Source organism: Dipteris shenzhenensis, chromosome 19, assembly GCF_047967505.1.
Source record: "Dipteris shenzhenensis isolate YYH24624 ecotype China chromosome 19, Dip_SZ_1.0, whole genome shotgun sequence".
Lineage (NCBI taxonomy): Eukaryota > Viridiplantae > Streptophyta > Polypodiopsida > Gleicheniales > Dipteridaceae > Dipteris > Dipteris shenzhenensis.
In genome coordinates, this window is record NC_141614.1 from 43,755,869 (window position 1) to 43,895,484 (window position 139,616).

At 42.8% G+C, this 139,616-nt stretch overlaps 1 protein-coding gene across 1 annotated transcript; it reads right to left on the reverse strand.

Moving 5' to 3' along the window:
- Window positions 1–43,580: 43,580 nt before the first annotated feature.
- Window positions 43,581–99,704, reverse strand: LOC147890509 (E3 ubiquitin-protein ligase UPL5-like). The gene is made up of 3 exons (XM_087390452.1): window positions 96,595–99,704; window positions 57,074–57,660; window positions 43,581–44,597 (listed from the first exon to the last, which is right to left on the reverse strand). The coding sequence occupies exons 1-3, from the start codon at window positions 99,389–99,391 to the stop codon at window positions 44,334–44,336; spliced, it is 3,648 nt and encodes a 1,215-aa protein (XP_087246578.1). The 5' UTR covers window positions 99,392–99,704; the 3' UTR covers window positions 43,581–44,333.
- Between the last annotated feature and the right edge of the window lie 39,912 nt (window positions 99,705–139,616).

Consider the following 139,616-nt stretch of genomic DNA (forward strand, 5'->3'; position numbering starts at 1 on the left):
GAATGTACATGGGTGGCATATGTGTGTGCAAGAAGAATGAAACAACCTTGAATTCGAGGAAGATAACTCCCAAGTGTCACTGATGTATGAAATTGCTTAAATGCCAAGAGACTTAGCTGATGGTATCAGATGTTTTAATGTGTATACCAATGATAGAACAAATCGACTCATGCCGAGATGGGAACTAATTGAGTGATATGGAAATGGCTTACTTGGCTTGGTGGAGTTGAATTTCCTCTATGCTATGCTATTCTATATCTAGACTACACGTTGAAGTGCAAAATGCAGCAAATGAATTTTATCTGGATTCATTTTAGGTGCTGGAGTACGTTGCATTGGATCGGCGGGAGGTGGTTCTGCTAATGAGGATTTAATGTTTTTAACCTATGGAAAAGTCAAACTGCAAATCTAAGGTGCTCATCACATAGAGCACAATCTGGTTATCATTTTTTCTTTTTTTATCATCTCCAAATTGAATTTACACCTAGATCAAAAGTATGGCTCCCAGCAGGATGGCCAAACTTTGATCCCAAGAGGGTGATCAAAATGATGAACTGGATAAAGGGTGATGTGGCAAACTGAGGTTATATGCCGATTACAAATTATGCCTATGTGACATTGTGTGCTTAGAAGGCACTGATGATGTGGCATTACCATGCAGCATGTTGACTGGGCATGCTGAGGTGGCCTGGCCACATGTATTGTTAATATGGCAAGGTGCCAAGTGGCAAATAAGGTGCCTCAGTAGATGATGTGGCAAATAGGTAGCACTGCTACTAATGTAGCACCATGATGACATGGTAGGGGGTGCTCTTGCTGATGTGGTAGATATCGATAGGGTGCCATGTGGCCCTTTAGATAAGGCTACCATGTGCTAGCATGGAGACCAAGTCACTGAGTTAACCTTATCCCTTAGGGTTGGTTCCAAGAGCACCACATGTCAGTTTGAGATAAGATAAGGAAGCAAAATCTTTAAGATTTGGAAAAAATATATTAAGAATCCCTTTTAGACAAGGATTTCCATTGGGTTGGTCGCTATTGATGGGTGTTTGGCATCGGTGGTCATTGATGCTTCATGTAAGCATTTTAGAGCTGGAGGACATGCTGCACGTGTGCTTGGAGTCGATCTCACTGTTGAGATATCAAGCTCTACCCCCGATACATCTCCTGGATGACTATCATTTATGTCACCGCCTATGTTAGTTGTACTCGTGGTGTAGTTAGACTACCACGTATGTTTTTGGTTTGGGTTCACATATGAACCACGTTTTCTAGGGTTTGACATATAGGGTATTTCCCTCTTCTATTGTATTGTTGTTGTGTGCAAAAGTGAAGAAAGGCTTCACCCTCCAACCTTGTGTCCTCTCTCTTTTGTGTGTTGTGAAGAAAGCTGAACTTGAGTCTCCTATCTCTCTCCCTTATTCTTTACATGGTATCAGAGCCTTGTTCGTGGTAAGGAGCTCAAGAAAGCAAGCCAAGTTTGTGGTGTCCTGGTAAGAGGACCAGCGTTGCTTTCCTATTTTGAGCTTGGGAGCAAATCTCTGCAGGTAGCACAGCCAGAAGTGCAGGAGTGCACTGTTACAGATTGAGAGGCCCTTCGCGGTGTGGCGAGAGTGCAGTATATGCTGCGAGTAAGGGCAAAGCCCTTGGTGACTTTATTTTTTTGATTTGAGGCCGTTTCGGGGCCCATTTTGAAGGCGGAAGTTCTTCGCAGGCACTCAGAAAAAGGCCCTGTTTTTCCACTGCGCGCGGCTAGTCGGTGGAAAGGTGCCACAGAAATTGCATCGTATGCCTGTGTGCAGAGATATTGGGAGTTGCAGATTCATGCCTATTGCTTGTTGATGCAAAATCGTCACTAGGAAGTGACTATGTGGTGAAATACCACTTTCGTCAGTGTTGCAGATCTGTCCCTGTGAGGCTTTTTGCAGAAGTTTTGCTATTTGCCCTTGTGAGGCATTTGCTGTGTTTACAAGTTGCTGTTGCAATTCGTGATTTGTAAAATGTCTGAGAATCTGTCTACCATTGTCAGTGAGAAGCTTGACAAGAACAACTTCCAAGCATGGAAGTTCAGGATGACAAACTTCCTTATGGGAAAGGGAGTTTGGGAGTACATCAGTGGTGAAACTGCAGAACCAGTTTTGGGTGCTGCTCCCACTCCTGCTGAATTGAAGGCCTTTAAAGAATGGCATGAAAAAGCCAGAAAATGCCTGTATTGGCTGTCTGTTAGCATTTCAGATTCTATGATTGTGCATATACAGGATGTAGAGACGCCTAAGGAGGCATGGGATACATTGGTGAAGCTGTATAGCACAAATACCAAAGCACGAAAGATGCAGCTAAAGCAGGAGTTGCACAATGTGCAAAGGAAAAATCTGAATATAAATGAATATTCCTTGAAGGTGAAAGGCCTTGCAGATTCTCTTGCCTCCATTGGAGCACCTGTTGATGATGAGGACTTAGTGTCTGTGACCTTGAATGGTCTTGGGAAAGATTATGCACAGTTTCGGACATCCATTGGAGTCCGTGAAACATTTCCTGATTTTCAGGAACTTATTGCTCTCTTGCTGAGTGAAGAGCAAAGGAATGGTGGTTCAGCCACCTCAACTTCTCAAGAGACTGCTTTCTACTCGAATACAGGTAGAGGCAGGGGTAGAGGAAGAGGCCGTTTTGGTGGCCGTGTAGGAAATCAGAACCAACAGCAACAACAGGAAAACCAGTCCTATGGAGGAGGACGTGGTAGTTCTAGAGGCAGGGGGAGCCAAAGAGGCCGTGGTTCATGGCAAAGGAACCAGCAAATAAACAGCAGCACAGAATGCTATTATTGTGGAAAGCCTGGACACAAGGAGAATACATGCTATAAAAAGCAGAATGACATCAAAAGTGGGAAGTTGCAGCAAAGCAACTATGCATCATCAAGTGGGCATGGTGATGACAGAAATGAGCACCTTTTTGTGATGCAGCATATGGTTAACTCCATGTCAGGAGATGCTGCAGCTTGCAATGATGTTTGGTATGTTGATTCAGGTGCCTCTAACCACATGACCAGTCATGGTGAGTGGTTTCATGATGTTAGAAATTTGGATAAGCCAGGTTATGTTGAAACAGGTGATGATACTGCGCACCCAATTACGCAGGTTGGTAAAGTGCCATTGGCTATGCAGGATGGCAAAACGAAGTACTTGGCAGATGTACTTCATGTTCCAAAAATCACTAAGAACCTGGTTTCAGTTGGCCAGATGGTTGAGCAAGGTCTGCAGGTTAGATTTAATCCTGATGGATGCTTTGTTGAGGACTTGAAAAATAAATGCCGCTTGGTTGCGAAAGGCAACAAAAATGGCAGAATGTTCACCTTGGATGTTGATATGCCTGAGGTGAAAGCTGCTATGTTTGCGCATGGGAGAGGTGTCATAGCAGATATTGAGATATGGCACAAGCGCATTGGGAATGTGAATATACAAAGGCTGAAATCTATGCAAACGAAAAACATTGTTGCAGGTTTGCCTAAATTCAGAGTTGAGGGAATGCAAAAGGTATGTGAAGCATGCCAAATGGGTAAGCAGGCCAGACATGCATTTCCCAAAAATGCTAAGGTGAGCAGAAGACCTTTGGAAGTGATCCATTCATATGTTTGGACAACCAAAGCTGCTTCTATTGGTGGATGCCATTATTATGTGACGTTTATTGATGACTACACTAGGAAGGTGTGGATTTATTTTATGAAGCACAAAAGTGAAGTGTTCAGCCATTTCAAGGCTTTTAAGGCCATGGTTGAAAAAGAGAAAGGTGTGCATATTAAAGAGCTAAGATCTAATGGAGGGGGAGAGTACTTTTCAGAAGAATTTTGTGAATATCTAAAAGAACAGGGAATTCAAAGGAAGTACTCATGCAGGTCTACCCCTCAGCAGAATGGGGTTGCAGAAAGGAAGAACAGGCATATTGCAGAAGTAGGACGGGCGATCCTAAATGAGAAAAACATGCCTGATTATTTTTGGGCTGAAGCAGTAGCAACTGCTGTTTATATTATGAACAGAACCCCCACTGCAGCTGTCCATGGCATGACGCCTGAAGAAATGTATACAGGCCAAAAACCAGATATTTCTCACTTGAAGGTATTTGGTTGCATAGCTTATGTTCATGTTCCTGATGAGAAGAGAACAAAGCTGGATCCAAAGGCAGAAAAATGCATCTTTATTGGATATGCTCTGCACCAGAAAGGGTATCGCTGTTATAACCCTTCCACCCGCAAAATGCAAGTGAGCAGAGATGTTGTTTTTGATGAAATGAGCAGCTGGTATGCACCAACTATTATGGTAGGAGATGCAGATGCAGGAAATGGGAATGCTGCAATAAATGCAGAGCAGCAATCTCAAGCCTTGAGTGGACCCAGAGAGTCCTCTACTAGTGGATCTAATGCATGGACAGGGAGATTGAGATCTAGTGAATCGTCACATGGCAGCCCTGATAGTGTTGTGCAGGTATCACATAAGGGAAAAGAAAAAGTAGACCATGCTCCAGTGTTTGATGTGTCTGCTGGTAGCTCTCATGTTGATGGAGAGTCAAGCGGCTCTGAAATGAGCCTTGATGAGGAACTTGGGATTCCTTCTGTTGTTACACCTGGTGCAAGGAAAAGCAGGCATGATTTAAAGACTCCTGCAACTGATCCAGTTGTACGGAGGTCCACTCGTATTAAGTATCCAGTTGACAGGCTGAGATATGATGGGTATACAGCACATCACTATGCTTATATGGTCAAGGTTCTAGAGGAGCCAGAGCCCACATGTTTTGAGGATGCAGCAGGGCATAAAAACTGGGAAGCAGCTATGGATGAAGAGATGGCTGCCTTGGATGCAAACCACACTTGGGATTTGATGCCTTTGCCTCATGATAAGAAGGCTATTGGCTGCAAGTGGGTTTACAAAGTAAAGCACAATGCTGATGGGTCTGTTAGCAGGTACAAGGCAAGATTGGTTGCCAAAGGTTTTGCACAGACATATGGAATTGACTATGAGGAAACTTTCAGCCCAGTTGCAAGGATGGCAACCGTGAGAGCAGTAATTGCTATGGCTGCTGCAAAGGGATGGTCTTTGCATCAGATGGATGTGAAAAATGCCTTCTTGCATGGTGATTTGCAGGAAGAGGTTTATATGATGCAGCCAGAAGGTTATGAGGATAATTCACACCCCGATTTTGTATGCAGGTTGCGCAAAGCCTTGTATGGCTTAAAACAGGCGCCGAGGGCATGGTCAGACAAGATAGGGCAATATCTTGTCACTATTGGATTTCAGATTTCCAATTCAGATTTTTCACTTTATGTGAAAAGGACAAACAGAGGGATTGTGCTTGTAGTCATCTATGTTGATGACTTGATTATTACAGGTGATAGTGATGCAGACATTAATGAAGTGAAGCTGCTGTTGAAGCAGAAATTTGAGATGAAGGATTTGGGAGAGCTGCGTTACTTCTTGGGCATTGAGGTTATTAGATCCCCGAGTGGGATATGGCTGTTGCAAAGGCAATACGGTTTGGACATGCTGTCCAAATATGGGATGACAGGCTGTAAGCCTATCTCTGTTCCATTGGAGCAGAATGTGAAGCTCAATGCAGAGATAGGTGAGCTTCTTGAAGATATTACTATGTACAGGCGCATAGTAGGTAGCTTGATTTACATGACTATAACCAGACCAGATTTGAGCTATGCTGTGGGGCTGGTGAGTCAGTTTATGCAGGCACCGAGGAAGCCACATTTGGATGCGGCTAGGCGCATACTGCGGTATGTGAAGTCCAAACAGATGCTGACTGGGCTGGTAGTGTCTCAGACAGGAGATCTACTAGTGGTTTTATGTTTTCTCTTGGGAGTGGTGCCATCAGTTGGAGCAGCAAGAAGCAGCCAACAGTTGCCTTGTCGAGCACAGAGGCTGAGTACAGGGGTGCAGCAATGGCTGCATGTGAGGTAGCTTGGTTACGGAAGCTACTTGCAGATATGGGACAGTCAATTCATGCAGCAGTTGTCATTCATTGTGACAACATTAGCAGCATCATGCTTGCTAATAACCCAGTTTATCATGCTAGAACAAAGCACATTGAGGTGCATTATCACTTTGTGAGAGAGAAGGTTCTAGCTGGTGAGATTGATCTTGTCTATGTCAGCACTGAGGAGCAGGTGGCTGATATTTTTACGAAGGCATTGGGTACCGAGAAGCTTCGCAGATTTAGGAGCTTGCTTGGTGTACGTGAGATGGATTTGAGCTTGAGGGGGAGTGTTGAGATATCAAGCTCTACCCCCGATACATCTCCTGGATGACTATCATTTATGTCACCGCCTATGTTAGTTGTACTCGTGGTGTAGTTAGACTACCACGTATGTTTTTGGTTTGGGTTCACATATGAACCACGTATCCTAGGGTTTGACATATAGGGTATTTCCCTCTTCTATTGTATTGTTGTTGTGTGCAAAAGTGAAGAAAGGCTTCACCCTCCAACCTTGTGTCCTCTCTCTTTTGTGTGTTGTGAAGAAAGCTGAACTTGAGTCTCCTATCTCTCTCCCTTATTCTTTACACTCACCCAATGTAGTTGATGGCACTGATCTCAAAGGTGCACTACTAAGAAATGCTCTGTATTGCATGCATTCAAGGGGTAAACAAAGAGACGCTAGCCGGTAAGGCAAGCAAAGAATAGAAGAAAACTTACCCAAAAGAAGACAAAGGCAAACCAAAGTCTGTGCAAGGTCACGTCAAGATGCGTGTGGGTTGTAGGTACTTAATCTTCCAAGATTTGATGGGCGAGAGGTGTGAATTTGAAATTTGCGGGAGTAGCAAAATTTTAGCTGATGGTTTTTCCCCCTCCGGTGATACACGTCAGCAGAATTGGATATCCCAAACAAGTGCAATGTGGCCTAAAATGCTTAAAAACACAAATAGGCCAAAGGACATGCTATCAGGTTTGGTGCTGTGTATTATTAAATGCAATGACCTTTGGCATGCTGATGAGCCATATAGAAAGCAAGTGCATGGAAAAAGAAAAAATTCAAAATTGTAAATAGTGTTGGATTTATTAAAATATATTTTCACATGCACAAATTACACTTTTCCAACTCCTTCCATTTTAGGGTGAATCTAGATACCAATACCAACAACTATCAATGTTTTAAGACTACCATGCACTAGTCCCAATAGTTTGGATTCCAAATTTTCAATCCATTTTGGTTTTCAACAAATCAAAAAAAAGTTATAGAGCGTGCCCTCAAATGGGTATGCATCACTTTAGCACAATAGCTTCTCGGTACGAAGAAACCTTGTAATTTTATGGACATGATGAGAGTGTTTTGATATTTGTAACAATCCCACGTTGTCGCCTAAAATTAGTTGTCTTTAAGATTGAAAATTTTCCGTTTAGAACAGCACACCTCAGTCATGTGTTTTGTCACATATATCTTGCTTCAAAAAAAAGTCTTCAAGGGTTTAGGATAGATTAGGTGTTATAGAGCCCTCCAATGGATATAGAGGGTTGGCAACAACAAATAAGATGAAGATTTTGTGGGCATATTTGAGCATTGAACAAGGTCATGATTTTGTATTTAGTACCAATCACATCTGGACTCCAACACAACTAATGGAAATATGGCCCTTGAGGGGTCCCCTTTAGGGGCAAGCGCTGTGTTGGAATATGTCCCTTGCCCCTAAAGGGGACCCCTCAAGGGCCATATTTTCTTCAAGTTTAAATACTACTATTTTTTTCATTATTGTCTATCTTTAAATAATCTATTTGCCTTTTGAAATCAGTTTCAAATAATGTGTTTGAGTATTGTACATAACTGGGGTAAAGGCACAGTGACCTTTAACCCCCACAACCTGCCCCCACCCTGCAACCTGCTTCTTTTTGTTATCTCCTGAAGAAGAGGCACCATGTGAATGATCATCATGGGAATGAGAGGACTTTTTAATATCCCAAACAAGATTCCACGGAGCCTTAGTATACCAAGACCATTTGAAGGAGTCGCCTGGGAAGCTATGTCTCAACTTGTTGGGAAGGAACCTAACCATCAGTTGCTTGTTTCAAGATAAGGAAACTAACCAGAAGAGAGCATCTCGAGAATAAAAATATGTGACAAAAACCTTTGAGACCATCTCTCAATCCTCCTTACAAGGAACATAATCACTTAGTAACCTGTATCTCAAGCTCCATAGCTTGGAATGAGGAGCTTTTTGAATTGAATCAAAGATGAGAAGTGGCTCTACAAGAAGAGCTCAAGATGCCTCATGAAGATGGGAATATCAACAAGGTCTTTGGCTCTCTCTCACGAAGAACTCTCTCGAAGAATGAACCTCATGAATCTCGCTCTCAGAGAAGGTGGATGCCTCACATAAGGAGGGCTTAGTGCCTTGACAAGATGCAAGGGCTTGTGAGCACCAGGTGCTCTGATACCATGATAAAGTGGGGAGAGAGAGAGAGAGATAGACAGACAAACAAACAGGCAGATGGACAGATAGACAGACAGACAAACAGACAGAGAGAGACAGAGACAGAGAGAGAGGAGTGCACATGATATAGCTACGTGTACACTATGTTGTATTAAGCATAAACATTAATATACATGAGAACCCCTTAGGGTTAGGTTTTGACCCAATGCCCTATCTAGATGGTGCAATTCACACTATCCTTAACAATCAGACCCTTACAAAAGGTTTTTTGGTAGGGAGGGAGGGAGGGAGGGAGGGAGGGAGGGAGGGAGAGAGAGAGAGAGAGAGAGAGAGAGAGAGAGAGAGAGAGAGAGAGGGGGGGGGGGAGAGAGAGAGAGAGAGAGAGAGAGAGAGAGAGAGAGAGAGAGGAAAATGGAAAGGACGAATGGTAGAAGGGGAAATATATGATGCATTTGTAAAGCATGGTGCATAGTTACTAAACTGGAAGGAAAGGGAGAGCAAGATAGCGAGAGGGAAAGGGAATAAAGAGTGGCATTCCCTCTTCCTTGTTCTTTTAAGAGTGAATGAAAGAGGGAGAAAGAGAGGGAGAGGCAGAAGGAGAGAAAAAGGAAGAGGGAGAAAAGAAAAGGGACATAGCTTGTTCCTTGATAGCCCTTACAAAGTGAGATTTTCTCTTCATGGAGCTTACAAGTTGAAGATGATACATGGGAGGCAAAAGAAGGCTATGGGAGAGGGATAGAGATATTTGGGGTGCTCAGAGAGCTCTCAGAGAGGAATACCAAGAGTGGACATTAGGAAAGTTGGAAGATGGAGAAAAAATGAGCAAGGAAAGAAATTTAGAATTCAAAATAAGTCCCTGAGAATCAAAATAACTATGAAAAGAATAGTTGGTTTAAACGTCAATACCTCAATACTTTATACTTATAGTGAAGCATATATTGGCATAATCATATAGTTTTTGTATTTATAATGAAGCTTATACTTTTGTATTTATAATGAAGCTTATATTGGCATAATTATCTATATTTCATAATGGGATATGCATTGATAAATTATTTCCTTTGTTTAGAGGGGCATGGAGAAACCAATGCTCATGTGACCTCACAACAACCTCAATCCAATAAATTTTAGGTATTTGTTGGCCCCTAAGTTAAGGCCAACAAGGGAAAAGTAACTTACTAATACAAGAGCTAGCATGGTTCCTGTAGGTGGTGTTGGGAGCATCTCATTGGCTAACGCTTGTAGCAAGTAGTGGCAGGCGGTGCAAGCTTTGTTAACTTCTGAATGGAAAATATCAGGAGCAAAAGGTAGTGATGCAAAAGACTAAGGGAAATCGATGGATGGCAAGAAATGGTGTAGCAAGCCAAGCATGCTACCATTAGATAACGATTTTGCAATAGTATAGAAAAGTGTTGTAACAAGGAGAAGGGAAAGGAAAGAGACATTATGAGTTCACACTTTCCCTCTCACCTAGGCTTGCTAGGTTAGGAAGCTTGACACTGAGTGTGCATTGTAAGTTGAGGCATTTGTATCCATTTCTGTCAATATATACAAGTGTAACTTGTCTATGGTGTGTTGTATACTTGGTGTGATGTTAAGTTCCTAACTATTAGTAACTTGGTTATCCCAAAAAACCATACGATTTCCCTTCAATAGAAAACCCCGACCTCCATGTTTTATTGTTGACCACGGTTTCATCACCCCATGCATGTATGTACTACATTTAACAGATTGCAAGAGGGATCATCTCCACCTAAGCACTACACAAGGTTGGGTTGCTTATGAGAACTAAGTTTCTTAAAGTTAACCTATCAAGATTGAGAAAACTAGAGCATCAACATTTGGAGATCTTGTTGGGGAAGGGTCAAGAGTTGACATGATGTTAGTAGGAGAATTAAGAGGAACTATTTAACAAGCCTAGAATTGAGTGGTATTAGCCGGAAAAGAAATTAGGACCAGAGGCTAGAGGCTAAGCATGGCGACGCTCGAGGGCCATAGAGGAAAGGAGAACGTGAGGGCAAAACATTATCATGGGAGGGGAAAAGGAATTAGAAGGGGAGGGAATGAAGAGGGAGACTATGACACAAGGGGAAAGGGAGAGGGGGAAGAGAAGCCTATACATGATGGAAGGAGGAATGTAAAGATGGACACGTCAAGGGAAGAGGACCATGCTTTATTTTGAAAGGAAGGGAAGGGAGAAATCAAAGTACTAGCTAGGTGGCTTTACAAGAATGAGCGTGTCTCATCAAGGAATAGCCCTCTCCTTTTATAGCCAAGAGAGGGGGTCTCTCTCAATAAATGCATCCTCCCACATGCATGGTGTGTGTGGAAAATCTCCCATGTGGGCTAGGCAATTACGCACTTGCAATTGTGTGCAACAACCCTTTGCCTCATTTTTCCACATAAATCAAGCCCCATATCTCAAGTCTATGATACTCCCTTGGTCTATTCCAATTTTATAATATGTTCAAACCTTTAGGAGGACAAGTGGGGGTTGGCACAAGGAATATTGCCACCTCATCCTACTTTCCCCATTATTTAACTTGCTCTCTTGGACCTTCTATACCTCCCCCACATGGGCCTAACCTATATGGAGGGAATAACCCAATATAATATCCATCTCCACCTATTTTATATTACTTCTCCCATAGACTTTGGGCCATATCTCACTAAATGCAGCCTAGGTGGAGGGGTGGCACATGGAGGAGCCATGCCACCTTACATTTTATAATATTACTACCATGGATTATGTACAACACACCTTATGGATCCTCTTACATGGAAGGGTGGCACATGGTCATGCCCTGCCACCTCAACCCTGGGCCCTATGCACACCATATTTTATTATACTATTGCCACACTTACAAACACACACACATATTAATGCCTTTTTCCTTAGACAAATTTATCCATAACAGTCCCCCCCCCTAGGCAGGGAATGCACAGCATTTCCATGCCTGGGTCCATCATGCACAAAGAAGGGCTTGAGGTAACGCTTGTTGATCACCTTCTTGCCATATGGTTCATGCAGCTCCTGGACTTGTACAGACCCATTGCTACGTTCCTTGATGACTTTGTATGGACTGATCCACAGTGGCAGAAACTTCTTATCCATTTGGTGGTCCAATCTGTTATCAAAGCATAGCACATCCCCCTCAGCAAAATGTCTTTCCCATCTTTTGCAAATCTTAGCATCCAAGCGGGCCTTTTGTCAATTCTTTTGGATCTCTGTTTGGTGTAGTGCAAGGCGTCGGGTTTCATCTAACTTCTCAACTTTTACCAATCTGGCCTTTACATGTTCATCTTCTGTCATCCTCTGTTCTTGTGCCAATCTCAAGGCCGGAATCTCTATCTCTAGTGGTAAAACTGCCTCAGTACCATACACCAACTCAAAAGGAGTGTGACCTATAGACGTTTTATGAGTGATGTTGTAAGCCCATATGGCTTCTGTGACCTTCTGATCCCATTGGGTCCTGTTCCCTGTGGCCATTTTTCCCATGGTTTTACAAAGGAGGCCATTGGTCTGCTCCATTTGACCAATGGATGCTGGATAATAGATGCTAGAAGTGCGATGATCAATACCCATGCGATCCATGAGTAACTCCACTGCTTCATTTAAGAATGGACTCCCATGGTCAGAGACTATTTCCATGGGTGTCCCAAACCTTGTGCAGATACGTTCAAATATGAAATTTGAAACTGCCTTACCATTTTCAGTGGGGAGGGTGATAGCTTCAGCCCACTTAGTGACATACTGAGCGGCTACCAAAAGATACTTCTTTTTGCGGGTAGTCATGGGCAAGGGCCTGACAAAATCTATTCCCCACTTCTGAAATGGATGGATGGACATCACTGGGTGATGTTGCCCAGGATGCAAATCCTTCCTACCAAAGAATTAGCATGGTTCACAGGTTTTGCAATACAAAGTGACATCCTTGAACAAGGTCGGCCAATAGTATCCAGCATGTAAAATCTTCTTAGCTGTATAGTCACTGGCATAGTGGCCTCCACAAAATCCATCATGATAATGCTTCAATACCTTAGGTACTTTATCTGTATCAATGGCGCGTCTTAGTATCCCATCCATGCCTTGATGGTACAACACCCCATCAAAGAGGGTGTAGCGCCTACTATCTCTGCGGATCTTCTTTCTCTCATAGCTAGTACTTTCTGGAGGAAAGGAGAAAGCAGTCAGAAACCTGTAGATACTACCATACCATGGATTCCCCACTTCTATGGCTGCTACAAGGGTTACATTGAGGCCCTCCTCTAAATCAATCAAAGCATTCTTCAAGTTGGAACAACCCCCTTTTACAACTTTGAAAGAAAAATCATATTCTTGTAGAACTCCCAACCATTTGGCCAACCGGCCCATGGGATTTGGTGATTGAAGAACCTACTTTTCAAGACCATTGCTAGAGATTATAATGAAGGACTTCCCAGCCACATAATGCTTAAATTTCTCAATGCAGAAAACCAAAGACAAGGCATGCTTCTCAGCATCTAAGTAGCATCATTTGGTGTCGAGCAATTGTCGAGAAGCAAATCGAACGGGATACATGAACCGATCCTCCTCTTGCTGGAGAAGAATACCTGCCAGAGTGTGCTCACCAAACCCAAGATTTATATAGAAAGTCTTTGACCAATCTGGATTGCGTAGAATGGGTTCTGAAGCCAGAGCATTCTTGATTTGTGCAAACCCATGATCACAATCCTCATCCCAAGAGAAATCAACCCCATCTTTTAATAGCATAGTCATGGGTCATGTCAAAGCAGCATATTGATCAATGAAGCGGCGATGGTATCCTGTTAGATTAACAAATGAGTATACCTGACGTTTGGTTGTTGGCGGGGAGAGCTTGAGGATGGCTTCTACCTTCTCGGGCTTGACACCCTCGGATGAGACAATATGTCCCAGTAACCTCCCTTGAGTGGCTCCAATGGTGCATATCTCTGGGTTGAGACTGCCATTCGCATCATTGACCCTTTGGAAGGCCAACCTAACCTTCATGACGTGCTCCTTACATGACGAGAATATACAAAAATCATCTAAAAACACCTCCAAGAAATTCCCCAAATAAGGAGCAAACACCATCTGCATAAATCTTTGAAAGGTAGCAGGAGCATTGGTGAGGCCAAATGGCATTACTTTGAATGCAAATGTCCCCCAGGGTGTGGCAAAAATGTGGTTTTAAGCACATCTTCTTCAGCAATTCTGATTTGATAAAACCCAGAGTAACCATCACAGAAAGTATGCATCTCATGACCACTTACCTTCTCAAGAATGAGGTCTTGAAAGGGAAGAGGATGATGGTCCCTCTTGGTGGCTGCATTGAGTTTCTTATAGTCGATGCAGACCCGCCACTTGTTGTTTTTCTTTGGGGTGACTACCACTGGTGAAACCCATTCAGTATTGTGAACCGGAACAATAAACCAGCTTCTACAAGCTTCTGCAACTCTGAGGCAAAGCATCGGTCTGTAGGGGCCCTAATCTCTTATACTTCTGAGCCATAGGCTTCGCATCAAGCTTCAGCTCTATCTTGTGCTCTATGGCAGTCACATGGCGAAGGTGGTGGTAGCTAGTTACAAAGAGGTCAGGGAAATCTTTGAACATTTCTAGGAACTCATCTTTCTCTCTTGGAGTGAGGTCTGGGGAAAGCATAGATTCAAGCTGTTGAGGACTATTTGTTACCTTTTCTACAGGTGGCGGGGTCGGAGACACCCCCATCATGTAAACTTCCTCTCTCCCCCCCGTCTGATTCTTCCATTGATTCAGACACTGAGGATGATAGAGTATCACTGTCTTGCTCCTCTTCTTCTTCTGGTTCCATGGCACCTGGTTGCACCGGGATCTTCTCCTTAGAAGCACCAAAAGACATGTGTCCTGCCTTCCAATAGCTGACTGCATCACTCTTTCTCAACCATGGTCTCACGAGTATGGCTGGGTAACTCCTACCTGTATCTTCAATGTCCACTACAAAAAAAAAAAACACTCAAAACGAGCTAACAAAAATCCAAGGTGGAGGTTGAAAGTGCCACCTCAACCATGAAGGAGACTCAAAGAAGAAAGGATATCCTCTCCAAACTCTGAAAAAAGTACCTCTCCTGGCTATAGTTGCTCTGGAGGATCCCTGCATGCTCGCACAAATGGCCACGAATGTGTGTATAGTACCAGTCCATATACTAGCCATCAACTAGGAAGGGTGAACCTAGGAACCCTCCATCACCTCCGTACATCTAGCCCTCCAAATATGCCAAGCTACAATGCTAGGCAAAATCTCCCATGATGTGTCCACCAAGGCATCAGTAGCTCTGAAAGGAGTGAAGGGAACATCCTAGAGAGAACAAGCCTCCACAGAGTGTCATTGTATAATGAAGGCTGAGTCTGAGTCATGTCCCTCTAAAAACACCTGAGGGCCAGTAAGAGCTAACCATTCCACTGATGCCCAAGTCATGAAGAATGGTGCTCTATGAAATATGCCAAAAATCCTAGCAGCACCATTCCAAATCATCCTCGCATGTCTGCACTCCTAGAGGCAATGCTAAACTGACTCAATGCTAAACTGACTTAGCCAATGGAAGATATGCACTCTCAAAAAGAAGATGAAGATACAGAGCTAGGTGCATAGAGTTTTTGAGCGAAAGGAATTGGCTACATCCTACCATGAGAACTAGTGTAGTCTTAGAACCAGAGTTTAAATGCCCCCAAAGGAGACTAACATAAGCATCAATTGTCCAACAAGAGCATCGAGCATGAGGAGAGCATCTGTGCGGAGAGCAACTCAGCCACACTACTCTAGGGCTAGAAGTTGATTTACTATGCAGAGTCTAAAGGATGAAACAATGGTATTGGACTGAGGCATCCCAGAAGACGAGCAGGTGAACGGCCATCATGGCAATTGGAATCCGAACATTCTTCTAAAGAAAGTCTAGATTTTGAATGGTGGGCAATTTCCTATCTAGATGATCCAAATGAGCAATGCCTAACAACAAAGAGAAAGCTTTATTCTATACTTGATTGGTATTCCAAAAGAATGTCATCAAGAAAGGTATGAATGAAGAAGACCATCCACTGTAGATGGCCAAAGAATCAACAAACAAGAAGAATGGCATGCTTTTTATGGAGAAAGAGGCCCCCAACCTATGTGAAATAGCTAAGGCAATTTTCCCTTGCTATCGCCATGGATAGAAGTCCTACTCAGCCTACTGACCTACAACAAATTTGATTGGTATGCTATGTCTAAAGCATTCCTGCTGAGATTCAGACACAAAATCAATGAAGAAGATGTTCGCACAAAGTTAAGCAAGATGAAATAGAACAAAGGAAAATTTGTTCAAGACTTTGTACTTAGGATGCGATCTCTCATCAAGAGTTGACTACTGTGCTAGATGACAAGTCTATGCAAGCCTAGTTAACTTTGGGATGAACTTTGGTTGACTTGCATAAGTCAAAAATAGTCAATCCAATTAAGACCTATGAAGAGTTGCTAGACCAAGCGGTCACTCTTGAGAAGAGTAAAGGCTTGAAAGGAAAGACAATGAAGAAAGATGCCAACAATGACACTAAAGAAGAACTGGAAAAGAAAGATTCACTCAAGACCCAACTAAAGAAGGCGTTGAAGGAATTAGGCATTCAATGAAAACCAGGCAGTAATGAGAATTGGTGTTTAAATGTTCTAGCAATGGATACTTGGAGAAAGAATGTAAAACAAAGCACTGCAATACTTGCACCAACTTTGGGCATGATGAGTCGAACTACTAGTTCAATGGCAAAATTTGCCAAGTATCGGCAAACCAAGTGACCACTAATACCGGCCTCCAAGTGGCAAACGACAATGCCTCAAGCAAAAAGATAAGAGTAAGAATGGTAAGGAGAAGACAAATCCATCCATTCAAACTTGATTTCCAATACATTGGTAGAAAAATGTTAAAGCAACTGGATCCAGAATGTAGAGCAATTGTAGCCAAGCTACCAGATATGGGTGATGCCCAAGTGGTTACTAGGACAAAAGGTTTAGTTGTGCAACTTCAATAAATACAAGTTCCTAAGGCAAAAATATCAATTGGAAGGCACAAAAGGCTTTTTTTGCTAAACTTGCTAAGGATTTGAAGGGCAAGACACTAGCAGTGGAGATGCCAATCAAGCAGTCTCAACTACCTATTATAGAGCAAGGCAAATCTTCAAAGTTTAAGAAAAGTGCACAAGAATGGAGCACTTCATCAGATTCCAACGTACATCTAGCCTGAGTATTGGAAATATTCAAGAATATGAAAATCAATTTGACATTTGCTGAATTCATGTGGATAGCTCTGTATTGCCATGATTTCTTTGCTCAGTAGATTAAGGAATCATCCTAGCAATTAGAAAAGATCCTTAGTTACTATACATGTCATTGACACCCCAGTGGTCAATGAAGAAGTCCTAGTGATCACCATTATAGTCAAAAAGCAAACCATACCAGGTGTGATAGAAGGTGGTGGTTCAGGAATAAAGATTATTATTGAAGAAACTGCTAATAGGCTGAGGTTCAAGACTACAAGCCATCTCCTTTTTGAGTGCAGATGGCAGGTCAACGAGCAGTTGACCCAAAAGGTATCCTATAGAATGTTGCCATTCCTATAGGTCGTATTCATTATACAATTAGTTTTATTGTAATTGTGCTATGGAGCAACATGTCTGATGGAGAGGAGGGCTTATCAGAGAGCAACAAAGAAAAGGAGAACACTAAAAATTATGGGTGCTAACTCACCCAGATCAAGGTAAGCTCTTATTATGTATGTATGGTACAAAGGGGTATAGACTGGGCCGTTGGCCTTTACCCCAACAACCTCCCACTTAAAGGCCAATGTGCCTTTAAGGGAGAAGATGGGCATCCTAATGTCATCCGACACCCATCAATACTCTGCAATGTGCAAACTGCTCTAAGGAGAGACTCTTTGTAAGAAGATCTACAAGGTTCTCATCTGTGTGAACCTTGACAAGCTGGATGCGCTTGTCCTCAATCACCTCTCTAATGAAGTGATACTTCACATCAATATGCTTTGTCTTCGCATGGAAGATAGGATTCTGTGCCAACTGGATGGCACTCTAACTATCACAGTGCAAAACTGGAACCTCTCCTGCAATGCTCAAGTCTCTCACTAGACAAGTAAGCCATATAGCTTCCTTGCATGCCTTAGTGGCTGCAACATACTCTACCGTAGTGGTAGACAAAGCCATACATGGCTACAAATGAGAGACCCATGAAACTGCACCTCCAGTGAATGAGAAAACATATCCTGGTGTCTACATTCCCTGCAAAATTAGCATCTGCATATCCAACAATAGATGGGTCCTTCCTCCCAAAGAAAATGCACATGTTCTTTGTACCATTCAAGTATCTCATGATACCTTTCACTGCCTCCCAATGCTTCTTGCCAAGATTTGCCATATACCTGCTAACAGCTCCCACTACAAAAGTAATATCTGGATGTGTAGCAACCATGGCATACATCAAGCTTCCTACTGTGGATGCATAAGGTATCTTTGCCATTTCAACCTGCTCCTCATCTGACTTAGGGCTATCCGCTTGGTTGAGTTTCACATATGGAGGCAACGCAGTACTTATGGACTTTCCCCTCTCCATATTGAAACGCTCAAGTACCTTGCTAATGTACTCTTTCTGTGACAAATGAAGGAGTTTGTTGTTCTTATCCTGAATAATCCTCATGCCAAGTATGTGACTAGCATCACCCAAATCCTTCATGTCAAAGGTCTCATGTAACCTTTTCTTCAAGGCATCCACATCCAAAGTAGATTTCCTAGCAATAAGCATGTCATCAACATATAAAATCAAAATAAGAAGGCTGTCATCTTATGCCTTCTTTGTGTAGAGGCAATGATTTGTCTCACTCCATGTGTACCCTTGGGATCGCATAAATGCATCAAACTTATGGTACCACTCCCTAGGAGCCTGCTTTAGCCCATAAAGACTTTTCTGAAGCTTGCATACCATCCATTCTTTGCCCTGCACAACAAACCCCTCTGGCTGCTACATATAGATGTTCTCATGAAGATCTCCATGTAGAAAAGTTGTTTTTACATCCATTTGGACAAGCTCCATGTCCTCTCTGGCAACCAATGCAAGCACTGTATGAAGGGTAGTCATCTTCACCACTGGGGAAAAGATCTCAGCAAAGTCAATACCCTTCTCCTACTTAAAACCCTTGGCTACCAACCTTGCCTTATACTTAGGCAATGCATCTGCTAGAGACATCTTCAGCTTGTAAACCCATTTGCATGGCAATGCATGCTTTCCTTTGGGCAAATAAACCAAATCCCAAGTAGCATTCTTCATCAAAGAATCCATCTCTGACTGCATAGCCTTCTCCCACTTATGCTTGTCATTCCTAGACATAGCATCCTCAAAGCATGAAGGCTCACCACAATCTGTCAACATGACATAATCTAGAGATGGATCATATCTCTATGGAGGTCGTGAGACTCTAGTGGAACGTCTCAACACTTGCTCACCATGAGCATCTTGCTGTCCCAACTGATTTTCATGCATAACCTGAGGTTATCCACCTAGATTTAGCTCTCCCACCTCACGATCTATGGGCTATCCATGCCCTACATCATGTGGAACAGGTTGTGCATGCCTCTTATATGGTGGTTGTCCATCCTCTTGAAACACCACTCTGCGTATCTCAACAATCTTTTCTGGCTTCTTGTGCATCTTATCCTCATTAAAGATAATATCATGGCTGCGTGCTATCTTCCTGGCCTCTGGATCCCACAATCGGTATCCCATCTCGCCTGAATCACCATATCCAAGAAAAATGCACTTCCTTGACTTTGAATCAAGCTTGCTACGTTTTTCCTTAGGGATATGAACATAAGCTTCACAACCAAATACACGAAGATGCCCATAAGATGGTGGCTTGCTTGACAAAACCTCTTCTGGCACTTTCCCATCTAGTGCCTTGTTAGGTGATCTATTGATAAGATGTACTGCTGTCTTGATAGACTCAACCCAAAATCCATGAGGTAGACCGGCATTAGAAAGCATGCTTATATTCCTTTCTTGAATAGTTCTATTCATCTTCTCAGCAACCCCATTCTGAGAAGGATTCTTACGAGTAGTCAACTCTCGCTTAATGCCACGTAGCTCATAAAAATTCTTAAATGCATGAGAGGTATACTTTCCTCCATTATCAGTGCGCAAGCATTTGAGCTTCTTGCCCGACTGATTTTCAGCAAATGCTAAGAACTTTTGAAATGCATCAAAGACATCACTCTTCTTCCGGAGAGGATAGACCCACACTTTCCATGTAGCATCATCAATGAAAGTAGCAAAGTAAGAAGCACCACCCAATGAGACAGTAGGCATAGGTCCACACACATCACTGTGAACCAACTCCAATGGTTCAAGCCTCTTCTTTCCCAAAGATTTTTTATGTGAGGACCGTGTTCACTTCCCATACATGCAATGCTCACACATGCTAAAATCTGAAAAGTTAAACACGGGAACATATTGCAAACCAGAAAGTATCTTCATTCCTATCATGCTCATGTGTCCCAACCGACGATGCCACAAAGGGACGAATGGCTGCTCGGTCACATTGATTACATTATCTCTTATGCCTTACACATGCATTGAGTACAACATTCCATGCTTGGAACCTCTAGCAATCACAAGTGACCCTTTGCTAATTTTCTATGTATTGTTGCCAAAAAACACATGATAGCCATCATCATCAAGCTGTCCCGTACTTATCAAGCTCTTTTTCAAATTTGGAACATGCCTAACATTCTTGAGTACAAATGTAGAACCATTAGGAAGAGACAAGTGGATATCTCCCACTCCAATAATGTCTGTGACAATGCTCAAACATAGAGGCATAAAGAATGTCACCCTCATCACTATTGTTACTCATGGCATTCACTTCCTCTATATTGACCGTGGATTTCTCTTCCTTCTTGGGCTACACATTAGCTTTGCCTTTGCCTTTATCATTCTTCCATTTGTAGCAATCCTTTTTGAAATGGCCTTTCTTCCCAAAATAGAAGCATTCCAAATCCTTTTTGGCATGGGATTTTCCTCTAGATTTGTTTCTAGACTTGCCTGTATTTCTGTCGTGGTATTTCCCCCTAGAATATGTCCTCCCTCTCACATTGAGAGCACTTGAACTTTTAGTTCCAGCATTGTTCTTTCTATTTACCTCCTCAGTGAGAAGGCTACTCTCAACATCACTACTTGTCAGGCCTCCTGCATGGGCTGAATTGCTTATAGCAATCCTGAAAGTGTCCCAACTTTCAGGAAGGGTGACCAATAAGAACATTGCCTTAACTGAGTCATCAAAGGCAATTTTTTGAGCTAAAAGTTGACTGAAAATTGTGTTAAACTCATTTAAATGGCTAGACATTGAAGTCCCTTCTTCCATGCAAAGATCTATGAGTTTTTTCAGCTAATACACTTGACAAGCGGCACTCTGCTTCTCATAAAGATCTTGCAACTTTGTCCACACACCATAGGCACCACCTGTAGTATCTTTCACATTGAAATACACCGATTTTGAAAGTGTGAGCATGATCTTGGAGCATGCAAGCTCATCTAATTCCTTCCACTCTTCATTATCTTTCCAATCCTCTAGCTTTATGCCTTTTTATTTTACAGGCTTTACTTGCTTCTTCTACACCAGAACATTATAGATTTGCTCCTTCCAATAGGAGAAAACCACCAGGATACACTGCACCAATGTACCAAACTCAAGCCCAAAAAATATCAACTGCAATGACAACAGCCACACTGCCACTGTCACAAATACATGTTCTGCTGTAAGTGACCTCAAGGCATCCCAAAACCAGCCAATAGCTTTTGCACAGTAGCTTCGATGCAAAAAGTATAAACATAAGAAATGTAGCTTGTAGAAAACTTTACAACTTCTTAGTTTATAGCAAGTCCAAGATCCTTACATATTTCCTTATATCTACTATTGGAAACCACCACCTGCAAACTTTTACTGCTGTAATAAGAGTCTGCAACAGTTTTGGCCTGTTTTGAACTATCAATATCTTCCCAGTCGTAACTCAGTTGTCTTTGCTGTAAACACCAAAGTTGTAGACAACTAAGAGATCTACAAACTTCTAGTTTACTGTAAGTCCAAATTCATTATGGATTTTTAGATATTCACTGTTGAAAGCAGGCCTCTGCTCACTTTTTCTAGCTGCTGTCATAAACTGTCAAAACTGTAAATCATGGGCATACCGGGCATCATAACTTTTTCTCTAAATCTCAAATTGAAATGCTTTTGAAAATAATATTGTAGATTGTCCAAAAAACTAAATTTTCTTAGTTCAACTCATAAGACAATTCCTCATGGATTCTCTGATATTCACTTTTGAAAATAGCCACCTGCACACTTTTTACTGCTGTCACAAGACTGCAAACTGCCAATCACCAACTTTTCCTGAAGCATTTTAGGCATAAACTCCAATGAAATAACCCAACAATGCTGAAAATTGTTGTCCAAAAAATTCCCTTAGTGGGAAGAGTATTGCACTCACAAAAAATAATCCCTTCCTGGGATACAAGACAGCTTCAGAAAAACACTGCTCACTTATGCTCACTTTCTCAGCTAAATAAAGACTCAAAATGCATCAATTGTAAGCAATCACTTTCAGCCAACCTTTGGCTTGATATGCATCAATTTGAAGGCATAAACCCAATTGAAATCTGAATGTACCAGCCACCTTTGATCAACTGGAGTCTGCCACAGGCAAAAGACGTTTTTGCTTTTGGGCCCTAAAAAAAGCAACTTCCAGTGGCTGGAATTGCAGAGCAGCAGGTCGTTTTTTACCATAGATGGATAATAATCCTTCTCCCCCGCTCAAACAAGGCAATAGATTGCTAGAACAGTCGAGGCAACCTGATATATAATGCTGAAACAGTAAAAACGAGTTAGTATATGTCAAAATACAACTCCCAGGGACAGCCCACGGGCAGTAGGAGGCTCCACGCAACAAGTTCGGGCTCTTGGCATAGCAACACTGCAATGCTACAGTCTCTTTGTTGGCTTCGCTCAACCAAGCTCTGATACCAGTTGATGGAGAGGAGGTCTTATTGGAGAGCAACAAAGAAAAGGAGAACACCGAAAATTGTGGGTGCTAACTCACCCAGATCAAGGTAAGCTCTTATTATGTATGTATGTTACAAAGGGGTATAGACTGGGCCATTGGCCTTTACCCCAACAATGTCTACCCTATTTTGTTGGGATGACCTTGGCTTAAAGGTGCAAACGTACTACATCATTGGGGTTTAGAAGAAATGATCATCAAAACTGACAAGCAAGATGTTTGCATTCCATCAAATCCACAGACGATTCCGAGCAATTGTTGGCCTAGAGATTTGGAAGTTATAGACCCATTTCCTCAAGATGTAGGGTCACAATTCATAGAACTACAAATACTTCCTATTGGTGAGATTGATTTTATCCAAGTGGTTGCTGATATCGAATAAAAATTGAAGGCCGAGCAAATTGCTAAACAAAAAGATTTATTCCCAAGTAACTTCACTGAAGGCATTGAAGGAGAAAGGGAGCTCATTGAGATACTAGTAGCTATTACAAGACTCAGAATTAGAGCAGCTAGTGGCAAAACCAACCCAAGAACTCAATCTTGGAGCTGATGACAACCCTACGACAGTGGTGGTAAGTGCAACTCTCTTCTCTGAGCAAATTAAGATTTTCAACAAATTGTTAACCAAATATAAAAATGTTTTAGCCTAGATCTATACTGACCTTTGAGGAGTTCCTCTCAAGTTGTGTCACCATAGAATACATCTAGTGCTAGATGCTAAACCAATTCGGCAACAAAGGTATAGGATGAATCCAAATTATGCTGAATGAGTAAAAGCCGAGTTAGATCAGCTTCTTTGTGCTGGATTCATTTATGCTATTGACCGCAGTGATTGGTTATTTCCCATTGTGGTGGTAATAAAGAAAATTTATAAATGCCAAGTATGCATGCATTATCAGAAGTTGAAGGAACAAACTGCTCCTAATCCATTTCCAATACATTTTACTGATGGGATTTTGGATCAAGTTGTAGGCCATGAGATGTACTCATTTATGGATGGTAATAGTGGGGCTACAACCGAATTATTGTAGCTCTAGAAGATCAATCTAAAACTACCTTTATTATAAAATGTCGAGGATGCTTATGTAACCTAAGTGCTGCCTTTTAGTTTGAGAAATGCTCCATCAACTTTTTAGAAGTTTATGGTAGAAACTTTTTGGGACTACCTAATTGAACTCATTGTCATTTATTTGGATGATTTACTAGAATTGGTTGCTTGTCTCCAAGATGAACATCTGGAGCTCCCTTCAGTGGGGCCTTCTCCCCAATCTGGATCACAAAACTCCTCAAGTTATGGTTCTACTTATGGACTCACTTTCAAACATGATAGCATATGATTGGTTATCACACTAAGGTATCTAAAAATTCAATTAACTCCATTCCAATGGTGGACACACATATTTTCCCATATAAACTGGATCAATAGCCCTACGACACAGTAAATATTGGGCCATATTGATGTCATCAAGTAGATGAGCTTACCAATAGCTTGTAGGTATAGTGTAGGATCTAAAATTTCTACATGTTGTGCTCAGTCTCAATAGGTGTACTCAAAAGTGAGGCATCCAACATCCCAAACTACTCTAGCATAGATTGTTTAGCTAAAAAATATTCCTTTCACTATTCATTCTATCTCAACACCTAAAATATAATGCAAGAAACCAAAATTGCACATTTCAATCTATTTGTGAGGATTGGCCTTGACCTCCTTGATTAGCTTATTATTGCTACTACCTGCTATGATGAGGTCATCCACATAGAGTACAATGATTGTAAGAGCATCTGCATCTCTTTTCACATACACCTAATGATCAAGCTCAATTCTTCTGAACCCTTGTATAAATTAAGTGTCAATCTTATTGTACCAAGCCCTTGGGTCTTGCTTGAGACCATAGAGTGCCTTCTTGATCTTGCACACTAAGTGCTTAGATCCTTCTCTACAAATCCTTCTGGTTGCTTCATATAACCTCTTCTTGTAGCCCTCCATTAAGGAATGCAAACTTAACATCCATGTGATGCAAGTTTTAACCCCATACCACAAGCAAGAGAAAGAATAAGGAAGATTGTTTTTGTCATTATGAGATTGAAGCAACGAATGTCTCCTCATAGTCAATGCCATTCTGCTGATCATAACCTTTTGCCCCCAATCTTGCCTTATACTTGTCTACATTCTTATCAACCTTTTCCTTGACCTTGTAGACCCATTTGTAACCAATGACATCCTTTCCTTTGGGTGGTTCTGCCAACTCCCAAATTTCATTTTTCAGAATGCCATTATAGTCTTCTTCCATGGCATTAACCTAGTCCTTGGATTTTACTATCTTTCAGACATTGATAGGTTCTTTGACATGAGACGCACAACAAGCTCTTTGAACTCTTCTAGGCTTCATGTCCTTAACATTGTCTTCTACTTCATCCACTAGCCTCTTGGACCACCTTGGCATCTGCTTGGATGATGTTGCTTCTTGGTCATGCTGACCATGAGATGCATTATTTTAATGAGAATTTGCAAAAAGTCTAGGAGAAATCCCCCATTCTGTTGATTGCTCCTACTTAGGCAAGGTATCATGTCATCAAATATTTACATAGATGTTTACAAATTGCATCTCTAGCATTTTCAACCACTTGTTTGTCTACCCTTCCATCTGATTCTACATAACCATGATGGTAAGTAGTTTAATTTACCTTCTCATCAAACACCACATCACGGAAAGTAAATATTTTATGAGTTTTATATTCCCTTGCATACCTCACCAAAATGCATTTCTTGTTCTTGGAATCAAACTTACCCCTCTTGTCCTTTGACACATGAGCATAGGCGATTGATCCAAATAGCCTAAGATGTTGGACATTTGTCTTATGCCCACCCCATGCTTCCTTTGGTATAAAACTTGTCAGGCAAGCCCTTTGTTTGCATCACACTCCTTGTATGCTCAAGAATGGTGCAGTTCTTCCTTTTTGCTATCCATTTTTATTATGTTTTAGGCAAGGAAACTCTCTACGTATTCTCCATTTGCTTACAAAATCCATTAAAGTCTTTGGACACATTGTTTCCCATTGTTGGATCTGAGGCATTTGATTCAACAACTATATTGGGTTTCTGCCATGGTCTTGATCTCTTTAAACTTTGCAAGTATTTTAGACCTCTGCTTCATAGTGTCGATTAATATCTTCTTGGTATAGTTATCACTACTATGCCTTCACCCTTTTTCAACATTTTTCTATCGATCTTTAGTGCGCAGGATGCAAGAACCATTGGTACGGCATGTGGGTGGGTTTAATGTTGATGCTAGTGTCAGTATATGCCGACACTAAAGAATCTTGATGTATATCGACATTAAGATAGTGTCAGTATATACCAACACTAACAGAAGTGTCATTTTAGCAGTGTTATCATATACCGATACCAGTAAAAATTTTCCATACTGAAGAAATACATAACGCCGTTTGCAATAAGACCCAAAATAATTTCTTGCTACAAGTTTATCATTTGAAAGATAAAAAATATAAGAATATGTACAGCAAGTTTGAGATCAAAATACTCATGTATTCATGGTGAATTCAATATACAGATGTACTTAATTCCATTATAAAAGTGAAAGGGAAAAAGATAAAAAGCCTTGTTTATGGTAAAAGAATCAATCAGTAGGATTTACATCAATGGGTTCGGTCATCTTGAGCCAAGTTCAGCGTGCCAAATAACTCTATCTTTAATTGTATAGGCAATTTATTGCATGTGCCTTTGTCAAATGGGTACGATACTTTGCACATTATTTAATATTATTCAGTTCAAGGCACTTGCAAAGTTTCATGTCCATCCGATATCATTCGGATGGCTGGACATGCATATTTTCTTGCTTTTCACCACGTCTCATACATTAGTATCAAAAAAATATGCATCGGTGTGCTCCTATTGTATGTTCCTTTATCGGATGGGTGAGATATTTTGCACATGCTTTAATATTATTCACTTAAAGACCCATGCAAAGTATCATTCCCATCAAACACCATTTGCATCGTTGGGCATGCTTATTTTCTAGTTTTCCACCGCGTCTCATACCCAAGAATAAAAATATATACATTTACTTGTTCCCATCATATGTGCCTTTGTCTGATCGGTACGATACTTTGCACACACCTTAATCTTGTTTGCTTTAATGCCCATGCAAATTTTATTTCCCATATGATATCATTCGCATGGTTGGACATGCATATTTTCTTATTTTCCACCATTGTGCCTCATACCTGAGTATCAAAAAATACGCATTTGCTTGCTCCCATCGCATGTGCATTTGTCCGATGGGTATGATAATTTGCACATGCCTTAATATTATTCACTTTAAGGCCTGTGCAAAGTATCATACCCATCGGATACCATTTGCATTGTTGGGCATTTATATGTTCTTATTTTTATAACGTGAGTATAAAAAAATATGCATCGGCGTAGTCCTATCACATGTGCATTTGTATGATGGGTATAATACCTTGCACATGCCTTAATATTATTTAATTCAAGGCTTATTCAAAGTATCATACCCATTGGATACCATTTGCATCGTTGGGCATGCATATTTTCTTATTTTTCATCACATCTTATAGGTGAGTATCAAAAACTATGCATCAGCATGGTCCTATTGCATGTGCCTTTGTCCGATGGGTGCGATAATTTCCATAAGCCTTAATAGTATTCACTTTAAGACTCATGAAAATAATCATTCCCATCAGACACCGTTTGCATCGTTCGGCATGCTTATTTTCGTAATTTCCACCGCGTCTCATACCTGAGTATCAAAAAATATGCAATTGCTTGCTCCCATCGCATGTGCCTTTGTCTAATGGGTATGATAATTTGCACACACCTTAATATTATTTACAGTAAGGCCTGTGAAAAGTATCATGCCCATAATATATTATTTACATGGTTGAACATGCATATTTTCTTGGTTTTCATCACATCTTGTATGCGAGTATCAAAAAATTCGAATCGGCATACCTATCGCATGTGCCATTGTCGGATAGGTATGATACTTTGTACATGCCTTAAAATTATTGAATTTTTTGGCCTGTGCAAAGTATCATGCCCATCTGATATCATTCGCATGATGATATGCATATTTTCTTATTTTTCACCGCATCTCATATTTGAGTATTAAAAAATATGCATTGGCATGATCCTATTGCATGTGCCTTTGTAGAATGGGTAAGATATTTGCACACACCTTAATATTATTCATTTTAAGGCCTGTGAAAAGTATCATGACCAACTGATATCATTCGCATGGTTGGACATACATATTTTCTTGTTTTCCACCATGTCTCATCCATGAATATCAAAAAATATGCATTGGCGTGGTCCTATCATGTGCCTTTGTCATATGGTACGATACTTTTCGTACACCTTAACACTATTTACTTCAACTCCTATGCAAAGTATCATGCCCATTCAATATCATTCGCACGATTGGAATGCATACTTTTTTGTTTTCAACCACATCTTATGCGTGAGTATAAAAAAATATGCATCTACTTGCTCCCATTGTATGTGCCTTTGTTTGATCTGATATAATACTTTGCACATGCCTTAATCTTATTCACTTTAAGGCCCGTGTAAAGTATCATACCCATCGGATACCGTTTTAATAATGGGGCATGCATATTTTTTAATTTTTCATCGAACTTCTCGCTTGCAATATGTGCAAAGACAAGGCAACTTCTCCTTAAGCCACTCCGTCTCCCCGGCCTTGGCCCCTCATCCAAAGAGCTTCCACTCACCCTCACTATGTGCAAACCTCCAAAACTACAACACACAAAACTAAATCAAGACCCAAATTTTTCAAAAATCACCCATCTATTTTAGGAGAGTGCCCTGTGTGTACTGACTTCAAATCCTATTTCCGTCAGAATGTTGCCAAACTCCATATCCATTGGTATATACCGATGATAAACCCTATTTATGTCAGTATATATTGATGGATAAGTGTCAGTATATACCAAACTTATCAATATATACTGACAATATCAGTATACCGACGGTTGCCTAGCAAAAATAGCCAAAACCAACCATGCATTTCTTTCCGGCGATGCCTCACTTTCAATTTTGCTTGTTTTGCCCATTTCACCCTCCATTCAGCTTTATTTTGCATCCCTGAAAATAAATCTCCCTCCCCACCTCCCATTTCTCCATCCTCCACAAATCTACCTCCACGTCTTGCAACAAACCTTTCAAGGTAGGTGTTTCTCTTTAGACGTTCCTCTTCTCTTTCTTTCTTTTCAAAGTTCATACTTTCTTAGTTATTCTTTTACTATGTTTTCCTCTACTTTCCCTCAAGTTATTCTCCAGTTTCCCTTTCTTTTTCCTCTAAGAAGGACCATAAGGAATAGCAAGATGTAGTAAAGAACCATACCTCTTGTTTTGGTTGTTTGCTTTCTTGTTTGCTCTAGTTGCTTGCATGTAGTAGGGATTTCCCTTCCATTCCCTCTTTTTTTTGCTCCCACTAGTTTTCGCTTCACCAATCGGTTTTTTTTTTTAAATGAGGTGTTTGCTTTGTTTTATAGGGGAGCCAGTCAAAACCTTTCTCTTTCGCTTCAAGGTCGTCTCCTATTCTTCAGCTCTAGGTACATAACTTCTTTTCTATCTTTTTATTTTATTTTTATGTTGCAATGGCCATTTAATAGTGCCCTAAGTGCTAGCAAATGTGATGGGCATAGGACCCTTATCTCCCTTCACTCTCGCTTCCTCTCTTTCTCTCGCTCTTCCTCTCTTTCTCTCTCATTCTTCCTCTCTTCCTCTCTTTTCCTCTCTATCCTCTTCCTCTCTCTCTCTCTCTCTCTCTCTCTCTCTCTCTCTCTCTCTCTCTCTCTCTCTCTCTCTCTTTTCCTCTCTTTCTCTCTTCATCTCTTGCTCTCTTCCTCTCTCTCTCTCTCATTTCCTCTCTTTCTTCTCTTCCGCTTTCTCTCTTTTCCTCTCTTTCCTCTCTTTCTCTCTTTTCCTCTTCCTCTCTTCCATTCTCACTCTTCTTCTCTTTCTCTCGCTCTTTCTCTCTTTTCTCTCTTCCTCTTTCTCTCTTTCTCTTTTGCTCTCTTTGTCTCTTTCTCCTCCTCTCTTACTCTCTTTTCTCTCTTTCCTCTCTTCTTCTTTCTTCTATTTTTCTTCTTTCTGTCGCTTTATCTCTCCCTCTTTCTCTCTTTCCTCTTTCTCTCTTTTCTCTCTTTCTCTTTCTCTCTTTTCCTCTTCTCTCTTTTCTCTCTTCTTCTCTTTCTCTTTCTCTCTTTCTCTCTCTCTCTTCCTCTGTCTTCCTATCTTTTCCTCTCTATTTCCCTCTCATTTGCTCTCTTTTCCCTTCTCTTTTACTCTCTTTTCCCTTCATCCCCTCTCTCTACCCCTCTCTTTTTCCATCTCTTTTTTGCCTCTCGATAATCTCTATATTTGCAAATGCAAGTATGATTATATGTGATGAGTGATCCATTTTGTGCATTCTTGGTTTGTAATGTGTCTTCTACGCCCCCTACTTGCTTGTTGTTTTCCACTAGATTGCCTAAATCCTCAATAGTCTTTAATGAGACTGAACCCTCTCCCTCATGTTGTCACCATACGGCATGTGGAAGCCCTGCTATCCCACATCGCAACTAAAATTAAACACAATGAACAATAAATTAAGTTTATGTGAAAGTGTGTGTGCACGGTTGGGATAGAGAGAAAAAGTTCATTGGAGGAGCGTATATTGCAAGTGGCAAGAACCAACTTGAGGAACCTCAGGAAGCTTTGGACAAACTAGTTCATTCCTGATATCAATAAAGAGATTCACGTGAAGGATATAATGAATTGTGTTTAAATCTTTGTGGACTGTGATTACATCATCCAAGAAGAGTACCAATACATAGAACAAGATGTGCAAGATGAGGTCGTGAGTGACCCTTCTAGCCATGATGAAAAGAGTGATAATACAAGTGACAGTAATGCAAAGCAATAATCATTTTTCTTCAATAGATACATGACAATATCTTTTTTAGAGACCAATTTTGTTTACAGATACATGATAATGTTTTTATTGGAGACCAAATTTGTTTAACACAAATAATTTCTACTTTTATCTTTATTTTCTATTATTGAGCTTCATGTCATGTATAATATGAGAGAGTTGTAGGCAATTTTGTAATACATAATGAGAGAGTTGTAGGAAATTTTATAGCTCAGATGGAATATATTTATTTATGTACTACCTTGTAATAAAATATATATGGTGGGTAGAATGGGGCTGTAACAAGCCCCATCTGTCCCACTATTTTTTTCACAATTCCATAACGTCGGTATTTCCATCGGTGCCAACAGAAATACCAACGCTAATATTGCTACTTCTCAATGAAAATTTTGATAGAAATACAAATGAATTTTTTTTGGCAAAAATTATGATAGAAATTCTGATGAGGCGACACTTCTTGCCGCTGTTCCCTCTCCACCCCCCCCTCCACCACCCCTCGCTCCTCCACCCTCTTTGAAAGGGAAATTTTGTATCTCATCTTCAAATTTTGTACTACCCTCTTTGAAAGGTAAATTTTGTAATAAGACATGATGATTGAAGAGTTTTAGGCAATTTTGCATGTTCCTAACTTGGATGGCATGTTGTAGCTCTTACCTTCTAATAAAATAAATACAATAGTGGGACTGAATGGGACTGAAACAAGCCCTATTCTGCCCCACAAATTTTTGTAAAAGATTCTATATTGTATTAGTATATACCGATGCTTGAACAGTGTCATTATATACCGATGCTTCTTAGTGTTGGTATATATCAACACACATTTATTGACACTTACACCAACAATTAATTGATGCTTTTTGCCAGCAAAAAATAAACAAATTAGTGTAATTTCCATTGGTATTAGTGTCAAAAATCAACCAATACCTTTATTGACTGTGTACCCTGCAATGTCATTGCGCACCAACTCTAAACGTCTCTTGGCTTGTGAGGCTTGACCCTTGGGAAAAGATTCCTTGTGCTACTTACATAAAGGAATCTTTCACACAAATCTCCCTCTTTGATTAATGGGATTCCTTTCACCATGTTCTTGTGTTTGGGCAACTACATGGATCTGAAATTTAAGATGCCCATACCTTTGGTGCCATAACTAAGTGTCTATATGACAATCATGCATACTCTCTAATTGAGTATTGTGACTTCCAAATTGTAAAAAATGCCATCTCTCAACCCATGTCCAATGGTCTCTTTCCAAGTGAGCAAGAGCAACTTATTTCATCAAACAGAGTACTAACCTCTAATAAACACATTGTATGACTAGCAATAGATTCGTGGCAATTCCTGGCACATAAAGAATATCACAAATGAGTTCCACCTCCCCATTTGGAAGCTGAATTGGTATGTCAAAGAGATTCGTTTGGCTAGAAGTCAATGATTGTATCCTAGATGAACATATGGAGCTCCCTTGATTGGATCAAGAATCTTGAACCAATCACATCTATAATGCATGTGTTGGGATGCCCCTGACTCCACTATCCACACCTCTTGATTAGTTTGTTTTGATGCACTCAATGCTTTGCATAATTTCATGTCCTTGATGAATACATTTCTGCATAACTTGTCTGTGACAGTCAACATTCTTATCATTGCACAACACATCTTTCTTGAGGCATATCCCCTCTCTAAGCCATCAGAAGCATACTCAACTTCTACTACTGTGCTCCCCATTGTTTTCTACCATTCTTTCTAGGTCTACTGTCTTGCTATGACATTTTGTAGTAATGTGAACCATCTGGTTGCAGTCATAGCTTTTGATTTCACTCTTTGCAAATGGCTTCTAGTTAACAAAAAGATTGTTTTCTCTATTGGATTTGATTATTCTTATTCCAACATGGTCATCCCTCAATCCTTTTTGTAGATCATTTTCTTAGATCAATAGGCTTATCAATTCATCATACTTGAAAGCCATACCTTTGGCAATCACTGCCACCCTCTTGAGGCCCTCATAGGATGGGGATAGATTGTAGAGTATCCGTTCAACAAACTCTTGATCGTCCATTTCAAAGACATTCTTAGTCAGTTGATCCTTGAGTATCGTCATCTGGTTCAAATGATCCAACAATGCATCACCTTCTTCCATATGAAGAGTTGCCAACTCTGTCTTCAAGTGACCAACATTGTATTCCTTAGGAATATTATGAAAGCATCCATTGCTTTGGTATTCATCTCATTGAAGGCATCCTTTTATGCTTGTAGGGCATTTTTTGCTAGAGCCAACAATTTTCCATCAACAAGGCACCCATAACTTCTGACTCGCAAAGAGATTCTTTATTTGGCATTTCCAGATATGGAGATTATTGCCATCGAACACCAAGAGTGTTTGGTACATGAAACTCTCCAACTGATGTCATCATTGTGATGACCAAGCACTTATTTCTTGAGGAGCATGAAGAACCTTGGAAAATCTTTGGGAGAGAAGAATTGGAGATTGGGTGCAATAGAAAGCGATACGGGGTGTTCGAGCACTCCCAACGGGCAAGATTACTTTCTAGTGAAGAATGTGCAAAAGAATGCAATATGGGGCATTACAGCTCACCCAAAAGTACAAAATCGTGTTTTAATGCACTATTGAGTGTGGAAAAGGCACTTGGAAAAAGGAAGACCTTGGAAAATTTCTTGGAGAGGGACTTGAAAGTGCACAATAGAAAGTAATATGGAGGTTTGAAGCTTTCCAAATGCAAAATTGTATTTTAATGCACAAATTTTAAATGGAACATGGAAGAGAGAGGGGCACCTTAGGAAGAGCGACCTTAGGTACCCTAAATTTTAGGAATCAAATATGTCTATTACACGATCGCACTACCATGCCTCTTTCCATTTTCTCTCTTCGTTGACCGTGAGACTTCTCATAGGGGTCACACTAGGGCTATCCCCTCTCGCCAACACTTTTTTGTCTTTTTATCGATGATCTAGAATATTGCATGAGAATACATAGCAAAGAAGGTGTCTAAATTGTAGGATATACTCTACTATTGCTTGTTTATGCAAAGGATGTAGTCTTCCTTGAAAGAAGCAAGCAGAAAATGTAAGCACATTTAGATGCACTACACACACTCAGGAGTTGCAAGTCAACATAGCCAAGACAAAAGTCATGACTTGCAATAAACAAATTGAGGTCAATTTTACAGGAGAGCCTTTGAAGGCAGTCAACTCCTATAGATATCTAGGGTTGAAATTTCCGACACTACCAAGTGGAATACATCTGTAGAAACAAGACTCCTAGGGGTTTGAAAGCTTTGTACGGCCTCCACAATAATTCCAAGAAGGCACATCTGTGGCACTAGATATTATACACAATAATTCCAAGAAGGCACATCTGTGGCACATCTCTCAAAGGGGAGGCATTATGCCATTTGAGGATGAATTATGGGGTATATCAGCTTCTAAAATGCCAAAGGTTGCATGTGAGATTAGGGATTTAGTGACACAAAAGATGGTACAAGATTATGGCAAGACCCAACTTGGGCTAAACTGCAGATCTACAAATAAGAAATAAATCCAATGGACAGCTATGGGATGAAAAAATACCTTGGGGACATATCAATGTCTAAGAGGAAACTAATGTGCAAAATGAGAACCAGGTCACCTAGAGTCCCAAGAGAAGAATGTGCAAAATCTACCCCAAATGGGAGGTGGAAAATGAGCAACATGTACCCCTATGCACACATCAGAGAAAGATATGATGACAATAGAGACAACATGAAAAATCTATTAGAGCAGCGAACTACAAATCTAGGAAGTTATGTAAACGAAGTTCTAGAACATTGCAACAAAACACTTGGATTAGTTACTTTCACCGGATGTAAAAGATCATGATTTGTTGATGGTGATCACCAGTTCCACAGATCCTAAAGGGTCTCAGGAGGAATTTAATACAACCACATCATCTCATATCATCTCTCTCTCTCTCTCTCTCTCTCTCTCTCTCTCTCTCTCTCTCTCTCTCTCTCTCTTTCTCTCTCTCTCTCTCTCTCTCTAACTAACAAGCCAAAGGCACCAGGACATGGATCTCAGAGGAGCTCACCCCAACACAACTCAAAGCCAGAGCTGCAAAATTGGCTAAAGTGAAGGAGGAGACACTAGGACATGGATCTCAAAGGAGGTCACCCCAACTCAACTCAAAACCAAAGTCTACCTTCTTCTCAGAGTCTACTACAGGGTTGAGATGGCATTTTCAATCTCAGCCTTGGTTGTTTTCCACCTCTTTCTGAGGAGTAATTTTCGCATGCATTGCATGATGTATTCCCACTTAGAGCTTGCTCTCGTGGGATTCGCTCATACTTAATAGAAGTCTCTTTTTTGGAAAAAAAAAACTCAACTCAAAGCCAAAGCTGTAAAATTGGCTAAAGTGAAGGAGACTCTAAAGGAAGGAAAGTGGCCTATTTATAGAGACAGGAAGCGCTAATCGAGACCCAAAGACTCTCAATCTTAAACTAATGTAAATACAAGTCGATGATCTTTACAATAGATCATAGCTAGCAGAGAAGCCATATGCATTCCAAGGAGTTGCCTGATGCACTCCCTCAACCTCTAATTATTCAAATGCGGTGGCTACCCTTCTCGGATTGTATTTTGTCTTATAGGCCCATGAGTCTTGAAGGCATTAATATTTCTTTCTAAGTTGCAACACCTTACATTACCAACCTCAAATTTTATTTCAAAATTTTCCAAGATTAAGCTAGATGCATTGTGTAACTAATGCGTGTGAATGTTGCATTCGTCATTTGTCTACCAACCTCACTGAGAAGCTTTGTTTGAGTGCCCTCAACCATCTTTCACAACCCCCTGCCAATGAAAGTATTTCCATGCAGTGCTTTCTACCTTGTACCGCATACAAACTTATACAAAACAAGTACAATGTAACACACCTTGAATGCATGCCAAAATTTTCAGAATCCCATAGCATGTGCAAGCTATTGTACATCACCATGTTCTCAATGTACAACAATTCTATTGCAAGAAATACCTTATTAAAGTTCCACATACCATAAGGACCAGTTCCAAGTATGTCCATGCAACTTTACATTAAAATGCATAAAATCAAGATTCACAAAGCAACTTGAGACTAACAAGGAGATGTTTAGAGCTTGCTAGAACTATAGGAAAGCCTTGGATTGTAATTCCTCAATTGTGCTTGCATTTCCCATGCTCAAGATGCCTCCAAAGGTTCACAAGAGCACAAATTGTGCATTAGGCTAATTTGAGAAGGTGGCTCTAGTACCACTTCAAGAGAAGGAGAGGAGCAGACCTCAAATAAATTGCAATCTTGAAAATACAAAGAAAGTGAGGATAGACCTACTCCCTCCTCTCCCAAAAATAATTAAATGGAGTTATCTCCGGCAACCAACATAGGCATAAAAAAAGTAGGAATGGATAAATAACACACAAATCGAGGGCTATGCAGATCCTCAGACATATATGAAATGGGATAGAGATGAACCAAGCTACTGACAAATGTCAGCACAATTGACATAACTACAGTCGGACTATCGAACACCGGGTCAAAAGTTACTTCACCAGGCCTTTCCCTCTGCGAGCTTTTCTTTATCGGTATCACAATGTGGCCATTCACCCAAGTGGCATAATCAAGTGCTCTCCGAACTGTCAAATGATTGATCAAGATACAGCTCAAATGATTAGGGTTAGTAAAGGGGTAACTTCCGTATGTCTAAGCAAGGGGATCCGTTGTCTCATTCGAGGGTACGATGTATTTATAAAACTTCCTAAAGCCCAATAAGATTAACCCAAGAAATAAGGCATGCCACGTAGTACAATCGTAAAAATTTTACTCACTTGTAAGGTAGAGGATCTAGATGCCTCAGGTTGGTTATGTCAAATTCATAAAGCTAGAGACTCAAACACTAGGTGAACAAGTCTCGATCATGGTTAGCAAAATACTCTTGGTATGACAAAAAAAAAGTATATTGAAATGATAATAATCAACAAGTGCATATACTAACAGTGGTCAAACGTTGCATATTGTAAGATGTGTGCACATGTTAGATATCAATGCTCCACTCTCGTGTAACTACGCGGGAATCAGCTAACTCTACTTGTAATCCCCCCATATGAGGAGAAGGCATTTGAGTAGCTCGATTATCCAGTAGGTCCTGGTTTGGATACCAGATGGGGGCCATGTGTGGCCAGATGGCTGGACAGCTTCAGATAAAGTTCGTACACCGCCAACTAGGCTACATGCAAGTGCGGAAGGCATCCCTTGACTGACTGCACTGAGGGTAGACGGAGCATTTCCCGGGACAGCCCACTCTCGGGTTGCGGGGCCCGTTTGGAGCCTCAGATGATCCCGGATGGCTCTGGGCCGAACGGAGATCGAAGGTTAGTTGCTCTGTTTTGCGCACCGGTTCTATCGTATGGTCGGTGGCCTATTTCGAGACCGGCCCCCAGTCGACCATTTTAGGCAGACTGGGTCGGTCACCCAATTGAGCCTAACTGACTATGACTGGTGGCTATATAAGAGCAAGCCCGTGAAGCCCATCTCATCACTGGCTACAGCAACCCTGATTCCTTAGCATCTAGCCTCCATCTTCTACTGTTTCCAGCACGTCATCGAAGCTTCTTTCACAGGAGCGCACAGTTGGGAGGCAGCACCATCTATTATATCAGTTCTACAGTAATCAAATTTTTGATTCTCCATACTATCTTGTTTTCTCTCTTGCGTACGAGATCCTGTTATCTATTGAGCACAGACGTTGTATTATTTTCTTACATGGTATCAGAGCCTGGACTCTAGCAAGAAGATTTGGTAGTGTGTTTTCTGTTTGCGAGCAGATTGTGAGAGATGGCCCAGCCCGCAAGACTACGAATCCCACCATTCGACGAAGCGGAAAGTTGGACGGCTCTAACTATCCTCAAGATGAAGACCATCCTAAGCGCATACAAGCTTTGGGACACTGCTACTGGGGTGGACGTGAGGCCGGTTGCGAGACCGAATCCAGCCAATGCAGGACAACAGATAGTACCAACTGCGGATGAGATTCTCGTGTGGACAAGAAGAAATGCAGATGCGCTGTGTTCTATTATCTGCAGTGTTAGTGATTCCATCATGGCGTTAATTCAACATGTCACCACAGCGGAGGAGGCATGGACGATCTTGAAAAATCAATACGAGACCACGAATCAGACGCGGATTCAGAATCTGGAGACTTAACTCGCGAACGAGAAGTTATCTAAGTCTAAAACGGCAGAGAAGTTCATCACCAGGGTGAAGAATATGCGCGATCAGATGACTGTGATTGACATCACCATCACCAGCGAGAATCTAGCACGAAGGTGCATACGGATTCTCCCACAAAGTACGACGGTCTTGTTACGGCGCTCAATACGCAGAATAAAAATCCGCCCCTCAACTTTGAGCATTTAAACGCGATGCTTCTGGAGGAGGAGATGTGTCAAAAGACGAGGACTAGAGAAGATTCGGCTTTCTGGACCGGATCAAAGAAAGGTAAGGGTAAGGACTCTGGTAACCCATCTTCTTCTGATGATAAAAAGAGAAAGAAGAAGATCAAGTGCTTCTATTGCAACAAGGCAGGGCACAAGCAGAATGAGTGCCGAAAGAAGATTGCAGATGAGAAGAACGGAGTAAAGAAAGAGTCCAACAACAGCGCGTAGGAAGTACCAGTAGAGTTGTTCATCGCAATTGAGGAGATTTGCACGGAGGCAGTTCATGTACCTACGGATGAACCATGGATCATTGACAGTGGTGCATCGCGCCACATGACCAGTCGGAAGGATTGGTATACCTTTCTACAGCCGGTAGGGAATAACATCCTGGTAGCAGTCGGCAATGATGCAAAATGTCCAGCAAAAGAAAAAGGTACGATTGCTCTCAAGTCAGATGGAGTTGTAAAACAGTTGTCCGATGTTCTTTATGTGCCAGATATCAAGAGGAACTTGTTGTCCGTTTCCGCGATCACGGATCGGGACCTCAAAGTTCAATTTGATAAGAATGGTGCACAGATTCTAGATCTTCAAGGGAAGGTCGTTGGTAAAGGTACACGGCGCAACAACATTTACGAACTCTCAGCTTTCAGTGCTCGAGCGGATGTGAAGAACACTAAGCTGTGGCATGAGAGGTTTGGTCATCTAAACCTTAGTTCTTTGAAGGAGATGCATAAAAGTGGAATGATTGCAGTGCAGACCTACCAGAAATTTCAGATTTGCCCGATGTATGTGAAGCTTGCATGATGGGCAAGCAGCATCAGCAGCCCTTTCCTAAAGAGGCTAGCAGGGCAAAGGCTCCTCTAGAGCTCGTTCACACGGACCTCTGCGGAAAGATGGAGACGGAAGCTTTGGGTGGTTCCTACTACTTCATGACGCTGATCGACGACTACAGTAGAAGGATATGGATATACTTCCTGAAGACTAAAGACGAGGCTTTTAGTAGGTTCAAGGAATGGCATGTAATGGTCGAGAAAGAAATGGGGAGGAAGGTGAAGAAGTTCAGATCAGACAGAGGTGGAGAGTTCACATCAATTGAATTTGAAAGTTACTGCAAAAGTCACGGAATCAAGAGGCAGAAACCCCCGCCACATACATCACAGCAAAATGGAGTAGCAGAACGCAAGATGCGCGTCATCTGCGAAATGGGCTGGAGTATAATGAAAGGGAAAGATTTGCCAAAGACTTTCTGGGCTGAAGCATGTAACACTGCAGTTTACATCCTGAATCGTAGCTACACGAAGGCTGTGAACGGGATGACTCCACTGCAAGCCTTTTCTGGTAAGAAACCTTCAGCTGCACATTTCAGAGTTTTTGGATGTGATTGTTTTGTGCATGTCCCTGATGCTACCAAGACCAAATGGAAACCGAAGCCATAAGTGTATTTTCTTGGGCTACAGTGAAGAGGCAAAGGGTTACCGTCTCTATAACCCTATTACCAAGAAGGTAATTGTCAGTCACGATGTGGTCTTCTCAGAACAGCCGGATCAATTGGAGGAGGATGCTTCCTTCCCAAACAACCAGGACCAGGATATCCATCCAGTACTGCCACCAGTAGCAAACCGAACTCCCCCAACGGTGCTTGGGAGGATTCAAGACAAAGAAGATGAAGAAGAGCCTGTAGAACCACAACGGCAACGGCCATTCCCGAAGTGGGTAAAGCAGCTTTTGGACGGCAGAGAACCTCCAGCCATTGAGGAGGAACCATCCGAACACCGCCGGTGAAAGAGGTTAGAGGAGCAAAGAAGGGCGTAGGAACACTTGGTCAACTATGCTGTGATGACAGAAGTGATCCGTGCTGATGAACCCAAGTGTCTTGAAGAGGCATAGGGCGATGATAGGTGGATGGAGGCTATGCAATCGGAGTATGGCTACATAATGAAGAACAACACTTGGGACCTTGTGGATCGACCACCAAAACGCAAGGTAATCGGAACCAAGTGGGTGTACGAGACCAAGTACAAGTCCGACGACACGTTGGATAAGTACAAGGCTCGGCTCGTGGCTAAAGGATTTGCACAGGTACATGGTTTTGATTATCAAGATACTTTTGCTCCCACAACTCGACTAACCACAATTCGCAGTGTTTTGGCTTTAGCTGCCCAGGGAAGTTGGCCCGTGTTTCAAATGGATGTGAAATCCGCCTTTCTGAATGGAGATCTCAAGGAGGAGGTATACGTGGAACAACCACCAGGTTTTGAGATCCCCGGTTCAGAAGGTAAAGTCTGCAAACTGAAGAAGGCACCTTACAGGCTGAAACAGGCCCCACGAGCGTGGTACCATCAAATTGATGCCTACTTTCTGCAAAACGGGTTCAGGAGGAGCCCATCTGATGCAAATTTGTATATCTTCAGAGAAGGAGGTAGGTGTATGATCGTGGCCCTTTATGTGGACGACCTTATCATAACAGGGAACCATGAAGAGAAGATCTCGCAGACGAAGCATTTGCTAGGAAGAGAGTTTGAAATGACAGACCTCGCGGACTGATGCATTTCTGTTTGGGGATTGAAGTTTGGCAGGAGCCGAAACAAATCTTCATTTCACAGCTGAAGTATGCTAGAGAGATACTGAAGGCATTTGGCATGACTGAGTGCAAGACAATTGGTACCCCTATGGAGGTTGACGCGAAGCTCTCAAACGAGGATTCATCACCACTGGTGGACGAAGCAAAGTACACAAGGCTTGTGGGCAGCTTAATTTACCTGTGCAACACACGGCCGGACATCAATTTTGCGACTGGTGTACTAAGCAGGTTTTTCAATAAGCCCCAGGAGAACCATTGGAGGACAAGGATGCGAGTGCTGAAATACATCAAAGGCACACTTGATTATGGCATCACCTATACCAAGGGCAACATCTTGACCGAATTCTGTGACTCGGATTGGACAGGAGACGTGGACAGCAGGAGATCAGTGACAGGGTACTGTTTCACTTGGATCTGGAGTTGTGTCATGGGTCAGCAAGAAGCAACCCACAGTTGCTCTTTCTTCTACCGAGGCCAAGTACAAATCTGCATGCTTTGCTTCTTGCGAGACAGTGTGGTTGAGGATGATTTTAGGGAACATGGGTGTAGTGCAGAGAACAAGCCTACGCAGTTATCATGTGACAATCAGAGTTGCATGGCGATTGCAAAGAACCCGGTGTTCCACGATCGCACAAAACACATTGAGATTCAATATCACTTTGTACGCGAGCTCATCATGGATGGAGAGATCGACTTGGTGTACTGTCCGACTACAGAGAATGCTGCAGACATCTTCACGAAGGCTCTTGGAAGAGACTTGTTGGAGAGGCATCTTCATCGACTTGGCATTGGGCCGAAAAAGTAAGTTCACTTGCGGGTGGACATTGAGGGGGGGTGTTAGATATCAATGCTCCACTCTCGTGTAACTACGCGGGAACCAGCTAACTCTACTTGTAAGCCCCCCATATGAGAAGGCATTTGAGTAGCTCGGTTATCCGATAGGTCCTGGTTTGGACACCAAATGGGGACCATGTGTGGCCTGATGATTAGACGACGTCAGATAGAGTTGGCACACCGCCAACTAGGCCACATGCAAGTGCGGGAAGGCATCCCTTGACTGACCGCACTGAGGGTAGACGGAGCATTTTTCGAGGCAGTCCACTCTCGGGTTGCGAGGCCCGTTTGGAGCCTCAGATGATCCCGGATGGCTCTAGGCCGAACGGATACCGTAGGTTAGTTGCTCTGTTTTGCGCACCGATTCTATCGTATGATCGGTGGCCTATTTCGAGACCGACCCCCAGTCGACCATTTTGGGCGAATTGAGTCGGTCACCCAATTGAGCCTAACCGACTGCGACTGGTGGCTATATAAGAGCAAGCCCGTAAAGCCCATTTCATCACTGGCTACAACCACCCTGATTCCTTAGCATCCAACCTCCGTCTTCTACTTTTTCCAGCACGCCATCGAAGCTTCTTTCACAGGAGTGCACGGTTGAAAGGCAACGCCATCTATTGTATCAGTTCTACAGTAATCAAATTTTTTTTTCTCCATACTATCTTGTTTTCTCTTGCGTACGAGATCCTGTTATCTGTTGAGCACAGACGTATTATTTTCTTACAACACAATCATAGGTGTGCTCCCATGCAAAAGCCTCATTGCTCATCTTCTTTTACACACTATAATGATCTCAAGTATCTACATCCTACACGTCAGAGCCAAGTTGCAAAATGGCTTCTATATGTGTAGTAGGTCTTACAAGGTTCCTAAAGCCATCTGGCATACAGCAACATCTACCTGTTGAAGAGTCCATCCAACAAACCATGAGAAGAATATGTTTCTAAAAAATAAAACGCTAAAGGTTGATATGTGTCCGATTGATAAATCATCCATATTGCTCTCTATCATGTTCCAACCATGGGATAGCCAATTAATTATATATATGGATTGGTAACTAGGTCCATGTTTCTAAAGAGAAGTCTTCTAAATCCTCTATTCCTTGTGCTTTTCTATTCCTTTCCTTTCTCTCTGCTCTTTCCTTTTGATTATAAATAACCTAATAAGAAAAATCATTTTCATACAATTTATAAATAAGCTTCACAAATAGCCTACTAAGCTTGTTTCTCACAATCGCCTATCCATCGAATCATGCCTTCTTTGAAGGTGTTGCAAATGGCGCCTATTTTCCTAACAATTAGATGAAGGGTTGCTATAAAACCGCCACGAGCATGTAAAAAAGTAAATCACTTACACCCTTAGATCCATTTTCAAATTCTACGAAGCTTTCAATTGGTGACAAGTGTCCTCCCATCCCTTGACTTTTTTTGTGTGTCAAAATAAACACATTATTACATGTATCTCCATTGTCCTTTAGCCATCCCAGATGGCATAGATATGGTGTGGTACTCTTCTCTTTTGTGTTGCTCCAAAAGAGAAACAGAGAAGTTTATTAAAGTTTGCAAAAGGCCAAAAAAGCCTATGACACCAAGGACACACAATCAACTCTGCCTCGAATTTGCAATTACATTATATTTTGCTTATGGCGATCCATGATTCTGAAAATCTGTTTTCTGCCAATTTAACATTAGCCAGCAGGTTTCTCCGCCCTAAAAGTTAGGTTTGTAGTTGTTGACTGTTGGCAATTTGTCCTTGAAAAACAGAAAGCAGCAAGTGTTTTCCAAACGTTTTAGCCTCTCACAGTCTATATGGAAAACACCATCCACCCACCTCAGATCAGCCTAAAACAGCTATGATTTGTTGCAGCAATTTGTTCCTCTTTCACCAACCACCACCTCTGTGTGCATCTACCCACACGAGAGAGAGAGAGAGAGAGAGAGAGGACAGGAGAGGGGACCACCCACAAGGTTACAAAACCATCAAATCAATAGAGCAGCACAAGGAGTTCCATAGTACCAATAGCAGGATGTAGATCACAATGGAAATGATTGCTGTTACATGTACACATACATTTTTGGGGTTTGGAGAGGCAAATTCACCAGCATATGCACACACATGCCCAAGCACAAGGCTCCCAAAGAAAAACAAACCGATCCCAAACTATATATATATATAATCAATGCTGCTATCATTAGTTCCCTTTTGGGAAATCCAAACTTGAGTAATGGATAAGCCCCACAATTTTAAAAGCCAGAATCGTGCAGGTCACCTGAATAAATGCTTATCCGTATAAAGTTTATTGTTAGAGCAGACTAACAAACAGTGGCATCCATCCTGGATATGCATCTCAGAGCAAAGGGTTCGTCTCTATTGACCTGCATAGGAGAAATTTGTATGTTGCCCGCATTTCTATTAAATGCAAACTAGCATGTATGGACAGTAGCCTCAATCTATTCAGGATTATCATTGCATGAATACAAATATTTCCAAAGAGAGGTCCTTAGGTTTTCAATGAGACATTCCCTGGCTAGTATGTTCCTGTACCTTTACACTCATGCAACAAGCTTGTGATTCAACCGATTCACTGTGGGTCAATGTCAAAGACGAAGTCCTTCCCTTGTGAAAGATATCAGCTTAGTTTAGTATTCCTCTGCCAAAAATTTTAAAAACCCAAAATCTTCTTGGATTTTTATTTTATGTGAGTCTTTCTCAGTGTCCCATCTTCAGTGCCGTCTTCCCAAGTAATTTACAGCGTTAACTGCAACATAAAAACTATACAAGTACCCTTTTATGCAGGTTACCCAATACGTCTGACACAGGACTCAGTAGCACTCTCCGTATCCAATCTTAGGCAATTTCATTGATCAATCAAAACAAGAGAATCCCCTTATTCATACTACTTTGCATATTGTATCTGGTATATGACTGCAGACCCTTGCCTCAGACTAGGCAAATCCAAAGCCTTCAGCTACATGTCCCTCTGTTACAGCAAGCAACCTTGCTTGCATTACTTCAAAGGAAGGATAGGGGGGTAAAACCAACTGATAAAAGCAAGTATGAGCAGTTGGCAACCAGGTGACATCAGTATGCGCTTTATGGATGTGAAATTTGGAGGACAACCCCGCAAAACCTTCAGCAGGAAGATATGCAACCGATGTTGCAAAGAAAAGAAGCTTTCTACGTTGCTCCATTGTCATAGCCTCCACTACCTGTGACCAGTTCGCAGAAGGATAAGAAAACGACTTGACAGCACTAAATACTTCATAGCTTCCTATAGCCTCCAAATCACTGACTCAACTTACAAAAATAGGCAGTCCATTTCCCCACAAATAAGTCAGTCCAATAAAATAGAGCTCGGCATCAGAATCTCAGATTCTGTGTTTCAATAAATGTACCCAAATTTCTGAGCTGTGGATATCCCCAGAACCACAGCTGAAACCAACGTGGACTGAGATATTCCCTTACTATAAAATAATCCCAAGAAAAAATACGTCCTGTGGAACTGCTTTAATCAGAAGCACGTTTCATAACAGCAACCATTGAATATTTAACTTCTGAACCCACCGAAAGCTGATATTAGTCAGCCACATACTCCAAAAGCCTTACAACGATAACTACAAAGTCTTACCATAGCAGCATCTCAGGCAGCTTTTCCTATAGGTGGCATCACAAACTATAAAAATACATGCATTTAAACTCAAATAATTTCCCTCCCAAAGCTTCGAGCTAACATCTTCACTCACACCTTTGGTGCCCATGATTACATGCAAGCCATATAATTCAAAGTTTCTTATGTTTTCTGTGAGCACATTTTTATTTAACTACATTCTTTTAGTTACTATAAAAAAAATGTGACACAAATCAAATAAAGTTCTTCCTCGCCCCAACCATGCCTGCCAAAACGGGACACATTTTCATCTCAAAGAGTTCACTATGAATTTTGATATCTATCTATCTATTTAATGAGCTGCTGGTCCACAGAAGAGCTGCTTTCGGAGCTTCCACCAGAATTCCCCACATCACTGCCGCATTGTCATAGCTAATCAACTACAGTTGTCCACAGCTTGCATTTGAGTGCACAGTCAGAAAACGCTGTTCAATGCTACACTGAAAGAAGTCACAATGTTAGGAGCTGCCGCCAGAGCCCACGCTGCTGTTTTTTTGTAGCTGCTCAATTAAAGCGATCCACTGCCAATCACAAGAGCTGCTCGAGTGCTGGTCAATTCATCCCCACAGCTCAACAGACTAAACCAGGAAATAGAATGGAGCCATCTGCACATGCTTTGGCCCACAGCTGGTTCCAAGGATGAGGCAGAAAGAAGTAATTCTGCTTGTCAGTGCAAATAGTTCAGCTTCAGAGGGGAGTATGGAGCTCAAAAGTAAGCTTCAAAAGCTTAAGAGGTGGAAGTCAAAACCAGTAATGATGATAGTCTTAGAAACTTTGAAGAAATGTGTAAAGGATCCATTGGAGGATCTTGTGACCTCCAAACCAGAATTTTTATCGCAGCAGGAGTCAACATTGGTCTAAATAAAGAGAAGGAAGCAAGTGCCAAGTTGATCATGAGCTCAAGAAACAAAGGCTGAGGAAAGACCTGGCTAGGCTAGTATAAACAAAATTTTGAATGCTTTTGACTAGCTAGCAAGTATGGAAACAGCCACCCCTAACCAAATGGGGCGTGAAAGGCAGAGGTGAGACAGGAGGGGTTGGGAGGATGAGAAATCAAGCATAAGTAAGGATGGAATAACACCCTCCAATATCAAGCATTAACTTTGGGGCTGCAACACGCTCGAGCTCTAAACGTACAAAACCACGAAGTATGCGGGGGTTCCCAATTGGTGTGCAAACAAGTAAGCCGTAATTGGAGAATAAAGCTGTGCAACGACTTCATTAGCAAGCCACGCAACTCAAAGAAGGATTTAAATCCTTTGGCATTCAATGCATGCCCGATGGCCCTTGAGGAGATTGCTTGGCATCTGTAAGAAATCGAAGAAGCTGAAGAGGAGACCCAAGTCTTACATTTAGTGGTGTTGATATGGCCCTCATTTTTGCTCCTCTCAACACGTCCATTCGAAATATTGCAACATTTAAGGCAGTGGCCAATGTAATAATTAGTAAGAAAGGTTAGGGATACCTTTTCCTTATTTAAGGCTTCTCACCCTAACCACACTTAGTGGTTGAGTTTAGGTGTGTCCTAGTTCTAACCCTAGTTTGGAGTGCAGGATTTTGTCATGTTGACAACCCTTGTACTCTTCCACTTTCCACTCTTTTCATTCTTGCAACTTCAATTCGTGGATTCTCACGTTTTGCTATTGCCACATGTAGTTCTCGGGCCCCACTCCATCGTTTGGTATCAGAGCAAGTTTCTCTAGCCTTCCCAGCATCTGTTCGCTGTTTTCAGCGAGCCGTCACCACTGTTGAACTGGTCACCACATTCTACATGGTCCCTGAATTGTTTTGAACCTGGGTGCTGCCTTTCTAGACTTGTAAGTTGTGAGAGTGATTTTCAGAGGCTTTTGTAGTATTTCTACCTGTTTTTGGGGTTTTGCCAATTACTACAAGGTTTACAGACACCTTTTTAGGGTTTTGCCAATTGCTACAAGGTTTTCAAAGCCATTCTTAGGGAATCTGTCACAGGGACGTGTATTTCTAAGCTTTAGGAATTTCCAGTGACTACCCTAGGCTCCCAAGCTCCAGCTCGACAGCGTGCCCTAAATGTGGGCATACGACTCTGTCCATGCTGACTAGGGTGGTCCATTGTGCTTCCTCAAAATAACATAAGGAGTGTGCGGCCCATGTAGTAGCCATCTTGCTGCCCACATGGCTTCCTCCTACTGATCCATTTACGTACAATCTTGTGGAGGTGTTAGGCCCGCGAGCTCTCCTCATTTGGGGGCTGGCCCTATACTTCCAACACCTCCTCTCAATGACACTGTGGTTTGACATCAACTCTATCAAAGAATTGCTCCATTAGCTTCTTTGCAGAAGCTCTCATAAGGATGTCTTCTTCATCTAGTCCTATATTTCTGCAGCTGTATTACATCGAGGGACTTCTAGTCTAGTGGGTCTACTCTGGAACACTGGTACAATTTTGGTCCAAGTGGCAAACATTGTGGAGACTTTAGACTCCCAAGGCACCAACAGAACCATCGAGTCGTCCCCCTCAGGAAGATAGGAATTGACCAAACCTTGTAAGGTACCAAAGATCTTGGGTTTGTTTCAATCCAACGTACCACTGGCACCCTCTGCATGTTTGTCCTTGATTCCACGCACTGTGAGACTCTTGTGGCTGGTCCACGTCGATCCCCACTAGCAAGAATCCCTCCAGCCAACTCTGGAGTAAGTCAGCTGATAGAAAAGATCTCGAAACTTTGGATAAAAAGCCAGTAGGGAAAAACAAAATTCCTTGGCAAGATCTCTGGCACCCTGGCATATGAAAATCAGCAAAAGCAACCTTGGAAGACATGCTGGAAGAGAATCGTCAAGTCTAGAAGAAAAATCGACTTGCCTGGAAGCTCCAAACTGCTTGGAAAAGCGCGATTTTGATAGGCACCTGGCCTGGAAAGCTCCTAGGAGTGCGAATCAGACTGGGAAGGCATGAACAATAGACATGCAGCAAAAATGAACTGATATGGAGGCTCCTGACACAAAAACGAATTTCGTTTTTGGGCTTCTAGCAGCCCACCAACAGCCCACAGACTGCCTTGGTAGTCAAAAATCAGCAAGGTGATGTGATAGAATAGCCGTGGATCACTTTCCCAGCTTGTGACTTGCCTCTCCCTGTTCTACTATGGTCTAGAAAATAGCCTTGAAAGCAAATTTCGACTTTTCTGCTTGCTTTCCAAGACAGCTAGCCAAACATGGCTCTTGGAGCTATTTTTAGCGGAAGAGATTTTTACCCCTCTCTAACCTTCAGTCCGTTGCCTTGGCCCATGGAATCAATTGCACTGAAGTGTCCTTTGAACTGTTTTAATCAGTTGGTAATGAAGGGCCAACAAAGCGACAGTAGATAATAAGGGGCTGGGCCTATTTATAGGCCTTACCAACACAACGGCTCAGGTCGTCCAGGAGAGGCTGCATACAGTCTGCAACTGGCGACAAACAGCAGCAACAGGTCAGGGCAGCAGAGCAAGCTTGTTGTCCTGCCATGCGTCAAGTCGGCAGACCTAGTTGAGGAGCAGACAAGTCAAATGACGCACTAGGACCAGGCTGTCATAGGGTCGGCCAGTTTCAGCTCAATACCCTTGTAGGCATCCCATTCATTTCAAAAGGTTGAGAGCTGAGCACCCACGCCACTCCAACCTGTAGACCAGGAACCAGTTGGAGAACATCGGACACGACAAGAGAAATGATTATTTGATGGTGCAATTATATGTTTATAATTATGATCGATCAAGCCGTGTAAATAGTACCGCTAAACTATGTAACATTGGCTAATTATTAGTGATAAATATGTGCACACACATGTCTAGGTCCTAGGGGCAATAGGAAAGGGAAGGGCATTAGAGTGCATTAAATGGTAGAAGCAAGGAGCATAGGCCAAGGGTAGGTCTAAATGGGAAGGGTGCATTAGAGTGCATTAAATGGTAGAAGCAAGGAGCATAGGCCAAGGGTAGGTCTAAATAGGAAGATGGAACTTGAGTAACTCAAGGGACATTCATTGTGATCATTCGTAGCATTCTCTCTACCACATTGCATTTCATCCGCCCTCTCTCTCCCACCTTGCATGTAGGTCGAAAGAGAAACAAGTACTCTCACGAGGGCGCTCTTTCCCATTGGAGGGCCAATTGGCATTCAAATTTTGCATGCATTGCACACATTTGCATTCTTGAAAGGCTTGGAACTTCACATTTGGTATCAAAGCGACGACAATCAACGACCAGGGTGGGAAGTGAAAAGAGAAGAAGCGGGCAGGAAAGGACAAAGGCAACGTGTGGGACAGGAAGAGACCGACGCGGGCAGGCAGAGCGGAGGAAGAGTGCGGTATAGGCAAGCCTATGAGATGCGAGGACGAGGAAGGGCACGTAGAGGGGAGACCTGCACGGGGAGCACGTGTCAACGCAATCTTTTGGAGGGATCCGCTGTTGGTAAACTGAAAAGAAAGAGTAGAGTGGACACAAACTCAGAATACTTGCATTATGGAATGAAGAAGAGTGAGGTCCTTATGTAGGCACCTCATACATGCTCACTGACATCACTGATGACTTCAGAGCTCCACAATCATCTCCTCAATCTGCTCCTAGATTCTCTCAATCATCCTATGTGGCTTTCCACCACCTAACTGTGCTTATGGGCACCTAACTGTGCCTCTAGCACTCACACATAGAAACCAAGGTGTGCCTGAGGCATACACCTTGAGATATCCCATCAAACCCCCCCTCAAGGGAATGCCTCAGGCTATGTCAAGGATACAGCTAGCACAAGGTGTCTCATGCCATCTCATGGTGGTCATGGATCTATCAATGGCTAGGATCTCAAGCTAGCAAGGGTTCCCATGGGTGTAAGGTAAACAAAAAGGGATACAAAAAGACCTTCCAATGGTTATCTCCTATGCATGTACATGCACACAATGTCTACAGGAGGTACCATGGAGCAAAACATACACATGGCCTACATCATAAGGTGACCAGAGGTGTTTACAAAACACACAAAACACAATAGTTTATTTCATTCATTTTGGAGGACTATCCAGGCTGAGTACCTTGACATAAAAAGAGAGATCTGGAGCATATATAGAGATGATTTAAAATGCATAATCTTCAAAGGATGCCTCATCTTGTGGAGGCTCATCAACTGAAAGTAGATTTGCATTTTCTGTCTTTGCTTTGGCTCTACAAAACTTCTCATGATGGTTGTTTTTGCCACAGTGTTTGCATGGATTGATTTTGAAGCAGTTCTTTGAAAGGTGATTTGTCTTTCCACAGTGATTGCAAGGTGTAAACTTGCCCTTCTAGATTTTTACAGCATAAACAGTGTCATTGCCTTTCCTGAGCTCCATATGCCTTTCTTCTTCTTGGAGAGTAGAGATAATACCTTCAAGATTAGGATTAGGAAGATTTTTCAAAGTGGTAACTATATGATCATAATCTTCAGGCATACTCTTAAGTAACACTGCCATAGCATCATCTGTAGTAATAGGAGAGTTGATAGAAGCTAGTTGAGTCATAAGACTCCGCATGTAATTGACATGAGCTGCCAAAGCAGTGCCACTAACCATCTTCAATTCAAAGAAAGAGATTTTAAGTGATAATTTAGAGATGTGAGAGCTAGCACCAAAAATCATGTCAAGCTTCTGCCAAGCTTCTGAAGGAGACTGTAAGTCAGAGATGTAATGAATATAATCATCTCCTAAAGCAAGAGCAATGATACCATATGCTTTCTCCTCTCTAGCGGGATCCCTTGCCGGGCGTGTCGGAGTTGAGGATTCTCCAACATTGGAGGTTGTAGAAGAAGCGGTTGAAGCCGGTTTGACAAGTCCCCAGAGGTTTTCCCTCATCAATGCAAATTTCACCTTCATCTGCCATGTGTGGAAGCCCTTTCCATTGAACTTATCTAAACTCAATATGGTAGCCATGAGAGGGTCTAACCCAGATATTGGGCAGTGTCTTTCTCTCTTACAAGGCAAAAAACAACTGAAAGGCTTCCAAATATAAGCACTTGATGTAGCAAAGACTAGTGACCAATATTCAATCAATGATGCTTTTTCTTACATGCTTCATAGAGGTGGCTAAAATGAATACTTTCCAATCAAAACCAGGTATAGCAATTCAAAGCAAAACTGAAGCCACACTTGTACTGATGTTATTGAAAGTTTCAAAAAACCAGAAATGCTAGAATAGCATCTTATGTAGCATCAGCTTCAAAAAACTTGTCAAAACTGTCAAAACCAAAAGACTGAACTTGGAGGGCTTGTGGCTTACTCTTCAGAGCAAAGGAAAAGGGGCTTTCTAAAGCAAAAGAAAGCTCACATAAAGATGAACTTCTGGTGCAGAGGTCTGAGGAGATTTCGCGCGCCTTTGCTGGCTGGAGCGTCTTCAAAAACGACTGGTTTTTCTCTGTTTTTACCTTGAATATGCAGCCATTACTGCTCAGATTTCAGCACAGGATAGCTCTAGGTATGGACTACCTCCCCCTGAAAGGAATTAGAGAAGTATGGAGTATGCTGAGAGAAAACGCAGGAGCAAAGGTCGACGAACTGCATGTAATGGCGACGAAACGAGCGCGAGTTCTGTCAATTCCTTTCAGCCAGGGGTTCGCCCCTTCGAGGTGGATCTCCAGCAGGAAGGGCGTGGAAAATGGTTGAGAACCGGAGGAGAACAAGCTTAAGCAAACTTTGGGAAGAAGAGGAAGAGATGGTGAAGTTCTTAAGAAGATGGAGAAGAAGATGATGATGTGGCAGAAATGGATCAAGGGGGATCAAATGGCTCTGATACCATGTTGGTAAACTGAAAAGAAAGAGTAGAGTGGACACAAACTCAGAATACTTGCATTATGGAATGAAGAAGAGTGAGGTCCTTATGTAGGCACCTCATACATGCTCACTGACATCACTGATGACTTCAGAGCTCCACAATCATCTCCTCAATCTGCTCCTAGATTCTCTCAATCATCCTATGTGGCTTATGGGCACCTAACTGTGCCTCTAGCACTCACACATAGAAACCAAGGTGTGCCTGAGGCATACACCTTGAGATATCCCATCATCCGCACGTCGGCGCATGCGAATGGCAAGCCCGAAACGAGTGACAGGGACAAAACAGGAAAATAAGTATGTCTGAGTTTCTTTTGCTACAAACCCGAAATTTTGAAGGGTCTGAGGTAAGGGGATTTCTTGAAATTTCTGCTCTTGGACGAGGAACGGGGTGATTCCACCCTGTGTGAATGTGCCCTTAAAACCCTTAGACCGTGAAGAAAAATAATCCCCCATTCTCTGTAACAGGAAGTCGGATTGGGACAAGGTTTTAAGGGGGTGATCCACCTACCAAGTTACCCCTTTAACAGTGTCTAAGCTCCGATCCACTCAAAAGAAGCAAGCCAAACAGAGTGTACCAGTTTACAGCATAAAAGCAAGGAAGAAAGCCCAAAAGAGAAGGAAGAAGAGGTCATTTCAAGTGGTTTTTCAACACAAGTAAAGCGGGAGTCGGATAAGTACCACCAACTCTATAACACTTGACTTTTGTTGTTAAATAAACCCCTATTTTGAAAATTACAGCAGTCATTTCTTCTCTTAGTAAAAGGAAAGAATGGAAGGGGAGGGAAGATATAACAATGAACTTATCCCTTTTACTCCATTACCCAAAGGAGAGAGAGAAAGAACGCCTTCACCCCCTCCTGAAGAGGATGGATTAGGTGATTGTTACACACATCTTGAGTATGATAACCCACAAATAGATTTACCTCCGTCTCTCCTTCAAGAACCACTTGATAGGGAGTTCTCCTTTCGTGATGAAAATGAAATGAGACCATCCAAGAACAATGTGATTAGTTACGTCTTCAACTCGAAATCCCCCACACATGGATTATAATCCAAGTGCAAGAAGAAGAGAGGAGACTCCTCTTGATAAGCTGATTTTTCAGCTTAGCAATATGATTGAACAGTCCATTATGACAAGATTAGGGACTAAGAGGGTTCTAAACTTTGGGAATGAAACTTGAGAACCCCTTCGAAGCCATGCTTAAGGACCTCACTAAGCTAGCCGAAATAGCTGAGAGGAAGTTGAATCCTCGTAAACCCTTCAATAAGGATGGTGGGTCAACATCTAAGACAAACAACATACCCACATTTACGAAACCAAACAGGTTTAAGAATAATAAAGGGAAGGGTAAAGCTCTTGTAAAGAATGTGAACAGCCAATCACATCATAGATGGGCGCCATTTCCTTCTATGATGGATAGAAGTTAATTAAGGAGGAAAAATGTTTCAGGTGTAAGAAACATAAGCCAGGGCACATATGGCATAAGTGTCTTGTTCTCTTGGCTAAAATTGCCAAGACAATTTCAATAAAAGCGAATGCCAAGGCGTCCAAGCAAGAGGGCGCGGCTTCTAGCTCGACGTCCTCGAGCTCTATCGTGACTATTGAGCCAATAGTGAATGTTGTCCATTCAGCCAATACCTTTGGGCCTCATGACCTTTTAAGGTGTATGGGTTCGTAAACGGTTTAAGAATAATAAAGGGAAGGGTAAAGCTCTTGTAAGGAATGTCAACAGCCAATGACGTCCTAGATGGGTGCCATTTCCTTCTATGATGGATAGAAGTTTATTAAGGAGGGAAAATGTTTCGGGTGTAAGAAACATAAGCCAGGGCACGTATGGCATAAACGTCTTGTTCTCTTGGCTAAAATTGCCAAGACAAATTCAGTAAAAGCGAATGCCAAGGTGTCCAAGCAGGAGGGTGAGGCTTCTAGCTCGTCGTCCTCGAGCTCTACCGTGACTATTGAGCCAATAGTGAATGCTATCCATTCAGCCAATACCTTTGGGCCTCATGACCTTTTAAGGTGTATGGGTTCGTAAAGTGGTTCTCCTAGATGATGGATGTAATTATGACTTAGAGAGTGATAGATTGGTAAAATTACTCAATCTTAAACCAGGACCTATCAAAAACATGTCACTCTTAGGAGCTTTTAGGAGACATAATAAAGAAGACACATCCATAGTACCGAATATCCCTTTTCGTATACAAAAATATAGAGATCAAAGGGAGTTTCTAGTAGCTCCTTTATAGGACGTTGACATGATTCTAGGTAAACCATGGCAGTATGATTTCAGCCCTACTAGTCATCATTGATGCTTTGTACATAAGGATGAAAACATAAGGATCATAGGGGATCGAGACGTGTATACGATTCCATTGATTACTCCTACCCAAGCAAAAAGATTAGTAAAAAGAGGGGTAGATTGTAATCTTGTGTATATACGGGATTCACGAGATCTTCATATCTCAAAAGAAGATTAGGAGAGAAACGAGTTCCTTAGAGCTCATGAGGATCGATTTTCAAGAGATGACTCGTTCAAATTGCCTATGGAGAGAGAATGATCATGCGATAGATTTAGAGCCAGGAGCTTCTCCTCCATGTAGAGCACCATATAGGATAAACAAGATAGAAATAGAGGAGGTAGAAATAGAGAAATTGGATATGCTTAAAGGTGCTAAAGTTTTAAGCAAATTGGATTTGAAATCTGGTTATCATCAACTTCGAATGAAAGCTGAAGATGAACATAAGACTACTCTTAGCACTCTCACTGGACATTATGAGTCTTGGTCATGCCTTTTGGCCTAACTAATGCTCCAGCCACTTTTAGTAGGCTGATGAGAAAGGTTTTGCGACCCTACTTGGAAATTTGTCATAGTCTTCTTTGACGACATTTTAGTTTTCAGCCAGACTGAGGAGGATCACCTTGCTAAGGTGATGGAGCTCCTATGGAAGGATCGATTGTTCCTAAATACCAAGAAGAGTGAGTTGTTCAAGACAGAAATAGAGTATGTGGGACACACTGTGTCTACTAAGGGAATTCGGGTTGACCCTAAAAAGATCAAGGCCATAATTGAATGGCCAGTACCCAAAATTGTACATGAGTTGAGATCCTTACTAGGGATGTGTAGTCAAGCGGTGTAAATAGAGTATGTGGGACACACTGTGTCTGCTGAGGGAATTCGGGTTGACCCTAAAAAGATTAAGGCCATTAATTGAATGGTCAGTACCCAAAACTATACATGAGTTGAGATCCTTACTAGGGATAGTCAAGCGGTGTAAATAGTGCCACTAAACTATGTAACATTGACCAATGATTAGTAATAAAGATGTGCACACACGTGTCGAGGAAGGGTGCATACGAGTGAGGTGCACGGGTCATAGGCCAAGGGTAGGTCTAAATGGGAAGATGGAAATTGAGTGATCTCAAGGGACATTTATGAAGGGATACTCCCCTTCATTGTGATCATTCTTAGCATTCTCTCTACCACGTTGTATTCATCCGCCCTCTCTCTCCCACCGTGCATGTAGGTCGAAAGAGAACTCTCACAAGGGCGCTCTTTTCCCATTGAAGCATTCAAATTCTGCAAGCATTGCACACATTTGCATTCTTGAAAAGCTTGAAACTTCACATGCAGGACTGCAGCAGTGTACCTAGGGATCTGCATCAGCAGTACCTTGCAGGAGCTAAGTCCCTAACACTTGCAGCAGACAAGGGTGCAGACCTACACTGTCGGAGAGCAAAAGGACTGCATGAAACGGAGCTTTGTCTGAAGTACACATCACAGCATTGCTCAACCTAGAGCAGCTACTGAAGTCCGTTAGGGATACACGGTGATCTAGGAGACCTCTACAACAGAAGGATCAGCCAACAAAGCCAGTTCTTGCTGGCTTACGTCGGCGTATGGTTGCTGATGGTGTTGTCCTAACTTGGATATTACCTTTATTTAAGGGATTTGTTTGGCTGAATATGTGTGTGTATTCTCTCCATATCTGAAGTGCGCTCTCTATAGCACACAGAATGAGTTGGCATTAAAGTTTTGTTAAAAGATCTCAAGACTTTTCTTTATTCCACTGCATTTGGGTTGGCTGTAGCAAACAATCCTTTTCTCTAACAGACCTTCCTATGGCAACTTTTTTCCAGTTTTCACATTGGTAGTGGAAGATATCTGGAATTGTGAAAGCCTACTCTGCGCGCATTTCACTTTCTGGAAAAGAAAAGTGTGACCGCAGTCAGGTAACTTTAGAGCAAATGTGTTGTGCAATCACACCTTGACTGATCTCAAAGTACTGAGAAGGAGGGCCGTCCATCCCTTGACCCAAAAAATAGGCCAGGTTGAGAACTACAAAATACTCTACTATCGGTGTGCTTCGTCGGACAAAAAAATCTAGCTTGTAGGGACGAGTGACACCCTAGAGATCAAGTGTTGGCCAGACAATCTAGAAGGACAACCAAAAGACCCCTAGGGATGGCCAACTTCTGAGTGTTAACAGGACAAGATAAGCGAGACCCCAACGAACTATACCAGGGATTCAAGAGATATTGCATGGCACAAGGGGATCGCACAGAACAAAGTTCGTTTGAAATGCTACCCTTATAACTTGAAGGGCGTGTACTGAGATTTACCCATTGCTCAGAGCTGATTAGGTGGCCCTGACTAGAGCCATGTGCACCAAAGAGTTAGACATGAAATAGACTCAGCTCAACAGAGTTTTAGAGCTTGAATATGTAGCTTTGTAAAATAATGTGCAATCTAGCATCAATTGTCTAAGAGCCACCCTTTTCATGCATGCTGAATTAATGATAACTAAGGGGAGTGATAGTCCAATCATTGATTGTGCATCTGTGGAATCCAAAAAGAGGATACGAGCACAATGTGGTGGACTTTGGAGCGAACTTTCTTCTACGATTTCATGCACCACCACTGAACTTAACAGCCACTGCCACATTTATACAGGAAGCTCTTTTGTGGCACCTATTCGCTCCTTCAAGATCCAACCTAGGTCAAGCTTTCTCTCTTGTTTGGCATGTGCAAGATACACCATCCAAAAAAATTGTCCTCCTTTCAGCAGTAGATACTCATTGACTACATATATGATGGTGTGCACTCTCTTGCATTCATCTTGAGACAATAGCAAGTACTAATTACACTTTATACAGTACTGAGTATTAATAACATTTTATGAATTCAAGTAAATTTGTGTCCAGCATACATACCTGCCAAAACCAAATGATTTGGTCATCTGAGCTGCTGTACTCGTGATATTCTGTGTGTACTTTCCAATCTTCAAGGCAAATGATCCGACCATTCCCATGTAGCATCAAATTGAAGTCCTCAACCTCCAGTGCCCGGAGGAATTGTTCTAAATTGGCATTAACAAGCAAATCTGAAAACCCCTGGGACAACGATTTGACTTGCTCTGCCACAGATGTAACAAAGCGCCGTCGCACCAAACTCTCTACATAAGTCAGCCTATTCTTGCTATTCACTGACATCTCTTTTCCCCCTGGGCAGAGCTCCACCATTTTAAAGGAACCCAGCTCTTCCTCATCACACACAAATGTGAGACCAAGCACATCCGAATCCACAAATTCAGCATCCATTTGCAGAAGTTTTCTGCAGCTCTCATAAAGAATAGGATCTGCATCCCTTGCATCCTCCCACGAAATAGGGAGGCCAGCAAGCTGCTTAAAAAAGACCAAAGAAAAAACCACATCCATTTGAACTCTGTGCATCAAGGCCAATGCGATAACTCGTCCACAGAATCGAAAGTAGGTGAGATGCCCAGGATTCACGCCTGAGGCTGCAAAACAATCAATATAAGCATTAGATAAGAGCCGTGCCAATGCTACCTTTTTAAAAACCAATGCACTTGGGCACATTGTTCTGCAAAACTTTGTGCCCTTGTGCACTTTTTCTGTTGTGCATTATCCTCTCATCTTTTGGGTAATTTCAGGGTTGTATGCACGCTTACCAGTTTTGTACAACATTGCACAATTGCTTAGTCCAGATTCATCCAAACCTGGCAGCATCATTTCGACTTTTGTGCTATGCATTATCCTTTCAGCTTTTGGGTGACTTCAGGGTTGTATGAACAATTACAGTTTTTTACAACTTCGCACACTTGCTTACTCCATATTGTTCCAAAGGCTTGGCATCATACACTGAAAACAGAATGTAGACTTGACAAATTCTACTCACAAACCTCTGACCCAAAAACTTCAAGCATGCATCCCTCTACAATAGTTCCAATGCAAAGGCGTAGATTACATGACAAAGATGAGCACGTTGAATTATTAATATGCTTATTCAAACAAGCACAGTAGAAACACTCCAGAAGTAAATGAAAGACTTGATGAAGACAAAGGACACATACCTTTATAAGACTAGAATATAGCGTGCCTTACAGATTCAGACTTTTTTTGGAAACAAAAGTAAGAACAAAGGAGAGAGAGTCCAAAACTACAAGCCACACCATCATAAAATGCATGACATTAAAACTCTTATCACCATACTACAAACAAACAATCTATAACATTGCAACTGCTAAAAAGAGAGCTAGAAATCATTTCTATATTACAGACTAGAGCTTCCAATTTTGCAGGCACTTGAGACATCATTTTGTTGAATTTAGTATAGGTATGTTTCTATGTTTAAGTTCACATGCGTTTTATTGCTGTTTTGTGGGTTTCAAGCAAGAAAAGACGATGACATAGTAACCTGCAAAATTTTATAATACAAATATCCCAAAACTGAGAGAATCCAGGTTCAGACTATATGGAAAGGTACTAGCTGAACTAGCAAAACCACTAGTAAATGGATCAAACTCCAAGGAGAAATTAATTATACACAGTGACATAGGGGTCAAACAAGGATGCCCCCTCTCACCAACCCTCTTCGGTGTATTCGTTGATGAATTAGAACAATGGATGATAACACATAGTGGACAGGAAGTAAAAATTGTCAATATGCCTGAGTGCCACTCATCTATGCGGTGACGTAGTTCTCTTTGCAAGACCTACAAAAACACTCATTAAGTAAATTCTGCACACTCGAGAATGCAAGTCAACATTGCAAAGATGGTCATACTAATCGGTACACAAAACATAAGTATCCTTTACTTTTAAAGGAGAGATTCTAGAAGCAGACACATCATACAAGGATCAGGGGCACTACAAGTGGAACACAAGCATGGGAAAAAAGGTAATGGGAGGTCTGAAAGCCTTATATATTCCAAAATGGATGGTGACGGTAGGAGATGGAGGAGCTGCTCGGTGAGCTCCCCCCCTCTGCCCGTGGTGGCCTATTTGCTCCGCCCTGCCTCCTTGCCTCGCCCTCGCCCTCGCTCCGCCTCCCCCCTCTCCGCTCCGTCTTGCCTTCCCCGCTCCACCTTGCCTTCTCCCCCACCTCCCCTTGCTGCCTTCTTCCCCCGCTCCACCTCCTCCCCCCGCCCTGCCTTCTCCCCCGCTTCACCTCCACCCCCCGCCCGCTACCTTCCCCGCTCCCGCCTCCCCTTGCTGCTCCCCCGCCCCCGCTCCCCCCTCCTTCCGCCTCCTTGCCTCCCTCCTCGGCGCCTCCCACCTCCTCCCACCCTTCTACCCTCCCACCAACGCGCCCCCCTCATTCCGCCTCCCCCCACCGTCTTCTTCTCCTCTTCTCCCGCCTCTCCCGCCTCCTTCCTTTTCTTCATTCCTTTCTCATTTGCCTCCCTGCAACGGGAGCATTCGTGTTTGTTACGGTGAAAGAAAATCTTGGTGGTGACCTTTGGTCTGGCCAGAGGGGCTCTATGGCAACACCCTCGACTCCCACAGCCGTTAAGGTTCTTCTTTCCCCAACTCACAAGCAACAGGTACAGATAACAATTCAGTCCCTCCAGGACAAGGCGCTTGTGGGTAGAATTGTGGGCCTCACGCCTACACGGAGACAGGTGCGAGAGTGGATCCAGGCGAGCTTGACATTAGAGGGCGACCACATCCAAGAGGTCACCATCTATGGACGAGGCGTTTTCCTCATCCAACTGAGCTCCCCTGACACCGCCTCGACACTTGTGGAGCAGAGCCCCATACTCCTTGGCCCGCACCTTGTCTACCTCTTTCCTTGGTATCATGGGTTCACAGTGGAGGACATGGATACGACACACCATGTTCCACGGTTTTTGGTTACACTCCGCTTCCCAGGGCTCCCCAAGGAGTATCGAGCCATCCTCCCTTCCATTGGTCGGACATTTGACACAGTGCTCGAGTCCCCGCCAGAGGCAGCCGCCTCCGTTCTAGCAGATGATGGAGTCCCAGGGATCAGACTGGTGGTGGAGAGCCCGGAGTCCCTTCCAGAGCTGATCCTTCTCGAGACCCTGGAAGAAGGCACACTTCGCCAGAGGGTGGAGATCTCCGGGTTACCAAGCTAGTGTCTTCGATGCAAACAGATGGGTCACCTCGCCAAAGATTGCCCCCGTGGCCTCCCTCGTGCGCCTCCCCCCCCTCCTCCACAAAGTAGGCAGAGTTAGCAAGCCCGAGTTCAACGCCCTCAAGTAGGAGCAGCAGGAGTCTCAAACCCCATGGGTTATCCCCTCAGAAGGGTACTGGACACAAGTTAAAAAGAAAAAGAAATCAAGCAAGCAGGCCCGCAAAAATGCCGCAGACAGAGGGCCAACCGCAGGGAGACGGACAGGGTTGACCGAGAGGCCTCGAAAGAGAAATAGCAGGAACTCCCCCAGCAGCAAAGGCCACTGTCCATCCAGCCGATCCTCCAGCTTCAGAAGTTCAGCCTCCGCACCCACCCTTGCAGCAACAGACAGCCCCAAGAGCTCCAGATGCGACGATGGCGGAAGCCGCAGACGCTAGCCCGACGAGGACCGTGGAGGAGCCGATCCAGATCCCCGACGAGCCTGATCAGCAGGGGGCCTGTTGTCGCCCCTTTCCCTCTCCCTCCTCCTCCCCCTCCCCCTCCTCCTCTTCACTTTCCCCTCCCCCCCCAGGGTTCCCCTTGCCCCCTCTCCCACCCCCATTCCCCCCTTCTATGGTCACTCTCACCACCCGCCCCCCGCCCTCCGTCCTCGCGTCCCTACCTCACTCTCCCGCCGCCCCCCTCTCCGCTTCAATAGCAGCTTCTTCCGCTTCGACACCCCTGCCATCAGGCAAGGGAACGACGGCGCCCCCTTCTACTTCCTCATCGCAACAGCAAGTCCACTCAGAGAGGGATCCTAAGGGATGAGGCTCGTCTTCCCGGCCAACAACTCCCAACTTCCAACCTGGGCATCCCTTACCGCGAGACTTTTGGAGGTTAGGACCCTAGAACTATTTGGAGATCCCAAACTCATACCCTCTACCATTGGAGGTCACGCTCATGGTCCTTCAACCCCGAGGTTTGATCAGTGCAGTGGGATCTCAGACACACCCCGTTTGAAGATTTCCGTTTGCCTCCACAAGGTTGGAGAAGTGGTTCCCGGAGGTGTTTGATGCTATTTTGGGTAATCAGATTATGCTCATGATGGACGAGTGGATGGGAGCACAGGGACTAAATCTTTGGTACGCCCATGGCACGGAGGTGAACTTTCAGCTGAGCTTCTATGTTGGGGACTGGGCATTACATAGAGGCGGTTCTACCGAGATTCTGGCATGTATCACGATGTCTGACCACTCTCTAGTGGTACTTCACTTGGATCGGCGCCGCCGAGGTCTCCCCCAGAAGGGAGTCCGCATTCCAGAGGACCTCTTGCAAGACGAGAAGATTCAGCAGGTTATGGCAGAGATCTGGGAGCACTCAGAGATGGCACCGAGTGAGGGCTACGCTGCGTGGGTGGCAGATGCGATTCAGAGGAGCAATGTGGAGCTGCAAGCTCACGCCCTTAGGCGGAGGAGAACCCTTCAGGAGCGAGAGCGGGCTTTGAGGAGAGACCTCGCCTCCATCGAGAGGCTCAGGGAGCAGGACCCAATTTCTCAGTGGCTTAGTGACAGATTGGAGAGCACTCGTCTCGAGCTTCTAGACACGAAGCTGCGGCGGGCTGAGTTCTCCTACCATTCCTCCCGAGCCCGATGGGTACAACAAGGGGACAGGATGACGAAGCAATTCTTTCAAACCTCTGGGCCCCGATCGACCGGCACACAGCTACAGCATCTTCGAGACTCGCAGGGCATCATGCACACTGACCCGCAGGAGATTCTTGACATGACCGGATTTTATAGACAGCTCTTTCAAATAGAGAGAATGACCCCAGCTGGTCTTGTGGCCCGAGAGCTAGTTTGGGATCATGTTCCGACAGTAGTCTCGCGGGACTTATGCAATAGACTTGAGGAGCCTTTCACAGATGAGGAGCTCTAGGAAGCCCTCAAGGCTCTCCCGCCCCAGAAGTGCCCGGGGGAGGATGGCTTGACTCCGACCTTCTTTCCAAACTTCTGGGAGATTATCTCCACCCCTTTTCGTTTAGCTTGCCAAGAGATTTTCAACACAGGCCTTCTCCCTCAGTCCTTGAGCAGGGGGTGGATCTATTTGATCCCAAAAGGGGGAGATAGGTCAGATATCCGACAGTGGAGGCCAATCACTCTGCTTGATACTGCATACAAGATCCTCGCCAAGGTTTTGAGTTTGCGGTTACGGCCTCATCTTACCGACATCATTCATGACACACAGACTGGGTTTGTCTAGGAGCGCAGTATCTTGAACAACATCTTCACGTTCTGGGAGGCAGTGGATTGGTCCAGGGAGGAGTCACAACCACAGGCCATCCTTCTCTTGGACTTTGAGAAGGCCTACGACAGGGTGGAGTGGTCTTTTCTGGAGGGCACTATGAGGAGATTGGGCTTCTCAAACAGATGGGTCAAAGGAGTTTCAGCGCTATACGCAGGGAGCTCTAGTCAGATGATTATCAATAGAACACACAGGCGAGGCCTTTCCTCTCTCTCACTCGGTTCGCCAGGGCTGCCCACTAGCTCCCTTCCTCTTCTTATTTGTAGCGGAGACTCTGGGCTACTATTTGAGATCACAAGTGGCAGGTCTCACAGAGTTGAGGCTCCCAATCAAGCAGGAGGAGGAGCTCCTTGACTCGGATTTTGCAAATGACACGGCCTTGTATGTTGAGGGCACCACGGCGAGTCTAGAGAGAGCCAGAGGCGCCTTGGCTATCTATTGTGAGGCCTCGAGGGCACAGATCAACTGGACGAAATCCATAGGCTTCTTCACGGGCTTTGAGGAGACACAGTAGATCTGTGAGTGGGGGAGTGACTTTGGTTTCAGATGGATACCGCGGGGCCAGACAGCGAGATACCTCGGATGCCAAGTGGGTATTCACATTACAACAGAGCAGCAGATTGCCCGGTCCTTGAGAGTGTTTGGTGCAAGCTTCTCTATTGGAGCTCGGCCAAACTCTCCCTCGCAGGTCACGCCTTAGTGGGAAACCAGGTCCTTGCCACTACTTGGTATATTGCCTCCAGTTGGTGCTTTCACAGAGGATGCATTGGCATCTCCGACGGTTGGTACGGAACTTCCTCTAGGCAGGTTCAAACGGCACGAGGAACACTAGGACCCAAGTAGCTTGGCAGACGGTGATCATGCCGCAGGCACTGGGAGGCTTGGGTATCATTGATCCGGAGATGCAGAGCAGGGCCCTTCTGGGCAAGTTGGTGGTTCGCGGCCTCACCCCAGGTGCCGAGCCTTGGAAGCTCCTCTTACAAAGAGGGCTTCTGAGGAACACCCCTCGCACTAGGGGACAGTGGCAGCCTTCACATAGATGGATCTTCTCAGAGGCCCTCCTTACGAGGAAGGGCTCCCCCCTGATGAGGAGTCTTCACAGGGACTCGCAGGGGGTCTCATCCGTGCTCCGCCCAGATGCAGGGAGGAGTTCGAGCGTCAGCCCCTTATGTGGCACCCAGAGGTCAAAGATCAGAAGGGACGTATGCTTGGGCAACGAACTCTCATTGGTTGGGCACAGTGGGACAGTGGTCCACCAAGGTCCTTTGGTTACTGGAGCAGAGTACCTATGGAGGCAGAGGCGAGGCTTGACGTCCTAGCACATCTGAGAGGGACAGGGCAGCGGATGGGTGAGATCGACTTAGCCATTCCCGAGTCCTGGTGGAAAGTACTTCACATTTGGAGAGACAGCAGATGGTTGGGGCAGTTTTCCCGTACTGGTGTTTCCTTGAGGATTTTGATGCAGCGCGGCAGCACACACCCTGGCTTCTTCCGTGTAGGACCTCGAGGCCTACTTCAACCCCTCACTGGGAGTGAGCCTGAGATGGATGGGAGTCTTGATGGGATACACTAGCAGATGATCAGAGTAGTGGGACACTTGGGGAAGGAGTGGCACATTTATCCTCCCAATATCTCAGAGCAGGACGCCTCTAGATGGCGCCTCTGGCTATGGGAGGGTCGACCCCTGAGGGAGGTCCAGTGGGACCTGGGGGAGTGGTTCTGGCCCTCCAGGGGCGGCCTAGCTGAGACAATAGATGAGGTGCCTTTCTTTTTCTATACCACACGGATTGGCAAGAGACTTCAGATGGACTCGTCGAGATGGACTCCCTCGAGGGAGAGACACTGGGTGACCCAAAGAGTGCCCCGAGATGTTCGCTCCAGGTTTTGGACGCGGTTGTGATCCAGCTTGCAGCCGAGGAAGATTTCATACTTCTTCTGGCTGGCAGTCCACTGAGGCTTGCCCATCGGCCCGTGGTTGGAGCAGATGCGAGTGGAGGGGTAGTGCCATTGCTACTCAGATGGTGTCCTGGAGACTATCCCACACTACCTATGGAGCTGTCGTCGCACAGCGAAGATCTGGATGAGAGCCCCAGGATCATGACACGTATGCAAAGTCTTCACAGAGACCACACCTGAGGGATGGTGGCTTGGTTGACAATGGGAGGACACGCGTTTCAAATTGATGAGATCTCCCCAACCTATGGGATACAGGGTCAGAGCATTCAAAGGATTGCCCTCCATGAGGCAGCCCCCCCTGATGCCCTAGCTCCTCCTCCTCCTCCTAAGGAAGACAATGTTTGGGAGGTGGTAGACAGCATCATGGCTTGGAACATTTGGGTGGCTCGCTGTAGTCTTGTGATGGGAGAGCACCCGGTTCCACCCTCGGCTACCTTGGTTGCTATCTGGCAAGATATCATTTACACTCTACGGTCCACCTGGGAGCGTGGGACTCCAGGCTCCAAGGCGACTATTGAGAGACGTGCTCATTTCTGCAAGGCTTGGCCTGCAGGTGTTTTCTACATCTTCACTCCGCGAGGGATTCGCTGGCTGTATAGCCCCCCCACTTGGCTGTTAGCCCCAATTCTAGAGATCCCCTAGGCAGTGAGCTTGGCTTCTTTGAAATAGGCCGGTTTTTCTTTCAGCCTTTTCTGATTTTTTCATACTCAGCACCTTCGGGGCTGTTGTCTTGTATGAAAACTTTCAAGCATTAATAGAAGGTTCCTTTCTTTGAAATATATATATATATCCGGCCTAGCATTAATAGAAGGTTCCTTTCTTTGAAATATATATATACAGGAGTCTAGAGATAGCCGGCAGATAGGATAAGTACCTTCTGGTAAGATCAGAGGACCACACCATTGGTGGGACTCTGGATCTATCTCTTTTGCATTGTGTCCATAGCTTTGGACGGAAATATATTATTCGGTGGTTTCTATATCTGGCTGGTTCATTGTCGATTGATGAGTCTGCACATCTATGTGATGCACATTAAGTTAAGAAGTTTGTGATTCCACACCCCACACCACACTGTGTGAGCTCCTAGGCTATTGTATCAGTCTTCTGTTGGGTGTTGGAAGCAATGGAAGCTCAAAAATGAAAGCACAATGAAGAAAAACGAGATGCTGTAATAGATTGCTGCAAATTGAATGCTCAGATAGTAGTGCACAAAACCAAGATCAGACATAGCGAATGTCTGCTGCAAATCAACTTTAAAATCTGCAATTTGCTGAGCATGTGTCCCAGTTACAAGCATGTCATCCACATAAAGGACTAAAATCAGAAAATCTGTCCCACGCTTGCGGATGTAAAGGGTAGCCTCTGTAGGGCTGTTCTGAAAGCCAGGTGTGAGCAAATGAGAATGAATTCTCGAATACCAAGCCCGAGGTGCCTGCTTCAATCCATAGAGGGCCTTTTTCAAGGGGCATACCTTGCTTTCAGAACCGTCAACCTCGAAGCCAGGAGGTTGGAAAACATAGACCTCTTCTTGCAAATGCCCATGAAGGAAAGCTGTCTTAATATCAAGCTGATGTATCTGCCAATTAAAGTGGGCAGCAAGGCAATAACAATGCGAATGGTAGTAATCTTGGAAGTGGGAGCAAAAGTCTCCTCAAAGTCAATGCCATGCTGCTGAGCATAGCCCTTAGCAACAAGACGGGCTTTGTAACGGTCCACTGAACCATCAGCTTTCCATTTGATCTTGTAAACCCACTTAGTTCCAATGGCATTCTTGCCATAAGGCAAATCACACAACTCCCAAGTGTCATTTTGATGGATAGAGTCCAATTCAGCTTGCATGGCCTTCATCCAACAATCATTCTAAAAGGCATCTTGATGCTGGCAGAGGAGTGTCTTGTTTGATGTCTTTTAATGTGTCAAGGAGCCAACGGGGTACCTTTTTAGGCTCCTAAATTTCTGCTCTTTCTTGGTCAAGAGCCCAGTGCAAATGATCCTGATCAATGATAGGCATATCAAGCTGAATTTCTGCATGCACATGGGGCTGTAAATGCCCAATAGATGGAGGAGGAACAACCTCAAATGGAACACCATCCCGAGCATCGTATGGAAACAAAGGCATCAAGCTGTCAAATATGTATGGGGCATCAACAACGGGCTATTTTTCACAGTGCAGCAAAGGCATAGTGGAGGATTCATCAAACACAACATCCCGACTGACAAAACACTTGCCCGTGCGGGGCTGATATAGCTTATAGCCCCTGCTCTCTGAGTATACCCAAGAAAAATGCATTTAACAGCTTTATCATCCAACTTAGTGCGTCTCTGTCAAGGCACATGAGCATAAGCTAAGCATCCAAAAGTCCTCAGGTGGGAAATGCGAGGCTTACGACCCGTCCAAGCCTCATAAGATGTAATAGCCTGCAATGCTGTCACGCACCGTTCTTTCACAATCACGATCAAAATTGTAGCAAGATAATAATCACGAATGAACAAGAAGAGAGATTGCAGTATGAATCAAACTGATGAGTCTTTACAAAAATTTTGGAGAAGAATCACTCCGTGAAGGAGCTCGATACCACCCGTCCACCCCCGAGCTATCTCACTCTCACTCTCACTCTCACTTGCATGAAGATGTTCAAATCAGATGATCAAATGATCAAATCTCAATCACACTCTCACTCTCACTCTCACTCTCAAAATATCTTGATCTTATCTTCTTTTTTGCGCTGCCTCGATTCACGTGCGTTGGATTGTCACTTTCGCAGCGCCTCGATATGCGTGCCTTCTCTTCACTCAAGCAACCTCGAGATGCGTGCCTTCTCTTCTCTTTCGCTCAACCTCGATATGCGTGCGTTGGATTGTGTGTTCTCCTTCTCACAATCTCCTCTTCTTTTATAGCCTTTCACGACTCCAAAAAAAGACGACCGAAAGCCCTCAAATTCGGCCAAAAACAACTTTTCTCGAAAAGCGTGCGTGTGCTTTTCACCTTCTTTTAGCGTGCGCTTTTCATAGCAAACGCGTACGGAATATCATCTTTTTTTTTTTTTAAGGCATGAAAACGGCCCTGTTCGGAGCATCACCACGCCCGCCTCGTAGATCCAATGGACAAGCTCAATAGCTCATCTCGAAGATCGGACCCTCTTCTTTCCCTTTGCATTTGACCTTTCATGGCTAACTCTTCCATCTCGACCTTCGTCTAATGCCTGCAACTCTTGACACGGAAATCTAGATGCACTTTTAGCTCAAAACCACTTTGTTAGCAACTTCTGACCTCCATACAAGCATGCAAACGAGTGAACCACAAATTTTTCACTAGGACAAAGTTTTTCTACTCGACAAGATCTAAAACTCTCTCATACAGAGTTTCTTCAAATTATTTCTCTAACCAACTCAAAATCAAGCCACAAAATCGAGCCGACACCATAATGGACAAAAACCAAAATTTTTCGACCAACACCAAACTTTCCCAAAACCTTCAAAACATCAAAACCATCCTTTCTGAACACTATCTATGATATATATTCCAAAATATTTCATATACAAAATTCGAGCGTCACATCCGTTCCCTCTTCAGGAACTCTGTCCTCAGAGTTTTAATGAAGGAAACTCACTAAGTAAGGCATCTAAGTCTACCCATGAAGCATCTTCTACAGGATAAGCATCCCACTTAACCAAAACTTCTTCTATTGTTCTATTCCTAAGCCGCTTCGTGTTCCTATCCAATATATATTCAGGTTCGACTTTCAAAGTCCCATCCTCCTTGATCCTAGACTTGTCCTGCAAAATATGAGTTGGGTTGGCAACATAAGATTTCAATAGACAAACATGGAAAACAGGATGCACTTTTATGTTCTCAGGCAGTTCAAGTTGATATGTAAGCGTTCCCACCCTCTTTAAGATTTTAAAAGGTCCTGCGAAACGAGGTGAGAGTCTTCTATCCTTCCCAAGGATTAGATTACTGCGTTTAGGTATTACTTTCAGAAATACCATCTCCCCAATCTGAAATTCACGGAAAGACCGCTTCTTATCATAGTAATGCTTTTGTCTGTCTTGTGCTCTTTGAATGCTCTTCCGAATCAGTTTCACTTCCTCATCCATCCTCTCAAGCATTTGTCTAGACACTTCGACTCTATTTTGAGGATCCGCAAAATTCACAGGAGTGTGGCAATTCTGACCATACATGGCTTCAAATGGAGTCATTTGAATGGAGCTATGCCATGAACTATTATAAGCAAATTCGGTTAAGGATAGGAATTCAGTCCAATTTGTTTGCTTCTCATTAACATACATTCGAAGCATATCCTCAAGTACATGATTAACCCTTTCAGTTTCTCCATCTGTTTGTGGGTGAAAAGCTGTACTCATCTTAAGCTCCGTCCCAATTGCTTTGAATGTGGCCTTCCAAAAATTAGAAGTAAATTTGGAATCCCTATCTAACACAATACTTTTAGATGTAATCGGAAAATTTCTTTCACAAACAACTTAGCTACCTCAAGAGCACCATCAGTCTTTTTCATAGGAAAGAAATGTGCCATTTTAGTTAGACGATCAACGACGACAAAAATGGTATCATATCCCCCTCGAGCTGTAGGTAGTTTAGTGATAAAATCCATGGATATTGATTCCCACTTCCTGAAAGGTATATCCAAAGGTTGCATCTTACCAGGCATCTTATGTTGTTCCACCTTCACTTGTTGACATTGTAAGCATTCTTGGACATAACGACGAACATCACGCTTTAGTGCAGGCCAATAAAATGATTTTCAAACCTTGCTGTATGTTTTGTTATATCCAACATGTCCCGAAAATGGAGCATCGTGACAATCATACAAGATTTTCCATCTCAAAGGTGAATCACATGGTACGCAAAGTCTATCATGGCAATATAAATTACCATTCACCAAATGAAACTTTCCTTCAATCTTTTCACAAGGTGTTTGAGCAATCTTTTGAAGAATAGGTGCATAAAAAACATCATGTTCAAGTTCATTTCTAATGTTTTCTGCAAGATCGGAACGAATAAGGGTGATGGCATTCACGAAAGGTGTTCTACTTAAAGCATCAGCCACCGTATTCTCCTTTCCCTAAATGTACTTAATCTCAAAGTCATACTCGGAAAGAAGATTCATCCATCCTCTTTGCCTATTATTCAATAATGGTTGAGTGAAGAGGTACTTCAAACTTTCATGATCCGTTCGAAGTTCGAACTTTACACCAAGTAGAAAGTGTCTCCAATGTTTCAATGCATGAACAACGGCAGCCAATTCGAGATCATGCGTGGGATAGTTCTCTTCATCCTTCCTTAATTTGCGAGACTCATATTCCACTACACAACCATCTTGAGAAAGTACACATCCAAGTTGGGTACCACTAGCATCACATGTCACTACAAAAGGTTTACCCATCTCGGGTATCTTGAGAATACAATTTTCAGCCACTTTGTCTTTTATAGTATCAAAAGCTTGTTGACACTTCTCCATCCATATAAACTGCTTGTCAAGTTTTGTCAAATCAGTAAGTGGAGAGGCTATTTTTTAGAAATCTTTGATATGTTTTCTCTCATATTATGCTAAGCCAATAAAGCCTCTTACCTCCCTTACATTTTTCGGTCTAGGCTACTCCGAAATAAGCCTTGCTTTGTCAGGATCAATATGAATACCATCTTTTGAAATCACACGACCCAAATACACAAGCTTGTCTTTAGCGAAGAAACATTTGCTCTTTTTCCCATAAAGTTTATGCTCCCGTAACTTTTCAAGTGTTTTCCTTAGATGTTTTTCATGTTGTTCCCCATTCTTGGAATATACAAAAATGTCGTCCAAGAAAACCAGAATGAAGTCATCTAAATACTCACGGAATACATCATTCATTAGACACATGAAGGTAGCGCGTGCATTGGTCAAGCCAAAAGCAAGCACAGTAAATTCATAATGGCCATAGCGAGTTCTAAAAGCAGTTTTAGGAATGTCCTCCACTGTAGCACCATTCAATTGAGTCAACAATTCATCAATGTGAGGTAGAGGGTACTTATTCTTTATAGTATGCCGATTCAATCCTCTATAGTCAATGCAAAGCCTATAAGTTCCATCCTTTTTCTTTTGAAATAAGACTGGAGCACCCCAAGGAGAAACGCTAGGCTTTATAAACCCTTTCTTTAACAAGTCATCCAGTTGAAGCTTTAACTCCTTTAGTTCATCCACATTAAATCTATAGGGAGCCCGACAATAAGGACTTGTGCCTGGTTCTAACTCTATAGCATGGTCAAGATGTCTAGGCGGTGGCATCCCAAGTAAATCATCAGGAAACACATCGAAAATTTCTTCAAGGAGTTTTGTAACATAGTGTGGTACTGTCTCATCTTCACTTCCCTCCTTTAACTTATCAGCAAAGACGAGGAATGTGTCACATCCCTGTCTTACTCCTCGCAGCAATTTCATGGCTGATATGAGAGAAGCTTTACTAGCTCTTTCTTCTCCTTGAATAATTTTATCTTTGCCATCTTCATTAAGAAAACTAACGGTCCTTTCTCCACAATCAATAACTGCTTTGTTTACATTTAACCAATCCATTCCAATAATAGCGTCACACTTCCCCATCTCAATAACATAAAAATCTCCCTTACTCTTCCTCTGTGCTAAACTGAAGGAAAGGTTTTCTAGAAGCCCTTGAGTATAATGTAATTTTCCATTAGCAAGTTTGACTGGTCTTCTGACTTGATCCCTAATTTCTACGTTTAGAGTCTTGAGGAATTTCGGGGATATAAAACAATGAGTGCTACCGGAGTCAATAAGAAAACTTATGTTTTGATTCCCAATTTTTCCCATCACTTTAATCACAGACGCATGCATATGAGTTGTGGAAGATACCATACATCTCATAGGTTCCAAGCACTTACCTTTGTCCCCCGCTTCGTCGATGGTTGGATTCGTCTGATTCGTCTTTGCTCCCATCATTGGTCCTTTCATAAAATTAAATTTTGCTTTATTCGGGCACTCAAATGTTCGGTGACCTTGCTCACCACATCGGAAACATAATCCCAATCTTCTTGCCCGTTCAATAAACTCTGGATCACTTTTCCAAGGTGCGTTTTCTTGGGTTTTCTGATTTGAAACTCCTTTATTTCTTTGATTTTGATTTTGATTATGATTCTGATTCTGATTTCGGTTATTAAAGTTTGGCCTTCCCACTTGGTTGTACCCAGGTTGGCTACTTCTCTCTTGAAATCTAGGCATATTCGAATAATCAGGTTTTCGTTGAGGCATACCTGAACCTTATGACCCTTGAAAACGATGGCCTGTTGGAATGAACTTTGATTTTGCTATCTTTCTTAGGTTATATTCTTCCATCTTTTCAAAGTTTTCGGCCTCAGCCACAGCATCCAAGAAATCACTTGATCATGTTCCTTTCATCATATATAAAAGATCTTCCTTAAGCCCTTCCACAAATTTGTGAGTAAGAGCTTCACCTGTGACCTCAGGTGCGTACTTATGTAATCGCAGGAACTTCTCTTTATACTCATCCACAGAGAGATTATGTTTTCCCTCTTGTACTTGCTTAAAATTATAGAACTCCATCTTCTTTTCCATATAATAATGTGGAGAACAATACCTCTTTTCAGCTGCAGTTCTGAATTCAGCCCATGTGATGGGTTGATCTTGACGTTGTCGGATTTGCACATGCGACTTCCACCATAGTTTTGCAACTCCACGTAACTGTAGTGCCGCGATCTTAGCCTTTCCCGCTTCATCAAACTCTCGTAGAGCAAAGAAATCTTCAAGTTCTTTGAGCCACGCTTCCAAATCTTCCACGGTCTTCTTCTCACCATCAAATTCAGAGAGTTTCGCTTTCTTAAAAACTTGCAAAAGAGTAGATTCGGCAACATCTTCCTCACCTCTTTGTCTCCTTCGGCTCGGTACCCGGCACCAAGCTCAACATAGGCCTCTTCATCTTCTAAGTTTCTGCCAGCAGCACCACCACTAGCTCCATCATCCGCTATGCCTTTTCCTTTAGACAATCTGTTTAATTCCATGGTTAGCCTTCGAATCAGTGAATCTTGTTCTTCTAGTTTCTTCATAATTGCCTCATTCTCTGCCATCGAAACCGTGCTCTGATACCACTTGTCACACACCGTTCTTTCACAATCACGATCAAAATTGTAGCAAGATAATAATCACGAATGAACAAGAAGAGAGATTGCAGTATGAATCAAACTGATGAGTCTTTATAATAATTTTGGAGAAGAATCACTCCGTGAAGAAGCTCGATACCACCCATCCACCCCCGAGCTATCTCACTCTCACTCTCACTCGCATGAAGATGTTCAAATTAGATGATCAAATGATCAAATCTCAATCACACTCTCACTCTCACTCTCACTCTCACACTCAAAATATCTTGATCTTATCTTCTTCTTTGCGCTGCCTCAATTCGCGTGCGTTGGATTGTCACTTTCGCAACGCCTCGATATGCGTGCCTTCTCTTCGCTCGAGCAACCTCGAGATGCGTGCCTTCTCTTCTCTTTCGCTCAGCCTCGATATGCGTGCATTGGATTGTGTGTTCTCCTTCTCACGATCTCCTCTTCTTTTATAGCCTTTCACGACTCCAAAAGAAGACGGCCAAAAGCCCCCAAATTCAACCAAAAACAGCTTTTCTCGAAAAGCGTGCGTGTGCTTTTCACCTTCTTTTAGCGTGCGCTTTTGATAGCAAACGCGTACGGAATCTCGTCTTCTTTTTTTTTTTTTTTTAAGGCATGAAAACGGCCCTGTTTGGAGCATCACCACGCCCGCCTCATAGATCCAATGGACAAGCTCAATAGCTCATCTCGAAGATCGGATCCTCTTCTTTCCCTTTGCATTTGACCTTTCATGACTAACTCTTCCATCTCGACCTCCGTCTAATGCCTGCAACTCTTGACACGGAAATCTAGATGCACTTTTAGCTCAAAACCACTTTGTTAGCAACTTCTTACCTCCATACAAGCATGCAAACGAGTGAATCACAAATTTTTCACTAGGACAAAGTTTTTCTACTCAACAAGATCTAAAACTCTCTCATACAGAGTTTCTTCAAATTATTTCTCTAACCAACTCAAAATCAAGCCGCAAAATCCAGCCGACACCATAATGGACAAAAACCAAAATTTTTCGACCAACACCAAACTTTCCCAAAACCTTCAAAACATCAAAACCATCCTTTCCGAACACTATCTGTGATATATATTCCAAAATATTTCATATACAAAATTGGAGCGTCACAAATGCCTTTGTAGGACATCTATTCAAGATGTAATTTGCACACATGACCGCATCCAACCACAACTTATTAGGCAAATGTTTGCCTTTCAAAATGCATCTGGCCATTTCCATCGTTGATCTATTCTTCCGCTCAGCCATGGGATTCTGTTGAAAAGTATAAGGCACCGTGCATCGATGATGAATGCCACGGGAAGCCAAAAAAACAGCAAACTTCTTTGACATGTATTCACCCCCCCTGTCTGTATTAATGTGAGCAATGTGCAGCCCATTCTCATTCTCAGCCAAGGCAATAAAGTACTTGAAGCATGAAGAAACATTTCAATGCGAAAATCCAAGTGTACCTGGTGAAATGATCAATAAAGGTAACAAAATAGTAGAACCCCCCAAGAGCTGCAACCCTCATGGATCCACAAACATCACTATGAACCAAATAAAGCTTACGTGAAGCACCAACTCTCCCATCCTTGGGAAACGCAGCACGGTGCATCTTACCAAGTACGCATGGTTCACAAACATGTTTGGTAGGCATATGCATTTTGGGAAGAACCACAACCAAATCTTCCTTATATAACTTCACCAGGGCTCCAAAATTGAGGTGTCAAAACCTCTCATGCCACAAATGAGTATCTGCCATGGTAGAATCAATAGCAAAGGTATGTGCATCGGCAAGTGCAGCATCATCATCTGAACATATATCATAAGCATCAAGTCTGTAAAGACCGCTAGACAATGTGCCAGTCAAACCAGGGTAGAGGCATGTGTAACATCACATCATACACTGCACACCTCACAACATCAAAAATTGTTGGGATAAGTATGATCAAGGGCTTGCTCTATGGTGCATGTGTGCATCTAGGGGAGTCACATGTGTGTTTGTGTGTGTTGTAAAGGCACATCAAGTGCTATGATGTGTCTAGTGTGTGACCTAAGTGATGATGTAAGACTAAGGCAATCCCACTGATGTAGGGATTGATTCCCACTGATGTAGGGGCTGATTGCCACTTATGTAGGGAAGGTATCACCTTCTCCCCCTTTCTATAAGAAAGAGACCTCTCTCTCACAATCATAATAGAGAACTACCATCTTTCTTTCATTGTGCTCTCACACCTCTTGCAAGATGCATCTATTCTATCCTACGGGATTCTACACTTGGTATCAGAGCTTTAGGTTCTAGATCTAGCCTAGTCTAGCATTAGATGCTATCTCTAGCATAAACTACTAGTTTCTCAAAGCTTCTTCATCTTCTCCATTTTCCTCCTCCTCCCCCAAATCTTTGAGAGCTCTGTTCTCTGCATTCAAGCGACCATTGCCCAAACCCTTTGAGCTGCAAACTCCTCACGTATGGGCGAACTTCCAACTGCAAGCATTCACAGAAATTTCGACTGTACGCGCAACGCCAACACTCACACTCCTTGACGAACTTTCGCGCAATGCCGCCTCTGTACTTACCTATCTGCAAATTCCTCTGAGCCCGTGCTGGACGACACTGAGGGCAAGCTACTGTTGAAATCTGAGCTCGTTTGGACAAGAGATGGAGGAGAAAATGCCGAAAAACCAGTCGGTTTTCTCAAGTATCTACAGGGCAACCTGGCGCAACATTTTGCCCCTCCTTGCTGGTAGCCCTTCTCTGGTATAAGGCTCTTCTTCCTGCATAAAAATCCCCTTGAATAGAGCTATGAGCTGTGAGAATTGCACCCTCCAAGTTCTGGTCCCTGTTTTGGACAGTTTTGACAATGTTGTGAGTTTGATGCTACATTAGATGCTACTTTAGCATTTCTGATGTTTTAAAGTGTTGAATAGCATCAGTACAACTGTGGCTACAGCTTTCCTTTAAGTTGCTATACTTGGATTTGGTTGGAATACTTTCATTTAGCCACCTCTATGAAGCATGCATGGCAGATGAAGGTTAAGTTTGCATTGATGAGGGAAAACCTCTGGGGGCTTGTCAAACCTGCTTCAACTTCTTCTTCAACAGCCTCTAATGCTGGAGAATCCTCAGCTCCGACACACCCGGCAAGAGATCCTGCTAGAAAGGAGAAAGCCTATGGCATCATTGCTCTTGGCTTAGGAGATGACTATATTCATCACATTTTTTATTTAGAGTCTCCTTCTGAAGCTTGGCAGAAGCTTGACATTATTTTTGGTGCTAGCTCTCACATCTCAAAATTGTCACTTAAGATTGCTTTCTTTGAATTGAAGATGGCTAGTGGCACTCCTTTGGCTGCCCATGTCAATTATATGCGGAGTCTCATGACTCAACTTGCTTCTATCAACTCTCCAATCACTACAGATGATGCAATGGCAGTGTTGCTCAAAAGTATGCCTGAAGATTATGATCATGTTGTTACCACTTTGAAAAATCTTCCTAATCCTACTCTTGAAGGTCTTATTACTGCTCTTCAAGAAGAAGAAAGGCACATGGAACTCCGGAGAGGCAATGACACAGCCTATGCCATAAAAACTCAAAAGGGCAAGTTTTCACCTTGCAAACATTGTGGGAAGACTAATCACCTCTCAAAAGATTGCATCAAGATCAATCCTTGCAAACATTGTGGCAAAAACAATCACCATGAAAAGTATTGTAAAGCCAAAAAGGAAGCAACTACAAAGTCAGAAACTGCCAATCTACTTTCAGTGGATGTGCCTCCACAAGATGAGGCCTCCTATGAAGACTATGCTTTTTAAGCACTTTTTTGTTTATCATCACTTGGTCAAATTTTGAGGTTCTCTGCCTGGAGTAGTACTCCAAAAAGAATATGTTATGTCTTTTGTAAATCACCTCTGGTCACCATATGATGTAGACTGATATGTCTAACCCATTTCTGTGAACCTCACACCCTTGGGAACCCTTGCTAGCATGAGATCCTAGCCATAGATTTATCCTTGACTACCATGAGATGGCATGAGAAACTATGAGACTAGATGTATCCTTGACACTGCAAGAGGCAAACCCTTGAGGGAGGGTATGTTGGGATAAGTATGATCAAGGGCTTGCTCTATGGTGCATGTGTGCATCTAGGGGAGTCACATGTGTGTTTGTGTGTGTTGTAAAGGCACATCAAGTGCTATGATGTGTCTAGTGTGTGACCTAAGTGATGATGTAAGACAAAGGCAATCCCACTGATGTAGGGATTGATTCCCACTGATGTAGGGGCTGATTGCCACTTATGCAGGGAAGGTATTACCTTCTCCCCCTTTCTATAAGAGAGAGACCTCTCTCTCACAATCATAATAGAGAACTACCATCTTTCTTTCATTGTGCTCTCACACCTCTTGCAAGATGCATCTATTCTATCCTACGGGATTCTACAAAAATAACCTAAAAGCCACATGTAGCAATGGCTGAAATAGAAATGAGGTTCTTACGAATGCCTGGAATATAAAGCACATGCTCTAGAGTGACAATACCACCAGAGACAGAAGTAAGAGCAACTTGCCCAATACCTTTCACGGTATATGATGCATTATTGGCACATGTGACACTGCCCCCCTTAAATGTAAGCTCCAATGAGCTGAATAACTTCCTGCAGGAAGTGATGTGCTTGCTAGCACCACTATCAAAGAACCAGGCATCACGAACATCTGAAACTGCCATACAAGCATCGTGAACATCAGGATTATGCTAACATGTAACCAAGAAAGCCCAATGGTAGTCTTGTGCGAAATTAGCGGACTCATGTCGAACTTCTGCACTAGAAGAACCAGATACTGCAAGACCAGACTCTTTCTTTTTCTTTTCAGATGCTATGCGCTTCCTGCATTCAGAAATATCATGCCCAAGTTTCCTGCAATAGTTACATCTCTTCTTCTTTTTGTGATCCCCTGAAGAAGAGACACCATGTGAATGATCAGCATGGTAATGAGAGGGCTTTCCAACTGAAACCTTGCCTTTACCTTTGTGTTTATGATGGGCAACAAATGCTTGATCACTAACCATAGTAGCATTGCAATTCACATGGCTTTGCTCCTCCTGAAGAAGAAGAGCAACAGACTGGTCAAATGAGAAATGATTGATATCACTCCCTGCAACCAACCTCAATGTAGTAGCAAAGCCTTGATATGAATCAGGCAACCCATCAAGGGTATTAGAAACCAGCTGAGAATCAGACTTAATCTCATCAATGTTGGCCAACTGCTCTTTCAAATCCTTCACATTAGTGAGATAGGCATCCATGTTACCACCCTCATCAAGCTCTAAATCTTTCAATTGCCTGCAAAGATAGGCAACCCTCGCCTCATTCCGCACCTGATACAAAGATGCAAGCTCATCCCATGCTTGCTTAGCTGTCTTGCAAGACCGAATATGAGGAATAATAACCCATTTCACTGAAAGAGCAATCAAGGCATGTGCTTTGGCATCACGACCATCCCACTGAATTTGCTCCTATGAAGGAGGCAAAGCACCTAGAGCAAGAGGTGCAGGAGTCCTTGCTGTAGTAGTAGAACCATCACCTGAAGACCCATCACCTAAAGAAGCAGAGGCTGCATGTGTAGCACCAGTAACAGTGTGTGTAGGCCTGGCCTCAGAACCTGAAACAATATGCCATAGATTCTTGGCAACCAAAACATGTCCCATCATGTATGACCACATGGGGTAATTGGTGCCATCAAGCTTGTCATCGGCCTCAATCAGCCCGAACAAATCATCTTTGCCACCAGACATAGTGCTGAAATACAAGGCAAATGCACCAACTCGCAAAGCAAATGAGAGAAAGGCAACCTCTCAGAATCGAGTGCCAAAAAACTGCCCAAGCTTCAAAGCTTATGTCTGCAAAAGACTCTGCTGTCCCAAGGTGTACCTGTTGCAGGAAAAATCCCCAAAGGCAACACGAGGCCTTCCAAGGCAACACGAGGCCTTTCCAAAATGCAAATGAAGCAAAAATTGGAAAAAGTTAATGCAACGACGACTTATCCAATGATGAACAGCAGTGACAAACTCTAAAAGCGAGCAAATGAGGGTTGGAAATGAGAATTACAGCAAAAAAAGTGCTCCCACGAGGAGGAGAGCGGAGGAAAGCTCGTAGCCTGAGGCAAAGGGATGTCAAATGAGGAGGAAAGGGCTCAAAGAGAAGTCTCCGGATCAATTCAACAGCTCCAAATGGCTCCAAACGCTGGCATGCAGCTTGAGGCAGCTCCAAAATGCTGACACGCAGCTCGAGCTAGCTCCAAAATGCTGGCACGCGGCTCAACGCAGCTCCAAAATGCTGGCGTGCTGCTCGAGGCAGCTCCGAAATGCTGGCACGCAGCTCGAGACAGCTCCGAAATGCTGGAAATCTGAGAAATGACTGGCACGCACCCCGAGGCATCCTGTACTGCAATGAATGTACTTAGATTCTGGCAAACCGGATAGAAGTACAGAGTTTTCTAAAAGATGTACGGATTTCCGTACAATTTCTGATAGATGTACGAATTTTCGTACAATTCCTGACGCATGTACGAATTTCCGTACAATTTTTGACACATTTACAAATTTTTTATTTTATTTTTATTTTTTTTGACAAGTTCGAAATTCCGTACAGATGCTGTAAATGCTCGCGTGTGGTCGTTTTTTTCTGCAGCAGGCTGGAAAATGCACCAAAAAACCGTTCCCTTCGCGAGAGTTGCTCCAAAGTGCGGTCTTCTCACAACAAAATGAGGTTGAGCTCCAGAGGCTGCCAAACAGCTTGGGAAAGCTGTCAATGGCTGAGGGAATGGATTCTCAACTTGCTCTGATACCACTGTTGGCTGTTGGAAGCAATGGAAGCTCAAAAATGGAAGCACAATGAAGAAAAACGAGATGCTGTAATAGATTTCTGCAAAACTGAAGTGTGGAGGCTCAAGGGAGAGCCAACATAACAAAACCCTAGGGCTAACTGCCCTAACTGGACTAAGTGTCCTAACTGACCTAGATGGTACATAAACTAACTGTACCAATAGTCCTAACTGACTATAACTAGGCCTACAAGGCTCATACCGTATAAGTGGCATCTATGGATAGCCCATGAGATAGCCTACATCTTCCGCTGTGCGTACCCTCTGTTGGTCGATTTCTAACACTGAGACCATAAGCATTTAGGGAGAGCACGTACTGAGATCACTACAATGTCTCTGCAAAAGGATGCACATAGCAAATCATATCAATCTACAGGAGGCCATGGAAGATCATTACTAAGGAGCCAATCGGGCATCTATCTATCTTTGTGTGCTATCTGGGACCAGGGACACTGGATGACAGAGGATATCAGGAAAAATCTCAATGGACAATGGCTTTGGTGAAGGCTAGCATTATCCAGGGATGAAATCAATGATAGGACGCTGTTCTTGCCCGTGTCTTGCTCTCCTCCTCTTTGTTGAAAATGGGGAGAGGGTGAGAGACACATGATTGGAGACAAGAGCTGAGGCACGAACTGATGTTGATTGATTGTATTATCACAGCAAGTACATAGCCTCTTTTATAGGCTGGGCAAGCCTTATCTTCCCACACAGACACCTCATAGATGAGGTCACACACAAGAGAATCTAGATCCTATAATCTAGGGGAGGAATCACACCTACCACATGAGGTGGCACAAGTGGCCTCAAGACTCTTCACACTCACACAACTATAGGACACTCCTAGGACTCTAGGACCACGCACACTAGGACTCTGATTCCAACAAACCCCCCTTCGGAGCTAGGGTGAGAGACTATGACATCATCCAGACTGTGCATCCCAGGCAATCTCAGAGGCTAACAGCTGAGCATAATTCAGAGGTTGAACCAAGCACTCTCATGGCTTAGGTGTCAACGTGATCAGAGACTCAAATCTGAGCATGGATGCATGACCAACTCATAGGTCTAGGGAGTATACCAACATCCTGGAACTCGGCCAGGCCTGATAAAGGAAAGACATAACAATCCCCCTGTCTCCTAACTGGGTACATGGAACTAACTCGAGCCTTTTACAGGACAAGGCACACAAAATGACAAATTATTACATCATTTTAGGGGGACTACCCAAGGCAGAGTACCTAACACGCATGACTCTAGAAAGCCCACCCTTCATCTATCACCTCATGCAAGGATAGACCAGAAACAGCAGCAGTGCAGGCTTGTTCCTCAGGTCCAAAAGGTGTAGCTTCATCGTCTTCGCCCTCGCTCTGCTCCGCAATCAGATTGGCATGTTCTTTGGCTTATACCTTTGCCATCTTCTTGAAGCAACGATCCTCTGGATGGCCGAGCTTCTGACAGTAATTACATTTAAGAGGTTTTCCTTTCTTCTTGGGCTTATTCTTGAGAAAGAACGCTTTGCCAGATTCAAAGGAAGATTCTGCTTTCTCTGTAAGCCTACGGTCCTCATCAATGAGATGAGCTACCATATCCTTAAAGCTCATATTGCGGCTGACTCTTAGGACAGCAAGGATCTCATTGTACTTGGAAATGTCTTCAATACTTGAGAGAAGTACAGCAACTTGATCATCATCTTCAACAATGGCTCGGATGGCAGATAATTGTTGGAGAATTGACCCAAGATTGCTCAAGTGTTCATTGAGGGTTTCAGTTTCCTTCATCTTGAGCTTGAAGAGTTTTTGTTTGAGAAATACTTTGGAATTATTGATCTTATTTCCAAACAAATTCTCTAACTTTTCCCAAACGTCATTTGCTGTCTTATCAAAATCCACATGGTGGATAAGGTTGTCAGCTAAAGCTAGGTCAATGATAGCCATTGCTTTATCATTTTGGTTCTCCCACCAACTGATTCTAGCATCATCACCTTGGGGTTTTAGCTCCTTGCCATTGGTGATATTCCATATGCCTTCTCGCATAGGAAGCAGCCGGAGTTTTGTCTGCCAAGTTGGGAAATTGCTCCCTGAGAATTTCTCGATGAACGAGGAGTTTTTTATGCTATCCATTGGTGGGAAGGTCTTAGCTGTTATTACAGCCAGTGTCTAGATCCCTTACAATGTTTACTCAAATTTCAAGAAAGGCCCAAATTTTACATGGTAGAAGCTTCAATTATGCCAAAGGAAGACACAGGACAGAAAAGCCCTAAATTTTTGGGTTAGGGTTGCTGCAAAATTAGAGTTTGCAGAAAATTAGGGTTTCTTATATTTTTTCTCAAAATATGAAAACCATAGTGCAGAAGAGGCCAAATATGCCAAAAATCCCCAACAAATACTGAAAATCTGGGCTAGAAGTGCAAAAGTCGACTTTTAGGACAAAATTGACAATTTTTGCCCATTTTTGCAGATTTTAGCACCAAATGATCCTGAAGTTGCTATGCAGAGGATCGTCTAGCATAAATGAGGGTAGGCGATCTTGAAAATTTGCTGATGGAGCAGTTCAAAGTTGAAAACGGGCTAGAATTCCCCAAAAAAAATGCCACGAACTGCTGGAAGCAGCCCCGAGCTGTTGCAAACTACTTGAAAATAATCACGAACTGCTGGAAAAATGGGCTGCACAGCTGCAACGTCACAGGTAGTTAAAGTTATGTGCCTAGCAAGTGCTTTGCCACCCACCCGTCAGTTGGTTCGTGCAGCGCTGATGTCCATGCCACGGAGTCGCTCATACAGGAGGAGGTGGTTTCGTTAGAGGCGCTGCTCCGTGAGCTTGCGCCATAGAAGGCCACTGCAACCCTCGATAGAATCCTCTAAAGCCCTCACGAAACAAGATGTCAGAATGCTGTTGTAGTCCCATTCGTGGCTGGAGCTTTGGAGATATTGTAGTAGATAGGCTGTGCGTTGAAGCTAAGCCGTAGCAGAGCGTTGGAGAGAGCAGCAGCAAGGCTAGTAGAAGAGCGAACAGAGGAGCGGGCAGAATGGCGCAGCATCAGAGAAGATAGCGGAAAGGCGGCAGAAGAGTGGCGCAGCAGAAAAGTGGAGCAGAAGAGTGGCGCAGAAGAGTGGTGCAGCAGAGTGGCGCAGCAGAGTGGCGCAGCAACGTAGAGACATGGCAGGAGAGTGGCGCAGGTGTGGCAGCGAAGGATGGGCAGGACGCTTCCTCCATGACGAGTGCTTCCCCTTTGCTTTCGCTCCCCTTCATACGCAGCTATGGAAGGTAGGTGTGCAGCTCCACGTTGATGAAGCTCATCACCTCAAGGAGAGGCTAAGGAGAAGAGGAAATCACAAGGAGAGGAATGCCATCAGGCAGGAGCTTCAACTTGGCTCTGATACCAACTGTTGAAAATGGGGAGAGGGTGAGAGACACATGATTGGAGACAAGAGCTGAGGCACAAGCTGATGTTGATTGATTGTATTATCACAGCAAGTACATAGCCTCTTTTATAGGCTGGGCAAGCCTTATCTTCCCACACAGACACCTCATAGATGAGGTCACACACAAGAGAATCTAGATCCTATAATCTAGGGGAGGAATCACACCTACCACATGAGGTGGCACAAGTGGCCTCAAGACTCTTCACACTCACACAACTATAGGACACTCCTAGGACTCTAGGACCACGCACACTAGGACCACACACACTAGGACTCCGATTCCAACACTCTTTGGATAGCTTGCTGCCTAGCAAGAGCCACTGCCACTACCATAGTTTTTCTCCCCACATCAGAGAGTAGAGAGGGAATATTTCCAGTTCTCATGTGTGTCGAACATGATGGCGGCTCTATCTTGTTGTACGCTCTAGGTCTCAACTATGTCATCTACTCCATGACCGTTGGTCTATGTCATCCCAATGGAAGAAATCAGCGATCGTCCTCTCCATTAAGACCTCTCGTTCTTGTCTTTGCACTCTACATAACTGATTTCTGTGTCGTTGGGCCCATGGCAAGTTACCACACATCTCTGATCAAGGTAGACCAAGAAAGCTGAAAGTACACGATGCATTGAAAGGCAACGTGCCCCTCAAACTCAACGTCTTAGCATGTCACACAAGGTGAAATGTCTTCCATCACGAGGAATGCCCTCTACTACCCGTCTTGCCTCGACACGCAATCGGGGCAAGGACACCCAAAACTACCCAATCAACATCCTCATGGCATGTGGGGGATGGATCAGGATATAGCTGGCAGGGAGCTAACCAAGTCACGTACGTCTGAAGTAGTAGGAGATCTTCCCTAATTTGCCTAATGATAAGTGAGTGGGGGCCGATGGGGCCTCCAGATTGTATTGAAAAGGCGGCAATCTATCCATGTGGAGTCGAAGGTCTACAAACCATCTACATGTCTGAGCCTACCAACTCCTCAAGTCTTCATCTACCGCTAGTGCCATAAATGAGGACAAGGCCAACCAAGGTAGCTTGCTCCGTTTTGAGTATTAGGTCCCCTATAGCAACTCTCACTACTCAATAACACGAGAGGAGGTTTTCTGTCCAGCCACAAGAGATTAAACAAGAGTCATGATACTAGAATCGTGAGTCACCGTACTAGAATCTCACCCACAGCCAACTAAGCCAAGTGGTCCCTTACCATTTTTTGTATCACTCCATTTAAGGTACTAACACCACTTAGGACCTAGAACTAGTACTAATTGTCCTAACTAGGCACTATCCACTCCAGCCCATTGTTAGGTCACTCAAACCTAACCACCAATGACCACCTATCTTCCTAACCTAAGGCATTCCCCTTGGGACTCATACTATCATAGATGTAACATTTGCTACCCTTTAAGAAGAGTTGGTGTCCTTGACAACAATATTAGAAACCATTCTTCAATTTACTTACACTTTCCCAAGTAGTATTCTCTTCTGATCCACATTATTCAATAGCTGTATGGTGTGCATGACTTTCTATTAACATCAAAAATGCTTTTTCACTCATGTGAAAGCACTGGGCATTTAATTACATCATCGAGAGTTGTTCTCAAACTAGGCTCTCACGTTCAAGCAATCGCTTCTTCAGATGACTAGCACTCTACAGCCTTCTAGTAAGTCTAGCTTCGAAGAAAATTTAGGACATTCACAAGGACTCAGATCCTCTCAAATAAACATTCTTGCCTTGTTCGAATTCCAGTTTGTGTCTATGTGGATTTACATAACTTTTAGCTCTATCGTCAGCTTTCTTATTACTTTCCTAGGCATGTCTCAACATTTGATGCATGTCCTTGAGAAAGTCTTTGCCCATTTGTAAACTTTGTCAAGTCCTGTAGATGGCAGAGCTCTAGCACATAAATGCAATATACTCAGGCTGTTGTCATTTAACATAGCTATCAACGTCTAAGCCTAAAGAAGATTGAGTAATACTAAGATCCAAGAAACTACAATAGCTTCCACTAGCTGTACAATTACGTCCGCATAAGTCTCGAGGGTAAATTCCTCCAACAAAAAAATTTGGATCTTTGTTTATAAAATCGCTAAAGTTTGGAATAGTTGGGAAAAACAAGTCATCTATGAATCTCCTAACCTGAATAAGTTTATGAAAGATGATTGGACAAATCTCATCAAAGATCAATCATTCCATAACTCAATTTCATAAGTAAAAAGGTAGAAGTTTGCTAAGAAAAGAGCACAATTAGTACCATTGGAATGCCAATGCTTTGTTGGAATAGAGTTATGCACAAAAAATCTAGAAGAAAGTTTAACCAACAACGGACATCTTCAACCTCTACAACTTTTGGGCACCTTTTCTTTTTCAAAATCAAGGTCTTGCTTTTTAGATTTCATCCAACAAAATCCAAAATGCAAGGCTGATTTTTCACCCTTAAAACTTTGCATCTATCTTTTTCATATCTGTAACTGAAAACTTATGAAACAAGCTTTCTTATTCGTGACTTCAAAACCTCCAAATCTATCAATATAGAGTGTAGTAAAGTCAAATGTTTCAAACGAGAGTACACTTTTCTTCTACACTCTGAGAGGAATTTTAAAATGTTCTGACTGGTATAACTGCCACCAAATTATTCTCTGACATCAGCCTCTATCAATAGGTTTCTCCAAAGTTCATGGATAGTGGGTAATATGGCCTTGAGCTATAACCACTTTGAGACATCAATAAAAGAAATCTTACAAGCCGCTGCAACGAACTTAGGTTCCTTAGGGCTTTTATGAAACTTTCAAGCTGCACAAAGATAAAGAAAATTTGGAAAGTTTTTATGTTTCAAAATCAAATCCTTTTGAGGTATAGAATAACTAGTGTACATCTTTGCTACAAAGTTACCTCTCCTAGCAGAGCAGAGATTGCAAATGAAACATTCTACAAGTCAAGATAAAATTATTTGAGCATTTGTCTACATAAGAAATCACAAACTTCTGCTGGAATTTAGGCAGGATCAAACAGAGAGCCCTATCAGAGGTAAGGAAAATTCTCTTACTTTTGAAACAACCAGATTCAAAACTGTCAATTTCCGACGTGATAAGAGACCTTGGACTCCTTAAAAATTCTTCTACTTGGATATAGAAGTTTGAAACTCCTTAAAGCTCTATGGCTTTTAGTAGACACAAATCCTTGGAAGAAGAAAGTCAAAATTTTATGCCTTTTAAGAAGAACTCCCTCAAAAAGCAGTAGAAATGACAAACTATCAATAACAACATGTCTTAAAGAACTATCAAAGAAAGGAGCAAACCTTTTGATAGTGCAACAAGGGCTACTAAAAATGGCTAACTTTCCGTGCATTGTAAGCTTTCTTCCAATGTGTACATAATTGAAGCTTTCTGAGCATTGTAAGCTTTCTTCCAATGTGTACATAATTGAAGGCCCTTTGTCCTAATGTTTTCACGTATTTCCAAGCAATCACGGATTGTTTCCAAACTCCTCTAACCCAATGAGAAAGAGCACTCATAACTTGAGGTGACTTCAATATAGAACTTAAACCTATCTTGTCAAGATCAGGGGAGAAATAAATATAGTAATCACGAGCTCTTTTCTTAAAGTGGCAACGCTCTTAAGACCAAGTAGCTGAGAGTTGAGAAACTCCTCTGACAATAGTTTCAATTGAATGCAAGCTTGGTTTCTTAAACGAAGAGCTTGACAAGACAAGCTTGAAAACCTCTCAAAAACCTTAACAAAAAATTTGCTGGTTTGAGGAGTAAGGAGATCACAAGACACATGCAGGGCAATAGGGGAAACCCAAGAACCATGATGCATTCAGTAATAGGGGAATGGGCAACAGGAATCACTTTTGGCTTCCAAACTTGATTTGGATTACGACTACGACGGTAAGGAGAAATGTTCTTAGTCTTTGGATGAGTTCTCCAAACCATAGGATACCTTTAACTATCCTTTTTACTCGTGGTGAGCCGACCTGCTTCTAAATTAAGACCAGGTGTTTTTAGTTTTCATCCAAAATTGTTCACCAAAACCTTGAAAATTTCTTTCGAGTTGGCAAATTCCCGTTCTATATGCTCAATAGGAAAACAAGGAAAGGATTCAAAATCATGTTTTGCCATTACTACATATTAGGGTTTCAAAATCTCCAATCAAAGAATCTTTTTTATGATCATTTCTAGCTTCCCTAACACACTCTTGAAAACGGACGAAAGCAGTACGATGACATTCAGCATACTGCTACTTTGAATATTGTAGATAGCATAGATTAATTGGGTGGGATGAAGAGGACTGAGCGGCTGAGAGCTAGCAAGAAAATTATAATTATTAAAAACAAATACTCCTAAGGCATCTTAATTATTGAGGATCCTTATATTGTTATTTACATAATATGTACTAACCAATATCAACTTTAAATTAGACCATCTGATAAACCTTCCCCAAAATCAAGAAGTTTATTTAAATTTGATATGGCTAAGAAATCAAATCTATCTCTATACAGATTTCTCACATGTCTAGAAGCAAAACAATGGTACCCATGAGAATTAAAATTTGTGGAATTCCTGTTTCAACTTTCAATAGTCAGCATGGTGTTTAAGACTCGCCAGAGAGTGAATGATCTCAGGCCAAAAAGAACAGTGCTAACCACAACTCCCTCTTTTATAGCAGGGCTATCGCCGAGCAGTGGGGCCCTTGAGAGACTACTTAATACACCTTGAGACATCATCTACAATAGTTAGAATCCTTACTTACATGAAAGACTTCCACTTCCTTGTATTTAGAATGTTGAGGAATTGGCAAGATGTATACACTATGGAATTGCTTCATTGGTGGCCTACCCTCATCAAAAAGATTTTGATCCCATACGTTTGATTAAGGCAATCTGTGGCTATATGATTTTTACTTGAACACTTAAAACATAGACGAGGTAGTCCTTAGGACCTGAAGGTAAAGTTTGCCTTTCATTTGAAAGGATCTTTCAACTTGGATTTTACACTTTGCTACAGAATCCTCATGGATCTAAGAGAATTTAATAGCCCAATCAAGAATTTCGGGGCATTTCTATGGACTTCTACCTTGGAATCATCTTTCGGACCACATATGAAACCCTCATTCTATGAAACTCAGTGAGGTCTTCTAACTTAAGAATGGCCTCATAATGCCTAGCACCATACTCGTTTGATAGGGGAATTTCAAATCTTTTCAAGCTCCACTAAGTACTGATTTAATAGTGACATACTGATTTAATAGGGACTTTACAAATCTTTTCAAACTCCACTAAGTAGTATTTGCTCGCTATCATGCAAGTTTACACACCATTCATAAGCTTTGCTACCTAGAGACAAGCTTGCCTCAATGACTTGTAGCTCAAGAGGGTTAAATTCAATCTATGAAAATCTTGCCACTTCCAGATAAAGGTGAAGGATATCCTTATTCCTATCTTTTTCCTCTCCATTGGGTGGTTTCACTAACTCTATGAACAGTAATATGACTACTCAACACAGAAGTGCCCTCACTATGCAGCATCATGTTAGAATATAAAGTCAAGTGTGAGGGTGTCCTACAGTTGTGTAGGTGTGAAGATGTCCTAGAGTCCTAGAGTTAGGTGAGTTAGGTGTGTGAGGTGGAGGCTAGTGATCTCACCTGTGATGTCAGAAGATGAGGCTTCCCAGCCTATAAAATGGGCATTGTACTTCATGTTATCTATCAATCACATCAAGTTGTTATGTGCCCCATATCCATTTCCATCATGTGATTGCTCCCTGGTTCCTTCATGTGGTATCAGAGCCAGCCATTGTTTCTTCCTGACTCTCCCTTGTTGAAGTGCGCTCACTCTCCTCTTTCTGCCTGCTATCTTCCCTGATGCTGCGCCATTCTACTCGCCATTTCCTCCTCATTCTTCTCACCACTTTCCTTCTCTTTTTGCCTGTCATCCCTTGTACTCTTCTGCCCTGATGAAGCTACAGCTGTCTAGTCTTGGTCACTAATCCAGCTGTGCCCGCCATTGTCCATTGCTGTCTTTCATGGAGATAGCTTCGATCCCGTCCAAGAAAGCTTCAAGTTTGATGGGCGACACCTTTGCATGACCATCTCTGAAAAGATTTAAGCATTGATGTTTCTGCTCAAGGCTAGATATGGGAAGCTCAGACGGCATGCTTGATGTTGGGTCATCGCTATTGATCATCGGACGAGCGTGGACAGCAGAATAAAGATGGATTGCAATCGCAAAGCACATCTATCTCTGCTCTAGTAATCTGCATTGTCAATCAGAGCAAGGCGCTCCTTATCATAGCAAATGCAGCAGCAATTGCTTTGTGGGCAGCGTACTCATTTTTTTGCACAATTTCCAGCACAAGTTCTACAGGTTATCAGCGTACTCCACCTCTAGATATCAGCGTACATTTCAGATACCATGCAGGAGAAACTTCATACACGAAGTTGCGCATCTCTGTTGAAGGCGCCGCTGGGATTGAAGCTCCCCCTTGAAAGCATAAAATGTCACCCAGTTGAAGTTGATTACCTTCAGCTTCTCTCTTCTTGATTTTGCCCTCTTCTCCTCTTATTGATGACACATTTGATGCACTAGCTCCTCAAAATTTTGGGGCTTTTCTGAATTTCATTCTTCCTAATCAGAATTGAATCCTGTATCATGTAAACATTTGGGGATTTTGCTAAGATTGACCCAAATTAAGGTCTTCTACTCTGATATTGGTTCCTCTCCACTCAACGTTTTGAGAGTCATGGGTCCACTCAACGTTTTGAGAGTCATGGGCTGATTGCCCTCCGTAGCTGCTCCCATGGATTTCACCGACATATCCTTCGAGGGCATTCTTGCCAAGGACTTCATCAACACCTTCATCGACATGCAGGAATGTGCACACTTGTGTGCGACAGCTGCAGAGGGAACATCTTCTAGCTTGGGAGATCTATGGGAGATCTATTTATTTTCCTACATAAGCTTGATGTGCTTGGGTACTCTACCCTGGGTAGTTCCCCAAAATGCTTGTAATAATGAGTCGTGTGTCATTGAGTCAATAAAGGTTCACAGCCTTGGAGTGTCCTCCTAAAATGTTGTAATCTTTCTTGTTTTTTCGTGTCTGACTCCCCACCATTCTGTTATGGAGTCAGGATGGGGATATACTATGGGAGCCATGTATTGGCTTTTGATAGGATCTCATTTTGCTCTAGTTGTCTAGACCACTGAGTTGGTCATGCATCCATGTTGAGACATGAGCCTCTGAGTTATGTTGGGACGTAAAGCCATGAGAGTGCTGAGTCCGACCTCTGAACCATGCTCAAACTTCAGCCTCTGAGTTGGCATGGCAGCCATGTCTAGTTCAGACATTGCACAGATTAGCACACTCCGTCATTGTCATGTTCTCTTCTTGGTTCCATTCGAGTAGTCCCTCACTTTTCCTTCATGGGGGGGTGTTAGAATATAAAGTCAAGTGTGAGGGTGTCCTACAGTTGTGTAGGTGTGAAGGTGTCCTAGAGTCCTAGAGTTAGGTGAGTTAGGTGTGTGAGGTGGAGGCTAGTGATCTCACCTGTGATGTCAGAAGATGAGGCTTCCCAGCCTATAAAATGGGCATTGTACTTCATATTATCTATCAATCACATCAAGTTGTTATGTGCCCCATATCCATTTCCATCATGTGATTGCTCCCTGGTTCCTTCACATCATTGGCACACTACTAGGTGCAAATGAGGAAAGAATCATCCTTTGAATGTCTTGCCTAGCTTGAGCTTCAGATAACTAATTCAATAACATAGCTAAGGTAGTAATTGAGTCATCAAGACGGGTATATTTTTTTTCAAGGGACTCAGTCTTAAGCTCAAATTTACAAGGAATTCCATAAATTGTTAGAGATATCATAGTCAAAGAGTGTGTTGGTGTGAAGTGTTAGTGTGTAGTAGTAGGTGATCTAGTACTAGTCTATGTGTGTGTGTCTTGTGTGAGTGTCACGTGTCATCATGGGACTTATCCCATATGCACTAGGTGCTAGAGTGTGTGTGAATAGCCTATATAAAGGCTTGTACTTCACTTGTCATGATACACTTGATGAATGAATGAAAGCCATCTTCATGTCTTCATTTGAGCATCATTTCCTCACACCCTAACCTTCTCTCTCTCTCTCTCTCTCTCTCTCTCTCTCTCTCTCTTCACCATGTTTCTAACATGGTATCAGAGCCAGCCCGACCTGACCTAGCCATAGCTGCTCTGCCACGTCATCACCTTCTCCAGCCCTAACCCTAATTCTGTTTCAGCCCTTCTTCCTGCAGCCGCCTCAGTCCTGCTCCATTTCGCCCTGTTTTACCTCCATTTTCTTGCTGTTTTCACCCGATTAGACCCTCTGTTCATTTCCGCCTCTAGCTACCCCCTTCTTTCAGTTCATTGAGCCTCCTCCATAGCCACTCCACCTCTGTTTTCTGTCCTTGCAGCCAGCCGCCTCCATTCGAGCTCTCTTGGAACACTAGGCGGCCTGTTCTCTACTACTCGGTGTTTTCTTCAACTAAAGCCATTTTGTAGTTCTCCATCGCCGAATCTAGGGTTCCTAGGCCGCTGTAGCATAGCCGACCACCTATTTGAGGTTTTGAAGGGATTTCCTAGCGTTTCTAAGCTGCTCCTGCATAGCCGCCTTCAACAGAGATATCTCAGGGCTGCTTCTTGGCTTCCAGATCACCTACAACAGCCGTTTCTCATTGTGGTGGCCTGCTGCAGCATCTCGGTGTACTTTCAAGTGCCTTGCTGAGCTGCTTTGCAGATTTCGAGACCCGCCTTTGCCTCTAGAGCACCTACAGCAACCGCCTTTGGACTTTGGGCCCTGCTGTGTGTATTTTAGAGCATTTACAGCCACCACCTATCTGCTGCGAACATCTACAAGAGCTCTGAAGCATTCGGAGCTGTTCCAAGGAGCTGCTTTTCACTTTGGAGCTGTCCTACGTCATTTCGAGGTGTAATCTTGCTGCTTTTTTATTAGGGTTTGCCTTTCCGGACACCCTATTGCTGCGTTTTGATCAGGGTTTACATTTTGGAGCCTCCGAGGCTCGTCTTCGCATTCGGTGACTCTCCGATCGGCACATTGAGAGTCGTGACATGATGTCCCTTGGTAGCTGCTCCTATGGCCTTCATCGACACATCATTTGAGGGCATCCTCACCTGGTTCTTCACCAACATACCTCTTCGCATCAAGATGTGCACACTCTTGTGCGGTAGCTACTTCGGGATCATGGGTTCTCTGCCCCTGCTATGCATAAAATGAGTGAAAATATTTCTATGTTTGAGTTAAAGGTTCTCTGCCTTGAGTAGTCCCTCTAAAATGAATGTTTGAAGAGTCAATAAGAGGTCCTCTGCCCTAGATTGTCCCCCAAAAATGAATGTATTGTCTTTTACTTTGTTGATGGTAGTAACCACTCAATTCAGAGTAAGGGGGGGATGACGAGTGATGGTTTGCCCTTGCCGGTCACAAGCTGACTGAGAAGTCACTATCACACGGGAGGTGTTCGAAAGTTGGACTTGCTCTTTGCAGTATTGCTGTGGAAGGGGGATCGGTCTACTCTTGCGTGTTGGGTCTCACACCTCTTTGCTCTGAAGGGGGGTGTTGGAGATATCATAGTCAAAGAGTGTGTTGGTGTGAAGTGTTAGTGTATAGTACTAGGTGATCTAGTACTAGTCTATGTGTGTGTCTTGTGTGGGTGCCACGTGTCATCATGGGACTTATCCCATATGCACTAGGTGCTAGAGAGTGTGTGAGTAGCCTATATAAAGGCTTGTACTTCACTTGTCATGATACACTTGATGAATGAATGAAAGCCATCTTCATGTCTTCATTTGAGCATCATTTCCTCACACCCTAACCTTCTCTCTCTCTCTCTCTCTCTCTCTCTCTCTCTCTCTCTCTCTAAACTTTTTAGCACAGTGCTTGAGGCAAAAATCAGCAATTGGGCTAAAGAGGCCAAGAAGAGGGCCATTGGCCAAGCAGGCTTCCGTAAAGAACATAGAACTGCAGTATCACCTGGTCACATTAAGAGTACTCATGGATGAGAGCAAGCTCAAAGGAGAAACTCTTCTGTGTTGCTTTGTAGATTTCAAGAAGGCATTTGATACAGTCCCGAGAGGTGGCCTATGGAAAAGAATGCAAGACCTCGGAGTCCCTTTGGCACTAAGGGTAGGCATCTCTCGCATATACGAGAAGGTATCATGCAGACTCAGGCAAGAACATGGACTGTCAACTGCCTTCCAAAGTAATATGGGGGTGAAACAAGGTTGCCCTCTTTCACCCACACTGTTTGGAATATGCATTGACAAGCTAGAAGAACTGATTAATGAATTTGCAGCAGAAGAAGGGATACAAGAGCCCAAGCTTGGGCTATGGACAATACTATTGCTCCTATATGCAAATGACGTGGTTCTTTTCGCTAACAACCCTGACTCGATGCATCAACTATTACAGGTACTGCAGGTCTTTTGCACGGGAAGTGAGCTGCAAGTTACACTGCCAAAACCAAAATGATGGCAGTATGCACCACCCGACCTGAACATCCCCCGGTTATCAGCTTTGAGGGGCAGCCCATTGACTATGTCGATACCTTTAAATATTTGGGAATTGACATACCAGCCGATCACAGACGGTGGCAATGTGCACAAAGAAGGCTAAATACAGGTTGGGGGAAGTACTATCAATTTGAAAACAACTGTAGGCACACTGACACCTGGAACTGGAAGATTCGGAATATGTTGTTTGATGCATATGTGGTTCAAACAGTGTTATATGGAATAGAAGTATGGGGGGGCAGCATCTCTCTCTCCACATGGAATGAGATTGAAAAATGCAAAAAGCTTTCCTACGAAGACATCTAGGAGTCAAGCCAACTACCCCTTATTCAGTCCTCTTATTGGAAACGGGCAGGCGGCCAATTGAATTCCATGCACTGATCAGAGTGATGCAGTACCTAGTGGAAGTACAACAAATGCCAAAAGAAAGATTGCCACATAGAGCATGGACTGCTAGTATGAAACTTCAGAAGAATCATAAAAGCAAGATCATCTGCACAAGATGGGGGACAGATATAAGGAAATGGTTCAGCAGATGGAAAGTGGAATCATACCTGACTATGCCCCCTGAAAAGGTCAAGATGCAAGAATTCCAGTTGTCCCTACTATGCACTCTACAAACCCAATGGTTGACAGCAGAAAAGAGGACCAAGCTAGAATACTATCAAGATCAAATAAATCCTTTATGCTGGTCATCTTTCATAACACTAGATGCCCCTGCTCAGCCATACATCAGTACTCCCATACCTCTTCTCTATCGCAGAATATTGCCAGATTCCGCACACGGTCACATACCTTGGCAATAGAGACAAGAGCTTGGCTAAATCTGCCGCGACATGTCAGAGTTTGCAGATTCTGTGATTCGCAGACAATAGAGACAGAGGCACATATAGCCCTACACTGCCCTTGATATGCACACATCAGAAACGACTATCAGCAGATACTCGCAGACACCACTCAGATCTCGTCAGTTCTCTCCACTGCCTCTCCGGCAGCGTTGGGATCTTTTTTCACTCGTCTTTTTTTGTACCGTCAAGAACTTGAAAACTCTTGACCCCTCCACAGCGGAGGAGATTTTTGTACTGAGGATTAGGTCCCATGGGTCATTTTTGGCCCCCCGAGGACGATAATAAAATTCTACTTCTACTTCTACTTCTCTCTCTCTCTCTCTTCACCATGTTTCTAACATAAATTTCCTCAAAGAGCAGGATCCTCTTGTAAGGGTACGGGACTATGTGCAAGAGATTGGGCCATACATTGATTATGCCCAAATCTAGCATATGGCCAGCCTCATTAAAAGCACGCTCATACCCGAAGTGCATGTGAGGATTGCATAGTCAATAGAAGTCACATTTCAAAGAAGCAAATAAATTTCAAACCATATGAACTTTATGTGAAAAGCTTCTATTAAAATATCATTCAATCTATGCCCAAAACAAAGGGCATTTCAAGATAAACAACTTGGTCAAAACCCAGATTTTGTTTGTAACAACACCAAATAAAAATGAATTTCAACCTTGTCTTGAAAATTCCATTGATGCAAGTCCAACACAAACGGCTTTTCAAAACAAATTCCATAGTTCAATTGCAGACGATGTTTGGAACTATGGCAAATGAATTCTAATAGAACCAAAAACTAAATTTGTCTTGAAAAATACCCACACATAAACCTGCGAGACTGACTGCTAATGAATCAACAGATTTCATGTCTTTATTTGACAGGCCTTTGAAAACAATGTTAAAATAGTTTAGAGATATATCTGGGACAATTAACTTTATGATGAAATAGTGCCCCTGGAAGTTACAATACACGTTCTATCTGGTGGTTATTTGTTGCAGCTGCAGCTTGTCACATAATGACACTGCTTGACAAGGATATTCATCAGCATACAAAACGAAAATACTAAACATCATTCAAACTCCATTTGAGAGAGGTATTCGTCAATGCACAGACAGAACATATCAATCATCCCGCCATTGATGTCTTTCAACCATCATCTGGCACTTTGTCAAGGCTATGCTTGCAGACCCAAACAGGTGCTCATAAGCACTATCGACATAATGGGTGAATCTCCGTTAACCCATCCAATAAGTGAAGCCAAAGCACTTCAGTCCACTCGCTTCACAACACTCACTGTAACTTGATGCAAATACTACGTCACACATCAGCCCCAGTGAACTTGATGTCAACAGTTTGTCACCGTCAGCCCAGTTGAATCGTCAAAGTGATGGAGTCACATGACAACCAAAACTAAGTTCTGCCATCTAGATCCCGTTCTATTTCTCAAACACTACGCGCAGTGAATCGTGATACTCAGCCAATCCGCCTCACAAGCTGGGATCACCAGCTCTTATTAGAATCCCTGTAGAAACTCTCGCCGCTCAACAACAACATAGGAGGTTTTCCACCCAGTCACAACAGATCAAACAAGAGTCACCGTACTAGAACCTCCTGGATGCACCCAATGCCACTCCTAAGCCCAATGGTCGCTTACCATTTTAGGTATTAGTCCACTTAGGACACTAACACCATTTAGTACTACCTGCACTAACTAGGCAGAATCCCCTTTTAGTTCACGCAAAAGCCCATTCTTAGGCCCCTTAAAGCCTAACCACCATTTACTAGTGTCTTACTCCTAGCTTAGGCGTCCCCCCTAGCGATAAAATTACATGATAACATCATTGATGTAGCATTGTGGAACTTTAATTGATAGCGTACATGATGCCTGATGGAAAAAAGGGAAACAACACCTAGTGTCCATACAAAGACATCTTGCTTTATATCAGTACAAGGTGAGTTGTTTTACATCAGTTAGGGGCAGAAAGAGAGAGAGAGAGAGACTGTGTGTGTGTGTGTGTGTGTGTGTGTGTGTGTGTGAGAGAGAGAGAAGGGAAGAATAGGGCTTTTGGGAAGGGGAGTAGGGCGAAAGGGTGGGGGGGGCGGGGGGGCGGTGTTTATTTATTTTGTGGGGCACTAAAAGGCTGATTGGAAAGATCAAAGCAATTGGACATGACTACATCACAAAATGTGCCCCTCCTTACAGAATTATTTTAAAGGATTAAGGACAAACTTCCCAAATAGGCATCGTCTCAAAAGTACTCAGTTAAAATAATACCTGGATTAGGGAAAATTCTCCGACGATCATTTGGGCAGGACAAAAAAAGGGCATTTTGAGGATTGAAGATCTCCCTGCATATTAGAGAGAACCATTCCCGTAAAACTCCTGGTCCTGTTGCATCCTCTGCAGCAAACTCCACAGAAATTCCCCCTTGTAAAGCATCGGGATCAACATATGCTAGCAAATCAAAGGACTCAGAAAGCAGCTGAGATCGATGCACCATAATCTCATGCCTATCATCATGATCGTCCTGTGGTTCTGGGAGCATTGCCATCACAAGCCTCCTCTTTGGTTCAAAGTCCAAGAGATATGTATGTTCGAGCAGCCAAGAATGATCATCCTGCCATCGTGACTGCTTGATAAGCACATTCAAGGCCAATCGCCGTGCCCGGAGCATCGTAAGCAGATCCTCCATAGCACCTTCATATAGCTTAGCTATTGCATGCAGGCCTTTAAGTACAACCAAAAATGGGGCCCAGCCAAATGGCTTTTCATCTGCTACGACCAACCCTGATATTTCATGGGGTCTTTCAGTGACTTGGATGACTGCTTCTAAGCAATTATCTATCTCTTGAAGAAGTTCCTGGAACAGCCTTTGTAGCCACCTTTGAGATCCTATCTCCCCTTTGTAGCCCCCATCCTTGGTAATAGCTTCATCTACCAAAGGCATAGAGTCCCTGCCAAAGGCATCCTTGCTCAGGAGAGCTCCACAATGTGCATCCACCTTTTCTGTGCAATGTATATAAGCAATGTTCTCAGCCTTCAAAGCAATCGATGGTGAAACAGAACTTTCAATCCCTTTGCACGCTTCCATGGCTTTGCAAAGAGGTATAACAAATGCTGTAAAGTCCTGCCCTTCTCTGACGTAGGAGGTAAAGTGAGTGGATTTTTCTTGGAAAGTATAACCCTTGGCTGTCCATCTTAAGTTTGAAGAGAGACGCAATGAAAGTTCATTGACAAACGGTGCAAAATCATGAACAATACTTTCTGCCTTCGCTTCATTAAAATATGTGCTTCCGTGAGCAACACCTACTGTGTCAAGCAAGCAGGCAAGGGCATTGCGGCAGACAGGATAAAGGCTGTGATTCGGTGCACTCTTGGCAAGCAACTTGCAGAAGTCCAAGAGAACAGGTGCACAATGGCAATGGATATGTGCAGGTAAGCAGTCCTCACTGGAACAAAGAAATAGCTTGATTGACTCTTCTGCACACTCACGGTTGCTTTCAACAGGTGAAAGTAACAGCATAACTAATGCAGATGTGGCTCCAGCGAGTTGAAAGACCTGCATGTGTTCAGAAAATGGGACAGATTTCATTGCCATCTTCAAAAAATCTTTCACGCCAGACTTAATGCTATCCTGATCCTGAGCCTGCATCAACTTAACCCTGAGGTGTCCTTCTTGATTTCCCATTGCGCAAGTTCGCCTTATTGTAGCAACTAGATCATTAATGAGCTGCCATGAATGAGGAAGAGCAGTGCTACGCATGCGGGCAACCAGATAAAGGGTCGCATCGTTAGCCACTCGACACTCTACAAGTGTCTGGTCGTGCTGGAGCTGCCTCCCAAAATATATTAGGCGTTGCTCTGATATTGGTAGACCTGTCTTTAAAAAGATTTGCCTATGAACAGACTCGATTGTATCAAATGCATTTGCATGAAGAACGATAGTGCGACCATCAATAAAAGTCCTAACAAAGAACTGAAGCCGTAGGTGAGACCTGCCAAATGCTTCATAATCTAAACTGGGAAGGTTTTCATCACAGAAAGAATCACCCTTAGAACTTGAGCAGCTGCTAGTGACCGAGCCGTTTTTGCTACTACTTGCGCAAACATCTGCAAGTGCAATCTTGTCATCCATACTTCTGGAGCTGAATTGGAAGTCAAATTCTGTTTCCTTCTCCTGCTGCCTAATCCTAACGTTTTCCGTCTCAAAATCTCTTCCAGGGGTCTCATTCCCCCTTGACACACTCGTCTCTGATTCTCCATGATCACTTTCCTTTTGTACACCAACATCAGCCCCCGCTTTCCCTAAGCCCCCCGTTTCAGGATATTGAAAAGTCACTGACGCTTCCGAAGACCTTCCAACCAATGGATCAACATCGTCTGGGGTTTGCCTAGCCGAATGTCCGGGTCTATCCTCAGCAGCAAGGTTTAAGCCACAGTTCATGCTATCATCCACACTCATTTCCATAACTACATCTCCGTGATCGTAAGCTGTGGTCCTAACGGAATCGCCGATGCTCCCGTCCCTAGAATTATCACACACGGCCTCATGATCCCAGGGGGCATCAGCATCATTGGCTGCATTGCCTTCCTCTTCCCTCGACTGAGTCTCCTCGTCCAAAGCCTGAGCCTCTACATGAGTAAAAGAATCGAGCCTTTCTCTGCCACTTACCGCAGGAGCAATCCTCTCCGACAAAGCATCCCTAGTTTCTCGTCTTGGTCGGACCTGTGAATTGGCTAATCCCGAAAACTCGGCGGGTTCGACGTCCAGCTCCTCCAGCTTGCGCTTGATAGGACCTATTCTGAAGAGCGGCCCTGCGGACTGCAACATCGCAATCGATGCCGTCTCCATGCCCCGATCATCTGCCCGCTCTCTACCCCTTGTGAGAGGAAGCCGCCGTGCGGGGACTGCAGACGAACATCGTGTGGCAGCCTGCGACACAGCCGACTCGTCTTCTCGAACTTCCATATCAGTCTCGGCCCCGTCGCCTCTGCTACAAGAGGTGAGAGCGGCGTGGCGCAAGTGGCCGAGGAGCCTCCGGAAAGAATGAGCGAGGCTTGCAAGAACCATCTAAGTCAAGCGAAGGGGGAGGGGGAGGGGGGAGGGGGAAGACCGTCATGGGGGCAAAAGTGCGGGGAGGTCATGGGGGGAGGGGGAGGAGGAGGCGAAGCATTGGGGGGGGGGGGGGAGGAAGGAAAGGATTCGATGGAGATCGGGAGATCTAGGAAAAAGGGAGGTGTTTGGGGGGAAGGAGGAAGGGGGAGTTTGTGGCTATGGCGGGAGGGGGGGATGAAAAAGAGAAAGGTTTTGGCTATGGAGGAAGAGGAAGAAGCTTGGTGGCTATGGCGGACGGGAAGCTTCACAGGAGAGGTTTTTGGCTATGGCGAAGTGAAGCTTTCTAATGACAAGAAAGAAGAAAAAAGCAATTGCGGGTGGCAAAACAAAAAGGAGAGAGATGCCCTCAGTGGCGTCCTCCTACGTGTCCCCTTGACTTGGCTCACACCTCACGTCCCCCTCCCCCGTCCCCCCTGTCCCTTTCCACCGCAGCATTCCCCTCCTCATTTGACCCCGTCCACGTCAGATCTCCAACCTCCCTTTCTTTCCTGTCCCCGCGTGGCAGCTCGCCACCTCAGCACACGCTCCTGCCCCCCGGCCTGGGCGCACACCCCGCCTCCATGTCCCCCCCTGTCTTTCCACCTCAGCATTTCCTCCTCTTTTGGCGCCACCGCCCTCCACGTCATCTCCATCCCTCCACGTCACACCTGCCCTTTCTTTCTCGCTTCTCAACCCTATCACATACCTCCCTTCCAACGCAAGCACACCCCTTCCAGCCAACCTTGTTGCCAATAGAGGCCTTCCCGCTGCCACGCACGTTCACACCCTTCCCGCCGACACATATTTGTGGCGGTCCCATCACCTCTCGAGGTACGTTTGGGCCAGCCAACCATCCACGTCATATCTCGCCTGCCTCCCATTGGCTACCTTCGACCACGCAGCAATGCATATTAAGAACACATTTGGGCATGGGGTGTCTCATGGCTTCCCTTGCACATTAAGAGATTAATAGGGCAACGATGTCGCTATGCACAGTTGTGCGGGGAGGCATATTTTTAATCTTATCAAAATGCTTACTATTGTGTTTAAAAAAAGGTTGTCTTCCTATGCATGGAGACTTTCTCAAACGTACAGATCCATCATACACATTTCAATATACGAGTGTGCGCGCACATGCATGCAAACATGCATCCTTGTATACCTGGGTGTGTGTCTGTCTCCAACAAAAGATATCTTGAGTGACACGCATTATTTCCCCCTTTGAAAGAGTGCAAGGTGTCCAAAAGAAACCATGAACTATCCAACCTCAATAAAAGTAAACTTACGAAAAACTAAAGATCATTCAAATGTTAAAGAATCTTGGTGATGCCGTATTTTCATATTTTCATTCTATGGATGATGTTCGTGCTCTTAGAATCATTGGTTTAAACAATTGTTAACCATCAATTTTATGTCGCATTCCAAAAGCTTGTAAAGAAAAGCAGGAGACACTTTAGCTTTGAACGAACTTACTTTACAAAAGACGTGCTTCCTTTTTTGTTTTAGCAATAGAATTTGATTTCTCTTCATGAAAGCGCTTTTTAAAAACAATAAAACCTATAGTTATGCCCTTTTTTTGCATTAAATACTTCATGTTCTTCTTATGGTTTGATAACTTTATGCCTACTGAGCAAAGACATGGTTTGAATCCTACAAAGCAACGTTCCAATGTAAGAGGAGGAGCATTAGTCATCTATAAATAAGGGTTGATTATTCAAACATCCATTTCAAGCCCTCTTGCCCTGAGCGACGGCTCTTGGTATAAGGCCAAATTTTGTAAGGTCATTCTTTTTGGGGGCTAACCACCCTGTTAATATATTCGGCATTTATATTATATTTTATTTTTTAAACATCTATTTGCCTTGTTGATATAATTATCTCCTACCATTGAGAATGTAAAAGTCTTTCAAGGGACATTAATCAAGCTTCATAGTACAAATGTTTCATTTGTTCATTGTAGTTCAAAGTCAATGTGCACTATGTTCCATTTATAAAAATAAAGAGTTGAATCATTACATTACGTCGGAGGATGAGTAGATAAGTAAGAATAAGCCATGAGTTCTTAATTGCGAAAATCAAAGAATAAGCCATGAGTTCTTGGTTATGAAAATGGGGGAATGACATAAACACGTGAAAAAGTTTGGGAATGTTTCGCCTCTCGCTCCCAATTGCTATATGAATCATGTGAAAAGCATTTACGTTAAGAAAGTTATGAAATTTTTAAGTAAATGCCATTATTTGGCATAACCTATGTTGTATATAACCTCTATATAGCAAAGGCTGAATATGATAGGGTGCTATTTCAATTCATATCATTTTCTTGTAAGACATTTGAACTTAAAATTGATTAGTTTACCTCAATCAACAGAAGCTATCATAAAAGTTGACGAAGTCGTCGTCGTGAAAATGCTCCACATATATGCATGTCATGTCAATTCTATACACTTACTTTTAAATAGGAAACAATCTTTTGTTTATATTGAGCTCATTAGAGGAATTTGATAAGAAAGTTCGTTAAGAGAAAGTTTTATACTAAAGCAAAATTTACTATGCTTACATTTTATAGCCTCATTAAATGAATGAAAATGGCACCCTACCATATTTAACCTTTGCTACATACCACCTAGGTTTTGTCACATAATGGTTGAAGTTATCAAGGGTATAAAACATAAGACCCCAATTTCATTACCACATGTGGCATGGTAAATATCTTATAGCTTGCAAAATTTGAGCAACCCATTTTCATTATTAACATGCATCCTATGGACAAAAACGTTCCTTGATTAACAAGCTTGCAAAATTTGAGCAACCTATTTTCATTATTAATATGCATCCTATGGACAAAAACGTTCCTTGATTAACAAGCCAAGTAAAATTGATTGATTGATTGATTGAGAGAGAGAGAGGGGGGGGAGGGGGGGGGGGAGGGGAGGGGGGGGGGGATGGGAGGGGAGGGAGGGAGGGAGGAGGGAGGGAGGGGGAGAGAGAGAGAGAGAGAGAGAGAGGGGGGGGGGGGGGGTTGGGGGGGGCCAGGGGGGGGAGAGAGAGAGAGAGAGAGAGAGAGAGAGGGGGAGGGGGGGGAGGGGGGGACAGAGGGAGAGAGAGAGAGAGAGAGAGGGAGAGAGAGGGGGAGACTGACCTTAACTACTAATGCTCGATCACCCAACTCTCTTAGAGGCCAATACATTGATTCCCAGCATCAAACATCAAATGGGGGCACCAATGATGATGTGCGCAATGAGAGAGACTGACCTTAACTACTAATGCTCAATCACCCAACTCAATTAGAGGCCAAACATTGGTTCCCATTATCAAACATCAAAGGGGCACTAATGATGATGTGCACAATTGGACCACTTAGCAAAATCCAATAAGCTCAACTTCAAAAGCGCTCCTTTGAGGTTGTTTTTGGGTATAGCATTCCTATCTACATATGGAAGAGGAATATGTAAGGTGAAGTGATTTGAGAACCATCCAAGTAGTCATACTTGATATGTTTACCCTACCATGTGTTAAAGGCCTAAAGGAAACCCCTTTGTATACATAATTAAAATAAAGAGCCTTTGGAAGAGAACAAATATATGCTAAACCAATGTATAAACTTCTAGGATGCTCCATGATAGCAATAAGTAAATAACCAAGAAGTTGAATTTCAGAAGGCACATTAATTGCATACAAAGTTCTGTCCCAGTAGCGGAGTGGAGGCAGGGAGTGGAGGTCAAAGTATTTGTGTGTTATCTTGGAATGTTAGAGGGTGGTGTGGGAGTGTGAAACAGGATGCATGCATGAGGGTGATCCCTAGGAGGTGACCACAAGTTGTTCTCCTTCAAGAATTGAAGAGTGGCCAAGATGATAGCTAGTGGTTTGAGTGTAGGAAAGTTGGGTTCGATGTTTTGGCCAATTGTCCCCAAATAGGCAAAACTGTGGTAGCAATTCTGACCCACAAGTCCATACAAGCTAGAGAGCTTGCTTGTGATTCAAAGGTTGGTTCGTTGCAGTCTCGACGTGTAAGGATGGTTTTGAGTGAGTCTTTACGCCCCTCATATGCCCTTGGAGAGGCGGAGATGTTGGGAAAATCTATTGTTCGCCTTGATTGATGAACACTGGCTAGTCGGGGGGGATTGGAATTTCATCGAAAGAGAAGCTAATAGGTCGCATGTGATTTCATCTATCTCAGGGGCGAAGAAGGAAGCCTAGGGCAAGCTAATAAGTAGTAGGGTTTGATTAAGTGTGTAGAACTAGATCCTGAAGGTATGAAGGGATTTTCCTAGTCTTAACGTAGGAAAGGTGTAGATTTTTTGCACAAGTCGATTGAATCAGATCTACAGCTTCGGCGAAGGATGGTGCCATGGAAGGAAGAGTTACATGCCGCTCTGATCACCTCCCTATCATCTAGTCCTTTTGTGTGCCAATGGCAGCGGTCAGGTCATTAGACGTACCGTTCACATTCAAGAAGACCCACCTTGCCTCCAAATTTTTTTGCACAAATATGAAAAGAATTTGGACAGATCACTCTTCTAGCTGCACACACCCGATTCAATGATGGGATGCTGCAATCTGTAGGGTAAGTAGAGGAGCAAGCCAAAGTGGGGAGAAAACAAGAAGGCGACATGATCCTTCTTGCCAAGAGTGCTACAAGAGCCATGATGTAGCAAGCCCCGAAAGGACCACATTCTGCCAACCTTAATGGCAGAAATAGAAGTGGCCATGCAATAAAGAGAATGGAGGAAGTCAATTGGGCCACAGTTAGATGTAGACAACGGTGGCTAGCAATATGAGACTGCCCTACTAATATTTCTTCCAAGCCATCAAAAGAAACCAGGAAGGAGAGATGGTGGGCAGGATCACAGATGCGAGTGGCAACCTGGTCATTGAATTTTGGCACGTTGCAGATGTTTTCAGGAAAGAACTCAGCTCAATTGTTGGCGAGGAGGCAGTCCAGAATGATGAATGGAATTGGAACCTTTTTAGAAGGCTTACTCGAGTATCTGATACTCAATGCTCGGCCTTGACCAGACCTTTTTCCACAGAGGAACTCAAGAGGGCTCTTTTCACTATGAAGGAGGACAAAGCATCGAGGCCAGATGGTTTTTCCATAGAGTTCTACAAAGAGTTTTGGGATTTGTTAAGCAATGATCTCGAGGCCAACACAACTATTAGAACAAGAGCTCTTTCTTCTGATGTCAATGCTGGGCTCGTCAAACTTTTCCCAAAAAGACAAGCACGGCTGAAGGTAGGTGAATGGAGACCAATTACTATGCTCAACATGAGCTACAAGATAGTTGCCAAGGCAATAGCCCTCAGGATCAGAGAAATATGCGTGGAGGTGGTCGATCATGAACATGCATGCAACACAAATAAGAAAGTCATCCTCTTCGGCTTTGATATCGACAAGGCCTATGACAGGGTGAGATGGGACTTTATCTTGGCTGTACTAACTAAGTTGGGGCTTGGTGGGGAATTAGTCTCCACTTTTTTTTGGTAATGCTTCGGCAATCCTGTGCTTGAATGGTGGAGTGGTGGGTACCCATGACATGAAGAGGTCGGTCAAGGATGCCCACTGGCTCCTGTGCTCTTCGTGGTATGCACCATTTCCCTGAACTTTTCACTCAAGACGGTGATAGATGAATGGAAAATCAGAGGGGTACAACTTCCCTCAGGTGGCTAGGTAAGTGTGCACCTATTTGTTGATGACATGGTCTCATTTTCAGTCCGGGTACCCCCTAGGACTTGGTGTTAGTGTAAAACAAAGATTTAATTGGTTTGCTATTAGAATCACGACTAAGCTTAGAGTGTGGAGTGGTTTGCAGAACGCAAGGGATCTCATAATTTACCACATTCTCTCGGCCTCAACGGAGTATGTGGAGACGGTGTGAAACTTCTCTAAATCTAACTAGCTGAGAATAGAAAATCTGTTTAGAAGTTTCCTCTTAGCAGAAACGGCGGTGACCAAAAGAAAGATGCACTACATCCCTAGCTGCCGAAGGAACAGGAGGGGCTAAGACTCCCAAATATCAGGACTTGTAATTGCTCCTTGATCTATAAGTGGCTTCCTTGGCTTTTTAACGGCAGCTCCCCATGGATAGAGATTATCAAGGTCAAGTTAAAGGTAGAGGAGTGGGGAGGTGCGATGGGCTGTCATGGTATCATCAACTTTTCTCAAGTTTTTCGATTTCAGTGTATGGGTTAGACTTGGTTGCAGGTCTAGTAGCTGCATGGAAAGAGGGAATTTCCGGCTCTAAAGGCGGTACTCCATCAGATGCTCTCCCTAAGACTTGCATCACCTCTCAAACCTTGGCACCCTTTGGTTTGCATGATAGAGTGAGGGTGCAGAATTTGTTCAAGAAAGGCATAAGAGTGTGGGAGGATATCTCAGATGGGAAATTGGCATGTTGTCGGCCGACCAAATTAAGGGGCGGGTATACTTGAGTGTAGGAGAAAGAGAGATGATGTGGGTGATGCTTGAGAGGATCCGGAGTGGCCCTCAAACACCGTAATTTTCGAGTCTTGGAGGGAGGATCAATGGGTGCTAGGGAAAACCCGTATCAAGAAAATCAAGTCTAGATGCATCTATCGTTGTCTTGTGCAGGATACCCCTCTCTTTCAGAACATGAACAGAAAATGGTCACTGAGAAGAGGTGAGGCCTGGTGGTGCCAACGCCTTAAACCATTTGGAAGACCTGTGTTTTCAGGAAGGCTTAGCTTCTTATTGGAAAGGTCATGCATTAATGGGTTCCTGTTCGTGCCAAGCTAGCTCAACATCTTTCGGTATCCCCAATCTGCCCTATGTGTAATAGGGCAATGGAAAATATAAGACATCTTCTGTTGCACTGCCAGACCGCACGTGAAGTGTGGAGGAAAGTAGAGTCCGTGATCTACGAATCAGGGTTGATGACCAAATTTTATATAGCCTCCAACCAGAGGCTAGTTCTTCTAGGTGAAGTTGCAAGATTACCCTCATCTGTCGTCACTTGTTGGCCTTACATAAGGGTCGTCGTGATGATGGCGGTGTGGGGTGTGAGAAACTCTTTAGCATTTAGAGGAGATGTAATCATTGACCGTGAGGTTGTTGTCCTATTTCAGGGGAAAGGTATGCTAACCTCCAAGGATCCAGTGTGGTCAGCAGAAACCGCATACTTGTGGCAGCCACTTGAGGTTCTAGTCTACTTTTAGCGTGTTGGGGTAAAGGCACATTGCCACCCTTTAAAATGTTACGACCCCTATGACTGTCTTAAGACAGTCATAGGGTGAATACCTAATCCTAATAAAACTTTTGAGTTTGTGGTGTGGCTCAACACATTTTACACACCCACACTCCTGGTGTCTCTCTCTCCTATCGTTCCACTCCTCTCTTTCCCTCACAAGTGGTATCAGAGCCACTCTCTCCCTCTCACTCCGGTCTACCCCCTCCCTCTCCCCTCGGGCCTCGTGCCCTCTGTTAGAAGGTGCGCGAGCAGGGCAGCAGCGCGCACAGTGCGCAGGAGCAGCCGCGCACAGTAGTTGCGCGAGCAGCTATAGCTGCAGTAGCAGCTAGCTGCTATCAGCAACCAGGCGGCCGCAGCCAGTGGATGCAGCTAACCGTACCGGCTGTACTGACGTCGTGATAGGCAGCCGTACCGGCTGTACCCTCAGCCAAGGGAATTTCGACTTTTTTTGTGGATCCGTGCCCTCGCAAGTACAGGGTACAGCAGGTACTCTGTGCAGGCACAGCAGGTACTTGCAGGTACAGCAGGCACATAATTTTTGTTTGGGGAATAAGGAAACAGTGAGAGCACTCTGCTCTTTTGCGTGGTACTTGCAAGTACACGCAGGTACAGAAGTACAACGAGGTTTTTTTTCTTGATGCATTCCCAGAATTTTTTAGTTCTAAAACTGTGTTTGAGGTACAGCAAGTACACTCGTGTCCCTCGTGCTTGAGGTGACTAGTGCCACAGTGTGTGGTAGTTGCACAGTTATGTTTCAGGAAGGTCAGATGCCTTGATTTTGCAGAGGGCTTTTATGCTTTTGCTGAGTGCAAATCTCAGTTTTTGGGTGACAATTTCATAGGGCTTTTGCCTGGAAGTGGGCTTTTGCCCAGATTTTGCTTGTAAGCACTTGAGTTACTGTTTGAGAACTTCAGATGCCTTTTATCCCCTTGGCAGAAGGGTGATTGTTTGGGATTTGTCCCATACTTTGTTGCAGGTTTTGTGACAGGCTGAGGTGTTTGGAGCCTTTTTTAGTGGACAAAACAGTGTATGACAAGTGGTTTATGCATATAAAATCAGTGCAATACCTCATCTGAGGTGGGAGAAGTGATCAGGACATTAGTGTTTTGTGTTTCGTCAGATGATGATGCACTTGTAAAGCACTTGTGGAACAGCTGCAGCATTCTGTAGTTACTATTTTATGCCTATTTGAGCACGGTACAGTGTGTCAGAAGGTACAGTGACTGGAGGGAAAATTTTCTGTTTTGCTGCAGGATTTTTTGACAGTAAAAAACAACACTATTGTGAGTGCTCCTGGCTCTTGATAGAGTAGGTTTTCTGAGAAATCAAAATTTTATTTAGTCATTTTTTGACTTACAGGGAGTCAGGCACTTTCCTTGTCTGATATGGCATCAGGGGGAAGTGAATCCTCAATACAATTATGCATTATGGGCAGAATAGTGTTTGAATGTACTTCTGCTAAAGAAGATTTCTAAGCCCATAAGGGTGAAGGGTGTCAAGCCATCTGGGATGGCAGATGATGAGTGGGAGGAGCTTAATTTGTCCGCAAGGGCGGCTATCATGCTTACTCTCACTGATTCTCTTGTGTTCAATGTTCAGGCTGAAAAGACCTCTTATGGCCTATGGAAGAGGCTAGAAGAGTTGTATGCCCAAAAGAGCTCAGCCAGTAAGGTTTATTGGTTGAAGAAGCTTGTCAACCTTCGCATGAAGGAAGGTATAGCTATGACCTCACACTTGAGTGAGTTCAATGCCATCTTTACACAGCTTATCGCACAGGGATTGAACCTTGATGAGGAATTCAAGGCTACTTTCTTGTTGTGTACCCTCCCTGAGAGTTGAGACACTTTCAAGACCACTCTGTCAAATTCAAATGTCACTCTTATGTATGCTGATGTGGAGAGCTCTCTCCTTATGGAGGAGATGAGCAGGAAGAATAATATGGGCAGCAAGTCTTCCAATGCTTTGCAGGTACAGGAAAGAGGTAGGACTCAGCAGAAGGGGAGATCTGCTGGCAAGTCCAAATCCTGCAGTCATTCCCGTGGCAAAAAGGATATTGAATGCTTTTACTGTGGCAAGAAGGGACATGTGAAGTCTAAGTGCTTCAAGTTTATACGGGATCAAAAAGCCAAGAAGGCTGGGACAAAGGATGCAGGCAGTGGAAGCGAAGGCAAAGGCAAGGCCAAGGCAGATGACTTGGATGCAGTGAATGTTGCAGCAGAGGATAGTGACAGTGACAGACATGATGTATTATGTTCTTCTACTGTAATTGCACATACATTGGTTGTTGATGGCCATGACATGCACACCTGGCTCTTGGATTCAGGTGCTTCTTTTCATGTTACGCCTCATAGGGAGTGGTTTACTTCCTACACAGGTACTCATGGAGTTGTTCACCTTGGGAACAACTATGCATGTCAGATTGCAGGGATTGGCATATTCCCAACTGTGGCATAGCCGGTTGGGACACGTCCGTTAAAGGAATGCAAGAACTGTCACGTTTGGGTTATCTGCCGTCTCTTTCATTTTCAGATTTGCCTACTTGTGATCATTGCATTTTTGGAAAGCATCCTATGACTCCTCATAAGAGGAGAACTCCCCAGAATAGAGCACCGCTTGATCTAGTGCACACTGATTTGTGTGAGATGCCACAGCTATCACTAGGGGGTGCAAAGTATTTCATTACTTTTATTGATGATGCCACACGCAAAGTGTGGGTCTATTTCTTGAAGCATAAGAGCGATGCCTTAGATGCTTTCAAGAAGTTTGTCGCTCAGGTTGAGAATCGGACAGGACGCAGAGGCTGAAATGCCTCAGATCCGATAATGGGGGTGAGTATGTGTCACATGCTTTTGTACAGTTATGCGAAGCTAAGGGCATTAAACAGGAACTCACAGCCCCTCATAATGCATCTCAAAATGGTGTGAGTGAGGGGATGAATCGAACTATTCAGGAGAAAGTTCGATGTATGTTGTCTTATGCTGCATTGCCCCATGGCTTTTGGGCAGAAGCCGTGCAAACAGCAGTTCACCTAATTAACAGGTCGCTGAACAAGGCAAGCCACCTTCATATAAGCACTTACGTGTGTTTGGCTGCGAGTGCTTTGCTCATGTACGCAAAGAACTGCGCACCAAACTGGAGCCAAAGTCTTTCAGATGCATCTTCATGGGTTACGGTGACGAAGGTGAAATGGGGTACAGGTTATGGGATCCTGTCAAACGGAAGATTATACGCAACAATGTTGTCATCTTTAAAGAGAATAGTGTACACAAAGAACCCATGCAACCTATGGAATATAGGAGGGTTGTTTATGATGATGTCGGACAGCAAAGACTGCCCATTAATATGCAGTAGCAGGCTGCTGTAAATAACCCTGTTCAAGAGGGTTTACAGGCTGAAAATCAGCCAGACAATTTTGCCAATGATGCACCACTAGATATGCCAGCAAATGGCGCTGTAGAGAACAGCCAAATATGGTGGTACAGCCACCCGTCATGCATGACGAACAGGCTAGACAGCAGCCTAATACGAAACATTTTGTTAGGAGGAGCACACGTGTACAACGGCCTCCTGACAGGTTTGTTCTAGGAGCCAATAATGTGGCTGATTTTATCATGCTGATAGATTGTGGTGAGCCTTCCAGCTTTAGGGAAGCTATGGGAAGAACAGAGAAAAGGAAGTGGGAGAAAGCCATGCAGTTAGAAATGGACTCCCTACTTCAAAATGATACATGGGACTTGGTGCAGCTACCTGCAGGTAGAAAGGTTTTGCCATGCAAGTGGGTTTACAAAGTCAAAGTGGATTCAAATGCTTTACCAAGGTATAAGGCCAGATTGGTTGCCAAGGGATTTAAGCAGGAGAACGGCATTGACTTTGATGAGATCTTTTCCCCTGTAGTCAAGATGACTACTTTGAGAGCAGTGTTAGCTCTTGTTGCTCATGAGGACATGGATTTATGTCAGATGGATGTGAAGACTGCTTTTCTTCACGGAGATCTCCATGATGAGATCTACATGAGTCAGCCAGAGGGATATGCTGTTAAAGGGAAAGAGCAGCTTGTGTGTAAGCTCAAGACAAGCTTGTATGGACTCAAGCAGGCACCAAGGGAATGGTACAAGAAGTTTGATGCCTTCATGCACTCCCAAGGGTATCATAGGTGTGAGACCGATCACTGCTTGTACACCAAATGGGCAAAGGATGGCAGTTTGATGCTACTCATTCTATATGTGGATGACATGCTGATTGCCAGCAAATCTCAGCAGGAGATCATTGCTTTGAAGAAGCAACTACATAAGTCTTTTGACATGAAAGACTTGGGTGATGCAAATCACATACTAGGTATGCGAATTACTCGTGACAGGTCTAAGGGACTTTTGTTTCTATCACAGGAAGAGTACATTGGCAAGGTACTGCAGAGGTTTAACATGGAGGGGGGGAAGTCTATTAGTACCCCGTTGCCTCCTCATTTAAAACTCAGCAGTAAGGATAGCCCCAGATCAGATGATGATAAGGCTGAGATGGCCAAGGTTCTGTATGCATCTGCAGTTGGTTCTTTGATGTATGCCATGGTTGCCACTAGTCCGGATATTGCTTTTGCGGTGGGAGTCATTAGCAAGTATATGGCAAATCCAGGCAAGCGGCATTGGGAAGCAGTGAAAGGCGTCTTGAGGTATCTCAAGGGTACCAAAGACTTGTGCATATGCTATGGTAGGCAGGATGCATTGGTGCATGGTTTTACAGATTCAAACTATGCAGGGAATGCAGATAACTGGAAGTCTACTACCGGTTATATTTTCACATTTGCAGGAGGTGCTATATCATGGGTGTCTCAGTTGCAGAAATGCATTGCACTGTCAACCACTGAAGCTGAATATGTTGTAGCCACTGAGGCTTGCAAGGAAGCAATATGGCTTACTCGGCTGGTGGGAGATTTGGGCATTACAGGAGATATGGCAGTTTTGCATTGTGATAGTCAGAGTGCTATCATGTTGGCAAAGAATCTGGTCTTTCATCAGAAGACCAAGCACATAGATGTGAAATACCATTTCATCAGGGAGGTACTGGAAGACAAGCGGCTTGAGCTTGTGAAGGTGCATACTGATGATAATCCTGCAGATTTGCTCACTAAGAGCTTGCCTACAGAGCGGTTTGCACATTGTCGCCACATCATGGGATTAGGATGAGACCATTCTTATTTTATGGTCTTGTATACAGTAACTGTATATTGCTGTAATTTTTATTCTTTTCTCCCCTTTAGGCACATTGGCCTTTAGGTGGGAGGTTGTTGGGGTAAAGGCACATTGCCACCCTTTAAAATGTTATGACCCCTTAAGATAGTCATAGGGTGAATACCTAATCCTAATAAAACTTTTGAGTTTGTGGTGTGGCTCAACACATTTTACACACCCACACTCCTGGTGTCTCTCTCTCCTATCGTTCCACTCCTCTCTTTCCCTCACATAGCGTAGGCTATGGGTGTGTCGCCCCCCATGTGTTATAGCCAAAATTTGTAATCTAGGCCCTTTTTCTATGGGTCAATCCCCTAACATATTCAGTGTTTTATTTTATTTTATTTTAAATGCAAGCACATTGGTAGTTCCAATAGGAGACTATGACATTGTTTGTTGACTATGAATCGAAGCAATGCCTTCATGCAACATGTAAATAACAAACTAAAAATGATAGTTTCTATCTAGATGGTGACCAACACTCCAACGTCTCCTCTATTGGTATTATGCATTGATCAACAAGCAAAATGTCATGCTCTATATTGAGTTATCTTCCAAGAATTATCTAGAGTTTATGGGGCTTTGACAATGGACTTGATCCCACTTAAATGACAATAAATTACCTATCCATTGGTCCACATAATTGGCCCTTAGGATCTATATCTTTGATGTCACTTCTCATGACACTTAGATTGAATTCCAAATTGTTAAGCAATAATTAGCATGCAACCTACAAAGATAACCCTTTAATAGTAAAACAATACTCATTGATTTCTTTTTTGGCATGCATATGCTACAATGCATTAGATATTTATCCCAATATTAATAACATTACGTCTCCAAACTATAGTTGCAAAGAAAGAGAAGGGGAGATGCCAAGAAAAGTTCGACAAATCTTGTATCTTTTTAAAGCAAAATCAACATGAGAGCTTTGTGTATTTTGTTTGAAAAACCAAGGGACATTAGGGTAAAAATGAGACCTTGTTAATTGTGGGATTATACAGCAACCTTTACGAAGTATAACAACGTAAAACATTGTAACCGCTCACCCTTCCTCCTCACTTTAGTCTTTACATAGTCTTGCACACATCCTTGACTTTACTATGCTTTCTCTTTCTTTCCATGCACAGTGATAAGTGAAATGTTTACAAACAAAAACTTGCAATTTAGGTGCTTGTTTCCATCCCAATAGAAACATTATGGGAGCATAAAAGACAATGTAGGTGCTTTTTTCCATCCCGATAGAAACATTATGGGAGCATATAAGGCAATGTAATGGATGTTCTTTTAACTTCTATCCTTTACAGTTTCTTTGTCAATGTATTCAATTTTACATAAATAAAGTACCTCTATAAGCCTCATACATCTCGAAGCTTACTTAAAACTTACATGAAAACCAAACTCAAGGGCCTAAACTTGTAGAAATTAACATGAAGATGGCCAATTCTATGCCTTATAATTTATGGCCATGATGAGTTAAACCTATTTAGTTTTTAAAAGGTTAAGGGGATAAGCAAAGAAAATTGGAGTAGGGGTGCACTAAATTTTTGTCTATATATGTTGATCATCTTTTTGTCTCACCCCTCAGTTGATAGTGTACCTGATGCTTGGTGTGTGCATGATGCTTGGCGGACAACAAAGTGCTTGTTGTGGAAGATGCCCTCTCTTGCACACGTGGTACACTTGGCATGCAATGTCCTAATAAATGCTTGGTTGCAGAGAAATGAGTGTTGTACTTACACGGGGTTATACAAGCATGGATAGAACCATATTGAGATGTGCACATGGGGACTTTCAAAACCATTGGTGCTGATTGGACAACCTGTGTGGCTCCATTCTACCTATCTTTGCTGCTCAAGGCTACATGGGCAAATGATGGGTGCAACCCTGGTACTTGGTTACTCGGCACTCAGGTTGGCTAGTTTGAATAGAGGCCAATGTTTTTCCACCATTTAACTTTTTCAGTGTTCTCATGGGTGTAATGGTCTAGTGCAGACAAAGCAGTCTTCAAAGCTAAGTGGTCAGACTAAGCGAGAGCACGGAGGGGGTGCTGCTATAGTCTTCTGATGCTTCGGTGGCAGTCATTAACATTGAAGGGAAATAGGTGGTGGATGAAGTGGTGGAGCCGTAGAGGCACTGGGTGCATCAACTAGATCTGGCAAGTCATGGGTCCGGATTGGGTCTTTGTTCCCTAGTGCTAGTGTCATAGGCCAAGGATATAGGGCATTGATGCCCACTACTACCTCCTTTGGATGTAGGTGGCATTGTTTCCTTCCACTGCTCAAACACTTGGACATATTTGGATCTACAATTCTCAAGTTTGCAAATTCATGCTTGAACCTTTTAAAGTACACCTGTGGCTCGGTCAATTTTGTGGTCAGCTTCTATAGACTTCCATGAGGTTGTGCCAAATATTGGTAGCCTCGATGATGGCAATCACTAAGATCGGTGAGGCATATGAGCTAAGTATAATAAGCAAGTAGAGTCTACACTATTGGCCTAGGAAGTTGGGGCACTTTGTGCTTGTTCCTAGATGCTCAACTTTGAATGTTGCTTGTTGTCGCTTGCTTTCCTTAATTGTCAGATAAAACTCGTGAGACAGAGTAGAGAGATACATCAATAGGCAAGTAATCTAGGTGAATAACTTGAGGCAAAAGTTGGTACATCGATTGGGAACCACTACCTATGCTAAGGCTACATCCATGGTGCGATAGGTTCAAAAATTGCTTTGTGTGGAGAAGACAGAGGCTAGGATTTTGAATGAGGACCACCTTAGCTGACTTGATCATCTTGGTCATTTAAGCCATGGTGGTGTGGCATCTTGGCAAGGTGCTCATGTGGCATCGAGAATGACCTCATCAAAGTTTGAATCTAATCAAGGGTCCTAACTAATCCTATAGTGCAAGGTTCTCTATCAGCAAGCCATTAATTTCATTGACTAGGCTCTCCACCCACAACTTGGTCAAGTGGTAATTGTAGTGATGGTGGTCTGGCTCATGTTGAAGTCATGGATGATTATTTTCCTACACTGTAACCTCCTTCCATGTGTTGTCTCTGTGCCAACATGGACTCAAGTAGCACAAAATGTGTGTGTAGAGTAGCGGCAAAGCTCCGCTTATACTTGCATAAATAAGGCTAGGAATAATCCCTCTTCGAAATCCAATTTGCATGTTCTACATGCAAGTTTTACATATGATTCCTACATGTAACATGCAACTCCTACATGCATGTTCTACATGCGAGTTCTATATGCAACTCCTACATGCAACTTCTAGATGCAAGTTCTACAAGTAGAGAGAGAATGTCTTATAATTCCTACATGCAGAGAGAGAAGCTCTCCAAGTTGTAAAAATACTCCATAATGGAATTAAGCCACAAGAGTCTTTGGGGCATTGTGTTGAGTTCTACTTTGGTATTCCAAGCAATTGTGTCCAAGTGTCCATGATTCCTTGCACTCCATGTCCAAAAACATGTCCTAACCTTGCAACTCCTCCCCTCTCCTCCAACCTTGCAACCCCTTCTCTCCCTCTTCTTCTCCCAACTCATTCTCCTCCCTCCTCCTCCTCCCTTCTCCTCCTCCAGTCTCCACCCTCTCCTCCCTCCACCTCCTCCCTTCTCCACCTCCTCCCTTCTCCACCCTCTCCTCCCTCCTCCTCCTCCCTTCTCCTCCTCCCTTCTCCACCCTCTCCTCCTTCTCCCTGCTCTTACACCTTCTTCCTCTCCCACTCCTATGCTCCCCCTAAACCCTTAGTTCTGCAACCCTTGACCTCCATGATCTATGAGGGAGACGAGTTCTTTGCCATGTACTCTACCCTGAACCTTGGATCCTCCTTTTGAACCCTGAACCTCCTAAACCTTGAAACCTCCTTTTGAACCCTGAACCTCCCTCTAGCCCTTAAACTCCTAAACCCTTCAAACCCTAATGAAGGTGAAAGCCTTCATTACCCCAATCAATGATGCACATTCCTATCACACATGCATGCACTATGTTTGCTTACCACACTTAAGCCTACGTCTCATCGGAATATGACTCGAGGTCCTAAGCTACACTTATACTACAAACAACGACACCGATATATCTATAGGTGATAAAAAACCTCGAAACCCTGCATACTGAGAATACCTTGCTCTTCCTGTAGAAGTCGTGGGAAAGAGCCAACACCATGCCTCAACGTGCTCACCCTAGGTGGCTACCAGGTTGGCTGGGTTTTCTTGGAACTAGAGCTGCCGAGGTTTCTTGGAACTAGAGCTGCAAGGAGTGAGCTCAGACTTTAGCTTGTCATGGGACTCTAGGAGTACTAAAGGCCATCAAGTTTAAATTTGAAGCTTAATTTGTGCTTCAGATGGCATTGTGCAATGGCATATCCATTGCTAATTTCTTCTTTAGTTATATCACACAACAAGGGGTGGTACTCAGTGCTTCATGATGTGATTAGTGTATGAATAGCTATGGCACCCCACTCGCACAAACTCCCAAATTTTCTTTAACCTCATGGATTGGCGGGAGGACTTATTTAAAAAAGAACAAATCTTCTACCTAGTGTGCCCCGATTGGGGTGCCTCAAAATAAGAGCGTGCTTCCTATTCTAATTACTACTCTAATGCGTTTGCTCGAAGTCGCTTGGTACCAAGCCACAGCTACTTGGAAGTGGTCTTGTTCTTATCACTAAGCTATTCCTGGTTGGGCTGCTCAAAAGTGGCCTTTTCTTCTAACTTCTCCATACTCTTTTTTGTGATCTCTTGCCAAGTTTGTTGCTCTATTTTTGTGGATTGGGAGGCACCTGTGGGCTGAGAGATACCTGTGGGTTGAGGAAGATAAGGATCCATGTCTTCATATCCTAGGCCATGTCTTCCTCTTGGGCCTTATCTTGGATAGTGTTGGGGAAGAAGGGATGTCCAATATCTTGCATGTCCGAGTATGAGGCACTATTTTCTTTTTGGGAAATGTAGTCTGGGATGGTTTTCTATGAGTTTGAGTGGCAAGAGATCAAGTTGGGCTAAACTAACAAGGCTATAATACCTGGCCCGAGCATAGTCTATACTTCATCATGCACAAATGCGGCCCAAGCTTACAATGAGCTTGGCGCTTGCACAAAACACCCCGCCTATCTACCTCTTATCGATCCGCGTATCCAAGACAACTACCTCATGTATGAGTATTCTACATATGTTTCCTACACTTTTCTTCAGCCCAATATACTCAAAGAGAATGGGCAAATATGCTCATGGACAATCTTGTTGGCCAAATAACCTTGTGATGTCAAGTAGCTGCCCTCCTAGAAGTACACCACATATTGGAACACTCAAAACAGATGAAGCATTGGGCAAGTGGGGAATAGGAAGACTCGTTGGCAATAATTCCTTGGTGACTTTAACATAATGTCTGCCGGTGAAAGGACAACAATCTCAATTGAAGTAAGGCACCAAAAGCACAATAGTAGCCTTAGTGTCCCAGGTCGTCTCCCACCACGGAAGCTCTGCAAATTGCTAGAGATGATTGAGCCTTAGTATCGATTTGGTTGCCAGGGTCATCTCCACTAAATGAGGTTCAAGGATGAAGGAGACCACCATTCTGCATGGTGCCAATGGGGATTCTAATTCAACTAGTGGACAAGGAATCCATTTCAAAGAGAATGGAGATGGTGAAGATGGTTATTGTGAGATCTATGGCAAGGGTGACAACGATTGAAGGTTGGTCAGAATAAGAGCTCAAAGGCATTACAAGAGCTAGGTATCAATTGAAAACAATATTGTAAGAAAGGTTGAAAGCCCCTCTTAGTGTGCATGGCACAACAACCTGTTGGCATCATTCCACTTCAAGAATTAATCCTCGACATGAGTGAACTACCCGCTTTCTCCATAATGACATTTAGTTATTCGTTGAGTTGACATGTCCAATTGAGGTGGGTTGTGCTGATGTAGACCAAGTATGAACACTTTGAGCAAGTTTTGCCTACCTAGTATGGCTTCAATCGATACCATAATGAGTTAGGAATGATGTCTTTGAAAATTGTCTAGTTGCACCATCCTATTGCCACAAACTTTAATAAGCTAGCAGGGTCCATTCCATTCAAGTTTTAGGTTGGTTTTGAGAGGATCTAGCATAATATTATATACCAAAATGAGCATTGCCTTTCTCAAATTCTTTGAAATAATGTGCTTATCATGCCAAGACTTTCTTCTATATTGAATGGCCTATTGTAACCAAGCTTCTTAGATTCCTAGTTCATCTAGCTCAGCAAGTTGGTATAGTCTTTTTGATTGCCTCAGGTTTTGCAACTTGGTGGTCAGTTGCCTTAGAACTAGAAATCCAAAGGGACCATAGATTTCAAACCAAATGCCATCTGAAATGGAATCAATCATGGTCACCTTGTGTGCTATGTGATACGCCCATAAGGTATCCAAATCCCAATGATGTGTGCTAACCATCTTAGTGAGAATGTATTTGGTTACTTTGTTGTTTGACTTGTCTTGGCCATTGTACTGATGATAATAGGTAGTTGCCACTCAATGTGTAACCATGAACTCAGTTGTCAAATATATAAACACTATTTATGAAATGTTTTCCTTGGTCATTGACAAAGTCAATTGTATAACCATACCTACAAATAATAAACATGTAGATTAACTTGACAATGTTGTGAGTTGAGTTTTCTTATAGTGCCTTGGCTACTACCACATGGTTGCAGAATCTATATCCACTATGATGTACTTGTTTTGTGTATACTAAACCACATTTTTGAATGGACTAATGTAGTCCAAGCCGTATCTCTAAAATGCTTCCCAAGACTGACTTGGTCGAATTGGTGTATGATGTGGTGGTAGCAAGCAACCTGTCCTTTAGCATACATCACATTCCACACATCAAGCATGAGCAGCTCAAAAAAAAGTACATCACAACCCTACTTGTAAAACCTTTTGAGATGTAATCTCTCCACTAAAGTGGCCTCCAGCGAGCCCGATACGTGCTTCATTTAGCACAATTGCTCGTTCATGATGAAGTACCCAACGACATTCATTGACAGATATTAAGGCATCTCATCATACTCAATTTTAGACAGATCCTTAGAAAATAATTGAGCATCTGGGAGCTTGGTTATGATTCCTTGAGTTTGATTTGGAGCAAGAAAACATGAAAGATAGTCGGTGCTAGCATGAGACTTCCCGAGTTTATGAATGATTTTGAAATTGAATTCTTACAACAGTGACATCCATCATACCAAGTGTGTTTCGATAACTGTATTGTTAATTAGGTACAATAAAGTGTGGTGATCAACGTAGAAGATGAAAGGACTACCAAGCATATAGTGTTGGAACTTCATGACACTATTAATTTTCCTAGAGCTTCACACTTAGTAGTGTTGTAATTGCACTCAGGTGGTGTCATAAGCTGGTTGGCATAGTAGACTACATTATCTAATCTACCATTTGGCTATGCCAATGGCATATCTTGGTGCATCTACAATACATAGAAAATCACATCCCACCTAGATTGCATTAGGATTGGTGTCATGGCTACTCATTTTTTGAGAGTGTGAAAGACTGCTAACAACTCCTTGTTCCATCTAGTAACTTTTTGGCCCGCTCATAAAGAGGAGCCGCAATCTTGGCAAAATACATCACAAACCTCTTACAGAAGTTGATGAGCCCCAAAAATGATATGAGTTGTGTTAGATTCTTAGGTTCTAGCATCTGATCAATTGCTCGAAACTTGCTTGGATCAGTCATTGTGCCTTCCTTGGAAATAACATGACCAAGCACTATACCAATCCAAACATAGAACTTGGCTAGTTCAAGGAGATCCTTGTCGTTTGCACCTAGCAAAATATGTATAGAGATTGTTGAGTAAAGACTAAAATCATCTAAATAAATAGCAATAAACTTAGCTAAGTACTCCTTGAAGGCTTGAACCATGAATCTTTAAAATGTTGATGGTACATTACGCAAATTGAATGGCGTGACTTTGTAGGCACATGCACCCATTTTGTAATGAATGTAGCCTTTTACTAATCCTTGATGCCAATGAGATCTAATTATACCCATTGTAACCATCCATGGACAAGTACATATTGTGTCCTGCAATTTGGTTGAGAATGCCATGGTGAAAGGAACTAAAGATGGATCTAACTTTGTCTAAGGATTGAGATACTTGTAATCAACATGTACTCAGAGCTTCAAATTCTTATTGGGCAACACCGCAATTGGAAATAATGAATTTCTCCAAGCGATTGCATAAATGAAGCCTAGTCGGATTAGCTAATCTAGCTTGTCTTTGACTTGCTTGGCATAATTTTGGATTCATTCTCTATCTTTGTTGGCAACCTAGTTGGGCATCTAGTATCAAGGGAATTCGATGCTAGCATCACTATAGTGGAACACCCCATAAATCGATGTAGCTCTAAGCAAATACACTTTGCAGCATGAAGTTTATCATTCCCAACATTTGCACTTACCAATAGTGTGCAAGGCTCTTGAGTCGTTCCTAGATTCAACTCTTGGTTGGTTCCAGAACCAAGTTGTTAGAACCAAGCCAAGTAATAGTCATTCTTGGCTCATTCTCCAATCACATATTTAGTGAAAATGGCTAGGGTACAAATGTTTCTACTCTTCCAACTTTTCTTTGATTTTCTATTTAATTTGTTAGCCACAGGAAAAGATCTATTTTGCCCATAGGCAATATTTGCATCTCCAATAGTTGAAATTCTACATCCTATGGAATTTGATCATCAACTTCCAATACCTTGGGTTGACAATTGCTCAGTACCTTGCTTGGTTTGGTAGGGGATTTTCACTCAATACGTTTGTTATTCCTTATCATCTCAAAACCCCAATCAAAGTGCACTTTCACACTTTTAAACCATGGTTTACCCAAACAAGATGGATAGGCATTCATTTCCATAAAAATGAAATCAATCCTAGAGTGTAATGCAATCCTCCAATTGCAGTGACCACATCCAAGAGCATGCCATTGGGTTCCATAGGTCTTATGAACAATTGGATGGATAAGGCTTCAAATTCTTGAGCTTCCATAGTTTGACCATGGTTTTTGAGATTATGTTCACTCTTCAGCCATCACCATAGGCACACATGGTATGTTTTGCTCTTGATTTTGGCAATAGTATTCTAGATTGCCTCATCCATGATTGGGATATCAATGATGTGGAATGGTAATGATGGAATCCATTATTAGTGGTGGCTTCACTCGGCTTGTGCTCTCAATGAGGAATAAGGAGAAACCTGAGCAAGGAGCAAGTTCATCCTTATTCATGATGATAAGGAGCAAGTTGCAACAGTTATCAAATTGGCTTGGCTCAAGTTGCAATTTTCTTGTGTAAGCTTCACTGGCCTAGTCGACTGTGGTACTATGTTTGGCTCAAATTGCAAGTCAACTACATGGGCCTTGCCCCTTAGCTCCTTTGCCAACTTGGATGCCACTTGTTTTTGTTCCTTCCAAGTAATGTCCTTGGCTAGAGGTGGTCCCTTGTCAAAACATATTACTGTGACTTGAGACTGAGTGACTGCATTGGCCTCAATCGAGTTTACTGTTGCTAGGATAACTCAATAGATTGCTTTTAAGTAGCTTGATATGCTCCTACCATAACTTACATTCTAGCTTACTACGGCCATGTTCTCCATAAAAATAACATCTAATCTTGTCTAGGATGGTCTCTATGAATGATAATGAGGATGGATCCTTGATTGTCTATTCGTTGATGTTTTGATAGTCTACATAGACCCTTAACTTGTCATTTTCTCTAGCACAATTATGATTTTGAATAGCCAATTGCATCAACTATCCTAGTAGATGAAGCCAATTGCATCAGTCAACCTAGTAAATGAAGCTTGCCCTTAGCAATTGGTTAATTTTGGTCGTTGCTAACTTGGCTTAGTAGGTGTTCATTTGGTACCTCTGATGTTGAATTGGTTTTGCATCTATAATAAGGGGAATTTGGTATTGAATTAAATTCAGTGGTACCACCTTCAAGTCCATGTATTCCCATGTGAATATATCCTTATACTGTAGAAAGAGTTCTTGGATTTCTTAAGAAATTGATTGGGGGGCTCTTTGTTGATTTGGATCAACTTCGGTCCTTCTCAACATAAATCCATAATGATTTCTATTATGGCTTGCCCTTGGCATAATTTAGCCACTTCTATTGCTGTTGTTGATTTAGTAGGAAGGCTCTTCTTAGACTGCTCTTTATCCCTCTTCATTTTCTGTGACAACCATCTTGGACTCTTTGTTTTCCACAAACATCTCGGTGGCTACCTACACTTCATCAATTGCTATGATGGGCACAATGTTGAGAGCAAGTAGCTTTACATGCCCTACCCATCATATGCAATGGTGAGGGTGTCTACTCCCCAATTGTGTAGTAACTTTGCAACTTTTAGCCATGGTCATCCCAACAACATGGGGTATCTGTATTCGCTCTCAATCTTGACCACAATGAACATGACCATGAAGTATGCTCCACTATTTTTGATGCATATGTCCTTGAGCATGCCTATTGGCATCACCAATCTTTTACTATCATAAAAATTTGAATGGAGAAGTCTTTAAGTTTTTCAACCTTGGCATGTTTTGGACTTTGTTAGAAACAATGTTTACTTTGAAGCCTCCATCTACAAGCACTGCCTTTACCATATGATTCTATTTTGATATGGACAATTATTTGTCTTGAATTACCATTTTTGGTCACCTCCACCATTGTGGCTATGGGCTCTGCAATAGATCCTTGATTGATTGTTGAACTTTATAAGAAATTTGCATAGTGGGGAGAGTTCTAGTAGTTGGCAGGTGGAATTCATCACGTTCAATTCTTGAAATTTCTCCTAGGACATGTTGTTTTGGTTCTACATCTAAGCCTTTTGTTCATCTTTGATCCTTGAGTCATTCTTGTCCTTCTTTCCTTTGGTTGACCATTTGTTGGTTGACTACACAACAGGTCCCTATCTCAATGAGGGATTCTTTTCTTCAAGGTTATTGCCTATCTCATTGAGGGATTCTTTTCTTCAAGGATATGGTTGATATCCTTCATCATTTTATTCTCTTACTTCTAGAAATTCCTTGGATCATTTGGCTTCTTTGGACTTGTCTTGTGATCACTTGTGTATCCACTTTTGCTTGTACTACTCTCGCCATGGATGCACAATCATCTTGTGTGCATGCCTTTTGTAGCATGTTCAATAGCTTCTTCCACAACCTACATTTGCTTTTGTAGTGGCCTTCCTTGTGCCACAAAAGTAGCATGCCATGTTTGTGTTCTTCAGTCTTTTCCCTTGATAGGATCTTTTGGGATCTTTTTCCAATTGGTGGATGTACATAGTTCTTTTGTGTTTATTGAACCTGCACTCTTTGGTCGTGTAGCTTGAGCAATTACAAATTTTGCAATACTTACCCAAGTGACACTGTATGGCCATCCACCTTACAATTGTGGCACCATACTTCACCCTTTTACAAGGAGCCTTTGATTCCCTTTCCTTCAAAAGCTTTTTGAGCTCCTCTTTCTCAAACTTGGTGGCTTTCTTTGTCTTTGTCTTCTTCTTTGCTATCCACTTATAGGAGTAGCACTTTATGGAGTGATTTATTGTTGGGCATGTGATCTCCATGTTATGTAACTATGGAACATTTTTTAGTCTACTCAATAGCAACTTTGTTTTGTCTTGTACATTGTTTAGCTGATTGGTCAAAAATCTCATTTGTGCTGAGATGTTGTACATGGATTTATTTGGCTATTGGTTGAGTCAAATGAGCTTGAGCATGATCTCCTCCTATTGAATTTGTGTTAGAACCTTTTCAAAGAGGCAACTTTCAATTTGTCCCATGTGGTCAAGTGCTATGTTATATAAACCCATTAAAACTATCAATTTGGATAGTCTCAAATGGTAAAGGCATTCTAGTACATGTTGAGAGCATAAGGGATCATGGACATGAAGAGGTCAAGTACATCCACTTCCCAATTCTTCCCAAAACTTGCCCAAATTTGTTGGAGATAGGGATTCTTTTGTAAACCACTTCATTCCCGAGCAAGATCGTTTTCATGCCCGAATCATGGTGTTGTGTATTGGAGCTTCTTTTCTTAATATTGTGCTTGCCCCTTTGCTTTTGCTCTCGGTATGTATGGAAAATTTCCATTACTATTGGCCACCTGATTGTAGATCAAAGCAATGAATGAGTGGAAACAAATGTAATGTAGAAAGAAGCATAGGGGGGGCAAGGCCATAGCCACTAGAGATGAGTCCCAGTAGACTATGGGCCAATGGTCCAAAATAACTTATTGGTCATCCTATCCCTTTACTAGACACATCATGCCTTTGAGGAGTGGTAAGAGAACTCTAATCTATCGATCTTTGTGGCCTAGAGGTCAAGGCACCTGCTCTCATACGTGTCCACAAGCCACTGGGAGGCTTGTGTCTGGCTCCTTGAGTCTCTTTATGGAACCCAAGTCACATCTTAGAGCTCTCTCCGTCTTGTGGAAGGCATGCTGACTCTATAGTGCTTGTCACTATAGCTCCTTACTACTCCTTTGAATCGATGTTGTTGTCCAGTTGGCCTATCCATCCTAGGGGGGAAAGTTTAGTTCCTGCCAAATTGCTACTATGCACTATTGTGGAATGATTTGAAAACATTATAGCTAAGATATCTGTGACTCCTTTACTCCTATCCCTAGGGATCTCTACCACTCATCGCAAAGATACACTTCTCCCTGATATTGTGGTCTAAAATGGGCATCCTAAAAAAAGAGCTAGATCATTGAAGTCTCCCCCAATAATCCATGAATCTAGAGTCTGAGAGGCACTCTATTAAACATCTCCAAAAAGTAGGCCTCTGATACTGACAAGTTGGTGTGTAAGGATTCAGAATCCCACTCTTGGATTCCCCCTCAAGGGATTCACTCTTTGTGTAAGGGTGACATCACCGGCGTGTAAGCACTTCAAGAAAACCCCTTATATACGGTCCATGTAGTATAATAAAACACCCCTAGTTAAGCTTATAAGGGTACAACCAAAAGCGCACTATGTTCCCCCTTTCCTTAAATCTAAATTCTTTCTCAATTATTTAGATTAGACCATACAAAATTTAGATGATATAGATCATACCATCTTCAAATATTCACCAACGTGTAATATTCATTTGTTTTCCTACCATGGCCTAAAACTAGCCATAGCTTGGGATTAGTTCATGCACTCTTGGTACATGACTGATTGTCACTAGTCAAATGTGTATGTGTGTGCCCTTTTTATGTTTAGGGGGTAAAAGCTTATATTTTCCTACACCCCTCCCTCCCCCCCCCCCCCAAAAAAAAAAAAAAATCAAAGCCCCCCCAACTTAAATATAGGATTGGAAAAGAGTAAAAAGGGCCCCCACCACTAATGTATAAGCTTATGCCTCATCTCAAAACCCCCCCCCATTGTACACTCACATGATTTCATAAGTTTCCCCTTGTGAATCCCCCTGAGATTCCCCAAGTCTAAACTGCTCATCCTAAATCTCATATCACTCGTCCAAATGAAAGAAAGTAAAAGAACCAGGACGTCCACATTAATTTAGCACAAAAAGGCCACCAAATTATAGTCAATAGGGACACCACCTAGAGTGGAATAAGAAGAGGTATTAGGACTAACAAATACTATAGCACCCATGCAGACCTTGAGCCCAACTAGCAACAATGACTTATCAATAGAGCAAGTAGGTCAATGATGGTCACTGTAGAAATTAACCCCATGAACATTTTTAATGGAAAAGGCTAACAATACCCTAGGGAATTAAGGTAAACTGGCAATACAAAGGAGAGAAGGAGAAGCAACATAGGCCATTGTACTATATCGATGCATATGTGGCCACTGCCTCAAAAAACTATCTAAAAGGGGTGCTATTGAGGTATGTACACATTTTTCCCTAGAAAGGACATACTAAGCAATAGAAAAGTGACATTAATTGCTAGATCAAGGCACAAGATATGGCAAAGCACCAAAGCAAACAAAACATAGACGATGGAGTTGGTAGAGCAACCAAATCAATGTTTGTCACTGTAGGAAATAACCCCATGAACATTTTGGATGGAAAAAGGCTAACAACACAATGCAAAGGAGAGTAGGAGAAGCAACATAGACCATTGTCCCCCTATCGCATATGAGAATGTGGCCACTACCTAGAAAAACTATTTAAAAGGGATGCTATTGAGGTATATTATTCCCTCTAGAATTATAAATCTCCACCTCTAGACAAGCCACTGACAATTACAAAAGGCAAGTGACAAATGCAATTCTCATCAAACATCTATTACAAAAAAGATACCTCCATGGAAAAATCATAATTAGGAGCATTAAATACAAAAGAATGATGGTTGGAGTAGGAACTTTAGGAATTGTAGGTAGAATAAGAATACAAGAAGTGGTTATTATGATAGGTTACATCCATGAAACAATGAGAATATCTTGTTTTAGAGATTGAGGATCTCGAATAACAAAAGAGCAACACGACACACCCCAACAGCAAAGGATCTCTTTGAAGAATGAGAAGAATAAAACTAGTATATGATGGTTATTGATCAACTAGACCCATGGCTAAAATAAGCTCTCAATGTCAAAACATACCAAGTTGCAATGCCAATGAAAGATTTACCATTAAAGTGTGAAAATTTTTCCTAGTCCTCTCGCATTGGAATGATGCCAACAAAATGAAAAAAAAAATTGATCCCATTGAGAAAGGATTGCTCCAACATTTTGTGAATGAGGCTTATTTGACTACAAACCCAAAATTTGTCTTATCTGCTATTGAGCACCTTGGAATCCTCATGTAAGAGCCTAGATTTTTGTCATTAAAGTAGCCATGGATGACGGTGTGGATGAATGTAGACCTTATGCAAATGTAGTACCCCAATGTAAAAGTCCTCCTAATGAGTGAACTCAATCTTTCCTATGTAACGAGAACATGCAAAGCCTTGTAATCACCCTTCTCTCCTATAGAATAGAACATAGAAAATGCCTTGACATTTCCTTCCACCAGAGAATTTCTTACCATTCATTGGGTTGTTAGTATCATGGTAAGAGTGCCATCAGATGTGCTTACTAGTACATTCTCACAAGTGATATTATTGAATTCCCCATTTAGATTAACCAAGATCCCTTGAACTTTATGATTTTTTCACTACCCAAAACCCTAATGAGACCTAGTGAAAGGATGGTTCAATGCAATAAGAACCTCTAAGTGGCCCAAATCCAAATGCAAAATCATTTGCCCCTCTTGATTGCATTACTACGCTTTCCTCCATTAATCTCCATGTAGACTCCACTTATACATAGATGCATAAAGAATGATATTGGATAGAGAGAAAGTTGATAATGTGGAATTTATATAGCCATTTATTAAACCTCCATTAGGCTAGAACCTATTCAAGTTTCAACCAATATTATCAAAATCCTAATCCCTAAGAAGCTTTACACAAGCACGTCCTTTTATCAAAATATATTTAATTCTTGACTCTCTAATAAACTTTAACCCTAACATGGGATTGATGCATATGCATGTTTGAGACTTATAGGTCTACAATAATCTCATTGTGGTAGTCTGAGGACTACTCTAAGGAGATGATGGGAAAACAATGGATCATCGCTCCAAATTTAAATTTCCTCATAACGCTACAGCTAGTCTTTACTTTTCCAATCACCCCTAGAATCCAAGGGACAAGATTCAATTTTGTAGGGGCACTATTAACATGGTCAAGAAAGAGACCAAGCCAACTTTTTGTCTTTCGAGATTATGCCCTGTGTGCGAAAGGTTGATGGACATTTTTATGCTCTAGATTTTTCTTTCTTTCTTTTTATTTTAATGTTTGGCATTAGGGGTATGAAACAAGGTAGAAGCAATTCAATTATGAATAAACTAACTCAAGTATAATGTAAAGGATTATGGTAAAGGCAACAAATTCCTAATGTATAAAACTCAAGTTTCTTCATGAGGAACAACTAAGTTAACCTTTTCTCTCTCTAACATAGGAGGGGAAAGGCTTAGTGATGATTTTCTCCTCAAAGAGCATTTGCATCACTATTTTCTTCCCCACTTACATTGAGTCTCTCTCTCTCTCTCTCTCTCTCTCTCGCTCTCTACCTCGATGCATCTCTTATCTTCCTTAAGGCGAGGTTTACCAGACCAGCCACACGGCACACGGCACGCGAGAGGAGGGAGGTTCGGGTATGCATTCTAGAGCTTCGGGGTGGAGGAGGGAGGTTCGGGAAGAGCTCTGAAGGATGGATGAGAGGGAGAAGCGCCACACGGCACGCGAGAGGAAGAGGAAGAGGCAGAGGCTGGATGGGGCAGACTGTTGAGACGGGCCAGAGAGCGGAGGCAGCGATCAGCGTGCCACATGGCAAGGGGAGGCGCGAGGACTAGAGGACTGCATGGGTAGAGGGGCAGAGTTCGATGGGGCAGACTGTTGAGACGGGCCAGAGAGCGGAGGCAGTGATCAGCGTGCCACGTGGCAAGGGGAGGCGAGAGGACCAGAGGACTGCATGGGTAGTAGCAACTTTGGCGGCGGTGGCGGTATTCAATGCTCCCTATGCGCCAACGACAGTGCTAGCTAGAGTAGAGTAGATGCACGGGGGGCGGCGGGAGGAGCTGAGGAATAGGGTGGCCAGCGATTAAATGCCATCTGCCATGTGGCACTCTCTATGACGGGCAGGAGGAGCAGTTGCGGCGAAACAGCACAACTGGCACGACTGCCGCCGGCGGCCACTACACAGGACGGCGTCTGTTGAGTGAATGCGTGGCCACATGGCGATCTCGGACTGGAGGATTTGAATTGTCGCTGGGCACATTCAATGCAGTCTCCCGCTCCAAAGTTCTCACAGCATTCGAGCTCCTTCTCAGAGTCTCTGCCTCTCCTTCACGTCAGACCTTCGCCTCCCCATCGTCAGAGTCTCCTTCATCGTCAGACCTGCTTTCGACTTTGCGTCAGAGCTTCGCATCCTCTCCGCTGACAACGCCTCTCCTGCTCCTTGAAAACCGGATGTTACGCGACGTTTCGTGACAACGCTTCTAGCTCCTCCATTGACAACCGCGAGTTCTTCGGCTCCACGGCTTCGTCCACGACTCCGTCCACTGTTCACAACGCGTCACTCTCTAAGCCTTCGTCCACGGCTTTCTCTCTCAATATTTCAATATAAAAAATATATTATATTAAAAGCATATAAAAGACATTTCATCATTTTGGACTCTTCTTTGATTGAAATTTGAAACTAGACTTTGGACAAGTCTAAAAATGTTAGATAGTTTGATGCTAAGGGAGACTGAAGTCTCTCATCAAACGTTTGTTACTTAATATAGGGCTTTAATTATATAAAGTGCATGCACGCATACATTTTTAAAAAGTAGCATATGCCACGAAATGGCTAGGGTGATCAATGTGTGTGAAAGAGACCTATATAAGCCAGATGGTTAATTAGGATGTGATTGGATGTTTATTTAAATTGGGAGTTAGTATATGCATATGTGCGATGTTAGAGAGAGAGATATGTATAACTCGACGTTTGGTTATTTTAAGCAATTTTTATTTTAAAAGATAGCTTCAAACATCATAGAAGAATAATAGTCATCATTTTGGACTCTTCTTTGATTGAATTTTGAAACTAGATTTTAGACAAGTCTAAAAATGTTAGATAGTTTGATGCTAAGGGAGACTGAAGTCTCTCATCAAATGTTTGTTACTTAATATAGGGCTTGAATTATATAAAGTGCATGCACGTATGCATTTTTAAAAAGTAGCATACGCCACAAAATGGCTAGGGTGATCAATGTGTGTGAAATAGACCTATATAAGCCAGATGTTTTTAATAAAGCAATTCAATAATAATAATTATTTTTTTAATGTTATGAAAACATGTTTTAAGATGAAATTTAAGACATTTTTTATGATAATGTGCTAGGCCGCTCCTATTGACGGCTGCCCAGTTGAAGTGCCAACTCTCCCTCCAGCAAACGGAATCTTGCCTCGAGCGGACGGAATCGATCGAGCTCTTCTTGGGAACAAGGCATAGTCTTTTTTTTAGCATGCTCTCTCTCTCTCTCTCTCTCTCTCTCTCTCTCTCTCTCTCTCTCTCTCTCCACATTCAAGAACATGTTTTTATTGTTTTGAAAACATCTTATGAAAACATTAATATGTGGACATCTTCTTGAATGTGGAGAGAGAGAGAGGGAGAGATTTAGATTTTAATATGTTTTTAGATACTAATATTTTTAACGTCTTTTTTTTAGCATGCTCTCTAGATTTTAATATGTTTTTAAAACAAAAACATTTATGGCATTTTTAGATATATAATAATATTTTTAACGGCTTTTTTTTAGCATGGTCTCTAGATTTTCGGGGGGAGGGATGTATGTTTGACATATTGCCATCTTTAAAAAAATGCATGAAATGGGCAATAATGATCGACATTTCTTATACTTTATAAGGACCAGGTTTAGGGTTTAGGGCATCTCTTATCTTCCTTAAGGCGAGGTTTACCAGACCAGCCACACGGCACACGGCACGCGAGAGGAGGGAGGTTCGGGTATGCATTCTAGAGCTTCGGGGTGGAGGAGGGAGGTTCGGGAAGAGCTCTGAAGGATGGATGAGAGGGAGAAGCGCCACACGGCACGCGAGAGGAAGAGGAAGAGGCAGAGGCTGGATGGGGCAGACTGTTGAGACGGGCCAGAGAGCGGAGGCAGCGATCAGCGTGCCACATGGCAAGGGGAGGCGCGAGGACTAGAGGACTGCATGGGTAGAGGGGCAGAGTTCGATGGGGCAGACTGTTGAGACGGGCCAGAGAGCGGAGGCAGTGATCAGCGTGCCACGTGGCAAGGGGAGGCGAGAGGACCAGAGGACTGCATGGGTAGTAGCAACTTTGGCGGCGGTGGCGGTATTCAATGCTCCCTATGCGCCAACGACAGTGCTAGCTAGAGTAGAGTAGATGCACGGGGGGCGGCGGGAGGAGCTGAGGAATAGGGTGGCCAGCGATTAAATGCCATCTGCCATGTGGCACTCTCTATGACGGGCAGGAGGAGCAGTTGCGGCGAAACAGCACAACTGGCACGACTGCCGCCGGCGGCCACTACACAGGACGGCGTCTGTTGAGTGAATGCGTGGCCACATGGCGATCTCGGACTGGAGGATTTGAATTGTCGCTGGGCACATTCAATGCAGTCTCCCGCTCCAAAGTTCTCACAGCATTCGAGCTCCTTCTCAGAGTCTCTGCCTCTCCTTCACGTCAGACCTTCGCCTCCCCATCGTCAGAGTCTCCTTCATCGTCAGACCTGCTTTCGACTTTGCGTCAGAGCTTCGCATCCTCTCCGCTGACAACGCCTCTCCTGCTCCTTGAAAACCGGATGTTACGCGACGTTTCGTGACAACGCTTCTAGCTCCTCCATTGACAACCGCGAGTTCTTCGGCTCCACGGCTTCGTCCACGACTCCGTCCACTGTTCACAACGCGTCACTCTCTAAGCCTTCGTCCACGGCGCCATTCTCGACGTCCCGCTCTCATTTGCTGTCCCAACGTCCCGCTCCCATCTGGCGTCCCGACGTTTCGGCGTCCCGCTTCCATCACGTATTCTCTCTCTCTCTCTCTCAGCTCTTTCTCTCTCAATATTTCAATATAAAAAATATATTATATTAAAAGCATATAAAAGACATTTCATCATTTTGGACTCTTCTTTGATTGAAATTTGAAACTAGACTTTGGACAAGTCTAAAAATGTTAGATAGTTTGATGCTAAGGGAGACTGAAGTCTCTCATCAAACGTTTGTTACTTAATATAGGGCTTTAATTATATAAAGTGCATGCACGCATACATTTTTAAAAAGTAGCATATGCCACGAAATGGCTAGGGTGATCAATGTGTGTGAAAGAGACCTATATAAGCCAGATGGTTAATTAGGATGTGATTGGATGTTTATTTAAATTGGGAGTTAGTATATGCATATGTGCGATGTTAGAGAGAGAGATATGTATAACCCGACGTTTGGTTATTTTAAGCAATTTTTATTTTAAAAGATAGCTTCAAACATCATAGAAGAATAATAGTCATCATTTTGGACTCTTCTTTGATTGAATTTTGAAACTAGATTTTAGACAAGTCTAAAAATGTTAGATAGTTTGATGCTAAGGGAGACTGAAGTCTCTCATCAAATGTTTGTTACTTAATATAGGGCTTGAATTATATAAAGTGCATGCACGTATGCATTTTTAAAAAGTAGCATACGCCACGAAATGGCTAGGGTGATCAATGTGTGTGAAATAGACCTATATAAGCCAGATGTTTTTAATAAAGCAATTCAATAATAATAATTATTTTTTTAATGTTATGAAAACATGTTTTAAGATGAAATTTAAGACATTTTTTATGATAATGTGCTAGGCCGCTCCTATTGACGGCTGCCCAGTTGAAGTGCCAACTCTCCCTCCAGCAAACGGAATCTTGCCTCGAGCGGACGGAATCGATCGAGCTCTCCTTGGGAACAAGGCATAGTCTTTTTTTTAGCATGCTCTCTCTCTCTCTCTCTCTCTCTCTCTCTCTCTCTCTCTCTCTCTCTCTCTCCACATTCAAGAACATGTTTTTATTGTTTTGAAAACATCTTATGAAAACATTAATATGTGGACATCTTCTTGAATGTGGAGAGAGAGAGAGGGAGAGATTTAGATTTTAATATGTTTTTAGATACTAATATTTTTAACGTCTTTTTTTTAGCATGCTCTCTAGATTTTAATATGTTTTTAAAACAAAAACATTTATGGCATTTTTAGATATATAATAATATTTTTAACGGCTTTTTTTTAGCATGGTCTCTAGATTTTCGGGGGGAGGGATGTATGTTTGACATATTGCCATCTTTAAAAAAATGCATGAAATGGGCAATAATGATCGACATTTCTTATACTTTATAAGGACAAACCTTCATTGAGAGTGTGTTATAATGTAGGGCAATAGGTTAGGGGCTAATGGTGAGAAATAATAAGGTATATTCCTTGAGGCAGTAAATCCCATACGGGCAAGAAGAGAGGTTCGTGGAGGTTTGGTCAAGCATTCTGGAGGTTTGGGGGAGGAGGAGGGAGGTTTGAGGGAGAGAGGGGGCTTGGGGAGGGACTTTCGTGGTAATTAACATAATAAAGCTATGAAAGATGGAGTGGTGCTATGAAAGAATGTTTTTAAAACAAAAACATTTATGGCATTTTTAGATACTAATATTTATATATAGAGACGCGGGAGGGAGAGAGAGAGAGAGAGAGAGAGAGAGAGAGAGAGAGAGGTGATGGTGAGTCGAGGTGATGGAGACTTTGGGAGTAGCTACACCACAGGGAGAAACCAAAAAGAGAAGCATTTATTTTGGGGGGAGAGGGGGGGGGGAGGGATGTATGTTTGACATATTGCCATATCTTTAAAAAAATGCATGAAATGGGCAATAATGATCCACATTTCTTATACTTTATAAGGGCAAACCTTCATTGAGAATGTGTTATAATACTATTCCGACCTAATGGTGAGAAATAATAAGGTATATTTCTTGAGGCAGTAAATCCCATACGGGCAAGAAGGGAGGTTCGTGGAGGTTCGGTCGATGGAGGTTTGGGGGAGGAGGAGGGAGGTTTGGGGGAGAGAGGGGGCTTGGGGAGGGAGTTTCGTGGTAATTAAATTTAAAAGCTATGAAAGATGGAGTGGTGCTATGAAAGAATGTTTTTAAAACAAAAACATTTATGGCATTTTTAGATACTAATATTTATATATAGAGACGCGGGAGGGAGAGAGAGAGGTGATGGTGAGTAGAGGTGATGGAGAGTTCGGGAGTAGCTACACCACAGAGAGAAACCAAAAAGAGAAGCATTTATTTCGGGGGGAGAGGAGGGGGGGGAGGGATGTATGTTTGACATATTGCCATATCTTTAAAAAAATGCATGAAATGGGCAATAATGATCCACATTTCTTATACTTTATAAGGGCAAACCTTCATTGAGAATGTGTTATAATGGAGGGCAATAGGTTAGGGGCTAATGGTGAGAAATAATAAGGTATATTCCTTGAGAGAGAGAGAGAGACACATCATAGACCCCATGTGCACACTAAAACATGCCCAAAGGCCCAACACACATATATGTGTAGACACACCATGACATATGTAGACACATAGGCACACACAAACATAGTTATTCGTTATAATAATATATAGAGATGCGGGAGGGAGAGAGAGAGAGAGAGACAGAGAGACAGAGACAGAGGTGATGGTGAGTAGAGGTGATGGAGAGTTCGGGAGTAGCTGCACCACAAGGAGAAACAAAAAGAGAAGCATTTATTTCGGGGGGAGGGGGAGAGGAGGGGGGGGGAGGGATGTATGTTTGACATATTGCCATATCTTTAAAAAAATGCATGAAATGGGCAATAATGATCGACATTTCTTATACTTTATAAGGACAAACCTTCATTGAGAATGTGTTATAATGTAGGGCAATAGGTTAGGGGCTAATGGTGAGAAATAATAAGGTATATTCCTTGAGGCAGTAAATCCCATACGGGGGCAAGAAGGGAGGTTCGTGGAGGTCCGGTCGAGCATTTATTTCGGGGGGAGATGAGAGGGGGGAGGGATGTATGTTTGACATATTGCCATATCTTTAAAAAAATGCATGAAATGGGCAATAATGATCCACATTTCTTATACTTTATAAGGGCAAACCTTCATTGAGAATGTGTTATAATGGAGGGCAATAGGTTAGGGGCTAATGGTGAGAAATAATAAGGTATATTCCGAGAGAGAGAGAGAGACACACATCATAGACCCCATGTGCACACTGAAACATGCCCAAAGGCCCAACACACATATATGTGTAGACACACCATGACATATGCAGACACATAGGCACACACAAACATAGTTATTCGTTATAATAATATATAGAGATGCGGGAGGGAGAGAGAGAGAGAGAGACAGAGAGACAGAGACAGAGGTGATGGTGAGTAGAGGTGATGGAGAGTTTGGGAGTAGCTGCACCACAAGGAGAAACAAAAAGAGAAGCATTTATTTCGGGGGGAGAGGAGGGGGGGGAGGGATGTATGTTTGACATATTGCCATATCTTTAAAAAAATGCATGAAATGGGCAATAATGATCGACATTTCTTATACTATATAAGGACAAACCTTCATTGAGAATGTGTTATAATGTAGGGCAATAGGTTAGGGGCTAATGGTGAGAAATAATAAGGTATATTCCTTGAGGCAGTAAATCCCATACGGGGGCAAGAAGGGAGGTTCATGGAGGTCCGGTCGAGCATTTATTTCGGGGGGAGATGAGAGGGGGGAGGGATGTATGTTTGACATATTGCCATATCTTTAAAAAAATGCATGAAATGGGCTATAATGATCCACATTTCTTATACTTTATAAGGGCAAACCTTCATTGTGAATGTGTTATAATGGAGGTCAATAGGTTAGGGGCTAATCATGAGAAATAATAAGGTATATTCCTTGAGAGAGAGAGAGAGAGAGAGAGAGAGAGAGACACATCATAGACCCCATGTGCACACTAAAACATGCCCAAAGGCCCAACACACATATATGTGTAGACACACCATGACATATGGGGACACATAGGCACACACAAACATAGTTGTTCGTTATAATAATATATAGAGACGCGGGAGGGAGAGAGAGAGAGAGAGAGAGAGAGAGAGAGAGAGAGAGAGAGAGAGAGAGAGTGATGGTGAGTAGAGGTGATGGAGAGTTCGGGAGTAGCTGCACCACAAGGAGAAACCAAAAAGAGAAGCATTTATTTCGGGGGGAGAGGAGGGGGGGGAGGGATGTATGTTTGACATATTGCCATATCTTTAAAAAAATGCCTATTGCCATATCTTTGACTATGTGTGTGTGTGCCTATGTGTCCACATATGTCATGGTGTGTCTACACATATATTTGTGTTGGGCTTGAGGAGGAGGGAAGTTTGGGAGAGAGAGGGGGCTTGGGGAGGGAGTTTCGTGCTAATTAAATTTAAAAGCTATGAAAGATGGAGTTTTGTGCCATATGATGTTTTATATAGTTTCCTTATAGCTTAGAGTAGCCATCCATAGTAATCTATTTGTTCGTAAACTATAAAAGTGCATCGTGATTTGAGAGTATAATATGCATTTGCTTTAATAATATATAGATAAACGATAGAAGAAAAATGGAATTAGTTTTTTTTTCAGTTTTTATTTAAAGTGTGTTAGAGTCTCTCTCTCTCTCTCTTCCTAATATTTGTATTCTACTTGCATATATGTTACAAGGAGGTGTCACTCTCCTCTTTAGATTGGTTTGCTAGGAGAGATAAACTGGACAATTTTTCCTTTTATATTCTTTATTATATGCAAACCACTTTGGTTGTGTGTGTGTGTTTCACACCCAAAAAAAAGAGTGTGTGTATCTCTCTCTCTCTCTCTCAATCTCCCTCTCTATCTTTGATAGGGAGTTCAGATAGAGATGTGTCCAAATCCAAGGGTGGTGGGCGTTCCATAAATTTTAGGGAGTGTTGGTAATTAGACTTAGTGTGTGATGATTCGTGGGGAAGGTAGTAGGGTTGAAAAGTTTGTTTGTGGCCGTTGATGAGAAAGGCATGATGTAGCTTAGAGAGCAGGTTTGGGTTGTAGGATTGAGAGGGAGAAGGACATTGTTCGGGGCATATAGACCTTGGGAATGTCCCTGTAGATGAGTATGGGAGGTAGAAGAAGCGTTTGTAAATCGATATAGCTTGCATCATAGCTTAAAGGAGATGAGGATTCTTCAACAGGGAGTTCAGCATTAATTAAGCATCCAATATAGGAGACTTTAATAGATGTCTAGGAATAGATAGAAATGTGTCCAAAGCCAATGGTGGTGGGCGTTCCATAAATTTTAGGCAGTGTTGGTAATTAGACTTGGTGCATGATGATTCGTGGGGAAGGTAGTAGGGTTGAAAAGTTTGTTTGCGGCCGTTGATGAGAAAGCCATGATGTTGCTCAAAGAGCAAGTTTGGGTTGCCAAATGGGATGTCGAGAGGGGTGAGAGGGAGAAGGACGTTGTTGGGGGGCATGTAGACCTTGGGAATGTCCCTGTAGATGAGGATGGGAGGTAGAAGAAGCGTTTGAAAAACGGTGTAGCTTGCATCATAGCTTAAAGGAGATGCCCTTCTTCAATAGGGAGTTCAGTATCAATTAAGGATCCAATGTAGGAGGCTTTGATAGATGTATAGGATTTGTCTCAATCTTTAAAGCCTTGAGTCTAATGTAGTTTGACAACTGAGTCAATATACATCCCTAAAAACGTTTTTCTATTTTGTTTCGGCCGCAGTTTGCAAGGATGACTTCTGCCATTGTTCCCCGCATTGAAGAGGAAATTTCTGGCATTGTGGTGCCGTCCTTTTGTGAACGATGAAGTGTGTGTGCAATGCAACAAGTTGCAAGGGCAGAGAGTTCTACGATTTCTGACATTGTCGTGTCATCTTTTCGTGAACGACGAAGCCTTCGTGCAATGAAACGAGCGGCAAGAGCGAGGGCTTCCAGTGGTGGGACAAATCAGACAGCTAAGTGCTTCGCCAAACAAAATGGTGTTACTATTAAGTCCATCCATGAACATCGCACTTTTGCTATAATGAAACGTCTTAGAGGGGAGGGACCTTCCACCCGTGCAACAAAGTATGCAAGGAAGTGTCTGTCATCTTCAAGGCAATATGGTCTCTCTATTACGCGTCCTTTGAAGTCCATTCAAAATGTATGCGAGCATAATGGTGATGTGAATGCTATGAATACAAGATATCTAACATCCTTATGGAGAGAAGTCCATGCTGAAAATGATGGAGTGGTAACAGAGGGTAGGGGTGCATCCTCTGAAACTCTCATTGAGAGGATTGCTCATATTGAGAATAATGTAAATGACACGAACCAGTATGTACGACAACTTTTAGGGGGGGGTGAAGAAGGCTCAGTAGTATGTGATAGAGGATGTAGGTTGCAAGTTGACAAGCTAAAAGAGCAAGTTGATCTGTTGTGCACCGAGGTGTCAACATTCAAAATTGGTTTGAAGAGGCTAACAGCCTTGATGACAAGGATGAGCCGTAAGTTGGAGCGCATTACAGATCATGAAAATTGAGATGGTTTTGGGACTTCTATATTGCTTTTTGTAAAGGATCGCAAAGTTCTTCTATGTTATTTGCATACTGGGGTCAATCTTAAGTTATTTAGTAGGATAGCCTTTTGTGCCTATGACACAAAACTTATGTATTTGGTTTTCAATTGCAATAATAAAATTTTTTGAGCTTTCTTATCTTTATTTGATATATGTGGCAATGTAAGTCAAATTAATGTAAATAGAAATACATGGATATCTGTGAGCTACAATTGATGGAGTATCGTTATATGTCATGGAAGGTAAGGAAGAAAGTTCGATGAGTGAAATATATGTGAGTAACCTTGAATGATCTAAGTCCTTCAGATACATTTATTTAATGCACTCTCTTTTTGAGTACATATTTAATTATGATATTAGCGTATGTCATGCATGTAGATACATACATACACACAACTTACCTACATATATCACTCATGTTCATGTACTCACACCCTTATGTTGTTCATCTTAGTTCCCAATCTTTTTATTTACTAGAATACATGTTACAAGAATGTCTGATCATCATATTCTTTAGGTTGCATCTACATACATGGCATTGAGTCTTTCCATACATATGTTTGCATGAATTTACACATATATGCATGCAATTATGCACTCATGTGCATGCACTCATGCCCATAAAGCATTTACACCTACATATGTTTCATGGATGCATATCTTAAGCGAAAAGGTGAAAGCTTCATGCTACGAAATTACAATAGGAAGTTATAGGCTATTTTTGCATTTTGCATTGTCAAGCATTCCATTTAGCATGCATGAATATTTCTATTAGTTGACTCCATTTGGCATGCATCATTACTTCTACCAAATGAGTCCATGTACACTCCATTTATTTGATTGACAATTTAATCCTTTGCCTTATATGCCATAAATCCCAAACCTTATATATATATATATATAGAGAGAGAGAGAGAGAGAGAGAGAGAGAGAGAGAGAGAGAGAGAGAGAGAGAATAAGATATATATAGTTATGTTCATAAACAGACAATGGCAAAAGAAACAAGTTGTCATAGGAGAAAATTATGGGATTCAACACGCACGGCACGTCGCAGTATTGCCAGACAGAGAACAATGTTGAAAAAACAAGGTTTTAGACACATGGAGCCAATTGTAGAGGTTGTTCATTGCAGACAACATAATCAAATGCAGGGACATAATGATGTACAATGGAATGTAGATAATTTAACTTCTCTTGATAAGAGAAGTTTATTGCGTTCAACACGTAAGGCACGTCGCAATGTTGCTAGGCAGAGAACAATGCTCAAAAAGCAAAGTACAAGTACAACTATGGAATGTATGAGTACGGAGTTTGCTGATAGTCTTAGAGAAGGGAATGTTTTTTGTACTGCAATTAGAAGTGTGAGAGTGCAGCCACATGCAAGCATGGATTCTCACTTTCTAGAGCCAGCAGAATCTACCTTTTGCCCCGATGGTGCACCGAATGTGCAGCATTGTGTTGTTGGGGGAAGAAATACAATAGATGCTCCAGTAATAGGTACAACAATTCAATTGGATGCAGTTAGAGATTATGGGCAGTCAAGGGCACGAGAGCATGTTGTTGGCAGCAATAGGAATGCATGTTTAGGGTCTAGGGGGATCCTATCTATCTT

Coding starts and splice junctions, on each gene's coding strand:
- LOC147890509 (XM_087390452.1), bottom strand. CDS start 99,391: ATGGTTCTTGCAAGCCTCGCTCATTCTTTCCGGAGGCTCCTCGGCCAC. Junction 57,661..96,594: donor GAGAATTTTCCCTAATCCAG/GTATTATTTTAA, acceptor ATTGTTTTGCAG/CCTCAGGCGTGAATCCTGGG. Junction 44,598..57,073: donor AAATCATTTGGTTTTGGCAG/GTATGTATGCTG, acceptor AACTGGTCACAG/GTAGTGGAGGCTATGACAAT.